Source organism: Salmo trutta, chromosome 32, assembly GCF_901001165.1.
Source record: "Salmo trutta chromosome 32, fSalTru1.1, whole genome shotgun sequence".
NCBI classification, from domain to species: domain Eukaryota; kingdom Metazoa; phylum Chordata; class Actinopteri; order Salmoniformes; family Salmonidae; genus Salmo; species Salmo trutta.
The window spans coordinates 24,577,801-24,699,696 of NC_042988.1; the positions used below are offsets into that span (position 1 = coordinate 24,577,801).

Here is a 121,896-nt window from a genome sequence, read left to right on the forward strand (position 1 = left end):
GTTCTGCATTGAAAAACAACATATGTGTTATCTCAATGGTAACTTCACATTTTTTCTCCACAATGACTCACTCTGGCTTGTAACTAGGACACACCATTGACATAATGAGGTTAGAGAGAACGTAAAGGATGTGTAATTAATGTTTTAAACCTTGTGTTCCATGTGTTCCTCCATTTTGTTTCTCTTGCCGTTTCCGAGGTCACCATAGTCACTATGTGTTCCTGGACCTAGGCAGTTTCCAGGGAAGAGCTTGTGTAGTGTCTTTTAAATTCTTGCTTGAGAAATAGTTTTTTGCTAAAAAGCTATTTTTATGGAAATATATTACAGTAAGGTACTTAATCGTTACCCAGAAATGATTTGATATTGATATAAAAACGACTGCATTGAGCCTTTAACAAAATCTAAAACAAACTGCAGGGCCAGACTAAAGCATTTGGGGCCCCAAATATATGGGAAAATGGAAAGCTAGCTAAATATTGAATTTGAATATTCAATTAAATTGAAATTGGATTTTAAAATGGAATGCAATATTCATTCAATTCAGTTCATATTATGAATTCTATGATTACATTTGTGCATTACAAATTCTAAGATATAACATTAAAATGTAATATCGTAATACAAGTTCAAAATTATGGAATTCAAATACAGTTTCTGTTGGATCTGAAATTGCTCCATATCTATTAACCAATTTATCACCTGGTGGTATCACCAGGCAAGCTGAAACTCCCGCCCATGTAAACCTGCTGATTAGGTCCTGTGTAGATTGTATTTTCAACCAGAAACTATCAGGAAATAACACTGAACACATTTTTTCACAGTTGTCCACTGTTAGGTTTATCAGCTGTTGTACACAATGATTTATATATACACTAGATGAGTTATAGGGAGCACTGTGCTGAAGCCGCCTTGCCTCCATCATGGCACTCCCTCACCATTGTAAAAAATATTTACATTCGTTTTTGTCACATTTATTTTATTACAGACACCGTATTCCATACTTCTAAAATATATCATGTGAGCTAAAAAATATAAATACACTACCTTGCCAAAAGTAAGTGGACACCTCTTCAAATTAGTTGATTCAGATATTTCAGCCACACCTGTTACTGACAGTTATATGAAATTGAGCACACAGCCATGCAATCTCCATAGACAAACAATGGCAGTAGAATGGACTGTGCTGAAGAGCTCAGTTACTTTCAACGTGGCAACGTCATAGGCACCTTTCCAACAAGTCAGTTCGTCAAATTTCTGCCCTGCTCAAGCTGCCCCGGTCAACTGTAACTGCTGTTATTGTGAAGTGGAAACGTCTAGGAGCAACAACGGCTCAGCTGCAAAGTGATAGGCCACTCAAGCTCACAGAACGGGACCGCCGAGTGCTGAAGCATGTAGCATGTAGCAAAACTTCTGTCCTTGATTGCAACACTCACTACCGAGTTCCAAACTGCCTCTGGAAGCAACGTCACCACAAGAACTGTTCGTTGGGAGTTCATGAAATGGGTTTCCATGGCCGAGCAGCCGCACACAAGCCTAAGATTACCATACGTAATGCCAAGCGTTGTCTGAAGTGGTGTAAACCTCCACGCCATTGGACTCTGGAGCAGTGGAAACGCGTTCTCTGGAGCGATGAATCACGCTTCACCATCTGTCAGTCCGACAGACGAATCTGGGTTTGGCGAAAACCAGGAGAACGCTACCTGCCTGAATGCATAGCGCCAACTGTAAAGTTTGGTTGAGGAGGAATAATGGTCTGGGGCTGTTTTTCATAGTTCAGGCTATGCCCCTAAGTTCCAGTGAAGGGAAATCTTAACGCTACAGCATACACTGACATTCTAGATGATTTTGAGCTTCCAACTTTGTGGCACACAGAAATGGTTTGTCGAGATCGGTGTGGAAGAATTTGACTGGCCTGCACAGAGCCCTGACCTCAACCCCATCGAACATCTTTGGGATGAATTGCAACGCCGACTCCGAGCCAGGCCTAATCGCTCAACATCGGTGCCCAACCTTGCTAATGCTCTTGTGGCTGAATGGAAGCAAGTCCCTGTAGCAATGTTCCAACATCTAGTGGAAAGCCTTTCCAAGAAGAGTGGAGGCTGTTATAACAGCCATTTGGGGACCAACTCCATTTTAATGCCGATGATTTTGGAATGAGATGTTCGACAAGCAGGTGTCCACATACTTTTGATCATGTAGTGTATATATAAAAACATTTTCCTTAAAGTTGCATTTTTTGAGATTACTAATGTTACTGTCTCCATTACAAAAATGGAGACAGACATTGTCCTTGAAACAATTAATGTAAATACTGTAGAAATTCATTTATTCCTATGGAGGACTGCTCCTACTGGGGAGTGCCAATATGGCCAACCGGTGGCGCCAAAGTCTTTCAATGGCCAATACATAGCATCAGTAATCCAGGGTTTACACCTCGAGGTCGGGGCCCTGGGCACATGCCAGGTGTGCCAGTTTGGTCAACCCCCGGAAACTGTGGGTTGACACAATTGACAGACAGAGAGACAGACAGACTTACAGAAATACCTTTTTTACATTCCAATCATAAGTATTAAAATAATGTACATTATCAATTAAATATCTATTATGATACATCACTCTACAAATATATTGTAGTCAGTAATAATATATGTATTTGACATTTACAGTGGTACCATGTACAAATACTGTGTACTTGGTAGGGTTTGGAAGTCATAAAGCCTTACTCAGTTGTTATGGATCCAGCCAGGCTTTGCCAAAATAAAACTGTCATGGATCCAACCTCATGGATCCAGCTCTACCAGCACAGCTCTGACTGCATGTGTAAATATTTAGAAGATTGCTATGGAGAAACCAATCCAACGGGGGACACCCAGACGTGTCATAGAGTAGGATGGAATCCCTGACTGTTTACAAGGGAACTCCCTTTTCTCTCTCTCTCTCTCTCTCTCTCTCTCTCTGTATTTCACTCTCAATTAAATCATTGGTATGTAAAGTGTTTAACTTCCTAATATTGAGCTGCACCCCCTTTTGCCATCAGAACAGCCTCAATTCGTTGGGGCATGGACTACAAGGTGTCGAAAGCACTCCACAGGATGTCAAGTTGGCTGGATGTCCTTTGGGTGGTGGACCAATCTTGATACACACGGGAAACTGCTGATGGTGAAAAACACAGCAGCGTTGCAGTTCTTGACACACTCAAACCGGTGCGACAGGCACCTACTACCATACCCCGTTCAAAGGCAGTTAAATATTTGTCTTGCCCATTCATCCTCTGAATGGCACACATACACAATCTCGCACTGTTGGAGCTAGGAACACAAGCATTTCGCTACACCCGCAATAACATCTGCTAAATATGTGTATGTGACCAATAGAATTTGATTTGATTTGATACACAATCCATGTCTCAATTGTCTCAAGGCTTAACAATCCTTTCATCTTTCAGTCAGATGTTCCATAGCAGATAGATTAACAGCCAGGTTAAGAGATAGTCATATCGGGTCAGGAGCTAGTCATGTTTTGGCCCCCAAGTTGTTTTTATGAAAGCTCTGGATGAGATGATATCTAGCTGGTTAGAAACCCAATTTTAAACTGCATGATTGAAATGATAGACAAAATAGTATATACTGCTGTTGTGACATAACACATTGTTCTGCTGTTACGTTCCTCTGGCTCTCAACCCTCACATTGTTCGGTTCCACCACTAGAGCTGGAAGTATTTACTTTGATTCTGGAGTCTGACAAAATGTTTCCATAATAACAACATGGTTTCATAGCCCTGCATTACAAACCAACATCTGTGTTATCTCCATGGTAACTTTGTTTTTTTCTACATTGACTCACTCTGGCTTCTAACTAGGACACACCATTGACATAATGAGGTTAGAGAGAATCAGTGGTGGAAAAAGTACCCAACTGTCATACTTGAGTAAAAGTATAGATATCTTAATAGAAAGTTACTGTCACGCCCTGACCTTAGAGAGACGTTTATTTTCCTCTAGTTTGGTTAGGTCAGGGTGTGACGTGGGGTGGGCAATCTAGTTTTTCTATTTCTTTGTGTTGAGCAGAGTATGGTTCCTAATCAGAGGCAGCTGTCTATCGTTGTCTCTGATTAGGAATCATACTTAGGCAGCCCTTTTTTTTCCACCTTTAGTTGTGGGATCTTGTTTTTGTGTAGCTGCCATTGAGCAGCCTCAGAACGTCACGTTTTCATTTTTCTCCTGTTTGTTGTTTTGGTGAGTTTCATTTTCATAAAAAATATGTGGAATTCCATGCACGCTACGCCCTGGCTGATCTATGACAGGGAGTTTGAGGACAGTGAACGTGACAGAAGATCCCACCACAAGAAAGCCAAGCAGCGTGCGCTTACTGGGAAGACGAGCTGGACCGGGGAGAACCAACATCAAGGGAAGCACGAGAGGCATCCCCAAAAAGCTTTTTGACGGGGGCACACGGGGAGATTGGCAGAGTCAGGGTGGAGACCTGAGCCAACTCCCCGTGCTTACCGTGGGGAGCATGTGACCAGTTGGGCACCGTAGTATGCGGTGATGCGCACTGTATCTCCAGTGCGCATTCACAGACCGGTGCGTCCTGTGCCAGCGCCCCACATGTGCCGGGTGAAAGTAAGCATCCAGCCAGGACGGGTTGTGCCAGCTCTACGCTCGAGACCTCCAGTGTGCATTCACGGCCCAGTATATCCTGTTCCTGCTCTCCGCACTCGCCCTTAGGTGCGTGTTACCAGTCTGGCGCCACCTGTGCCAGCCCCACGCATCAGGCCTCCAGTGCGCTTGCCCAGTCCGGTGTGTCCTGTTCCTGCTCTCCGCACTCACCCTGAGGTGCGTGTTACCAGTCTGGCGCCACCTGTACCAGCCCCATGCATCAGGCCTCCAGTGCGCCTTCCCAGTCCAGAGCTTCAAGGCGACAGTTCCCAGTCCAGAGCTTCCGGCGACAGTTCCGCAGTCCAGAGCTTCCGGCGACAGTTCCGCAGTCCAGAGCTTCCGGCGACAGTTCCGCAGTCCAGAGCTTCCGGCGACAGTTCCGCAGTCCAGAGCTTCCGGCGACAGTTCCGCAGTCCAGAACCTCCTGAGACGGCCCGCCAGTCCGGAACCTCCGGCGACGGCCCGCCAGTCCGGAACCTCCGACGACGGCCCGCAGTCCGGAACTCTGGCGACGGCCCGCAGTCCAGAGTCTTCGGCGGCGGCCGGCAGTTCGGAGCCTCCGGCGATGATCCACGGTCTGGTTCCTCTGGCAACACAGAAGCGGGGGGATCAGCGGGTGGAGTGGGGGCTACGCCCCGAACAAGAGCCACCGCCAAGAATAGATGCCTACCCGAACCCTCCCCTATAGGTTCAAGTTTGCGGCCGGGAGTTCGCACCTTTGGGGGGGGGGGGGTACTGTCACGCCCTGACCTTAGAGAGACGTTTATTTTCCTCTAGTTTGGTTAGGTCAGGGTGTGATGTGGGGTTGGCAATCTAGTTTTTCTATTTCTTTATGTTGAGCCGAGTATGGTTCCTAATCAGAGGCAGCTGTCTATCGTTGTCTCTGATTAGGAATCATACTTAGGCAGCCCTTTTTTTTCCACCTTTAGTTGTGGGATCTTGTTTTTGTGTAGCTGCCATTGAGCAGCCTCAGAACGTCACGTTTTCATTTTTCTCCTGTTTGTTGTTTTGGTGAGTTTCATTTTCATAAAAAATATGTGGAATTCCATGCACGCTACGCCCTGGCTGATCTATGACAGGGAGTTTGAGGACAGTGAACGTGACAGAAGATCCCACCACAAGAAAGCCAAGCAGCGTGCGCTTACTGGGAAGACGAGCTGGACCGGGGAGAACCAACATCAAGGGAAGCACGAGAGGCATCCCCAAAAAGCTTTTTGACGGGGGCACACGGGGAGATTGGCAGAGTCAGGGTGGAGACCTGAGCCAACTCCCCGTGCTTACCGTGGGGAGCATGTGACCAGTTGGGCACCGTAGTATGCGGTGATGCGCACTGTATCTCCAGTGCGCATTCACAGACCGGTGCGTCCTGTGCCAGCGCCCCACATGTGCCGGGTGAAAGTAAGCATCCAGCCAGGACGGGTTGTGCCAGCTCTACGCTCGAGACCTCCAGTGTGCATTCACGGCCCAGTATATCCTGTTCCTGCTCTCCGCACTCGCCCTTAGGTGCGTGTTACCAGTCTGGCGCCACCTGTGCCAGCCCCACGCATCAGGCCTCCAGTGCGCTTGCCCAGTCCGGTGTGTCCTGTTCCTGCTCTCCGCACTCACCCTGAGGTGCGTGTTACCAGTCTGGCGCCACCTGTACCAGCCCCATGCATCAGGCCTCCAGTGCGCCTTCCCAGTCCAGAGCTTCAAGGCGACAGTTCCCAGTCCAGAGCTTCCGGCGACAGTTCCGCAGTCCAGAGCTTCCGGCGACAGTTCCGCAGTCCAGAGCTTCCGGCGACAGTTCCGCAGTCCAGAGCTTCCGGCGACAGTTCCGCAGTCCAGAGCTTCCGGCGACAGTTCCGCAGTCCAGAACCTCCTGAGACGGCCCGCCAGTCCGGAACCTCCGGCGACGGCCCGCCAGTCCGGAACCTCCGACGACGGCCCGCAGTCCGGAACTCTGGCGACGGCCCGCAGTCCAGAGTCTTCGGCGGCGGCCGGCAGTTCGGAGCCTCCGGCGATGATCCACGGTCTGGTTCCTCTGGCAACACAGAAGCGGGGGGATCAGCGGGCGGAGTGGGGGCTACGCCCCGAACAAGAGCCACCGCCAAGAATAGATGCCTACCCGAACCCTCCCCTATAGGTTCAAGTTTGCGGCCGGGAGTTCGCACCTTTGGGGGGGGGGGGGGTACTGTCACGCCCTGACCTTAGAGAGACGTTTATTTTCCTCTAGTTTGGTTAGGTCAGGGTGTGATGTGGGGTTGGCAATCTAGTTTTTCTATTTCTTTATGTTGAGCCGAGTATGGTTCCTAATCAGAGGCAGCTGTCTATCGTTGTCTCTGATTAGGAATCATACTTAGGCAGCCCTTTTTTCCACCTTTAGTTGTGGGATCTTGTTTTTGTGTAGTTGCCTTTGAGCAGCCCCAGAACGTCACGTTTTCCTCCTGTTGTTTTGGTGAGTTTCATTTTCATAAAAAATATGTGGAATTCCATGCACGCTGCGCCCTGGCTGATCTATGACAGGGAGTTTGAGGACAGTGAACGTGACAGTTACTCAAGTAAAAGTGAGTCGCCCAGTAAAATACAACTTCAGTAAAAATCGAAATGTATTTGGTTCTAAATATACTTAAGTATCAAAAGTAAATGTAATCCCTAAAATATACTTAAGTATCAAACGTAAAAGTATAAATCCTTTCAAATTCCTTATATTAAGCAAAGCAGATAGTACATTTTAAAAACAAGAAAATTGTGCTAATAGCCAGGGATACACTCCAAAGTCATTTACAAACGATGCATTTGTATTTAGTGAGTCTGACAGATCAGAGGCAGTAGGGATGACAATGTGTTCTCTTGATAAGTGCGTCAGTTGGACCATTTTCCTATCCTGCTAAGCATTCATCATGTACTTTTGGGTGTCAGGGAAAATGTATGGAGTAAAAAGTACATAATTGTCTTTAGGAATGTAGTGAACTAAAAGTAAACGTTGTCAAAAATATAAATAGTCAAGTACAGATACCCCAAAAAACTACTTGAAAGTATTTTTACTTAAGTACTTTACAGCACTGGAGAAAATAGTCCCAGTCGGTATTCACATAATAAGGAATTCACCTTGACCACGCCCACAAATTGGAGAACCCAACATTCTTTCCTATTGACCCCCATTGTAAAAAATGCAACTTCGTTGTCGATTTTTTTTTTTTTTTATTTTTTTATACAGAAATAAAAAAAATCCAGAAAAGCTGCTGTGTTGTTCAATGTACATGTAACCAGGTCAAATATTCCGACCTACAGTTCGCAATGCTCCCACATAGGGAAATAGAGCCTGCTAGAAGAGTCCTGTACTGTGGCTTCAAGCTATTGGGTGTGGGAGAGTGGGAAATGTGGGGACCCCGTGTCCATGTAGTCTACATGTAGCTGTTGGTGGAAAACATTTAATCACAGGTAAGACATTTAACGTCTTTACACTGAACAAGAAATATAAATGCAGCATGTAAAGTGTTCATCCTATGTTTCATAAGCTGAAATAAAAGATCCCAGAAATGTTCCATACGCACAAAAACCTTATTTCTGTCAAATTTTGTGAACAAATTTGTTGACATCTCTGTTAATGAGCATTTCTGCTTTGCCAAGATAATCCATCCACCTGACAGGTGTGGCATATCAAGAAGCTGATTAAACAGCATGATCTATCGTTCTCTTTTTTCTTACCATCAACACCGTAGTCATCAACACGCGCAGTACAAGACTAGAGACTCGATATGTTTCACTTTAACAACAAACTACTATTGTAAGTTTACAATAGTTTGCCTATTTATATCTGGATCCTGGGACGCAGTTATCGTTAACGCTGGAATCGCTGATATATGTCCCGGGATCCTTGCTCAAAACCTGACCCAAGTTATGACATTACCAACCAGAAGGTTCACTAATAGGTCCGGTATCACATCAACTTGTATCGATCACATTTTTACTAACATGGCTGAACATTGTTCTAAGGCTGTATCAGCGGCACTAGGTTGCAGTGATCATAACTTGGTTGCACTCACTAACTTGGTTGCACCCGAAGGTAATCTACCGAAGGTCCTACAGAGTGTTCAAGCAGGACTCAATCGTGGATGAGATTAAGAATGTGCAATGGTTAGAAGTGTGTAGTAAGGATGATCCTGAAATGTCACTAAATTTGTTTATGAAATTATTTATGAGTATAGCTGATAAGCAAGCCCCTTTAAGAAAATGCACTGTGAGGTCAAACGGTGCCACATGGATTGATGATGAACTGAGAAATTTTATGATTCAACGTTATGATGCCAAAAAAGTAGCAGATAAATCTGGCACTCTGTTTGATAAGAAAAGTTATTGTAAATTAAGAAATATTGTGACCAAGCTAAACAAAGGAAAGAAGAAGGGAATCTATCAGCACAACATTGATGAGGTAAAGGGTGATGGTAAAAAACTGTGGAGAATGTTGAACACTTATGGGTAGGAATTCGAACATGTCCGCCTCTTTTGTTGAATCAGAGGGTATTTTTATTACAAAAACACATGACATCGCAAACAAATGAATATTTTACAGGCAAAGTGGGCAAGTTGAGGAATGCTATGATTCCAACTGATGGCTCCATGTCATATATCCTTATAAAATATTGTATCATGAAGGAGAGGCAATGCATGTTTGAATTTCATCAAGTTAAAAGGGAAGAGGTAGAAAGGATGCTGTTGTCTCTTTCGGATGACAAGTTACCTGGTACAGATAATCTTGACACCAAATTGCTTAGAGTTACAGCTAACCAAATATATACCCCAATCTCTCATATTTTTAATAAGTGCTTGATGTATGGGGTGTGCCCAGAAGTCTGGAAAGAGTCAAAGGTTATTCCACTACCTAAGGATAAAAAATCTGCATTCACTGGTCCTAATAGTCATCCTATAAGCTTGCTGCCTGTGTTAAGTCAATTATTGGAAGAAATTGTATCTGTACAAATCAAGCATTATTTATCATGTAATGATCTGATAATGGGTTTCCAGCATGCATACAAAGAAGGGCATTCCACGAGTACGGCCTTAGCACGAATGACGGATGATTGGTTAAAGATTATGGATGACAGGAAGTTAGGTGGTGCAGTGTTGCTAGATTTCAGTGCTGCTTTTGGTGTAATTGATCATGAACTGTTACTTGTTAAACTCAAATGTTATGGTTTTTAACCCTTGTGTAGTCTTTACATTCTGTATACTCTCCTTGTTCTAAGGGTCAAAAATGAAAAAGCAGCTTAATTGAATTTTAAACCCCAAATCTATTTGCATGAAGAAACAACCTGTCATTCATCACAAACTTTGTGAATATCTGGGTTTTCCCTCTTCACAATGCAGAAAGGCCGCATTTAATCAGTGGACACCACTCGTTTTTAGTACAACACACCTGTCATAATTGTTTTCTTTACTAAAGTAGTGGTTTATTATTAATATTATTATTATTATTATTATTGCTAAAGGTACTGCATAGGTGTAAACATACAGCAGAGGCTGCTGTGCAGGGGAGGCACTCCCTTCTTTGAATGTGTGGGGTTACAAGTGCCTTTCCCAGCTGCTCCAGGAACACCCTCCTCTTGTTCTGCTTATCAGGCATCCAGGTAGGGTTGATCTTGTTCCATATCACGAAGGCATTGTATGAGGACACGTCAATGATGTTATGGAAGATGACCAGGGGCCAGCAGGCAGTCATCCTCCTGCAGCTGTAAATTCCAGCTGTGGCTTCCTGTCCTCACGATCACTGATCTCAGCTGTTTTAAGCACTGCTCAGGAGGACCACATTCTTGTTCCTCTTTGAGAGGTAAGAAACTAGAGTGGTGGTGGGGGTGAAGGCAAACTTTGATGAGAAGGCCTCTCTCCCCCTTGTTGCGAGGAGTGCAGGGGGGAGCTCAGGCTTGTTCTTTCTAACTGTGCTAACCATGGTGATCTTCCTCTTCAGGAGCTGCTGGCTGAGTTCATAAGAGATGAAGAAATTGTCACACGTGACATTGTGCCCCCTCAGTCCATCTGTCACATCAAGCACAACCCACATCCCCTGGTTCTTCTCTGGGCCTCCACTGGTCGGCTTCCCTGTGTAGACTTGCATCTTCCATGCGTAGCTGGATTGTGCGTCACAGGTCACCCTCATCTTGATGCATACTTTGCTGGCTTGCTGGGCATATACTGCCGGAAAGGACAGCGAACTTTTGACAAAAGAGATTCCTATCAGTAATTAGTATTAGTTTCACAGAAAACAATCACATAAATCAATGATATTACAGAAAAACAATAATACAATTAAGTGAAAATCACTTACATTACAGATATGGAAATAAACATTTACCTCTGAATGGAACCAGTTGCTCATCCACTGTTACTTCAGGCCCAGGGTTGTAGAGGTATGGCAGACACTCCACCCACTTCTCCCAGACCACTCTTATGGCTGCCAGTTTGTCTCTCACACGTCTTGCAGGTCTTGGCTCACGGTTATCAAATCGTAGTATTCTTGAGAAAGTGTGAAAGACTTTCAGTGGCATCGAGGCATGGACAATCACCCTTCCACTCTCTGCATCCCAGAGACTATATGTAGCCTCGCCTCGGGACCTATACACACCCGCTAAGACTAGCAGCCCTATGTAGGCAAGCAGGTCAATCTCATCCATCCTTTTCCAGTTGTCTCCATATTTACAGAAACCCTGCAAATTTGTCATCTCCAGGATGATTTTTTCGATGGCTGGTGTGATGAACATATAGAATGTTGAGGCGATGTCCTGGGCATGGGCAACTGTATGTCTTGTGGGCCCTGGGGTCATCCTTATGACATTTTGTGCTGCCATTCGGCCCTGGTTGTCATATGGTGACAAGGACCATGTTATTTTGCTGTTCTTTGACAAAAATGTCTCTCTTTCAGCTTGGGGGATTTCTTCTTCATCTGAAGATGATGCATCATGCTCTGGGTTGTATTCTTCCCCATCTTCTTCTTCAGATACCTCCTCCTCTTCTAAATCATTGTTCTCTTGTTCCTCCTGGACATCTGAAAAAAGATCAGATCTACGACCTGTTGGGCACTAAAACGTGCACTCATGGTTCAGCAAAGAGAGAACTGGGGGGACTGTCATCTCCAGCACCTTTATAGCCTCTGACTGCATTTCCCATTAGTATACAATGCTTTCAAGAAATGTTTATTTTGTCAGAAATGTGTTTATTTTGTCTGAAATTGTTTTTATTTTGGTCTGTGAACTTGAGTCATGTGTAGGGTTGTGGAGGGGAGATGCTGCACATGCACAAGAACATTTTAGTTTTGTCTGAGTTCAATCAGTAGCACGCATAATCTCCATTTCTCTTTGTGTGTATGTGTGTGTGTCTTTGTGGTTTTTGTGGTGTGTAAATTATTTTATAACTGCTGGGTCAAAAATTACCCTTAGACAATCTTTATACCCTGGTGGTGTACAGCTTTCATGGAAATATGAACAAAGGCGATGTTTCACTTTTTCTAATGTTGGGGTTACTCTAGGAGAAGTCATCAAATTTAAAGTTGAAAAAATATAATTTAGGGGGTTTTCTCTGCTGTTAAACATAGTGGCGGGTCATTTTTTACCCTTAAGACAACACAAGGGCTAAGTCTGCAGTTCTATCCTGGATGGAAAGCTATCTATCCAGAAGGCAAAAAGTGTTCTTTAATGGTAGCTTTTCAATCAGTAAAGATATACACTGTGGTGTTCCTCAAGGAAGTTGCCTAGGCCCACTTCTCTACTCTATCTTTACTAATGATTTACCTTCAGTAATGAACAAAGCAAGAGTGGTCATGTATGCTGATGACTCCACAATGTATAGCACAGCATCAGAATGTAATGAGCTAACATGTCCTGAGCAGTGAACTAAGAATGATGTCTGAATGGGTTGATATGAACAAATTTGTGTTGAACGTTTCTAAAACTAAATGTATTGTATTTGGTTCAGTATATATGCTTGCTGATGATCCCCAATTGCATTTGTTGATGAATAGAATGCATGTAGAGCAAGTGAAAAAAACAAAACTACTAGGTGTCATATTGGACGCAGCTTTATCATGGTCAGAACACATAGATCATATTGTTATTAAGATGGGTAAGGGAATTGCTGTTACAAGAAAATGTTCAGAGTATGTAACATCTAGCACACTGAATCAGGTGATTCAATCCCTGGTCCTATCACACTTAGAGTACTGTCCAGTTATATGGTCATCTGCAGCAAAGAAAGATAACAGCACAAAAACATCCTGTGGCGGACTGCAATAGCATCGAATAGTCCCCGTGATATCCAACTGTTCAGGGAAGTCGGGAACCAATACACGCAGTCAGTCAGGAAAGCAAAGGCTAGCTTTTTCAAATAGAAATTTGCATCCTGTAGCTCCAACTCCAAAAAGTTTTGGGACACTGTAAAGTCCATGGAGAACAAGAGCACCTCCTCTCAGCTGCCCACTGCTCTGAGGCTAGGTCACCACTGATAAATCCATGATAATCGAAAGTTTCAATCAGCATTTCTCTACGGCTGGCCATGCTTTCCTCCTGGCTACCCCAGCCCCGGCCAACAGCTCCGTCCCCCCCGCAGCTACTTGCCCGAGCCTCCCCAGCTTCTCCTTCACCCAAATCCAGATTGCAGATGTTCTGAAAGAGCTACAAAACCTAGACCCGTACAAATCAGCTGGGCTAGACGATCTGGACCCTCTATTTCTTAAACTATCCGCCGCCATTGTTGCAACCCCTATTACCAGTCTGTTCAACCTCTCTTTCGTATCGTCCGAGATCCCTAAAGAGTGGAAAGCTGCTGCGGTCATCCCCCTCTTCAAAGGGGGTGACACTCTAGACCCAAAGTGTTACAGACCTATATCCATCCTGCGCTGCCTTTGTAAAGTCTTCGAAAGCCAAGTCAATAAACAGATCACTGACCATTTCGAATCCCACCGTACCTTCTCTGCTGTGCAATCCGGTTTCCGAGCTGGTCACGGGTACACCTCAGCCACGCTCAAGGTACAAAACGATATCATAACCGCCATCGATCAAAGACAGTACTGTGCAGCCGTCTTCATCGACCTGGCCAAGGCTTTCGACTCTGTCAATCACCACATTCTTATCGGCAGACTCAATAGCCTTGGTTTCTCAAATGACTGCCTCGCCTGGTTCACCAACTACTTCGCAGACAGAGTTCAGTGTCTCAAATCGGAGGGCCTGTTGTCCGGACCTCTGGCAGTTTCTATGGGGGTACCACAGGGTTCAATTCTTGGGCCGACTCTTTTCTCTGTATTTATCAATGATGTCGCTCTTGCTGCGGGTGATTCCCTGATCCACCTCTACGCAGACGACACCATTCTGTATACATCTGGCCCTTCTTTTGACACTTAACTAACCTCCAAACGAGCTTCAATGCCATACAACACTCCTTCCGTGGCCTCCAACTGCTCTTAAATGCAAGTAAAACTAAATGCATGCTTTTCAACCTTTCGTTGCCCGCACCCGCCCACCCAACTAGCATCACTACCCTGGACAGTTCTGACCTAGAATATGTGGACAACTACAAATACCTAGGTGTCTGGCTAGACTGTAAACTGTCCTTCCAGACTCATATTAAACATCTCCAATCCAAAATCAAATCTAGAATCGGCTTTCTAGTTCGCAACAAAGCCTCCTTCACTCATGCTGCCAAACTTACCCTAGTAAACCTGACTATCCTACCGATCCTCAACTTCGGCGATGTCATCTACAAAATAGCTTCCAATACTCTACTCAGCAAATTGGATGCAGTCTATCACAGTGCCATCCGTTTTGTTACCAAAGCCCCATATACCACCCACCACTGCGACCTGTATGCTCTAGTCGGCTGGCCCTCGCTACATATTCGTCGCCAGACCCACAGGCTCCAGGTCATCTATAAGTCTATGCTAGGTAAAGCTCCGCCTTATCTCAGCTCACTGGTCACGATAACAACACCCACCTGTAACACGGGCTCCAGCAGGTATATCTCACTGGTCATCCCCAAAGCCAACACCTCCTTTGGCCGCCTTTCCTTCCAGTTCTCTGCTGCCAATGACTGGAACGAATTGCAAAAATTGCTTTAGCTGGAGACTTATATTTCCCTTACTAACTTTAAATATCAGCTATCTGAGCAGCTAACCGATCGCTGCAGCTGTACATAGTCCATCTGTAAATAGCCCACCCTATCTACCTACCTCATCCCCATATTGTTTTTATTTAATTTTCTGCTCTTTTGCACACCAGTATCTCTACTTGCACATCATCATCTGCTCATTTATCACTCCAGTGTTAATCTGCTAATGTAATGGTCATCGTACGTAGTGGACCAAGGCACAGCGGGTTGAGTGCTCATAATGACTTTTATTGAACACAAACAAAACAAAACAAGAAAACGATCGAACGAACAGGATTGCAGGCTAAAACACACAGCTATGCAACCACAACTTCCCACAAAGGGACAGGTGAGAACAGGCTACCTAAGTATGACTCTCAATCAGCAACAATGATGTACAGCTGTTCCTGATTGAGAGCCATACCAGGGCAACAAAGAAATACACAACATAGACAGAACATAGAAATACAAAATAAGAACATAACCCTGGAACACATAAATCAAACACCCCTCTTACATAAATACATATCCCATTAAACCCCGAACCACATAAAACAAATACCCCTGCCACGTCCTGACCAAACTACAATAACCCCTTATACTGGTCAGGACGTGACAGCTAAATTGTAATTATTTTGCTACTATGGCCTATTTATTGCCTACCTTGTGTCGCACTGCTTTGCTTTATCTTGGCCAGGTCGCAGTTGTACTTGAGAACTTGTTCTCAACTAGCTTACCTGGTTAAATAAAGGTGAAATAAAATAAAAAATATATAGAAAATCTCCAAATCGTTCAAAACAGGGCTGGCAGATTAGCTCTCATTGCTCTCTCTGTATGAATATTATCCAAAATGCGTCAGAATCTCTCATGGCTTCACGTTAAAAACAAATTACTATCCAGTCTTCTGATCTTCTTTAGGAATATTATATTTAAAAAAAAATACAGTATCTTTCAGGCCAGTTAGTACATACTAGCAACACGCATAACCACCAAACTAGACAGGCAAATTTAGGGCAGCTAAGTCAACCCAAGCCAAGGACAAATTGCCTTAAATCTACAGTTTTATATAGAACCATAGCTGAATGGAACTCTTTAAGAATCCATATTTTTCAGGAAAAAAGTAAATCCACCTTCAAGAAAAAAATAAAAGAACATCCGATAGACCATGACTGGAGAGGAAATAGAAAGCATCAACTGAATGTTAAATGTGTTTCCTGTCAGGTATTGTAATTGTCTGTATTGTCTACTTGTTGAATGGAAGATTAGCTAGCGTTACGGTGTTAGCTAATGGGGATCCTCATAAAAATGACAATAACACAAGTGCACCTTGTGCTGGGGACAATAAAGGCCACTCTAAAATGTGCAGTTTTTTTAAATAACACAATGCCACAGATGTTTCAAGTTGAGGGAGCGTGCAATTGGCATGCTGACTACAGGAATATCCACCAGAGCTGTTGCCAGAGAATTGAATATTAATTTCTCTACCATAAGCCGCCTCCAATGTCATTTTAGAGAATTTGGCAGCGCGTCCAACTAGCTCACAACCGCAGACCACGTGTATGGCGTTGTGTGGGCGAGCGGTTTGTTGATGTCAAGGTTGTGAACAGAGTGCACCATGTTGGCGTGGGGTTATGGTATGGGCAGGCATAAGCTATGGACAATGAACACAATTGCATTTTATCGATGGCAATTTGAATGCCCAGAGATACCGTGAGGAGATCCTGAGACCCATTGTGCTATTCATCCGCCGCCATCACCTCATGTTTCAGCATGATAATGCACGGCCCCATGTCTGTACACAATTCCTGGAAGCTGAAACTGTCTCAGTTCTTCCATGGCCTGCATACTCACCAGACATGTCACTCATTGAGCATGTTGGGGATGCTCTGAATCGACGTGCATGACAGCGTGTTCCAGTTCCTGCCAATATCCAGCAACTTTGACCAGCCATTGAAGAGGAGTGGGACAACATTCCACAGGCCACAATCAACAGCCTGATAAACTCTATGCGAAGGAGGTGTCGTGCTGCATGAGCCAAATGGTGGTCACACCAGATACTGACTGGTTTCCTGATCTACACCCCTGCCTTTTTTGTTAAGATATCTGATCATCAGATGCATATCTGTATTCCCAGTCATGTGAAATCCATAGATTAGGGCCTAATTTATTTATTTCAATTGACTGATTTCCTTATATGAACTGTTACTTAGCAACATTTTTGCATATTTTGTTTATATTTTTGTTCAGTATAGTATAGTCTTTAACTCCCCTGATTACTTGTAGCTGTATATTCCGTTAGTTTGTGCTGTTGGTCTCACTCAAGTGGCTGCTAGCACTGTCATGAAAAGGGGCATGAGGGAATCCCTACAACATTACGTATTTCTAAGTAGTGAGAACGCTTGGGAGCAGGTGTCGGGGTAAGTTCCTTGTTCCTTGTCAATCATTGGCTTATTGGTAAGTAAATCAATCAAACCTTTATTAATGCAATTGCAGACAGAAGTTGACAATGGAAACACAGCATGTATGTTTCAGAGTTAGTTCTGCAAAGTAAAAAAGGTCAAAGTTGCTTTAATATACTTGCAGTCAACCCCTAGTGGTGTAACTGCCTACGTCAACACCTTCTACTCATGAGACCAAGCCCATGCATATACAGTTATACAAACTTGCAGGAGAAAACAATAGTCCAGTCTTCTCTAAGGGCTCAGCAGTAATTTTCCATTCACGTGTGGCTTAAAGTGGTATGTCTGACTTCTCTCTTAGACATAGACCCCTGCAGGGGAGTAAATAGATATGTATCTCTTTTAGGCTTGAGGCGCTTTCTCACAGACACCCTGTTTTGACTGCAATGGCTCACACATCTGCTCAGACCGTTTCGTATAAGAGGCAGAGACTAGAAAAGAACTGTGGAACAGTATTAAACCTTATAATGCATATATTGCTAATCTGTGGTCCAGGGCCCTATAAATGTAGTGGGGGAGGGTCTTATAGCCCTTCCCCTTCTATTAATACAACATAAGCATAATCAATTATTATAATACACCAATCATTTGGTGCAGCCCCTATCATGACACCAAAGTGACCCCCATCACAGGCAATGTTGAAAAGTAATCTTTAGACGTACTTTTCTTAAATGTAGTTTTGTAATAGACTAAAACAAGCAGGCAACAAGAAAATTACGTTTGAAAAAGGTAACCACAAGTTGTTTTCCCCACAGGCAGGCAGGGGCGCAACGTTCTATCTAATACCGACTGGAACTATGTAAAGGACGTGTAATGAATGTGTTGTTAACATGTATTCCATATGTTTCTCCATTTAGTTTATTTTGCAGTTTCCGAGGTCAGCATAGTGGACCTAGGCCGTTTTCAGAAAAAATCTTGCATTGTGTCTTTGATAGTATCATATTTACCTTGTAAAAAAAAATCTACTTTGAATTAATTAAAATACTTATATTTGGAATTAAACAAATAAATACAAAATACATATTCATATTCAATACAATATGCAATACAGAAAGAGTATGCTTTCCAAGTCTCAGGAGGCTGCAGAGGGGAGGATGGCTCATAATAATGGCTGGAATGGAGCTAATGGAATGGCATCAAACACATACCATTCCGCTCCAGTCCTTACCACAAGCCCATCCTCCCCAATTAAAGTGCCCCCAACCTCCTGTGTTCCAAGTATGTCTATTGTTTTCTTAAAGAGGGCTGAACTTCCTGATCAAGTCCTGGTTTCAATTCTCCTCATTAGGAAATTAAACTTAACAAGTTTTGGGTCTTGGCGCTCTTTGATGTGGGTGTCTGTTGTGTTTTCCGACGTGGGAAGCATTTGTACTTACACTCTGCCAAAACAGTACACACCCTTTGAGAACTTGAAACAGTCGAACAAGGTCTTGTGTCTGGAAGAAGCCCAAATTAGCTAGCAAGCTATCCAACTTCTTTTCCGGCTGGTGTGCAACAGTTTCAAAATTGTTGTGACTTTGGATAGCCTATCTCTGGGGCTAGTTAGCGACCGTCAATAAATTACACATTGTAAATGGGACAATATTTTCATTTCATTAATGTATAGTTGCTTTGAGACAGGCCATTTTCTACCAGAGAATACAATAGAAGTTGTTTATTGCCTTCAGTTGCTCTTTAAGTAACGCTACTTCACAAAATTATAATTTCATCAATAGGCATGAAATATAAAATTAACCTTTTCTCTGTCTGAAGTTTAAAATCTGAATGCACTGGCAAATGTTATTTTGAAAGATGTTTTTATTATTGTTTTTAAATTGGCAGTGCATTCAGATTATAAAATTACCTTAATGTATAGCAGGTGAAAGAAAATGGTCAGATGAAGCAGATGCTAAACTACAGGACTGTTTTGCTATCACAGACTGGAACATGTTCCGGGATTCTTCTGATGACATTGAGGAATACACCACATCAGTCACTGGCTTTATCAATAAGTGCATTGAGGACGTCGTCCCCACAGTGACTGTACGTACATACCCCAACCAGAAGCCATGGATTACAGGAAACATTCGCACTGAGCTAAAGGGTAGAGCTGCCGCTTTCAAGGTGCGGGACTAACCAGGAAGCTTACAAGAAATCCCGCTATGCCCTGCAACGAACCATCAAACAGGCAAAGCATCAATACAGGGCTAAGATTGAATCATACTACACCGGCTCCAACGCTCGTCGGATGTGGCAGGGCTTGCAAACTATTACAGACTACAAAGGGAAGCACAGCCGCGAGCTGCCCAGTGACACGAGCCTACCAGACGAGCTAAATCCCTTCTATGCTCGCTTCGAGGCAAGCAACACTGAGGCATGCATGAGAGCATCAGCTGTTCCGGAAGACTATGTGATCACGCTCTCCGTAGCTGACGTAAGACCTTTAAACAAGTCAACATTCACAAGGCTGCGGGGCCAGACGGATTACCAGGACGTGTCCTACGGGCATGTGCTGACCAACTGGCAGGTGTCTTCACTGACATGTTCAACATGTCCCTGATTGAGTCTGTAATACCAACATGCTTCAAGCAGACCACCATAGTCCCTGTGCCCAAGAACACAAAGGCAACCTGCCTAAATGACTACAGACCCGTAGCACTCACGTCCGTAGCCATGAAGTGCTTTGAAAGGCTGGTAATGGCTCACATCAACACCATTACCCCAGAAACCCTAGACCCACTCCAATTTGCATACCTCCCAAAAAGATCCACAGATGATGCAATCTCTATTGCACTCCACACTGCCCTTTCCCACCTGGACAAAAGGAACACCTATGTGAGAATGCTATTCATTGACTACAGCTCAGCGTTCAACACCATAGTACCCTCAAAGCTCATCACTAAGCTAAGGACCCTGGGACTAAACACCTCCCTCTGCAACTGGATCCTGGACTTCCTGACAGGCCGCCTCCAGGTGGTGAGAGTAGGTAGTAACACATCTGCCACGCTGCTCCTCAACACTGGAGCCCCCCAGTAGTGCGTGCTCAGAGACCTCCTGTACTCCCTGTTCACCCACGACTGCATGGCCAGGCACGACTCCAACCCCATCATTAAGTTTGCTGACGACACAACAGTGGTAGGCCTGATCACCGACAACGACGAGACAGCCTACAGGGAGGAGGTCAGAGACCTGGTCGGATGGTGCCAGAATAACAACCTATCCCTCAACGTAACCAAGACTAAGGAGATGATTGTGGACTACAGGAAAAGGAGGACCAAGCACATCCCCATTCTCATCGACGGGGCTGTGGTGGAGCAGGTTGAGAGCTTCAAATTCCTTGGTGTCCACATCAACAACAAATTAGAATGGTCCAAACACACCAAGACAGTCGTCAAGAGGGCACGACAAAGCCTATTCCCCCTCAGGAAACTAAACAGATTTCGCATGGGTCCTGAGATCCTCAAAAGGTCCTACAGCTGCAACATCGAGAGCATCCTGACCGGTTGCATCACTGCCTGGTACAGCAATTGCTCGGCCTCCGACCGCAAGGCACTTCAGAGGGTAGCGCGTACGGCCCAGTACATCACTGGGGCAAAGCAGCCTGCCATCCAGGACCTCTACACCAGGCGGTGTCAGAGGAAGGCCCTGAAAATTGTCAAAGACCCCAGCCACCCCAGTCATAGACTGTTCTCTCTACTACAGCATGGCAAGCGGTACCGGAGTGCCAAGTCTAGAACAAAAAGGCTTCTCAACAGTTTTTACCCCCAAGCCATAAGACTCCTGAACAGGTAACCAAATGGTTACCCAAACTATTTGAATTGTGTGCCCCCCCCCCACTACTCTCTGTTTATCTTATATGCATAGTCACTTTAACTATACATTCATGTACATACTACCTCAATTGGGCCGACCAACCAGTGCTCCCGCACATTGGCTAACCGGGCTATCTGCATTGTGTCCCGCCCACCACCCGCCAACCCCTCTTTTTACGCTACTGCTACTCTGTTCATCATATATGCATAGTCACTTTAACCATACCACCTCAATAAGCCTGACTAACCGGTGTATAGCCTTGCTACTCTTATTTTCAAATGTCTTTTTACTGTTGTTTTATTTCTCTACTTACACACACACACACACACACACCTTTTTTTCCGCACTATTGGTTAGAGCCTGTAAGTAAGCATTTCACTGTAAGGTCTACAACTGTTGTATTCGGCGCACGTGACAAATAAACTTTGATTTGATTCATAAAACTCTAAAATCACAGAACAAAATCAGCCAATATTCTCTGTGTGCATTAATGCATGTTTAAGATGCATGTTTTCTGCACTAGTGCTCTTCAACAAAAACAGATCAAGTCTATGTAGTGATGATGTCTTGTGGAAAATGTATTGCATTTTCATGTATGTATTGCAAAATATGTATAGCAATGTATTGCACGAAATAGACTCAAAACAATTCATGAGCAGCTTTCCTAGATCACATACCTATGCCATTTTATGACTACAATCACATATCTACCCCTTTTTTAAGAGGATGAATATTGCAATGTCCGATAAAGCACCAAACTTTTTATATTGAATCTCCAATGTATTATCTCTTATTTAGAGCTGGGAAGGTTCTCATGTGAATCAGAAGATCATGGGATGGATAAGTGACCCATTTCAGTGTGGAACATGCCTTGTCATCATTTTGACTGAGGAGCTACAGGCTAGCCACAAGTAGTGACAGGTAGGAGGACATAACCATTTTTGAAGAACACGTGCAGGAGGTCATAGTTCAGGGTTTAAGAGTTCAGGGGTCAAGAGTTTGTATGCATACGTGTAATGATAATACTGCTTATGATGGAGCAAACATAATGAGAATATACATCTGAGAAAGTCCTCTCACTCCTCCATCCATCCCATGTTATGATGTGTGGTGCATCGGTTTAGCCCAGACAAGGTTCCCTCAGACCAGCAGATCAGGAGTCCTTGGGGCCTGCGAAGGGAAAGGTGTCCACCCATCTCTGTGTGCGGGCCTTGCACTGTTCCCAGTCATAGAGGGGGCGGTACTGGAAGTGGCGCTGGGCCTTGTCTGAACCTACTGTGAAGGAGGTGCTGGCCACAGCGAGTGTGTAGCGATTGAGTAATGGTGTGTAGCTGCACACAGGCTTCAGCACCCAGCGGAGCAGGTCATTCAGGCACGCCACCAACCACAGCACCAATAGCGGCACACGGACCTGGCGGAAGTTGAACCCAGACAGGAACTGCATGTTGAAATCCTCATAACTCTTGTAGGGTGAGTCGTCATAGCAGAAGTAAACTTCCCCTCCAAGCCGTTGGGGGTGCTCTCTCAGGGAGCGAGCAGCCAGCAGATGCATCCAAGCCACGTTACCTGAAAAAAAAGGAAACTATGCTGAGAACGTACATACCACTAGCCTAATCCACTAGGGCTGTAGAACAAGTTAGGTAGCCACCTTGGTACATAACCAAGAGCTCAGTAGAAAATCAGCTAAAAGGATGACTCAAGATCTTGTAGGTGTGGCTAGGTATCAGCACGGGTTTCAGGACTCACCTGCATAGACACGGCCATGTTCCGTGTCCTTTGGGACACCTCGAATGATCCAGCCCCCTGTCCTCACACCCATCTGATAGAAGTCCCTCATCAGCTGGTGCTGCTCACCATAGATCCCTGTGGGACGGAGGGAGCATGTGTACAAGCAGGCCCCTTCATTCACCTGGCCAGAGAGAAGAGAGGAAGGATGTGGTAACAGAGCATTAGAAACTGATGGGAGCGGACGGGAAATGAAAACAGTTTTGAAACCCGGAATCCCAAATATGCAGTTTTAACTCAACATGTTAACAGAAGGGTGGAGTAGACTAACGCACAAGGGAACACTTAAACAGCTTTTTGGCAGAGTGACAGTGAAGTCGAAAAGAATTCTACCATTTATCATAATTCAGAAATATTAGTTTTTCGCGCAGAGTAACAGCAGAAATATGGCCATTGAGCGAAAAAATCTTACATGCAACATAAGCTCCAAAACATTTTTTTCATGGATTACTATAGTATATTTGTGTTCTGCGGTACCTTTTTGAGCAGTTCAGTCAAAGAGAGACAATAAGTATCTGAATAAGGTCCATGAAGGAATTCCCTATCTGAATCAGGCTATTAATGAGGGTACCATTTAAAGGCAACTATCCCCCGGATCTTTCAAAAAGTCCATCAAATAAAAGTGTGTGAGTTGGTCTGTGTGTGTGTGTGTTATTACCGCGTCTTTGTATGAGATGTGACGTGTTTATACAAGTACCTTATTGCCGTTGGCCTCCAGCACCAGTTTCTCTGCCTTGGCCTTGCTCCTGGGGTAGGGCATATCGTGATAAACATTGTAGACGGTGTCTTCATCACCTCTGTGCATGAAAGAGAGAGAGGGAGACGGGGGGATGTTATTATTTGATGACCTTTGAACAGAATATCACATTCACATGTGGAATGTGGAATGATTCAGTATAATAGCCAGATGGACACTGGCAGTTTCATGGTGTTGTTTCTCCTTGCTGGCTGTGCAGGACTCATCCTGTTGTTTCTGTGAATATTTTAGCAAAGTCAGTCATGCATGTAAAGGCTGACAGACATTTTCCCCAGACACTGTGAGTGCTGATGTGAAAGGAAGAGAATAGCAAACACATCTGCAAATCCACAGTGTGTGTGTGGATTTCCCTCATCCCTCTCTCTCTGTCACTCTAATTCCTTGGTATGACAGGAATTAGTTTAACATCTGAAATGTTACGAAAAAGATCCGATGACGCTACACAAAAACATCAACGCTCCCAGGACCTGCCAGCCTAAAACAGGTCAAACCAGACAATGCTTTAAGGCTTTGTGTACCTGAGCCTATTACTTAACACAGGGCTGTTATTATGATGTAGTTATTGTTGCCACACAGTTTTCCTGACATCATCACACAGCATTGCAAAGTACATGGGCCTGGCTATGTTCATATTGAACTGGCAATGTGCAGCTTCAATTCAATGGTGCAGATGAATTCTATCCTGTGATGTTCCTCATAGCTACTACTGACTCATCATCTTTGTCACATATCCACTTATCTTCTTATAGGGACCATATGTGATAAGTACATTCCTAAACACACCTATAATAACACACAATGACATACTGAGTTTACCAAACATTAGGAACACCTTCCTAATATTGAGTTGCACCCCCCACGTTCTCCCTCAGAACAGCCTCAATTTGTCGGGGCATGGGCTCTACAAGGTGTTGAAAGCATTCCACATGGATGCCGGCCCATGTTGATTCCAATGCTTCCCACAGTTGACTGGATGTCCTTTGGGTGATGGACCATTCTTGATACACACGGGAAACTGTTGAGTGTGAAAAACTCAGCAGCGTTGCAGTTCTTGACACAAACCGGTGCGCCTGGCACCTACTACCATACCCTGTTCAAAGGCACTTCAATCTTTTGTCTTGCCCATTCACCATCTGAATAGCACACGTACACAATCCATGTCTCAATCTCAAGGCTTAAAAATCCTTCCCCTTCATCTATACTGATATATGTGGATTTGACATCAATAAGGGAGCATAGCTTTCACCTGGTCAGTCTGTGGTGGAAAGAGCAGGTGTTCTTAATGTTTGTATACTCAGTGTAGCGCATAACATGTCTGCCACATCAGAGAGGCTAGTGCTTTAGTCTGTGTAAGAGAGGGAGGGATGAAGGAAGTGTGCCTTGATGTGTGCTCTGCTTCATATCCATCATCTACTAGACCTTAACGCAACACTATGACTGGAATGCTCTCTCTCATGTCTCTCTAATAATAATCTCTATTCCTGTCTCCTATCTACCTCTTTATGTATCTCTCCTCGCAGTAAATGTCTCTCGATGGAGAATTAGGGAAGAATTGAGACATACGAGTTCATAGAGAAATCAGAAAATAAAAGAAATAGTCACAGGGCTGATATAATACAGATAAGGGAAATCTCTACCATACGGGCTAGACAAAAGACAGATGGAGGAGAGGTAGTGATTTAGTGGAAAGAGGAAAAAAAGAACAAAAGCCTAAAGGAGAAACAGATATTTGTGAAGTAAAACTCTACCTGAAAAAGGGGTCTCCTTTCACATTGGGGCCGACCACCTCCATGCTGCTGGTGTAGACCAGATACTGAATACCATTCTCCACACAGGCATTGATCACATTCACAGTTCCTGTTAGAGAGACGGAGAGAGGAAGAGAAACATTCTAGAGGCCAATAACTAGAGGTTATCATTGATTTAATTGCAGAAAGAAAGGGCTAGGGTGTGGTGCGGTCAACATGAAGTGCGTGCAGAACATCTGGTCAGAGATGTTGGCAGACGATGAGTACACAAGTACTTGGAGGAGCATGTTGTAGGAACTAGCCCCGGATGATAAGTGTTTTCTCAGAGCTCAACACAAACATCCTAGAAGGATTAGAAACATCTGATATACAGTAATTACACTAACTAATACAAACAACTATTCCTGTGAGGACAATGTCACATTCTCCAAGAGACGACGAGCAGAAATATGGGACAGCTACCCAGATCTGGGACAGTGAGACACACACCCACCACAGTAGGCCACCCACCAGACGGGGAATAGATAGAATAACCACAAACTGGAAACAAAGTGTCAGTGTTCAATTGGGCTTATATAATGCTTCCAAGGGCTTGCTATTTGAATTTGATGTTGTTAGTTTAATAGAAACCAGTTGACTTGCAGTGGATCACAGAGAACAGCTGATTCCCTTCAATAAGTTGAGTTTGTAGGTAATTCAGTTGCATGAAAACCACCTGACAGGCTGGCACTAACCTTATCGTGAGATGTGAAACCTTTTGAGATGAGTCTTTTACAGCCATTTCAATCTCATGACAAGCACACACACAATTTCTATAAACAGGCCTTCTCAGAGACTCACACACACCATTTCTATAAACAGGCCTTCTCAGAGACTCACACACACCATTTCTATAAACAGGCCTTCTCAGAGACTCACACACATTTACCCACTACATAAATAATGACCTTATTTGTGTATGTCTATGTTTGCTCACTATAAAACCATCGTTGTAGTTGTCATCCTTAACAGACTCAAGGGGCAATTTTATAGTCAGAATGTTCAGAGGAAAACACCAGGCACTATAGGAAGGGAGAGGCGACAGGCAAACAGGAAAAACGTGGGTTATACCATGAATCACAATAACTTTAGGGAATACTATTTCATGGGTTTTCATGGGTCTTCATAACAGTTCCTGTTGTGGAATTAACTTACAGTCAAGAGAAGCCAACCACCCCTCCTATGTTTGTCTCGTTCTATCATCAATCATCTCTAAGGCAACCATTTCTCCCTCTTCTCTTTTCCGTTCCCTCAACATATTTTCCATTCCCTTCTTCGTAAATCCTCCTGTGTCTTAAGGCTTCCACACATCGCACCGAATGTGGATCTAGTGTTCGTCTGCCCACCGTTCAGCTCGCTGTAGACGTCTGACTGACCACATTTTTTATGCGATTCTACATGTAAAAAATCGGTGCGTATTCTCAGCCAGTGAATGCTATTGCTGTGTCTGAGCCCTTACCTTGAACATTCACAGCCTGGATGACTGTCTCAGGGACTCTGTGCCAGACATCCACCAGGCTGGCCGTGTGGATGACCAGGTCTGCCCCCTTGGACACCTCCAGGACACTGGAGTAATCTGTGATGTCCCCCTGCGTCACCACCACCTTTACCCGCTCTGACGGGGGAGAGAGGGAGAAAAGTGGAGGGGGGGGGTTGTAAGATGTTAGATATAGTGTAAAAGAGACTGTTTTCACCGGAATGAAATATCTATAAACTGATCTACAATGCACAATAATACAATTGATCCAAGATTGAGATTGGACAACAAGACATGGACATCATGTACAGAATAATAGCCTAAGAGAAGAATCAGACATATTGTGGTTAGAAGGTCTAGATACATATGTTGTGTGAGGAGGAACCAAGTCTTTCTATGCATGTTTCCATGGCTATATGAAGTATTCTTTGATTCTTTGACTTGAGTGTTAATTTGTTTCCTCTAAATCAGATCCTACATTGCCTAGCTACCTAACCAAAGCTGGGTCCACTGAGGAACTCTGTCTGTTTCTGGAAAAAATGTAATCTGATGTTGCTATAAAAAGACCCAATCACCCCACCATAATTAACGTCTTCTCATACAAGGTCTTTATGTTTATTGAAACACCAGTAGGTGGGTCACAACAAAATCACGTTCTTCACAAATGTGTCTTTTGAGAGCTGTTTGTTCCGTCTTTCCTTCTTGGAATGATAAGATGGAAAAGAAGCTGCCCTTATTCTCAGTTTGCTGTCCCTGGCTTGGCTTATCTAGATCATGGCCTTGAAATATATCTGATGACCATTCTCAGTTTGCTGTCCCTGGCTTGGCTTATCTAGATCATGGCCTTGAAATATATCTGATGACCATGAAGCCAGGACGGGGCTGGAGTCCAAGTAACCACAGGAATGGTCCCGACTCATAAAAAACACACTCTTGCCTTGAAGTCACACTACTGCAGCTGTCTCTTTTAGCTCTGCCTCAGTGGCTTGGTTAAGTAGCAAATCAAATCAAATTGTATTTGTCACATGCGCCGAATACAACAGGTGTAGGTAGACCTTACAGTGAAATGCTTACTTACGAGCCCCTAACCGACAGTGCAGTTTAAAAAATACGAATAAGAGATAAAAGCAACAAGTAAAGAGGAGCAGTAAAAAAATAACAATATATACAGGGGGGTGCCGGTACAGAGTCAATGTGCGGGGGCACCGGTCAGTTGAGGTAGTATGTAGATGTAGGTAGAGTTAATTAAAGTGACTATGCATAGATGACAACAGAGAGTGGCAGCGGTGTGGGAGGGGGGGGGGGCAATGTCTGAGTAGCCATTTGACTAGATGTTCAGGAGTTTTATGGCTTGGGGGTAGAAACTGTTTAGAAGTCTCTTGGACCTAGACTTGGTGCTCCGGTACCGCTTGCCGTGTGGTAGCAGAGAGAACAGTCTATGACTAGGGTGGCTGGAGTCTGACAATTTTCAGGGCCTTCCTCTGACACCGCCTGGTATAGAGGTCCTGGATGGCAGGAAGCTTGGCCCCAGTGATGTTCTGGGCCGTTCGCACTATCCTCTGTAGCGTCTTGCGGTCGGGGGCCGAGCAGTTGCCATACCGGGCAGTGATGCAACCAGTCAGAACGCTCTCGATGGTGCAGCTGTAGAACCTTTTAAGGATCTGACATTATTTGTTGACTTCCATTGAACCAAACCAAAGCTAGGTTCTGTAATTACCCAGTAACTACAGCAACTGTAATTGAAGTAATTACAGGAAGTGAAAGCTTCAGTCAACCTTGTCCTCTGACGTTTACAAGCCCCTCTCTTACTAGGCTACTGTAACTACATGAGATGCAGCAGCGGTTCACATGCTACGCAACATATACACCAATAACCAAGTTCAATTCTTGGTTTGTTTTGGTTATCGGTTTAGTCACTCATACCCTTCTCTGTGAAAAAATATGTATGCTTCATATCTAAAAAGAACCTACAGAACGTAAATACTTCAGAAACATTTCAAGCAAAGGCTCAAAGTTAAGTTGCAAATCTCATTCAATCACAGCATCTTGGTCTTTTCAGTTCACTGTTACAGCGAGATTAGAACTAGACTATGAGCTCTGATTACATAAAGTGTACTATAGGCCTCCCCCTGGCTGGGCTATATGAATACTACCAGCCACCAGGCTTTCTGCACGCCTTGGAATAGCCTACATCCCTCAAACTCAAGTCTGGGCCTCGAAGCCAGCTCCACTGCGGTTTTTCAATGTTCCCTTCTAATCAGTGACTGATTCAGACCTTGGTCAAGAGGTGGGTGCAATTATTAATCAGGTAGAGCAGAAAACCAGCAAGCTCCAGACATAGTAGGAGGTGAATACCACTGGCTTACATAATGAATGGTAATGAATGAATGGTAAATCATTTTTTCCATTTTTCCTCAGCCCCTACATCTCCTCTACTTGAAAAGCACATTCTCACCAGGGCAGAAATATATATGTTTGGTATTTAAGAGAAAACAAGGTGTTCTAATATTACCTGGATGTAGCCTACGGCAATATAGGAGGTTAAAGACTAACAATGTAAGCCTATATGGGCGATTTCATTTGTAATCAATGCCATGTATTTAGCTCATCAGTCATACACAGCTATGAAGTGATCTTCTATCACTGAGTTTGGAGGAAGGCTGTGTCCAACAAACCTGTCACTCTGTGATGAGCGCAACCTTCCCCACATACCGCCCTGCCTTTCCGATTCATATTCCACAGAAACGGAAAAGTCACACAAGGTGACAGGGTGCAGGTGGAGATTCCTGTTATGACAGTGACATGTCACAGGTTACGGGAAATTACATAGGCCAGCTGCAGTGTTCAAGAATAGGAAATGGAATTAGGAGGGGTGTGGGCAATCTGCGTCCATGACCCCATCATGTTATGACATTGTTCATGCAGACCGATGCAGTCAAATCAAATCAAACGCATTTATAAAGAGCTTTTTACATCAGCAGATGTCACAAAGTGCTTGTACAGAAACCCAGCCTAAAACCCCAAACAGCAAGCAATTCAGATGTAGAAGTGACCTCAGCGGAGTGTAGATATGTGTTGTTTACCATCCTAACATTTCCCTTTCAGTGACATTCGCTAACTCTCATCTCTGTCACACTCTAGTATGTATCTGACTTTCCCATCTCTCCCTCTCAGTCCATCTACCTACTGCCCACCCTCCACCTCTATCCCATATATGGCTCTGTTTCTGTAGTGAAGACTGACAATGGAATAAAAGTTTGTACAAAGTTAGATAATTAAAATGTGCATGTTCTTATGCCTGAGAATATAAGAGTAAGAAAGGTGTAAGGCAAAAATAAAGGGTGTCAGAAAAGAGTTTTCATGGAATACAGCTGATATCCAGAATCTATTTGATTGGGTATGTATGTGGGTAAAGGTCTGTGATGCTAGTCTAGGTTCTCTCACTTTAAGTCATTTCAATGTGCTAAGGTAGATGAAGACCCTAACTGTTTCACTGAGGAGTTGACACCCCACCTCTTCTCAGTGAATAAACCCCAGGACATTCATGATTAGAGGTCTTGCCCACTTGAGCCTCTATATATCTTGCTAGGAGTAGCTTAGCCCAATAATCATTGTCACCATGAATAAGGGTTAAGAGTAGCTAGTCCCACAACTGCAAATCATTCTGGACATGTATGAGCCGTTTTCAACTCAGCAGCCTCGTGTGGTGTTTGGTTATGCCAATGAAATATGCATAAAACATTATTAGACAAGAAAACTACAAATGGGGTTTGAGCATGTCAGTGAACTGCCAGACATTTACAATGTATGTTTCAAGAATATATTGTTGTTTTACCTGTGCTGTGGCAATTTAAACTTGAGTCGATGTGTTTGTCAAAAAGTCGAATTTCCGTTACCGCATCCTCTTTCTCCAAAAGGACCTGTAACAGGTGTTGTCCGAGGAACCCACAGCCCCCGGTGACGAGATAAACCAGGCCCCGTTCTTTAGTCAACATTCTTCACTGTTGCTAGTTGCTACTATCAACGCGTGATGTTTGGTTGATGAGCTACTGAGTCGTCCTTGTTGATCTTCTACAACTCCCTCTGCGTTCTAAAAGAGCGGAGATAAACAACGAGAGTGAACGAAATGAAAAAAGACAGGGAGAGGTTGAGGTGCGTTCAGTCCTCTTAAACGTTTGCTACGTTGAACAACGGTTTGTTCTGAACGACACGTTCTTGTACGTTCTTGAATAGACTACCGTTTAGTAGATGTGGCGAGGTGTGGCTGGAAGCAATGAGTGACGTGTTTTAAAGGGAAGTGGTCATGCTGACAGTATTCCCCAACCCTCCTCGTTCCCCAACCCTGGTCGTTCAGAACAGCACCGTTTCCGTTCAATTGAACGTTCCAGAACGTAAAAACGTACTGAACGCAGCCCTGATGGGTTTGTACACAGCGATCGTAAACTGCTCCGCTTCACTGGACTTAATTGATGACCTTCGACTTAGTGTTTGTTCTATCATCAAAGAAAGGCAAAGATCACTATGCAAAATGAACTCGATTGGTCTTCTCGTTTAAATGTAGCTTACTGTAGATAGGCTATATGCCACCATGATTAGATTAGAGTTTATTAGTCACATGCACAGGGTTGCAGATGTAATGGCAGGGTACAGCTCCGACAGTGCAGGTCAAAGGGAAGTGATTGAAACACTACACCAAAAAATATATACACATATTTCCAATTGTAACAGTGATAAATGTCCATTGGGGTGGAGGCAGGATACATGTTTGTTGAGGGGGGAAATGTCCATAGAGGGAGCAAATAGCTGACTAGTGGTGGCTATTCAGCAGCACTATGGTCTGGTGGTAGAAGCTATTGGCCAGTCTGTCAGTTTTTCCTATACTGTCCCCGTCTGAGTGATGGAAGCGGGGAGAACAGACCGTGGCTCGGGTGGCTGAGGCTCCTGATTATCTTCTTGCCCTTCCTGTGACACCTGGTGTTGTAGGTGTCCTGGAGGGCAGGCAGTGTGCACCCAATGGTGCGTTCGGCTGAGCGCACCACACTCTGTAGTGCCTTTCCGTCAGCAGCGGTGGAGTTTCCATACCAGGCTGTGATGCAGCCCGACATTATGCTCTCGATTGTGCTCCTGTATAACACTGCTGCAGGCTGTCGCCTTGAAATTCTACTGTATCCTACACACCGCCCACGCAAGTTCACATTCCACACAAAAAACTACAGGAAGGCAACATCTATGTAGAGCACTGAATGATTTATTTATTGTGTAGGCTATATGACACAGGGACTCTGGTTTGGGGACTAGAACAGTCATAATCAGTACGGACCTGCTATGTTCACTAGAAATATATTATTCACTGTCAGCAGTGGCGTGTATTCATGGACGCCAAGGGAAGACAGGCTTCCCCAAATATTTAACCAATAAAATAAAATCTAAAATAATTTATCTTTCATCTCTGTGTTTTCATAAATGTACGTCAATTCGCAAGTAGCTGAATCTCAGCGGAGAAATCAACCCGAGCGAGGGCAACAGCGTCCCTCTGTCTCAGAATGTGTAGCCCATGTGTCTGATGCTGTCTGGACCAAAATACTATTACATGTTGCCGCCATAGCATTTGATTGATTGATTCCAGCAAGCACTTGGCCTCCCTTGATAATAAAAAAATATATATATATATATAATAATAATTAGCCAATCAGCATTGAGCTGAGCTCAACTGTGGGTTGTCCTGGCGCCACAAAACGCCCCCCAAGGGAGCCCAGTTTGGATTTGGCTTCAGACCATTCAAATAACTTTCTAAGCAAAACGTCATTTTCTGGTCTGCTTGTGTTGATGTCCTGCAGTAACAAGCTTGCGAAATCCGCCCTTTCCTAAGCCATGGATGGAGAAGGGATTTGGACTTTTACTTAATTCTCTGCACAGGCCAATGTTCATGACATCGATTCTGATCTAACCATAAATGAATATGTTGTGCCACTGGCCTGAGACGATTGAAGTTCAATATGTAGCCGAGTAGGCTCACGGTAACTAACTAGCTAGCTAACTTAGCTGGTTCATTGTTGCCCATGCTAGGTAGTTAGGCTAGCAAGCATTTTAGCTAGGTATCCTATAACAACAAAAACTAAAAGTGTATGACAGAGTCATAGACCGATTTCCCAACATGAGAGGATGGCATTAGCGTTCAACTAGTCTACAAGTAGGGTGAGTTAACATGTTATGTTTTACTTGCACGCACACACACACACACACGTCACCAAAGATCCGGGCATACAGCAAAGCTACAGGAGACGACAGAGAGACATTTCAGAGACATCCACCTAAAATGATAAGTGGTACTACATTTAAAGCAATGCGTATGAACACTCGACATACAAGCCCGCCACTGACACGGACACAGACACACACCAATTCCATTAACACATCTATCTCCAGGCCATCAGACTGTTAACCTGTTAAATAGTTAAATAGTCACCACTAGCCGGCCTACTCTACCATGCACCTTAGACTGCTGCCCTATGTACATAGTCATTGAACACTGGTCACTTTAAGAATGTTTATATTCTGTTTTACCCACTTCATATGTATATACCAGTGGAGGCTGCTGAGGGGAGGATGGCTCATAATAATGTCTGGAATGGAGTCTATTGAAAGGTATCAAACACATCAAAAACGTGGTTTCCATGTGCTTGATACCACTCCATTCCAGCCATTATTATGAGCCGTCCTCCCCTCAGCAGCCTCCACTGGTATATACTGTATTCTATTAAAGGCTTATCCTATATAACTACTGCTGTACACACCTTTTCTATTCATATACTGTCCATAAAGGACCCTGAAATTGCTTGTTCTGATATTTCTTCATTTATTTTATTTTAGGGATTAGTATGTATGGTTTTGAATTGTTAATTATTACTGTACTGTTGAAGTTACAAATGTAAGCATTTCGCATTACCTGCGATAACATCTGCAAAATGTGTAACAGACCAATCAAATGTGATTTGATCTAACAAGGTTAGTTTTATTTTTGAGTGTGATAGCTGGCCTCAGACTTGAGATTGGGAGCTTAGTTATGGCACTGTATCAATAAATACACTGTGAACACTTTGTTGATAGTTACTGACGCCTCGACTGATCGTTGTCAAGGGGTCGTAATCAAGGGGTCAAACAATAAGGAATCCCTGTTGGGATTATGAATATTACTCATAAGAAAAAGGGATATATTTACAATAGACAGGTACAGTTGAAGTCGGGAAGTTTACATACACTTAGGTTGGGGTCATTAAAACTCGTTTTTCAACCACTCCACAAATTTCTTGTTAACAAACTATAGTTTTGGCAAGTCAGTTAGGACATCTACTTTGTGCATGACAGAAGTTATTTTTCCAACAATTGTTTACAGACAGATTATTTCACTGTATCACAATTCCAGTGGGTCAGAAGTTTACATATGCTAAGTTGCCTTTAAACAGCTTGGACAATTCCAGAACAATATGTCATGGCTTTAGAAGCTTCTGATAGGCTAATTGACATCATTTGAGTTAATTGGAGGTGTACCTGTGGATGTATTTCAAGGCCTACCTTCAAACTCAGTGCCTCTTTGCTTGACGTCATGGGAAAATAAAAATAAATCAGCCAAGACCTCAGAAAAAAATTGTAGACCTCCACAAGTCTGGCTCATCCTTGGGAGCAATTTCCAAACGCCTGAAGGTACCACGTTCATCTGTACAAACAATAGTCCCCAAGTATAAACACCATGGGACCACGCAGCCGTCATACCGCTCAGGAAGGAGACGCGTTCTGTCTCCTAGAGATGAACGCACTTTGGTGCGAAAAGTGCAAATCAATCCCAGAACAACAGCAAAGGACCTTGTGAAGAAGCTGGAGGAAACAGGTACAAATGATCTATATCCACAGTAAAACGAGTGCTATATCGACATAACCTGAAAGGCCGCTCAGCAAGGAAGAAGCCACTGCTACAAAACCGCCATAAAAAAGCCAGACTACGGTTTGCAACTGCACATGGGGACAAAGATCATACTTTTTGGAGAAATGTACTCTGGTCTGATGAAACTGTTTGGCCATAATGACCATCGTTATGTTTGGAGGAAAAAGGGGGAGGCTTGCAAGCCGAAGAACACCATCCCAACCGTGAAGCATGGGGGTGGCGGCATCATGTTGTGGGGGTGCTTTGCTGCAAGAGGGACTGGTGCACTTCACAAAATAGATGGCTTCATGAGGTAGGAAAATTGTGGATGTATTGAAGCAACATCTCAAGACATCAGTCAGGAAGTTAAAGCTTGGTCGCAAATGGGTCTTCCAAATGGACAATGACCCCAAGCATACTTCCAAAGTTGTGGCAAAAGGGCTTAAGGACAACAAAGTCAAGGTATTGGAGTGGCCATCACAAAGCCCTGACCTCAACCCCATAGACAATTTGTGGGCAGATCTGAAAAAGCGTGTGCGAGCAAAGATGCCTACAAACCTGACTGTTACACCAGCTCTGTCAGGAGGAATGGGCCAAAATTCACTCAATTTATTGTGGGAAGCTTGTGGAAGGCTACCCGAAACATTTGACCCAACAATTTAAAGGCAATGCTACCAAATACTAATTGAGTGTTTGTAAACTTCTGACCCACTGGGAATGTGATGAAAGAAATAAAAGCTGAAATAAATTATTCTCTCTACTATTATTCTGACATTTCACATTCTTAAAATAAAGTGGTGATCCTAACTGACCTAAGACAGGGAATTTTTACTAGGATTAAATGTCAGGAATTGTGAAAAACTGAGTTTAAATGTATTTGGCTAAGGTGTATGTAAACTTCCGACTTCAACTGTACATAAGTATATGGAAAAGCATCTATTCTCATTATAAACTGAGACAAGTGTTGTTCAGAACACACAACCCAGTTGGTCATTAGTGTCTGTCTAAAAGTGGATGACAGAGTCATAGACTGATTTCTGGATGGTAAGTTGGTGGTTGGAGATATCCTTCCAGTGGTGTGGGGGCTGTGCTTTGGCAAAGTGGGTGGGGTTATATCCTGCCTGTTTGGCCCTGTCTGGGGTTTCATCGGATGGGGCCACAGTGTCTCCTGACCCCTCCTGTCTCAGCCTCCAGTATTTATGCTGCAGTAGTTTATGTGTCGGGGGGCTAGGGTAAGTCTGTTACATCTGGAGTATTTCTCTTGTCTTATCCGGTGTCCTGTGTGAATTTAAATATGCTCTCTCTAATTCTCTCTTTCTTTCTCTCTCTCGGAGGACCTGAGCCCTAGGACCATGCCTCAGGACATGATGACTCCTTGCTGTCCCCAGTCCACCTGGCCTTGCTGCTGCTCTAGTTTCAACTGTTCTGCCTGCGGCTATGGAACCCTGACCTGTTCACCGGACGTGCTACCTGTTCCAGACCTGCTGTTTTCAACTCTCTAGAGAGAGCAGGAGCGGTAGAGATACTCTCAATGATCGGCTATGAAAAGCCAACTGACATTTACTCTTGAGGTGCTGACTTGTTACACCCTCGACAACTACTATGATTATTATTATTTGACCATGCTGGTCATTTATGAACATTTGAACATCTTGGCCATGTTCTGTTATAATCTCCACCCGGCACAGCCAGAAGAGGACTGGCCACCCCTCATAGCCTGGTTCCTCTCTAGGTTTCTTCCTTGGTTTTGGCCTTTCTAGGGAGTTTTTCCTAGCCACCGTGCTTCTACACCTGCATTGCTTGCTGTTTGGGGTTTTAGGCTGGGTTTCTGTACAGCACTTTGAGATATCAGCTGATGTAAGAAGGGCTATATAAATACATTTGATTTGATTTCCCAACATGAAAGAGAGGAGGATGGCATTGGCGTTCAACTAGTCTACAAGTAGGGTGAGTTAACATGTTTTGCTTTACTTACACACACGCACACACACACAGAGAAATCAGTACCATCGACAGCCACATGATATTTAACAACATCGATTGAACTAAATTGTTTTTGGTATCTTTTAAGTTTTTCAGTCTATTAAACTAAGCATATATAGCCTTGTTGATTTTATGATGTTTAAGTTGAATTGGTGCTGGAATGGCGGAGGCTGTGCTCCTGTTGACTTTGTTCTGACTTGCAGTAACTCTGTGGTTGTAAATCAGTCGTTTATTTAGTAAACTGTCGAAAACATTAACTTGCTTGAGATAACAGTTTGTTACATGCGATATTTGCAATGTGGACTTCACACAGATGTGGGTCTCCGGTTTTGTGATGAAACAAACAGTATGTGTAGTTGAATTTATTCTGCAACTGTGTGACTGTTGTCTTCTAGCTGTCACGGCCTTATTGTGTATAACCATGGTGTATGAACTAATGGCTATAGAGCAAACAACGCAATTGTCACAACAGGTTGTAATATTGCATTTTTTACTGGCTTGGCTTGCTCAATGATTTTAACCACGGAACTCTACTACCTGTCAGTCTGGGGCAATGAAGCAGACAGCCCCAGTGGTCTGAAAAAGTCTTACTTCCTTTAATTCTTTCTCTCTGACTGGACTGGATTGAATATCATGTCAGAAGCCTTATTGTTCTCCTGTTTTAACAACATGGCCATTCATCCAACATCTCTCTGTGTCCAATAATAGCCTTCTTGAACAGCCCTGTAAGTCATGCACACAGCAACATTTGAATGGACAACATATTGTGAAACAGATATTGTACTAGCGTACACCTACATGGAAAGTGACACACAAGGTATTGTATTTCCATTCCTTGCAAATTTCCAGAGAGTCACATGATTCACAGACAAGTTACCTATAGTCTCAGCTACAGACTGCAAAACATTGTCATTGCCAGGTTAAATGAGAGCATATTACTCACAGCGCTGAATCAGGCAGTATTTACTGGTTAAACAGCCTCGTTATACCCATCCTGAACTTTAAGTTACCATTGACCATCCGCTAAACAGTCTCACTGATTTGGTTGAATGTGGACTATAACTGATTTTGACAATCTAGATCAACTATCAAAGAAGATTGCAAATTATTATTTTAAAATGCATGTCACAAAGTGCCCCCAAAAGAACAGACCAAGCTTGTAAGTGTCATAGGTCGGGAGAATCCTCACAGCCTCATCGCTATAATTTTGAAGGCTACTACATGCTTGAAAACAAAGTGAAACAGATGCAATTTCAGTAAATCATTTACCAATTATGTTTGGGTTATGCTCATTCAATGAGGTATGTCCAAAATGGATGAATGACTCAGTGAGCATAGCCTTGCTATTGAGAAAGGTCGCCGTAGGCAGACATGGCTCTCAAAAGAAGACAGGCTATGTGCACACAGCCCACAAAATGAGGTGGAAATTGAGCTGCACTTCCTAACCTCCTGCCAAATGTATGACCATATTAGAGACACATATTTCCCTCAGATTACACAGACCCACAAAGAAATCTAAAACAAATCAAATTTTGATAAACATGTCTACTGGGTGAAATTTCAGTGTGCCATCACAGCAGCAAGATTTGTGACCTGTTGCCACAAGAAAAGGGCAACTAGTGAAGAACAAACACCATTGTAAATACAACCCATATTTATGCTTATTTATTTTCCCTTGTGTACTTTAACCATTTGTACATTGTTACAACACTGTATATATACATAATATGACATTTGTAATGTCTTTATTCTTTTGAAACTTCTGTATGTGTAATGTTTACTGTACATTTTTATTGTTTATTTCACTTTTGTATATTATCTACCTCACTTGCTTTGGCAATATTAACACGTTTCCCATGCCAATAAAGCCCCTTAAATTGGATTGAATGATAAACATTCAATAAATAACTTCGAAAATGTCCTATTTAGGGTTTTACAACTTGGTTTCACCTAGTTTTGTAAATTATTTTACAACATGCAACTTTGCATAATAATATATTGGTTATCATGAGTGAGTTCAATCACCCTTGTTATAGAAGCAGAGTTCATGAAGTTAAAAAATAACAAAACCAGCTCAGAAAATGCATACTTCTTCGCCACATAATGGTCTAAGTGTCTGTTAACCCAGTTCCATACAAGGTCACGTCTTCCTTATTTGTGTTTCCTCCTCCTCTGACACTACACTTTGCAATCCACTTGGCTTCATTTAGAAAGCACCACGATTTCTCCATCTCTATCACTCACACACACACAGGAAACACTCCGTTTTTCAGGTGGAACTTGACTGACAAACGTACCTTCTGTTGTATCCTCTCTATGCACGAGGGCATTGCAGTTTCCGGCAAGCCTGCAAGTTCCTGTACGACATTGTGTGCGTTCCACTATGCACACTCACCCTGATGACATACAGAATAGTACCACAGGGTAGGAGAAGACGATATCAAAAAGACCACTATGTATTACAAAATCGCTTGACGACCCTATATGGATATTATTCTACTACGGTCTGGTACTTCCCCCTGAAAGCTAGATTGCAGACGACTAAGAAAACGGAAACATAAATCTAATATCCCATAACTGTTTGCAACAATGGGACGTCGCTAGTCCAATTCATTATTTTATTTTCGAAAGCTGCCGCATGCAATTATTACGTTGTCATAACTTGTATATTTTCAAACTAGCCTGAACGTGTCTTAACATTCATTGTAAGACAATCTTATCTCTGTGTTAGTAAAATCACTCTGGAGTGCCAGAGTGCGCTCTGGGCGTTCGTAAATTCAGTGTGTTGTCTGATTGTCCGTTTGTATATTCGGAGCGGTCAGAGAGGAGTAGGGTTGGTCCGAGCGGTCTGACCTCACAACCGCAGTCAATCATCTAAGCTAATTGGCTAAAATTGGCTAGCTACTTCCAGACAGAAATGAGAGAACCTCAGTCTGACCATTTTACTCGCCCTAGCAGAGCTGCTTAGGCTATTTTCATGTTATCTAGAGCATTGGTGACTAACTGTGCTGCTGGCAACAATTGAATGACGTTTTTTTTGCCGACGTTTATTTTGTTTTTTATTATTTTTATTATTCAAAATACAGATCAACAATTTACATTCTTACATCATACAAAACAGAACGCAGGTATTAACGAGAAAATACTGAAACAAACAAAAATAATAATAAACAATTCTAGTGCAATTCTAATCACTCTGAAAAAAATCTTATTGTCATGATTTAGGAAAATTTTATTCTTGTTATTATTCACTAGGGTTAATGTTTTAATAAAATAGTTAAATTCAATAAAAAAAGTGTAATTTTGATATAGAATTTTGGAATTTTTGTTTGTGTATAAAATATTTGGCAACAAGAATAGAAAAATCACAATAATTTCAATGGTCTTGTTATCATTGCAATAGTAACATATATCTTTCATGTCAAAAATATGGGTAGTGTTCATAATGGTAAATAAGTATTTTGCAAGGTTTTCCCAAAATTCTGACACAAATTTACATTCAAAGAACAAGTGAGACAGATTCTCACCTTCTTTTTCACAGAAAACGCAGATATCATCAATAGCCACAAATTTGGATATCATAGAATTACATGGATATATCTTATGTAAAAAAATGTAAGTGCCCTTCCTTAACTTTGTTTGGTATACAATATTTGTAAGGCCTTAAACATGTATTTTTCCTGACAATGTCAGGACTAAGCACGTTCCAGAAAAATGTTCCTCTCGGTGTAAGTTGGTTTTGTGAATGAAGAACTTGTCTTATATATTTATTACAACAAGATTTCTCAAGTAAGCCCACGCCTTCCAATCTGAGTTCTGGATAAACTTTGTGATAATTTACCAAAGCTAAGATGAGTTTTCATTAGTGTAGTTAGACCACTGGGAACAGCTTTGATCACAGAAATAAACTCTCTGAAAGGTATTGGAAACTCTTTCACTGTTATAAATTGTTCATATGTGAGAATATTACCCTTGTGGTCGAAAACATCAAGAACAAAGTCAATATTCCTCTCATGCCAGCTGGGGTAGAACAATGACTTATTCCTTACAGTTATGTCTGAATTATTCCACAAAAGAGCTTTATGTGGGGAAAAATCGTGCAGGAAACATATTTTCCAGGCCATTAAAGCTTGTTGGTGAAACCTAGCCAATTTAGCGGGTAATCTTTCATGAATATAATTACATTTCAGTAAAAATTGAAGACCTCCCAACTTAATAAACACATTATTTGGAATGAAATACCATATTGGATCAGTATTGATCAAACATCTTTTCAATCAGTTGATCTTGAAAGTGTTATTTATGTCAACAAAATCCAACACTTCCAGACCTCCTTCAGCTCTTTTATAAGAAAAGACTGACTTTTAGCTTGTGAGACTTATTTTTCCAGATGAAGTCAAGAAAGGTCTTATTGATCTTTTGACAAGTAGCAGGATTTACACATAAAGATAATGAGGGGTACACAAAACGAGACAGTCCCTCTGCCTTGGACAGAAGTACTCTCCCAAGTATAGAAAGATCTCTTTGTAGCCAATTATTAAATATATTTTGGGCTTTCTTAATTTTAGGAGAGAAATTCAAATGTCTGACTAAGTGTTTTTTTGACAGATGTATTCCTAATATTTAACACAGTCCTTTACAGAAATATTTTCTATTTCTTTATCATCAGAGTCAAATAAACATAAGATTTCACATTTAGAAACATTCAGTTTTAATCCAGATGCAATAGAAAATGCAGTTATAGCATTAAGGGCATGGGCGACATGGTCTTTGTCTCTTACAAAAAGAGTAGTATCATCAGCCAGTTGGGAAATGTTGATTTCTTTGTTAGAAATGGTTAAGCCATACACATTTGCATTATTCAGAATATCTAGAGATAGAAGTTCCACAACCAAAATGAATAAAAATTGGGAAATTGGGCATCCCTGTCGTACACTTCTGTTGATACTGAATCTTTTGGAAGTATTAAGGTTTAGTAACACAGAACTATTTATATCTTTGTAAAACATGCAAATTACTTTGATAAAATGTTCACCGAATCCAAAAAGTTTAAGAGACCTAAAGAGAAATTCATGTTCAATTGGGTCAAAGGCTTTACAGAAGTCCAAAAATAAGACAACCGCATCTGAGTCAATTTCATCTGAATAATCTTTAAGGTCCAAGACTAAACGAATGTTAGAGCTTATGTGACGGCCCTTCATAAATCCTGTTTGAGTCTCATTTATAATGCTATCTATTCCTTTCTTTAATCTTTTGGCATAAACCAGGGCAATCAATTTGTAATCAATATTTAATAAAGCAATTGGTCTCCAATTGTCAATGAGACAAGGGTCTTTATCGGGCTTCGGAATCACTGAAATAAGGCCCTGTTTCATCGTGGAGACCATTTCCCCACTTTTAATGCAATCTTGAAACATATTAAAAATCGGGTCTTCTAGTAACTCCCAAAACTGTCTATAGAATTCAACTGACAGGCCATCAGGGCCAGGTGATTTCCCTTTTTTCATTGAATTCAGAGCCTCTCTAATTTCTTCAATTGTCACAGGTGAATCGCAAACTGAGTGGAAATCATCCTCAATTACAGGGACATAATTCTGAATATGGCAAATGTAGCTTTCACAACCATCTTCCTGAAATTGAGAGCTGTAAAGGTTTTCATAAAAGGAATTGACAAATGATGATATTGTAATGGGATCTTTGCATAAAACATTGTTCATTTTGAGTGCAGTTATAGATTTTCTTTTGTAGTTTCTCTTTTCAAGTGCAAAAAAGTAACTAGTGTTTCTTTCCCCCTCTTCAATCCATTTTGCTCTTGACCTTACAAAGGCACCCTTTGCCAGATCCGTGTAAAGCTGTTCTAATTCTAGTTGTAAAGACTTGGATACAGACTCCTCTTCTTCAGATAGATTCTCTTTCTTTAGAAAACTGTCAAGCTTGCTCATCATCTCTTTTTCGCTAAGGTTCTTTAATTGTATCAGCTCTTCGGCGCGTTTAATGGCTACCACTTTATATAAAAAAATTCCCATCTACTTCCATAACCCAAGTCTTTTAATGCAAAAATATCTTTAGCTAACGATTTGATGTTTTCAATGAGAGTAGTATCTTTAAGAAGTGTGTTGTTTAATTTCCAATATTTCCAATATACCTTTTGATTTTTTAGTAGCATGTAAATTCAGGGAAATCAAGTGATGATCAGAAAAGGGAGCCAACTGATTATCTACATCTATAACAAATTGTAACAAAAAGGGTGAAACCAGGAATAAATCTATTCTAGATTTACGTGACATAGTTTTGTTGGTCCAGGTATAACCCTTTGCATCCGGATTGAAATAACGCCAGACATCCTCAACACAGAGATCCTTGCATAATGTAGTGATAATATTCTATTTTGAGGGCTTTGACTCGTTCTAGGAAGAAAACGATCAGCAGATGCATCAGGTGTTTCATTAAAATCCCCATAAATAATTAGAAAAGCCTCTGAGTATTTGATGCTTAAATCCTGTACTTTCCTGGTAAATTGGGTAAAAAGGGTCTTATTTGGAGCATGTGAGTTATGTCCGTATACATTACAAATGATGAAAATAACATTGTCAAGTTTAACAGTTACTATGACCCATCTCCCATCTTGTGAAGATGTGGATTCTAGAACGTCACCTTTAAACTTGTGGATAAGTGTCAAAACACCAGCAGAATGATTAGATCCATGACTGAAATAGGCCATATCTCCCCATTGTGCTTTCCAAAATGTCAAATCACTTTCACCCGAATGAGTTTCCTGAAGGACAAAATCTGCGTTACTGCGTTTACAATATAAAAATAAAGCTTTCATTTTTGTAAGATTTCTCAAACCCCTAGCATTCAGACTAACGATATTGAGTGAATTGAAATCGAACTCCTGCATTAAAAAATAACACAAATTAGATAACACAAGTAGTAATGTGAACAATAAAACAAACAGTGAACCTTGAGAGGATTACTTCGATGGAAAACTACACTCAGCTGAGGTAGCGGTGGTTAACAGTATAATACATCTTTTTACTTCCTTTTTTTTTTATTTGGCAAGTGTTCATCAGTTGTAGTTCGAACATTACATTTATTCGTGGTAGTACATTAACTGTATTCTTGGCAGTACTCACAGTTCCAGTTTGGTTAATGTCAACGGAGTTACCCAGTAATCATTCTTCATTCGATAAACGCGTGTGGGCCCTTGAACCCAGCCTTCTTTCCCTCTTGTCGAGCCTTCTGTATAAGCGGCCAGTTTCTCCCTGGCAGCCTGATCCTGCGGGTTCAGAGCTTCTTTGATGCTGAGCTTCTTCTCATCCAGAAACGTGTTCCCCTTGGCCATTCTCCAGATGATGTCCCTGTAATGGCGCAGAGTTAAGCGCAAGATGATATTGAGAGGGGGTCCATCAGATCTTTGTTTCCCAAGTCGATGTGCCACATCAATCACGTTTTTTAGCCTGTCTTTGATGCACGGAGCCACCTTTCCCAGGATATTAATAAATGTTTCCCTAATATCCTCTCCCTCTTTTACACCTTGGATTTTCAGATTCCACCTGCGAGAGTACCTTTGAAGTTCAGCTGCATTCTCACACAGCTCATTATTTGGGATTGTATTTTCTTCAACTCATTCTCTAGGAACGTTATATTTTGCCGAAGTTTACTGACACATTCAACCGTAGTTGCTGGCACACTTGGATGAGAGTGCTCTGAAATCGCATTAGATAGCCAGAGTGAATATATTAACACCTATAGACAACCCATAGGCTAGGTGAAAGTCCAGACACTCAACCAAGGATTTAAAAAAAAAGCTTTCACTTTTTTTAAAAAATATTTTAATGCACCATTAATAAAAGAGTCCAACGCATTAATACAAGAGAAATATTGCAAATAATATTAAAATCAAATGAAAAGGAAAAGAACAATGGAAGGTATGTACAGTTTTCCTCATGGGAAGTAGGAAAGGAACAACGTATTTACAGACTGGAACCAGTGTGTTTCTACGAGAAACAAACACCTCTACAATATGTACATTTGTCAGATCTTTTTTTCCATCTTTTTATTTTAAAGTTAGAGGGTTGGTTTGTACTGAAAAGCGCCTGTTGCAACAAGAAATATAGATAACCTTTCTGTTGTGGAAGGAACAGAACACGGAGGGGCCTTGTGACATTTTAAACATCTAAATCAAAGATTAAAACTTGGGACAACGACTGCTTGAGTTGAGAGAGAATGGATAACAGTGAAAAATGCCCCCTTGAGATCGACTTAACTAGAAACTAGATTTACCAGATCTGATCTACACATAAGTTCACCCTTTAAAACCATTCAGAACACACACCCAATGACAAAGTCCAACATACAGACCTCAACGCTTGTATAACAGTCAATGGGGCATAGTTATGTTTGGGCTCCCGAGTGGCGCAGCAGTCTAAGGCACTGCATCTCAGTGCAAGAGGCATCACTACAGTCCCTGGTTCGATTACAGGCTGTATCACATCCGGCTGTGATCGGGAGTCCCATAGGGTGGTGCACAATTGGCCCAGCGTCATCCGGGTAGGCAATCATTGTAAATAAGAATTTGTTCTTAACTGACTTGCCTAGTTAAATAAAGGTTACATTTAAATTAAAAACATTTTTTAACAGATTTGTCTGTAATGGTTTGCCAAATAAGGGAGATTTCATAGAAACAGTTTTCCTGACAGTGTGCCTTGACCATGTCATACAAAAAGCGCAGACAACCTGACATTTGCAGGTTGTTCAATAGCACAAAACTACTAATTGACAGTGAGAGCACATTCACACAACAGGAATAAAAACACTCTTCCTGTAAGAATACATTCTCTTAAAACACAGACACACACCAACACAGAGATACACATGGGTCAGGTCCTTTCTCTGCTTCCTAACGTGAGGAGGGACATCACCACAATGGGGAAAGGGGAACATAAAAGGAACAAACAAAGCATTCCAAATTGAGATAAACCTGCAGACTAAAACTCAGCAGCCATCTTAAGCTTTAAAGATCAAATAATGTGTGGTGTCACATCAGTTTATCTACAAATGATTTGTTCTTATGTAGCATGGTGAAAAACAAATATTTAGGTCTATGGTCTCTCATCCAAACAAACTGGTGAGGGGAGACACACACCCACCTACAGCTCACGCAACTAAATCAGAACAAGAATAGTAATAAGAATATGCAATACTATAAAATGACAAAGCTCAAACAATCTTCATTTTTGGAAATCTTGCATAACTGAAGTCCCAATGGATTAGAGTGTGTAACTAAAACTGCGCTGCGAACGAGCGCCTTTAAAACCCTGAATATGTTTGTAAATCCTGTGCGTCTACGTGCGGATCGGTGTGTGTGGGCAGAGGGTTTGGGTTAGCGGGAGCTTCTGGACCACTCCCCAGCTGTGCGGAGGCAGACAAGACACACAAAACCAGTTCTGATAGGTTACGGTTGCATTCTCTATTCCAAGGAAAGGCTGTTGGCAGGGGGAAAATGTCCACCCTTGACCGAACGGGAACAAGTGGTCCTAAGTTATTAAATCCTGCTACAGCAGAGACTAATGCTGCATTTCAGGGGTTTGGGGTACAGGAGAGGGGCCCAATAATTAATCACACCCCTGAGAAGGAGTCTCACAGCCCCTAAGATAATAAACCATAACCCCAGGTAAATTAAAGCGTGTGAACAGTGCAAACGTTGCATGTCTCTCTCTGTTTTCTGGATATGGTACAGACAACTGTTTGACAGTCTGGAGGAGCAGGTGGGCTTTGGGGTCAGGAGGGGGGCTGTTGGTGGTGGGTGTGGCTTTGTTCTTGGTTATAGTCGGGGGTTGTGGAGGGGGGACAGGAGGGAAACAGGGTACTGCCACACATCAGTGTGACAGTGGTCATGCTGTGGTATCTAGTTGAGCGTCCCACGGCAGTTCTCTGTTCCACACAGACAGGGAATCTTATTTTCCTCTAGAGGGAACTTGTAGTCGTAGGTAATCTCTTCATTCATGCCAATGGCCTGCTTGGAGTAGATCACAATCTTCTTCTGGGATTCTATGGTGATCACCTTTGCATAGCAGTTAGGCTGGGGAAGGAAGAGGATGGAGACCAGTTATGGGTAATTCAAAGAAAACAAAAACGACTTAAGAGGATCTTACCAGTCAATGTTACTGTGAACATTGTGTGTGTATCAGAGTCACTAAATATCTATGATGGAAATGTATGTATTTCTATTTAGTCTTCACGTTGCTTCACTCCGTTGTTATATCCTGTATTGTTTTGCTTGTGCAGGTATAGGCTGACTCACAGTGCAGCAGTGGTTGATGAAGCGTGCCAGGTTGCCTAACTTGGTAGCATCAATGATGGTGTCGTGGTCCACTCTGAACAGGTAGCTGCTCCCAATGCCCTGCTGGGCATAACGCTTCTCTCTGTTGTCAGCCACCATCTGGCAAAGAAACGGGCACAAACAGTCAAACAATGATGCCAGCTGAACAACCAGGAAAGACAAACACTGATGTTTGCCATGTGTCTATTGTGTATATTGCTAATGCTATGACACCACACTATGGATGAATGAAGTACAGACTACAATATGGCCCTACACACATACACTCCTCAAGCAGTACAATGACCAGTACCTGTCTGATATTCTGGCCCACATACTCAATGACCATCTCGTCAGCAGCAATGGGTTCCATGGTGAACAGGCCCCATTCATGGATCCTACTGCGGCCAAACCGAAGCTTCTTCTTACGGAACTGAGGAAGGAAGTAAGAGGTAGTGCCAGAGTGGTGCAATAATCATTTAGTTACTCTAGTCCAGTTTCACAAACTCAGTCCAGTCCAGCCCCCCCCCCCCCCAGCACGACACAACTGATTAAAATAACCGACTCATCATCAAGCTTTGTCTAGAGAACCGGATTGAATGCAATATCAGCCTTTCCTCTAGATTTCACCATAGTCCTGGATCAAAGTCTCATTATCAACACACTGGCATGGGTTTAAAAGGTCAAGGTCCTCATCACACAGTAACAGAAGTGAGTTCTCAGAATGAAACCCATGGGAAATGACATGGTGGTTGTAGAGCAGAGGTAACACAGCAGTTACATAATATCAGTGGTACACACAGTTCCAGGCTGCTGTTGTGTACCTTGAGCTGATTGAGTTTGAGCAGGTCAGAGTCCATGACTGCAGGGATGCCTATGGCACTGAGGAGGCGGCGCTGCTCCGACCGTCTCTCTGACAGCAGCCGGTTTGAGCCCTGAGGGGGAGGACAGAAGGAGAGTTACATTGGGTCAGTGACACACACACACAGTGACACACACCATCACATGGCCTTGAGCTAAATACTGAGTCAGAAGCACTTTCCCCTAAATGCCCAATAAAATAGTTCATCTGGGGTTAAATGAGTTTATTTTCATTGACTCGAGCAGACGCAGCAAAGCTGTTGAATAAATCTGCATGACAAACTCCGCGGGACTTCCTACAGCATTGTGAAGCATATGCTAAAATAACAAATACAGTACTTGTTCACCAACTTCCCTGTATTCAATGACCAAAGGTCATCAATCATATTGGAACAAAACCTGTGACCACAGAGCCTATGACAGGCAACAACATGACACCATTGTATGAAAAGCCAGAGACTATATATAGTATAAAAAGGAGAGAGATGGTAAAGAGAGGTGTGCGTACCGAGGCGTCGTAGTCAGCAGCCTCCAGTAGGGCCTGCTCAGGCAGTTCCAGATCCAGGTAGACATCCTTCTCCTTCCTGCTGATGGCGTAGTAGCCCTCGCTCCTGGCACAGCCTGTCACGTGCTCCCGCAGCTGCCCGTCTGCACTCTTCTTCTTACGCCGCGGGTTGGGGATGTTGGTAAGTGCAGGCCACACGTTAAGGCTAACAACAGTTACTGTTGAACACACACCAGTCCATCTAAATACACATGCATCCTTACACACCATTTCATCTACTTCCACCACAGGAGGCTGGTGGCACCTTAATTGGGGAGGATGGGCTTGTGGTAATGGCTGGAGCGTAATGAGTGGAATGGTATCAAATACATCCAACACATGGTTTCCAGGTGATTGATGCCATTCTATTTGCGGCGCTCCAGCCATTATTATGAGCCGTCCTCCCCTCAGAAGCCTCCACTGACTTCCACATACCGGTACATTACTTAAAACACAGCTCAACTGTTCATAAGAGGCATCAACACATGGAAGATCCTAAACCACAAGCAGGGCTTCTAACCCTCGTTCCAAACCCCCTGCCCTGCCAGTAGTAAAGGATATCAGTGTGGTGGACCCAGTGTGTGTCGTTGAGCCAGTCGGTGCTGTGGTCGTCCTGCAGCAGCTTCTCGTAGGTCGTCTTCAGCAGCGTCATGTCCTCCATGTCTAGACCAGAGTTCCAGATGTCGTACAGGATGGTCATCTGCTCAAACTCGCTGCGCTGGTCAAACGTGACGGGCTCCGGGGCAGGGATGGGCTTGGGCCAACGCTGCGACGACGTCAACCCGGCCTCCTGGAGGAAGAGGCGCTCGCTCTTCCTCACATCGTCCCACTCTTCCTCTTCCTCGTCCTCGTCCTCTGTGTTAGACAGCTCACCCGGCTCCAGCTGCTCCACGTCCACATCCTCCTCCAGGTCCACCTCCTGACAGGAACCGGGGACAGGAAGAGGGAGAGAGTGGGAGAGGGACAGGAACAAGGAGAGAGTGGGAGATGTCAACACAGGAAGTAAAATTAGCCTGTAACAGGTTCTTAAATACTGGTCAATACAGGCCATAGGATGGGACTTTCTACATTAGACTGTAATTTACAAGTAATTTGTTAGACATTTATATATATTTACATGACAATTTGGTCATGTAACTGTCAAGCTGTGAAACGTTGTGCAATTGAGGAAAGATGTTGCTTTACATGTCATTTTAAGATGACAAAGTTACAGTAAATGTAAGCTGTGGTTGAGCAATACCCCATCTTTACATGTTGTTGACACACCATGCTCAACACTTCTTAGTTGTGACTCTTGACTCAAGCACAAACCCACAAAACCTCACACCTCTAGTTTCCTCTTCTGTTTCTTGGTCTGATGTTCCTTCTGCTTTTTCGTTTTCTGCAACTCCAGATTTTCCTCATCTTTCCTCCTCCTCTTCTTGTTCTTCTCTTTCCCCGTCTCCTCCAGTTCGCTGCCCCTCGACGCCATTCCCTTCCTCTTGGCTGATGGGGTGAGAGGTGTCAGCACAGAGGCCTTAGCCATGTCTCCATCCTCACACAGCAGCCCCATGCCAGACAGATACTCAGCCTGGTGTCTGTCCCTCGAGGGCAGGGGTTCCCCTATAACCTCCTCAGGTGCCTCCAGCACCCCAGAGATGGCGTGATGGTTGAAGTCTGCAGGGAGGAGCGCCCCAGGCTCCTGTTTGGAGACACTCCTCTTTTGGGCAGGGATGAGGTGGAAGGGGGCTTTGGAATAGTTGTGCTCCTGCAGGGCAGACAGGCCCTGTGGGTCCATAACCAGGGGGAGGGCTTTGGGAGAGAGGAGCATCTCCTCCTCCATCTTCTGCTCCTCCGCCTCGTCTGACGTCTCCGTCTCCTCTGAGTCTCCAGCGTCTGGGTCCAGCTTCAGGGCCACATCAGCCAGGACAGACAGATCAGCCGTGGGGGCCGAGCCCAGCTGTAGCAGGCTGGATGCTCCCAGCTGCTCACTGAGTCTCAGCCTCTGCAGTCTCTCCTCCTCCTCCTCTCTGAGGGTGTGGAAGGAGGGGGGAGGGGTGGGGGTCGACAGGCTGACAGTCCTGGGGCGTCCCCTGCCCCGGCCCTTTGTGACAGGGGGCGGGGCCTCCTCGAAGGCCATCTTGACCATGGAGGCGTGGTCCAGGGGGAGGTTCTGCACGGTGCGACACACCCACACTGGAGCAGGGGATTTGGGGGAGGCCCCCCGTTTGTTGGGGGACTTAGTGGGGGTGATTGGGGGAGACACGAGAGGGACAGGGCTCTTTTTTGAGTCTTCGGGGCGTAAAGGCGAGGGAACAGTGAGAACAGGGGAGGGAGAGAGGGCATTGCCTTCGCCTGGTTTGGAGGCAAAGGGGAGGAGTGAGAGAGTCTTTGAGGGGGTGGTTCCAGGTGCGGAGGCGATGAAAATGGAGTCTGGAAGGTGAGATTTCATGTGGGAGAAGAGAGGAGAGGCAGTGGAGGGAGGTGGGGACAAGGGGACCGTTGGAAGGTGGGGTTTGTAGTCTCTCTCCCCGGTAGAGAATGAGACGGTCTTCCTTCGCTTCTTGAGAGGAGGCACAATGACAATTGGGGAGGAGGGGCGGGGGGCTGGAGGACGAGCGTTTGAGCTGAGTGTTGATGAATCCTTCTTGCTGGCAGCAATTTCTGAGAGATGGGCACATATTTGAATTATGAATCAGGTGAAAAACAACATTGGCACTTGCCATGGAAATGAACATCTGTAACAGAGAAACTAAATGTGTGACTAACCAGCTTTGATCTCGGCGCTGAGCGGTGCTTTTGGAACAGCAGCTGCGGACTTTTCTCTGGAGTGCACAACAAGTGGAATGGTCAGTATCAACCCAGACACACATTGAGCAACAAATCAAGTTTCAATAAAGATACTTCCATAGAAAATATATTTAAAAAAAAACATTTTGGATACTTATATACAGGTATATTCAAAAACAGGAACACTGTTCAAAACGTACCGGTCATCCCCCTTCTCTGTGTCCAGAGCTGTGCTGTCCATCGTAGACTCATCCATGGTGTCCAATCCACTGCCGGCCTGCTCTCCTTCCTCCTCATCCTCGTCTTCAGAGGAAGAGGAGGATGATGTTGAGGAGGAAGAACTCTCTGTGGATGAGGAGAGGCTCTCATCATCGCTGTCCGCACTCAAGGCCTCATCTGAAGAAAGAAGTGAAAGGAAGTGAGATAAGATGGCATGATGGAAAAGGTAGATAAGAAAGCCTGTGAGGGGGACACATTGTCTTCAGTAAGGATAACATGAAGAATGCTAGATTTACCTTCAGACTCCTTGTCACTTCCCTCCTCCTCATCCTCCTACAGAGAGGAACAGAAGGACACAGTTTGTGATAATATACAACAGTGTCTCAGGTTCAATCCAAGTCAATGAAGCCAAAGTACAGCAGAGTATGAAGAGGCATACAGTGAAATGCTGCCATCTAGCCAGCACTATGGGGAAATACAACAACACTGCCAGTATGTACTGCTTGTGGAAATCATCAACTGATTAGAAGAATCATGCATTATTGTTTCTGTAGCCATTTATTCCATTTTTGAGATAAGATAAACTTTATTATGTGGAGAAACATTACTTTCATGCTAAATTATCCCTTGCACATGCAGACACACACCTTATCTGAAGAAGAACCGTCAGAAGTCTCTTCTCCTTCGCTGTCCAGGTCCCAAGGTTTCCGACTTCTCATCTTCTTCTTCCTCCGCCTGCTGTCCCTCTCAGCCCTGTGGCCCTCCCCATCTGCCATTCTTCCCTCTAGACCCTTGTCATGGTACGAGTCTGGGGGGAGAAGGAGAGAGATGGTGAGCCAACATAGGAAACACAAAGACGGTCGGTGACAAATCCCCAAAGGGATTCCCAAAGGAGGGGGTCATTGATGAAAAGCTCACCTTCGTCGTCATCCTCTGGCGGTGTCTTGGGTCTCTTCATCTCTCCTACCTCTGCTAGCTCCAGAGGTTCTTTCCTCTTCACCTGGACACAATACACAGACTGTTAATATCATGCTAAGTTATGGTGGAAAAAATCCCTAAGTGAATGGATGAATACATTGGAGTAATGTCTATTCATGAACATGTATTAGTGTAATGTCTATACATGTACAGTACTAATCCATCTCTATTTCCTATGCACAGTACAAAAATGTATGTACATGAGTAACTGACAATTCCCGAGTTCCAACTGCTGCCTCTGTGTACTTGTTTACCTTGAATGAGGGTAGTCGTAGCGCCCCTCTCAGTGAGAAGCCTTCCATTCCTCCACTCTTGGCCCAGTCCACCAGAGACATGAGGGGCTCCCGAGGCTTGCTGCTGGCCTTGTTCTCCTCCTTCTTGTCCTCGTCCCTCACTGCAGCCACACCCCGAACCATGGTCTGGAACGGCTGGGGAGGGAGGACAGACGTGGATTTAAAAAAGCCAATGGGTATCACGGCAAATCAAATAATGATATTTTAACATATAAAAAACATTTGATTAATAAAATGAAGGGGATGATGGAAGGAGGGAATCTTGATGAGAGGGAGGGAATCTGATTTATTTGGTCCTCAACTCATGGCAGACACTTCATTCAGGATAAATTGAGTTAGCCTGCAGGTTAGTTCTGAAGAATTTGTTGCCATAGAAATGTACCTGGCTGAAGGGTGAGTCACTTTCATGGTACCAGTTATCCCGAGTTGAACTCAAGGGTTGACCAAAGTTACCTCACTAACTCCTCAAAGCAGGTATGTAGTATGGGGTGTTTTTTCTGTGCTTTCTGAACATGTTGTTCCACTCTCTTACCTTGGCTTTGGTCTCCTTGCGCTCCCACCACTCGTCAAAGGTTCCAAAGGCGATGTTCTCCACCATCTTGCGGTTGAGGTCCCTCTGCATGATGCTCTTCATCTCCTGGATGAGGGTGGCCAGCACCAGCTGCACTGTGGCCTCGTGGGGGTTCTCTGTTAGCAGGGGCATTTGGGGGTCCCCTTCCGCCCCGTACTGGGCCTCTCCCCCCACAGGAGGCATAGTCCCATAGGGCGGAGGGGTGTGGTACGCGTAGTGTTCGGATAAGACATGCGGGGCCCAGCCCGTGTGTGGAGGGGGGATGGCGTGGTGGTGGGGCATCTGAGAGGGGCCAGGGTAGGCGTAGGGCATGTGGGGGGGCATGTAGTGCTGGTCCTGGTCATAGCCACCCCCTTCTTGGTCCATGTAGGGGTGGTGGGGGTGTGGGGGAGGGGGCATGGAGTGGTAGTAGTCTGAAGGGGGGGCGTCGCCAGGGGCAGCAGTGCCATTAGAGGAGGACATCCTCAGCTGGTGCAGCCGACTCAGCATCTGGGTCTGCATCTGGAAGGACATGGGGGCTCCGCCACTGTACTGGTTCATCAGCTCCATACTGCTGGCATAGTCATACATGTGTGGGGGCATGGGAGGAGGGTACTCAGGGTGCAGCTCCATGTGGCCCAGCGGTGGGGGGATGCAGGGGGGTGGAGGGGGCTGCAGGGAAAAGCCCGGGGGAGGGAGGTGGGGGGGGTAAGAGGGGATGGGTGGAGCAGGCATGGACGTGCCAAAGTGCTGTGTGGGGTCAGAGGGGGAGGCAGAGGGGTCTGTCTGGGAGGGCAGGGGGGCCTGGGATGAAGATGGAGAAGAGACGGAGGAAGGAGTGGCGTGGTGGGTGGTCACTGCTGTAATGGTGTGCTCTTCATCCTCGTCGGAGATCTCCATGTCCTCCCCAGAGGAATGAGGGGATGACTGCAGGAAGGAAAGAGAGATTTCACAACTTTCCCATACTTTTTTATCAACTGACAATCCCTGCTAACAATACACCAACGTTTCCATAGAATCTGATTCCTACAATATTTCCATTAACAGAGTAAGATGTTCGTACCTGACTCTTTCCGTTGTAGGGGGGTGTCTGTGCCCCTTGTCTGGTCCTTGGATCAATAGGCTCAGGTTGGGCTGTCTCCTCCTGCAGAGGTCCTGTTCCATGGAGACTAGTATGGTCATCTGTGGTGGGGACGCGGGGAGAGAAGGTGGAGGAGGAGGAGGGGGTAGCTTGTGCTACTACAGTGGGACTCTTCCTCCCCTCTACCCCCATTCTCTGCTTCCTCCCTCTACGGCTGTCTCGATCCCTCTCTCCTTTCCTCCTCTGCTGGCCTGCACCATCTCCTCCTTGTCTCCTCCGCCTGTCTTTCTCCCCATCCTGCTCCCTCTGCTTATTGCTCCTGCCCTCCCCTGCTGCTCCTCCCTTCCCTGCTCCTCCCTCTCCTGCTGCTGCCACCTTCTCTCTCTGCCTTTCTTCCTTCCTGTCCTCTTCCTCATCATCAGAGGGCAGGAAGGAGAACTTAGCTTTCTGCTCTTTCAGGAGCATCTCAATACGAGAGTCTAAGCTGCTGCTGTGGTAGACAAATGGCAGGCTCTCATTGGTGGAATCTGGCTCCGGGGAGGAGGAGTCTCGCTGGGGGGGTGGGGAGAGGGAAGTGGAGGAGGGGAGATGGTGTGGGAGGGAGGTGGAGGAGGGTGAAGTGGAGGAGGAAGCAATGGAGGAGTGGGGTGGAGAAGAGGGAGGGGTGGAGGGATGCTGAGGAGGGGGAGGTGGGGTGGTGGGACGGCGTTTGGGCTTGGTCCACGTCTCCTCTCTGACTGGGCTCTCCTGGCCAAAGTCAAGGGCGCTGAGCGTCTCTGCTACAGCCGCCGCTATCACAGAGGCAGGGGGGAGGGGAGGTGGTGGAGGGGGCGGCAGAGGGGTGTGGTGGGATCGGGGGTCCTTGTCAGACACAGACCCCCTCTCCCCAGAACCAGCACCAGTAGGCTGGGCACGATATACTGAGGAGGGCTCTAGGCGGGAGGAGACAGAGGGGTTGTGGGGAGGTGGTTGGTCTTTGGAGGAGGAGTAGGAGGGGTAGGTAGATGGAGGTGGGGACAGGCTGTTGGAGGAGGAGCGGTGGGAGTTGGAGTTGAATCTGGGGTCGGAGCTGTTTGAGTAGTCGCTGTCTCTGTCCCTCTCCCTGCTGTCTCGGTCGTGGCTGCTCCGTCGCCGGCTGCTACTACTACTGCTGCTGCTGTGATTGTGTGAGTGGTGGTTACGGTGTCTGCCGTGTTCTCTGGAGCCCAGGCTGTCCCGTCTGTAGCCCCTCTCCCTCTCTGAGTGATGCGAGTGGTGGGAATACTTGGAGGAAGAGTTGGCCTCCTGGTAAGATGACCTTCTAGAGCCGATCCCACCGGCACCGTACCGCCCTCCTGAGTCCCTGTCCCGCTCTCGGTCCCTCTCTCTGTCCCGGTCTGCCAGAGGGGGCTGCTCGTACTGGGGTGCAGGAGGTGGGGGAGGCATTGCAGGGTGGTGTGCCATGTGCTGTCCAGCCCCTCCAGCGTTTGGGTATGTGGGGTAGAGAGGGGGCTCATTAGGACGGAAAGGGCCGGTAGGGGGGTATGTGGGGCGACACCTTTGGTAGGGGTCTTGAGGAGGTGCATGGGGGTCCTCCGAGTACCGGGGAGCTTTGTATGCCCCGACTGAGGAGGAGACGGTAGAGGAGGAGCAGGAGGAGGAGGGAAGCATGTCCTGGGGAGGGTAGCCACTGGTCAATGGGCCAGCACTGTATCCAACTTGTCTAAGAAACAAAAGGAGAAAGAGGGTTTATAGGAGGGTTTATATATAACACAAGTTACCACATTGACTATTACTATCCTAATAAACAGAAATGTGTATACCTTTTTGGAATGACAAACTCAGTTTTGGATCAATTAACAATTCTGAGCTATTATGCAGGGTGTTTGTTCCCCAATACTGACCTGGCAACAGCGTAGCCCGAGTCCTGTGAGACAGAGCGAGGGGTGTAGGGCGTTCCTCCTCCCTGCGAGGAAGCGGAGGAGCCTGGGGTGTAGGGCCCCCCCATGGAGGAGGGGGTCGTGTCTAGACGCTGCTCACTGAAGCCTGTGTCCACAGAGCAGGGGGTGGTGCTCCCAGGGGTGAGAGCCGGTACCCCTGCAGCCAAGCCCGCAGCCAGGCCAGCTATCTCAGAGGACAGTCTCCGCCTGATATCTGACGACTGCACAAAGAGAGAGGAACAGGAAGATGGAAGAATTAGACAGAGAAAGTAAAAAACATTACACAGTAGAAAATTATGAAAGCCTCTCTAGAATGATGGACCATAAAGGTAAATCCTCCATGAAAATGTCCGTAGGATGGTTGTGATGAGCCCTTGGTGAGTGTACCGTGTCTGGTTGTGTTGGCGCTGGGGGCTGGAACCGCTCTGTCAGGGCCTTGCCTCCTGTGGGCACAGTCTGGGGTGTGTAGGAGCCACTCACTATCAGGTCATAATACTTCCGCCTCTGCTGGCCTGCAGATACACACAAACATACCCATAAGACAAGGATGTAGCTAATATCTTCACAAAATTCTAATGTGACAACAATTATGTCTCCATAAAACACCTCTATGCTTCAATAGTAATTGCAATAGAAGTTATTTTTATACAAAATAGATTTTTATATCAAATCAAACCACATAGGATATTAAGCCATGAATTCATGTCATACCTTTGATGTCCAGCTGAGCGTGAATGATGTTACCCATGACGGAGGTGTTGTGCAGGTGTTTGACCGTGTCCTTCGCCCCCCTGGTGCTGGTGAAGAGCACGCGGGCCAGGCCCAGGTGCTTACGGGTCTTGGGGTGAAACAATATCTCCATCTCCTCCACCTCTCCAAACTTTGCACACATCTCTGCCAGGAAGGGTTCCTTGATGTTGTCATTGAGGCGAGCGAAGGTCACCTCCTTGAGGGGAATGGGGCCCACGTAGAACTCATCCAGCTTTGGGAACAAAATAAGGAAATTAGAGATAGCATGCTACAGAGCAGCTTTTAGAGAGTGAGGCTGGTGTAAGTGTATGATGAGTCAGCAAGTTAGTTAGGGTTCTAACTTTGAACTTGGGCACTGGCAGGGCCATCTCTGTGTGCCTGGACCAGATTCTACGAGGTCGAGGGTCCCGCAAATCTCCCACTGGGGGGAACCCCGAGTCCTGGAGAGATGACAAGTAAAAGTCAAAGGCTCATGTTACAATTCAGGACATGTACAACAACCCTACTCCAAAATAAATAAAGTTACGTAAAAACAATACCTACCGGCACACTGAAATGCACCCCATCATATCGGTATATTTTGTTGTTAACCCTCCGGATGGCTGGGTCTTGGACGAGCTTATAGCTCTTCCATTGCAAACTGAGAGCTCGTTGTGTATCCGGCTCACTGTCTGGATCCATGCTATAACTGGAAGAGAGAAGTGGGAGATGCGACTGAATTAAGTGTTTTGTCACTAACGTTACCATAATTTGGTATCCTCATAACAGGCACAAGTATACATGATGCTAGCTACATACTCGTATTTGGTTAAATAAACCATGTTTTAGAAAACCTTCTTTGATAAAACAGCTCACATCAATGTAGCGTCAAACGTCAGTTCTTGTCATGGTAACCTACCTCTGGCATACTGTAAACTCGCTCCAGCCTGGTGCTGCTGTCAAAACAATGACAACGTCACACGCTAGCTAGCTGTGTTTTGATAGGATTCCACTATTTTCAATCCGCTAGTTATGATTTAAATAACTAAGGTAACTTATTGTAACGTTAGTCAAGGTGATCCGAAGTATATAACTAACTAGCTATATCTAAACTAGATTAGCATGTGTAGCTAGCGTTAGTTGCTACCATACTCAGTTTCATTTAACAAGTTAGCATGTTACCCAGCTAGCTATTCAAATCCCAACTAACTAGTTAAGTTTCATACATTTGACAGTGGTTATTCAAAATATTATTTCTGTACAACGATGCAAAGATCGACCTAAGTTAGCTTGCTAAACGTCATTCACTCGCCTAACCGAACCTGCCTCTTTCAAACCGCTTGCCCGCTTCATCCGAAACTACCAACCCGCCGCTCAAGTGAAGCTAGGCCTAGGACGAACGGGGAAAAACACTGAGTACCAAACTGAAAAGATAACTCCGTTTTTGCCAGTGGGCACAATAGCTCAGTTATAACAATGTCGATACTTTCCCGGTGCTGTGTAGTTACCATACAAAGCGTAATATTTCACGAAATATTTGTTTATGTCCTAAAATAAAATAATGTTAAACGAGCGGCCATCGCGTAACAAACCTGAAAGCCTCGCCTGCACTCCATCAGTCTTTGCGAATACATTTCGTCATTCGAAGTCAGCACTTTCCTCACAATCCATCCAGATCCACGAAAATAAATGACAAGGGAACAGTCAACTCAGTCAAAATACAAACGTCACCGACTAAAAATAGATTAAAAAAAATATGTTGGATGTGCCTACTACATACAGGTAGCTATAGGATTTAAAAAACTATTCGTATGTGCCTTCTCTTGTCTATGACTACTTGTGGCGAATCTACGGATCAATGTGTCAGATGTGTCCTTAGCCATTCCACATAGTATAACTTGCAGGACATTGACACAGAAAAATGTATTATTTAATTATCTTCATACCTCCAGTTTTGAAACTCTTTACTTAGTTATATTATGCATACGGAGTACCAAAGAAGTTTCAAAAGAACAACTGCACAAGGAAACGATCAAGTGACAACACTGCCATCATGTGGCCAAACATGGCACCGCAGGGAAACGAGACACATGATCACATACGTCACACAAGTAACACGGTTTATGTTCATCGCTGCGGGAAGTAGGGTTGCTGCAGCACCCCCTTAAACAAAAACATTAATCCTGTGTGAGCGGACAAAAACAAAATATTCCTCAGCAAAGCACAACTAGCTAGTGTGTGACGTTGCCATTGTTTTGACAACAGCACCAGGCTGGGGGCAAGTTTGCAGTATGCCTTAGGTATACAACTAACGTTTGAAGCTATACTGATGTGATCCTTTTTATCAAAGGTTTGCGAAAACATGTTTGTTTATTAATCAAATACGAGTATGTAGCTAGCGTCATGTATACCTGTGCCTGCTATGACGATTTAAAAAAGTTAACATTACTGACAAACACTTAAGTTCCATCTCCTACTTCACTCTTCCAGTTATCGCATGGATCCAGACAGTGAGCTGAATACACAAAGAGCTTTCAGTTTGCAATGGAAGTGCTATAAGCTCATCGAAGACCAAGCCATCCGGACGGTTAACAAAATATACATGATACAGTGCATTCAGAAAGTATTCAGAACGCTTTACTTTTACCACATTTTGTTTCTCATAATACTCCATAATGACACATTTAAAGCAGGTTTAGAAATGTTTGTAAATGTATTACAAATAAAACATAACATTTACATAAGTAATCAGACCCTTACTCAGTACTTTGTTTAAGCACCTTTGGCAGCGATTACAGCACTGAGTCTTCTTGGGTATGACACTACAAGTTTGGCACAGATGTTCGGGTTCAAGTCTTGGCTCTGGATGGCCCACTCAAGGACATTCAGAGACTTGTCCCGAAGCCCCTCCTGCGTAGTCTTGGCTGTGTGCTTAGGGTCGTTGTCCTGTTGGAAGGTGAACTTTCGCCCCAGTCAGGTCCTGAGCGCTCTGGTGCAGGTTGTCATCAAGGATCTCTGTACTTTGCTCCTTTCATCTCTCCCTAATTCCTGACTAGTCTCCCAGTCCCTGCTGCTGAAAAACATACCCACAACAGGATACTACCACCACGCTTCACCGTAGGGATGGTGCCAGGTTTCCTCCAGACGTAACGCTTGGCATTCAGGACAAAGAGTTCAATCTTGGTTTCATTAGACCAAAGAATCTTGTTTCATGGTCTGACAGTCTTTAGGTGTCTTTTGGCAAACTCCAAGTGGGCTGTCATGTGCCTTTTACTGAGCAGTGGCTTCCGTCTGGCCACTCTACCATAAAGGCCTGATTGGTAGAGTGCTGCAGAGATGGTTGTCCTTCTGGATTATTCCCCAATCTCCACATTGGAGCTTTGTCAGAGGGACCATCAGGGTCTTGGTCACCTCCCTGACCAAGGTCCTTCTCATGTGCATTTACCACAGGTGGACTCCAATCAAGTTGTAGAAACATCTCAAGGATGATCAATGGAAACAGGATGCACCTGATCTCAATTTTAAGTCTCATAGCAAAGGGTCTGAATACTTTTATTTTTAGTACATTTGCAAACATTTCTATAAACCTGTTTTCGCTTTGTCATTCTGGGGTATAGTGTGTAGATTGATGAGGATTTTTTTTATTTAATGCATTTTAGAATAAGGCTGTAACGTAACAAAATGTGGAAAAAGTAAAGGGGTCTGAATACTTTCTGAAAGGACTGTATTATGGGGTGCATTTCAGTTTGACGGTTGGTATTGTTTTTACATTACTTTGTCGGAGTAGGGTTGTTGTACATGTCCTGTATTGCCACATGAGCCTTTGACTTTTGTCATTTCTCCAGATTCGCGGGACCCTCGACCTCATAGGATCTGGTCCAGGCACACAAAGACGGCTCTGCCATCTCTAAAAAGACAGAAATTAGATTGTTCAATAGCTTCCAGTGCATTTTATTGTTTGCTTAGAAATTCACCAGACAGACATAGCTTGTAAGGACCGTCACTTAGATATAAATTAAAATTGGATATTTTGCATCTCGTCTTGTAGCATCCACAGTGTTAACTTAATAACTCAAACAGGCCTCACATGCCTTCATTCCTTTAAAATATGAGCATTTTATTTCCCACCAAGAGGTGCAACCCCAATCCCTGTCGATTCGATTAATAAGCTCATTGAGCCGACTTGCTTTGAAAAGAGCAATGAAGACCTAGGCAGAAGAAAAAGTCAAAACAGGAAAAAAACTGGAACGGGTCATCATGGTGACAGACTTGATATGCAAAACTCCTCTGTCCCTCTCGCTTGTCACTAGCAGCTCACTCACAGCCAAGGAAAACCCCACTCTGGTTGGACAAAGTGTTTCTATGAGAACAGAAACAGCTAAGCTTGACACACCCATGGAGAAGGGAATGTCTGTGTGAGCCTGTGAGCCAGAACTGGGCGCTGAAGTGAGAGAGATGGATGGAAGCAGTGGAAACCGTCTGAGCTGTGTGATTGAATCCCTGTAGCTGTCCGTCCTCACATGGCTTTGACTTTGATCTGCTTCATCTTCATCTGCTTCTTCTCAATCTTCTTCTGATCGCGACGTTGAGCAGCCTCCTGGAAAAGGGGGAAACACCATAGAGACAGTTAGAGCAAGAGGTACAAAGAAGGCCAAGATGAACAGTGTGCTGTGTTCCAGTGTGTAGCGTTCCAGTGTGTTATTCTGCTGGTGGGCTGTGGTGGAGCTGACCTCCAGGCGACGCTGTCTCTCAGGATCCTCCTCGTTCATGATCCTCTCCTTCTCAGCCCTCTTCTTCTCCTCCCGCCGGGTCTGAGCAGCCTCCTGGCGCTGATTGTGGGTCTGCTTCAGGAAGTTCTCCTCCACACGGGCACGGTTCTTATCCGCCTTCTGTTTTCCCTGAAGGAGACACAGGGAGAGAGAGGGTGAGCAAGGAGATGCAGTGATGGATGAAAGGAAGACTGTAGATAAAAAGAAATCAAGTCTGCCAACAGGCCAGATTGAGGGTGTACTAGGAGACTAGTGTAATTATCCTGCCATTCTCACCTCTCTGTTGAGGCGGAGCTTCTTGACCTTGTCGATGCTGTAGATGACCATGTTCATCAGGGGTAGCAGAGTGTCCATGTCTTTGGGAGACGTGTTCCCCATGCCAGGCACTACATGCACAAACACAGGAAAACATTTGTTAACATTTCATTCAGTCACTACGTATCAAATATGGTGAATCGGCTGCATGCCAAGTGTTGGAAAGCATTTCAAGTGGAGACAATTGGCTCACCATTAAATGTAAACAGCAGCGTCTTCTTGGTCTCAGGCAGCTTTAAGGGCTGACCATCCCTGAAACACAACAGGGTTGAGAAGGAAGCTTCACCTAACAGAAACAGCTGTACATCATTTCATAAGAGGCTTTAATACAAGACCAGAGGTAGGGGTGGAGTAAGGACATTGGTATGATATAGTTAATATGTTGTGGAAAAACTGACTTGCTTGCAGGCACACTTACTCTTGCACAACTTTTGTACCAGAAAATTGGTCAGAGAAATGGATGGACTCGATCTTGTCAGCATGGTTGGTGATATAATGAACCATCTGAAAGACAAAGACATTGGAAGGGTGAATGAAAAACAAACAAGGGGTCTGTCAAATTGTAGCACACTGAACTCTACATGTCATATTCTCCCACTACAAACAATAAGAGACCACTCTGCAATAGCCTAGTGACAAAGTCCCCACTGTAGTGAGTAGGCCACAACAGAGGTGCCCTCCCTTGCTCACCTTGCTGTCCATCACACCATCCGTGACCTCACCCATCTCTGTCAGGATGGCCAGGAGTTCAGGAAGGCCGTACTTTGCCCCTGACTTGGGCTTGTCACTGCAGAACTCACTCTGGGGACAGACAGACACACAAACAAAGACGGGTCAATACATACACCCACGCAGCCTGAGGCTTATAGATGGTTAATAGTGTCTGGATGGCTGAATGAATGTATAGTCATGTTGGCCCGCCCCTCACCAAGTCCTGCATCTCCTTCTGCATCCGAGCCATGGCCTTTTTGGTGCCCACAGCAAACACAAACGTATCCATGTCCTCATCATTCAGAGTAACTTTGATTTGCTACCAAGAAAAAGAGACAGAAACATACAGCAAGTCAGATAACAGAAAAGGTCTACCTTTAGGAAAGTATTTGTAAGCGCTGAGGTGAGTGACAATGTGACTGGTGATGTACATGTATGCAGGCATCATATGTACCCACCACCTGATCACAGACTGGCCTCATCATCCTGGCCAGTACATTCAGCAGGTCCTGCCTCTTCACAAACTGGAACAGACCAGAGAAAACATTGAAACAGCAGCTAGTTCTCACACAAACACTTTCTCACACACACTGTAAATACCTTAAGCTGGATGAGCATGCCCTCACAACACACTCGACCTGAGCACCACAGGTTGTAGATGTGCTCATTCTCCTGGTTCAGCTTCCCGGTGCTCACTGCATCCTTACTGGTGCCATCATCACCCACCAAGGCAAAGTTGCTCTCCAGGAGCTCTCGGTGGGAGTTGAACCAGGCTGTGGCCAGACGGCTGTTCTTGTTCTTGCCGATGATGTAGTTCATGATATAGGCCAGCAGGCCCGTCACCATTAGAATTTCCATGTAGTAGCTCTCCCAGCTGTTCTGAAGGTGGGCCGGCACCTGGAAGGGGAAGACGGACAGACTTCATCACCTTGACAACCACAACATTAAGGATGTTTGATCTTGGCACTCACATTTAAGAGGGATGTTCTTCTTGGTTGTCAGAGTACAGTTTAAGAAATAAGTCTAGAATCAATGGCTTCATAATGGTCACTAGTCTGGTGTTAACAGTGAACTTACTGTGTGGATGATCAGCGGGTCTTTGAGGGACTGGCTGGGCTTCTCCATGCCATCAAACTCGTCTGGATCGTACTTGATGTACATGTCTTGATCCTGCAGCAATACAAAATGAAATACTGATTAGTTCTGGCACAAACCAAAAACGCAGTGCATGGGAGAGTGTGCCAACTAAGTTGTCCCTGGTCATATGCAAGCTACCAGGCCACTGCAGCCCCTAACCTGTGTATCGGAATCCTCAAAGCCGTCCTCCTGTCCGTCTTCCTCCAGCTCCACTGTGGCCTCGTCCTCATCGTCCTCAGCAGGCTGAGCAGGGGGGGCCGCACGGGGAGGAGGGGCCGTCTCTGGCTCGGCCGCAGTGTCCTCGCTCACATCCTCAAACTCAGCAAAGTCATTGTCGTCTGCAAAGTCTGCCAGGTCTTCCCCGTCGTCAAAGTCATCGTTGTAGCGTCCCCTGGAGACGGGCAGTGCCAGGAGAAGTAGCAGCGCGGGCAGCAGGAGGTACACACTCCTCATGGTTGAAGCTGTGCCAGCACAGGCCGGTAGAGGAGAGGACAGGTGGGAGGAGGAGAAGAGCAGGAGGAAGATAAGGAGGGAAAGGTAAATTCAGGTCAAACCAGTTGGGTTTGGAGGTGACAGAAGGTCAAACCAGCACTAGACAGAATGCCTCAGTCAGTCACAAAGATGTTTCCAACAAACATCTGCATTACTGTGAGTTGATTTAGTTACATGCCCAGGATAGTAACTTGTTTGTCTACAACACATATGTATAATTTCATGCCTCTTACATCCACTCCCACTGAAAAGGTCAACATCCAAGAGAGTGGTAGCTAGGTCTAGACACTGTCAAATTACCTAAATCAAAAATGTGTCAGTCTGAACGCCATAGAATCTGTCCATTAATCGGACTGGACATGGACTGTGGTTATTGGTAATGACCCAGTGACCCTATCATTCACAAGTCATCAATATTAAAAAAATATATGGCTCGCGTTGCTTTCTTTATAGACACATCATCATTCTAGACACTGTAGTCCATTTATGCTAGTTAAATACCAGCTTAACAAACCACAGATACAAATATCTTGCTTAGCATTCAGGTGCGCTAACTAACGTTAGCTGTCTGCTGCTAGCCAAATCCACTCTCTGACTCTGTTAGCTAGCTAGCTTGACTTGGAGTGGCTAGCTGAAATCATAGAACATTTAAGATGGCTAAGATTACAAAGAACTAGCAAATATGCAACCACAGTTGACGATCTGGTTAACTAACTGACGTTAGTCTAGCTAGCTAGATAACTCACTGATTAGCCAACGTGTCCCATCCCCCCCCATCTCTTCCCATTCTAACCGAGCAAGCTAGCTAACGTTACCAACCAAGTTATTGCCACCCTATAGCTAATAAGTGGTTGACAATATAACAATAGCCGGATTTATGAAATTGAATCAAACTAAAGCAAAACATGTAACGTAAGCTGTATGAATACCTATGGAGTGTTAAAATATGTTCCTATGGAAAACGCTGAGGTCGTCGTTAGCTTAACAGTTCAATACAGTCCCCTTGACAGTAGATTCTACCACAGAGTTTCTAAAAACCCAGAGGCGCAACCTCGCGACACTTCCTGGACCGCTTGCGAAACAGACCAGGCCGGGGTTTGAGAAGTCAAATATTATTCCTTGTTGTTGTTTTTCTCGTAATCTAAAGACACAGCCTAGATTCAAGCCAATGTTGTAAGTAGTTAAATATGTTATTACTCCAACCTTGTGAAAGTGACAAACTGACACTTTTTCATGTTCGTTAAAAACAACTTTATAGCGAAGAAGTGCCTTTGAGTTGACGGCCTGCACATGCGCAGTTCGGCCGAGACGTTACCCGTTGACGTTTTGCTAGTCAACCAACGTCGCCTTGACACCGCCTACAAGTGTGATTAGGGGTTTCTATTGGATAATCAGTTTATGGCGCTTTCAAGACAACTGGGAACTCCGGGAAAATACGAAATAATAACAAGAGTGATATTCGGCTCGGAAAGTCGGAGCTCTTAAAGATGCCAAAGTTTCAGACTTGCATGACTGTTCAAAAGTTTTCCCCCAGTTGTAATAGAGTTTATCAAATTGACGAATATATATATTTTTGTGCATTTTACCTGAGCCTAACTCCTTTCCTAACCTGCTACGTGAATTATCCTAACCTGTTACGAAAGGTTAATTGTGACATAAACTGTATCCCTTCTAGACAAAATCCCTAAGCAGAATCCACCACCCATGTTACGCTGTTAAAATAGTAAAAACAATCTTTGCATATTTTAAGAATGGTGTGATTGGTATGATGATTTCCACACTTTAATGGGGTGATTGTAGTCTATGAGCTCGCTAGCGTCACACCGCCGACATTTTCTTCGATGGGAGGAGATTCGAGGAGAATGATCCCCCACCCCTCTTTGTGGTTGCAGCAGTGTTGTGGAAGTCGGATTCGGGTCAAAGCTAGCAGGGGACTCAATTCGAAAAGAAGGCTCACTTACCCGGATCATCAAAATCGTGCGAATAGCAAATTCAGACTGTTGGCCGTAAGCTAACGTGTCTCGAAGCTTCATTTAAGCGTAAACGTCGACTTCGTTGTCCGACAGTGATAGCTATCACGCGGTACAACGCGCTACTAGCTAGCTAATGGCGTTAACTGGGCTAGTGTAGTATCCATAACTAACGACTGTTTGCTAGCTAGCTGTCGTTTGACAGCCTTTGTCATTTGAACTGTTCAAATCTTCAATTCGGAAAGTCTAACGAGCCGTGGGGTATATTTTGTTCCAAGGAAATAGTTGTTTTGTTTTATATAGGTAAGGATTTGATATAAGAGCTCGTTTATTGAGCTATGTCTCTCCACGGTAAGCGAAAAGAGATCTACAAATACGAAGCGCCATGGACGGTGTATGCAATGAACTGGAGCGTTCGTCCCGACAAACGCTTTCGCCTGGCCCTTGGAAGTTTCGTTGAAGAATATAACAATAAGGTGAGTGAGAAGATTAATCAGAAATAATTAGTAGGGACCACCGTGAATCCCACAATGCTGTGATGTGGGCCACCCAGAACAGATCTTGGGTATAAACAGAACCCAGAACAGATCTTCGCTTCTATGAATGAATATGACCAAAAAGTGAATAAAAACAGTATGAAGTGTGTTTTAAGCTCTGAGTAATTTGTTCCTTGTTAAATAGTACAGTCGTGGCCAAAAGTTTTGAATGAAACAAATATTAATTTCCACAAAGTTTGCTGCTTCAGTGTCTTTAGATATTTTTGTCAGATGTTACTATGGAATACTGAAGTATGATTACAAGCATTTCATAAGTGTCAAAGGCTTTTATTGACAATTACATGAGGTTGATGCAAAGAGTCAATATTTGCAGTGTTGACCCTTCTTTTTCAAGACCTCTGCATGCTGTCAATTAACTTCTGGGCCACATCCTGACTGATGGCAGCCCATTCTTGCATAATCAATGCTTGGAGTTTGTCAGAATTTGTGGATTTTTGTTTGTCCACCCGCCTCTTGAGGATTGACCACAAGTTCTCAATGGAATTAAGGTCTGGGGAGTTTCCTGGCCATGGACCCAAAATATCGATGTTTTGTTACCTGAGCCACTTAGTTATCACTTTTGCCTTATGGCAAGGTGCTCCATCATGCTGGAAAAGGCATTGTTTGTCACATTTTTACATTTTAGTCATTTAGCAGACGCTCTTATCCAGAGCGACTTACAGTAGTGAATGCATACATTTCATTTCATACATGGATGGTTGGGAGAAGTTGCTCTCGGAGGATGTGTTGGTACCATTTTTTTTATTCATGGCTGTGTTCTTAGGCAAAATTGTGAGTGAGCCCACTCCCTTGGCTGAGAAGCAACCCCACACATGAATGGTCTCAGGATGCTTTACTGTTGGCATGACACATGACTGATGGTGGCGCTCACTTTGTCTTCTCCGCACAAGCTTTTTTCCGGATGCCCCAAACAATCGGGAAGGGAATTCAGAGAAAATGACTTTACCCCAGTCCTCAGTAGTCCAATCCCTGTACCTTTTGCAGAATATCAGTCTGTCCCTGATGTTTTTCCTGGAGAGAAGTGGCTTCTTTGCTGCCCTTCTTGACACCAGGTCATCCTCCAAAAGTCTTTGCCTCACTGTGCATGCAGATGCACTCACACCTGCCTGCTGCCATTCCTGAGCAAGCTCTGTACTGGTGGTGCCCCGATCCCGCAGCTGAATCAACTTTAGGAGACGGTCCTGGTGCTTGCTGGACTTTCTTGGGCGCCCTGAAGCCTTCTTCACAACAATTGAACCGCTCTCCTTGAAGTTCTTGATGATCCGATAAATGGTTGATTTAGGTGCAATTTTACTGGCAGCAATATCCTTGCCTGTGAAGCCCTTTTTGTGCAAAGCAATGATGGGGGCACGTGTTTCCTTGCAGGTAACCATGGTTGACAGAGGAAGAACAATGATTCCAAGCACCACCCTCCTTTTGAAGCTTCCAGTCTGTTATTCGAATTCAATCAGCATGACAGAGTGATCTCCAGCCTTGTCCTCGTCAACACTCACACCTGTGTTAACGAGAGAGTTACTGACATGTCAGCTGGTCCTTTTGTGGCAGGGCTGAAATGCAGTGGAAATGTTTTTTGGGGATTCAGTTCATTTGCATGGCAAAGAGGGACTTTGCAATTCATCTGATCACTCTTCATAACATTCTGGAGTATATGCAAATTGCCATCATACAAACTGAGGCAGCAGACTTTGTGAAAATTTATATTTGTGTCATTCTCAACTTTTGGCCACGACTGTATATCAAGAGCGGTTTCTGATTTTAATTATTGTTGTTTGTCTTCAGGTGCAGATTGTGGGTCTGGAGGAGGAGAGTTCAGAGTTCATCTGCAGGAACACCTTTGACCACCCCTACCCCACCACCAAGATCATGTGGATCCCGGACAGCAAGGGTGTTTACCCAGACCTGCTTGCCACTAGCGGGGACTACCTGCGCATCTGGAGGGTATGCATGCACCCACAGCCTCCTTGATACTAAATCATACGTAAACATAATAGATGTCATATGTTGGGTGCGCCCTGGCCTGCACCCTCTTCTAACTATTGTGTCCCTCTTGTAGCATCTGGAGTTGCACTCTAGCTCAGTTACTTGCCCAGGGGGGACTCTTCTTTTCTACGTAGTTGTATAGCATCTCATGGCTTGTTAAATGTTACCCCTTAGGTCAGTGAAACAGAGACGCGTTTGGAATGCTTGCTGAATAACAACAAGAACTCTGACTTCTGTGCCCCACTCACCTCGTTTGACTGGAATGAAGTGGATCCTAATCTACTGGGTAAGAGATGGGGCATATGCATAAAGTAGAGCTGGGACTATAAACCGAAAATTATTGACACCGACCAAATATCATGGACATTTTGCTGATCACGTTCATTACAGTAAATAACCTATAGGTGCCCTAGTAGAGAAATGTGAAGTTTCAAATGAAATAAGTTTGCTAATATGGGTGATTGTTAATACAACAATTGATAGCTACTACATTGAAAGTAGTAGATTTAAGAGTAATATAAAAAATAACTGTGGCGCACAATGTTATAAACTTATCGTTCAAGTTATCGTGATAATTTAGTCAATTTATTGTGACATGGATGTTTGTCCATATCGCCCAGCTCTAGCATATAGTCTACTGGTTTGCTGTCAGTGTCTGCAGCATGTGTGTCAGAGTAAGTAGCGTAAAACAATTGAAATGCAATCTCAAATAGCTGCCTGTCACTTTTAAAATCTGGGCATCGTCACATATTTCAGCAAATAAATGCTGGGTCTAAATGAATTGTTTACAACTGTTACCATGGACACAGCTCTGATATTCCCACAGTCGTGCATTACATTTTTTATTCTGTCAATGTTGCGAGCCATGACGCCACCAAAAATAAAACGCAGCATCAAATGAAGGGTGCTAAAGCGTGAAATAGAGGGTGTGTGATAGGCAGCCTTTGCAGGTCTGATCTGCAATGGATTTGTAATTATAATGTTTATACTGGTCAAACTGGTAGTCTCTTCAACATTTTATTGAGCTGTGTGCATAATGGAAATAGAAGCCTGGGTATAAAGAAGCCAATCTCAAATAAGCGGCGGTTGTGTAGAGTGATTCATGCAAATAAACACCCAGGCTGTTAATTGAAGTTTTACAGTGTGTCTTGTTTGGTGAGTGTCAGTGTTTTTAATCCTGGTTCTGGTCTGTCCATTACAGGCACCTCCAGCATTGACACCACCTGTACTATCTGGGGGTTGGAGACTGGCCAAGTGCTGGGCAGAGTCAACCTCGTCTCCGGCCATGTCAAGACCCAGCTCATTGCTCATGACAAAGAGGTGTGTGAGGGCTGAGGGGGAATATAAGCTTTGCCTTGAAGTTTAGTTTGCTTGTATGAATGAGTAAGTAAAGGCTAGTTGTCGTGAACAGCGACTAGAACCTGTTTAGAGAGCAGAACTGAAAACCGGAAAATAACGACATTTTTTTGAGGAACGGAATTGGGAACGAAACAGGTCTCTAGTGTTCCGTAACAGAATCCTTTATTCCAAATCCTGAGAACCGATTAATAATGTTGTTTTTTGTTCCAAAAATATTCCTAATGTCTAATATTTAATTATGTAATTCAGTGAAGTTACGACTCTAAAGGTATTCTAGTAATAGCCAATTCAGATGATGTTTAGCGCTTCAAACCAAGCCCCTCCATGTCCACCCCTCTCTCTTCCCACCCATGAAATTGTCTTATCTCATCTCGCGCCTGCACTTTAAATGGCCAACAAATAAACAAATAGCTTGCGCATACACCGCAAACTGCTCCATCCAAACTAATTGATGAAGCTGAATGAGCTAAATGTGAAAACGGTTTATTTTACAGCCTAAACATTTTACCAAAAGGAGCAATATGAACCGTTACTTTTTTGGGGTTCCAACCAGTTCAGAATTTTATTATGCTGGTCGGACCACTGGAACAAAACAAATAGGGGTTCTGTTCAGAACAGAACAATTGGAAAATAATTTTGGTTCCAACCCCTGGTGCTGAGATCATAGAAGTCTGAATGTGTGTCCGTGGGTATACCAGTGTAATAACTCTATGTTGGTGGTGTTCTCTGTGTCTGTAGGTGTATGACATCGCGTTCAGCCGCGCAGGCGGTGGTCGGGACATGTTTGCGTCGGTCGGCGCGGACGGCTCAGTACGCATGTTTGACCTGCGGCACCTGGAACACAGCACCATCATCTATGAAGATCCCCAGCACCACCCCCTGCTGCGCCTCTGCTGGAACAAACAGGACCCCAACTACCTGGCCACCATGGCTATGGACGGCATGGAGGTCAGTCTATTTTACTCTACTTTCTCGTTCCTCTTTCAGTTTGGTATTGTCCATTCTCTCTTTGTTGCTCCCTCTCCTTATCCCCATCTAATGTGTTCTCTCTCCTGTGCTGTGTGTCTCAGGTTGTGATTCTGGACGTGCGTGTTCCCTGCACGCCGGTGGCCCGCCTCAACAACCACCGGGCCTGTGTCAACGGCATCGCCTGGGCTCCCCACTCCTCCTGTCACATCTGCACTGCAGGTAAGGCACAAACAGCTTCTTCACCAGTTCACCTTTCCTCAGACCCCATTCTAAGTCTTCTCACCTTCTCCCTTCAGTGTAATAATAATGTCTTGTCTTTCCTCAGCCGACGACCACCAGGCGCTGATATGGGACATCCAGCAAATGCCCAGGGCCATCGAGGACCCTATTCTGGCCTACACAGCTGAGGGGGAGATCAACAACGTCCAGTGGGCCTCCACCCAGCCTGACTGGATCGCCATCGGCTACAACAACTGCCTAGAGATCCTGCGGGTCTAAAGCCAACCTTCACCTGATGTGAAGGGCTGGAGGATGAGGACGATGTGTGGATTCAGAACTTGGACATGTGTTTTTGAGTGGAAGTAAATCTTGTAGGACTGCCTCAAACCACTGCTCTGTCCTGGCTGATTGATGTGCATATGGGAGGCGGTGTGAACTCTGTCCCACTCCACAATGTCCTGGTTTACTCTGTTTTTGATAGAACTAATCCCTGTGTCAAAAGGAGTATGTTGTCTTTATTTATTGTTTTGGTAATCATCAGTGTCTGTACAGCGCCATAATGCATCAGTGTCTGTACAGCGCCGTAATGCATCAGTGTCTGTACAGTGCCATAATGCATCAGTGTCTGTACAGCGCCATAATGCATCAGTGTCTGTACAGCGCCGTAATGCATCAGTGTCTGTACAGCGCCGTAATGCATCAGTGTCTGTACAGCGCCGTAATGCATCAGTGTACAACGCCGTAATGCATCAGTGTCTGTACAGCGCCGTAATGCATCAGTGTCTGTACAGCGCCGTAATGCATCAGTGTCTGTACAGCGCCGTAATGCATCAGTGTCTGTACAGCGCCATAATGCATCAGTGTCTGTACAGCGCCATAATGCATCAGTGTCTGTACAGCGCCATAATGCATCAGTGGGTTCAACAATTCTAGATGGTCAATTCATTATGGAGTGAAACCGTGCAGTTCCAACTGAAGACTGCCTCTTGAGTGTGTTTAACCTGTTGTTTTAGCCAGCTATATGACATAACGACATATTTAGGGTCAGGAAACTGGATTTAAAATGACACTCACTGTCAGAAAATGTAATTTAGGGTCATCTGGGTGTCTTTCTGAACTGGTTTGAATCCAGTTGTAGACTTCTAAATTTGAAACCATTAGGCTAATTTTAAGGCCTCATAATTATTTTAAGTATTTTTTTAAATGGTTTGCTGGTACCAGATCACTTCCATGATTATACTGTGATAATCTGACATATAGTGAAGTGACTGAAGTGTTATGGTTCAATACCACAGGAAGTTGGTGGCACTTTAATTGGGGAGAACAGGCTCATTCTAACAGCTGGAGCGGAATCAGGGAATTGGTATCAAACACATCTAACACGTGGTTTCCAGGTGTTTGATGCCATTCCATTTGTTTCGTTCCAGCCATTATTATGAGTCGTCCTCCCCTCAGCAGCCTCCTGTGTTCAACACACAGTTTGGATACTTTGCCATCAGCCCCTTTGGACTAGACCAGAACCTACCAAAAACAAGATTAATAATGTTTTCTTCATTTTGAGTAGAGTTGCTTGGAACAACTGCAGTTCCTATTCAAGACTGTGTGAAACAAATCCGTTTACTTAGCCTAGTACTGAAGGAGAGTGAAGCCTTTTTTTCTCGTGTCTCGCTCTCCCTATCTTTTTATTGTTCTCTGTACTCGAAGGTCAACCCCCTTTTCGCATGTTTGTACAAGGAGAAATGTACATACTTATAAATATATAAACCAAGATATTGATGATAAGGCAAATCTACATGTAGTAGCTTTTTTCATAAAAGTTTGTATTACCAAATTTGCTCTAACTAATAAATATTCCTTCATGTGTTTTTGTAGTTGTCAGTGTTATTGCATCACTGAATACACACGGATAGGTCAGGATGTCATGATTTATTTAGGTGGGCATAAAGTCACTTCAATGTGCAGATGGCTATGTATTGCACTGAGCAGTTATAGTTCTGTCAGCTCCTAACATTACATTTCTCTGCAGTGTTCTTAAAGGTCCAATACAGCTGTTTTGATCTCAACATTAAATCATTTCTGGGTAACAGTTAAGTACCTTAGTGATTATTTTCAATTAAAATGGTCAAAAAGAGCAATTTCTGTTATGTAGGGGAAAACTGAAAACTGTCCGGTTGGCATTTATTGTCATGAATGTTGCACTGGAGGCAGCTCTACAGAGTTGTCACTAGCTGCTGACAGCCACATAGTCATAACGTCTCCTTTTATACCTAACCTTAACCACACTGCTAACCCTAATGCCTAACCTTAAATTAAGACCAAAAAGGTAATTTAGTTTAAATACATTTTTTACGATATAACCAATTTTGACTTTGCAACTGGCCCATTTAGCAGAAATAGCTCAGTTCTGCCTCCAGGGAAAGATTCATGACAATAAATGTCAACCTGCTGAAAACTAGCCTTTACTGGCAGAGAGGTTGGGAACTCTCTTATTGGTCAATTAACTAATTTACTTCCTGGTGATGTCACCAGGCAGGCCAAAACTCCATCCCACCAACATTTCTCACTCATAATTTTCACAATTTCAGTATTAGTGTATTCGGCTATTTCAGCTACACCCGTTACTGACAGGAGTATAAGATCTAGCAGACAACCATGCGATCTCCATAGACATGCATTGGCAGTAAAATGGCCTTACTGAAGAGGTCAGTTCGTCAGATTTCTGCCCTGCTAGAGCTGCCCTGGTGAACTGTAATGCTGTTATTGTGAAGTGGAAACGTCTAGGAGCAACAACGGCTCCACAAGCTCAAAGAACGAGACCGCCGAGTAGTGAAAATCATCTGTCCTTGGTTGCAACACTCACTACCGAGTTCCAAACTGCCTCTGGAAGCAACGTCAGCACAATAACTGTTAGTCAGGAGCTTCATGAAATAGGTTTCTGTGGCCGAGCAGCCGCACACAAGCCTTAGATCATCATGCGCAATGCCAAGCGCCGGCTAGAGTGATGTAAAGCTCGCTGCTATTGGACTCTGAAGCAGTAGAAACGCGTCAGTCCGTCGGGTTTGATGGATGCCAGGAGAACGCTACCTGCCCTAATGCATAGTGCCAACTGTAAAGTTTGGTGGAGGAGGAATAATGGTCTGGGGCTGTTTGTCATGGTTTGGGCTAGGCCCCTTAGTTCCAGTGAAGGGAAATCTTAACTCTACATTGACATTCTAGAAGATTCTGTGCTTCCAACATTGTGGCAACAGTTTGGGGAAGGCCCTTTCCTATTTCAGCATGACAATGCCCCCATGCATAAAGCGAGGTCCATACAGAAATGGTTTGTCGAGATCGTGTGGAAGAAGAATTTGACTAGCCTACACAGAGCCCTGACCTCAACCCCATCAAACACCTTTGGGATGAACTGGGCCTTTAACATGGCCCAACTGAATGAGTTCCTGGTTTAAAAATATGGTTTATAAGTTAATGTCTATGAATTCCACAAAAGTAAGCCCAACTGAAGAAGAGTAAATGGTGCAAACCACTTAAGTCCAAGCCCTCAACCAAAAATAAACAACTTGCCAGTAGTTGAAGTTTCTGTATTATTTGTTATAAATAATCTTTAATCTAAAAAAGATGAATAAGAATTATGATTTTGTGCTTCAAGAAACCTTTACAGAACAAGAAAGGCTTAAAAAACAGAGTTACATTCTCCTGAAACTGTCAAAAACATCTTGACACTGGGATTCTGGGAAAATGACACTATCCCAGTGACATCACTTGATTGGCAGATTCCATCCACATCACTTCCTCCCAGGTGGGCATCAAACATCCACTAACTTTGGCACCTTGAGTCATTACACACATTTGGGCCAGGATTCAATCTGATCACGGATTTGGACAATGCACCATTTAAACGTAATTTCTGATTGAGCCGACATATGCAGCGTTTACCGTTAATGTGGTCTCTTCAAAAGCGGGAACATTGTCTTGTAGAATCAGATTGAATCCAGGCCTTTCAAAAGGGTGATGTTAAATATGTGACCATGTCACTTACTCAAACATAGTCAACAAACATTGCACACACACACACACACACACACACACACACACACACACACACACACACACACACACACACACACACACACACACACACACACACACACACACACACACACACACACACACACACACACACACACACACACACACACACACACACACACACACACACACACACACACACACACACACACACACACACACACACACACCTGAAAAAGAGATGATGCATCCTTGGTGTAACAACAGTCCTGTGAAACAGAACAGATATATAGACATACACAAACATGATGAACTAAGCAAAGCAGTAATGGCTGTATAAATGAAAGGTGTTTATAATGCTTCACAAGTGCTACATAACTACAGCATAAAGGAGATGAGAAAACTGTCCATTATGCTTTTTTCCCCATGTCAATTAGCTGTTCTCATGACCCCTGACAATGTTGACTCAATAATGAGACATGTCACTTCATGTTAACAAATATTGCTTTCCATTAAGTCATATGATTGGTAGAACATGAGAGTAGAATTACTGTATTCAAAAATGGCCACTTTTACAGTAGTCATTCCTACCATACAGACATAAACAGTATTTAGACAGCATTTATACCATCTCTTTATATCATCTGTTGATAATATGTTACACCAACATAGCAATAGTGTGAAAGAAATACATTTGTGCATTCATAACTAATAGATTTTCCAGATTGACGGTAAGATCCTCATGATACTATAAAAATAAGTTTCAGTTCAACTTATAAACAGCACTGAGCCTGAATGTGCAGTTCCTCTACAGTGTAAACATACAGTACACACAGTTATATGTATTTTTGGCCAAATTCTTATCTCCCAACAAAAAGGACCATGGCATAAAAGGACCATCACTTAACAAAAGGAAAACAAGAGAGGAATGACAATACTACAGCTTTGAGATCCAGGGAAAAGGGGGTTTGGGGTTATTGTTAGTGTCCGTGTGACGTGTGTCCGTGTGCTTCTAGTCAGCCCAGTTTCATATCAGTTCTCCATAGGCAGTGCCAGGCCCCCAGGCTTTGTGGGGTCTGGGTTGCAGAAATCCTAAACCCCCTCTCAATAATGCCCTAGGCCCTGATAGAGAGGAGAGGTTGTTTGTCACACAGGACCAGAGGTGCCTCAGCACTGTGAGTCAGAGAGAGGGGGCCCTCCATAGAACCTCCTCTCAGCTACGTGGAAGGCAACCCACGTTGATCAGCAGCATCTTACAGGTTAGGCGGTTGTGTGCGGATTGGAGAGGAGGAATGAGAGAGGGGACGATTAGAGAAGTGACTGCCAACATATGATTGTCCTCCTGTGGTGGTGTAGGGGGTACTAGGAGTGAGGGATGATCAGGTTTAAGGTTAAAGGTCAGAGGGTTTTAGCTGCCTGGCAGGATGGGGTCAGAAACGTGCCTCTGAATCTCCTGCCCCTCTGTGGAGGTCTCCAGGTTGTCAGGGAGGGAGGGGAAACGCAGGCTGCCACACAGCAGTCCAGAGGGCCCCAGGGTTTGGCAGGAGACATGGGGGGGGCTGAGGCCCATGGAGGACCCTGGAAGGGGCTCTGTCTCAGGGGACATGGACATGGTGTCATCAGAGGCCACCGTGAGGTGGATCCCACTGGACAGGGAGTCCTTGGACTTGTGCTTGTTTGAGTCCGGGCTCTGCAAAGAAAAAAACGGCGTAGACAGGTGAAGCACAAAAGCGATTCAGTAACTCAGTATACTGTATAACCTCTAATACCAATACCTCGCTCTCACTCATTTTATCAGCCCACTGTTTCACAATATCATATAGCTCTTCGAGGACAGAGCATTGTAGCAAGCAAAAACTGATATATACTGTACTATCTGTACACCATACCAGTACCCACCTGCATCGGCGAAGGCATGCTGTCAATCTTGATTGGGGGCATGGAGGGGACAGTGTGGATGATGGGGGCTGCTGTGCTGTACAGGGTGGTGGGGTGAGCAGGGTGAGGGCTGGGCAACACAGTGCTGTAGGCCGGGGGTACTGGGGTTATCTGCCTTTGGAGCAGCTGCAGGATCACGTGGATGTCTGCAGTCATCCGAGTCTCCAGTCTGGGCAGGGCCAAGGATGGAGGCAGGGTGGGAGAGGAAAGACCAAAGAAGAATAAAGTCAATCATTTCTTCCTCTGTGATCTCTCTCAATCATTTCTTCCTCTGTGATCTCTCTCAATCATTTCTTCCTCTGTGATCTCTCTCAATCATTTCTTCCTCTGTGATCTCTCTCAATCATTTCTTCCTCTGTGATCTCTCTCAATCATTTCTTCCTCTGTGATCTCTCTCAATCATTTCTTCCTCTGTGATCTCTCTCAATCATTTCTTCCTCTGTGATCTCTCTCAATCATTTCTTCCTCTGTGATCTCTCTCAATCATTTCTTCCTCTGTGATCTCTCTCAATCATTTCTTCCTCTGTGATCTCTCTCAATCATTTCTTGGTCTACCTCCATTATTTATTTTGGCTTCTTCTCCAATTATTATCTTCCTTTACCTGTCTGTAAATCCTCTCCTCTCCTCTCCTCTCCTCACAGTTCCTTTCTAAAGATCCCCTTCGCTGTGCCCTCGTCACTTTTCCTCTCCTTTCCTGTCATCCCTTTTCCCCTCCTCTTCTCTCATCTCCTCACTTTTTCCCTCCTCTTCTCTCCTCTCCTCACTTTCCCCTCCTCTTCTCTCCTCTCCTCACTTTTCCTCTCCTCTTCTCTCATCTCCTCACTTTTCCTCTCCTCTTCTCTCATCTCCTCACTTTTCCTCTCCTCTTCTCTCATCTCCTCACTTTCCCCTCCTCTTCTCTCATCTCCTCACTTTCCCCTCCTCTTCTCTCCTCTCCTCACTTTTCCTCTCCTCTTCTCTCATCTCCTCACTTTTCCCCTCCTCTTCTCTCATCTCCTCACTTTCCCTCTCCTCTTCTCTCATCTCCTCACTTTTCCCCTCCTCTTCTCTCATCTCCTCACTTTTCCCCTCCTCTTCTCTCATCTCCTCACTTTCCCCTCCTCTTCTCTCCTCTCCTCACTTTTCCTCTCCTCTTCTCTCATCTCCTCACTTTTCCCCTCCTCTTCTCTCATCTCCTCACTTTCCCCTCCTCTTCTCTCCTCTCCTCACTTTTCCCCTCCTCTTCTCTCATCTCCTCACTTTCCCCTCCTCTTCTCTCCTCTCCTCACTTTTCCCCTCCTCTTCTCTCATCTCCTCACTTTCCCCTCCTCTTCTCTCCTCTTCTCTCATCTCCTCTATACCTGTGGAGCTGGGACTGTAGCAGCTCCACTCTGGACTCCAGTTCATTGGGCCTGTCCTCTGCACAGGGAGGAGAGTGGTAGGTGCCCCTGACTGAGGAGCAGCGCCGCTGGGGATCTGACAACTGACTGGTCCTCCGGTCAGGCCAATACCCATACACCCCTGGGCCTGGCATGTTGATGGGGGCTGCAGCTGGGATGTAGAGAAAGAGCAGAGATGCCTGTGGGAATGCTTTGATGCAGGTTAGAACATAGTACAGTCCACTGATCTTAGTTAGTTCATGCGTAACACTGTGTATCTATATCTCAGTCTCTCTTTACCTGTGTATTGGTGACTTCCTCGGTCCAGGGGCGACCCCATGCCGGCTGAGGGTCCGCTGGGAGGCAGCAGGCTGACCACAGCAGGGGGGTAGTCATCGGTGTTGTCCACAGAGGGGTACAGCTCTGCTTTGCTATGTCCCAGGGGCTTCATCTCATCGTCACTGGACTGGGAGCAGGCGCTGGCGCTGCTACACATGCCCTCCCAGTGGGAGCTTGTGTCCGGGCCGCTGTGGTTCCCCAAAGGACACGACTGGTCTGGAAATGAGTCCTCACGGTCCATGCCGTCTACACACAACCAGGACAGGTACAATGATCACCACAACTTTAGACATATCATTGATAGTAACACTAATTTTACTTTTACCAATGTATAAGAAACCCATGAGGACATAATGAGCAGAACCACACACACTCACCAGGCCGGTTTCTCGTGCGTCGTGGCCGCGCCCGTCGGTATCCACATTCAGAGTCCTCACTGGGAGGTGCCTGGTTCATTCTATCTACCTAATACACATCAGCTTCAGTAACTCAACAAAAAACAACTCACACTTTACAACACAATACACACACACCATCAATCATCAGCTTTATACACACTAAATATTCAAGAAGTAATGCTTTTGCATTAGTTTGCCTAACTAAAACTCATTGACCTTGTGCTAAGCTCTCTTTATGACTAAGGGCTGGTTTCCCAGACACAGATTAAGACTAGTCCTGGGCTAAAAAGCACTTTCAAAGGAGATTCTCTATTGAGAATGATTTTTAGTCCAAGACTACACAGTCTGTGTCCAGGAAACCGGCCCAACATGAACAGTACCTACTAGTGGTTGGAGAGGGTGCTCTCTGTCCCCCCCCTGACGGTACTCACATCTCGGAGGTTGAAGGTGATCTCCAGGTTGGTCCAGAAGCAGTCGGAGAAGTCTGGGTACATGTCCAGCACCTCCAGCAGGTCCTCCCTCAGGATCCTATGGAGGTCACAGTAGGTCAAAGCCCTGACGTCTGCACTGGACTTCCCTGGACGCCCAAAAAGATAGATGGGTTCTCCGAAGATATCATTCTGACCTACGGAGAGAACGAGAGAGAGAGAATGGAGGGATGAGAGGTTGAAAGGTGACACAGGTGGAGAGGAATTGGAGGTGAATAGAGGGACAATGGAGAAAGCAATGTTTGAACAAAAAAAGAATTGGAAAACATAAGCATTAAAAACACTTATAAGCTCACTCACATACACCACCAGGGGGAGTGAAAGCCTCCGTCTACAAGACTACCCTGATAGATTTATTTTCTAGGTTTAAATTCTTCTGGATTATTTCTAGATTTTTCAGAGACTAGAACAATAACACTAATGCTCTACATTATTCCAGTTAGGCCTGACTTTGTGTCCACTTAAATGCAGAGGGGAGACGAATCAAAGCAAGACAGGCTAGCATAGAGAGAGTGGGTCTGAGCAATCGGGTGATCGGTAATCAATGACACTGTGGAATGGAAGTGGAGCAGTGCCCAAACACCTCTGGCTAAACAGCACACCACAACACAGCAGTGTGTGTGTGTGTATGTGTGTGAGTGTGAGAGAGGGAGAGGGAGAGAGAGAGAGAGAGAGAGAGAGAGAGAGAGAACAGAGAGAGAGAGAGAGAGAGAGAGAGAGACAGACAGACAGAGACAGGCAGACAGACAGAGAATGCACTAAACCACATAAGCTTGAAAGGGAAGAACGAGGGGAAGACTTAAAAAAGGAGAGGCTACCCAGTAACCACCACCACCCTTCAGTCTACCCAGTAACCACCACCACCCTTCAGTCTACCCAGTAACCACCACCACCCTTCAGTCTACCCAGCAACCACCACCAGCCTTCAGCCTACCCAGTAACCACCATCACCATTTAGGCTACCCAGCAACTACCACCCCCCCTTCAGCCTACCCAGTAACCATCACCACCCTTCAGCCTACCCGGTAACCACCACCACCCTTCAGCCTACCCAGTAACCACCACCACCCTTCAGCCTACCCAGTAACCACCACCACCCTTCATCCTACCCAGTAACCACCACCACCCTTCATCCTACCCAGTAACCACCCCCACCCTTCAGTCTACCCAGTAACCACCACCACCCTTTAGCCTACCAAGTATGGCCACCACCACCACCACCCTTCAGCCTACCCAGTAACCCTCACCACCCTTCAGTCTACCCAGTAACCACCACCACCCTTCAGTCTACCCAGTAACCACCACCACCCTTCAGCCTACCCAGTAACCACCACCACCCTTCAGTCTACCCAGTAACCACCACCACCCTTCAGTCTACCCAGTAACCACTACCCTTCAGCCTACCCAGTAACCACCACCACCTTTCAGCCTACCCAGTAACCACCACCACCCTTCAGCCTACCCAGTAACCACCACCACCCTTCAGCCTACCCAGTATGGCCACCACCACCCTTCAGCCTACCCAGTAACCACCACCACCCTTCAGCCTACCCAGCAACCACCACCACCCTTCAGCCTACCCAGTAACCACCACCACCCTTCAGCCTACCCATCAACCACCACCACCTTTCAGTCTACCCAGTAACCACCACCACCCTTCAGTCTACCCAGTAACCACTACCCTTCAGCCTACCCAGTAACCACCACCACCTTTCAGCCTACCCAGTAACCACCACCACCCTTCAGCCTACCCAGTAACCACCACCACCCTTCAGCCTACCCAGTAACCACCACCACCCTTCATCCTACCCAGTAACCACCACCACCCTTCAGCCTACCCAGTAACCACCACCACCCTTCAGCCTACCCAGTAACCACCACCACCCTTCAGCCTACCCAGTATGGCCACCACCACCCTTCAGCCTACCCAGTAACCACCACCACCCTTCAGCCTACCCAGCAACCACCACCACCCTTCAGCCTACCCAGTAACCACCACCACCCTTCAGCCTACCCATCAACCACCACCACCCTTCAGCCTACCCAGTAACCACCACCACCCTTCAGCCTACCCATCAACCACCACCACCCTTCAGCCTACCCATCAACCACCACCACCCTTCAGCCTACCCAGCAACCCTCACCACCCTTCAGCCTACCCAGTAACCACCACCACCCTTCAGCCTACCCATCAACCACCACCACCCTTCAGCCTACCCAGTAACCACCACCACCCTTCAGTCTACCCAGTAACCACCACCACCCTTCATCCTACCCAGTAACCACCACCACCCTTCAGTCTACCCAGTAACCACCACCACCACCCTTCAGTCTACCCAGTAACCACCACCACCCTTCAGCCTACCCAGTAACCACCACCACCCTTCCACCTACCCAGCAACCACCACCAGCCTTCAGCCTACCCAGTAACCACCATCACCCTTTAGGCTACCCAGCAACTACCACCCCCCCTTCAGCCTACCCAGTAACCATCACCACCCTTCAGCCTACCCAGTAACCACCACCACCCTTCAGCCTACCCATCAACCACCACCACCCTTCAGCCTACCCAGTAACCATCACCACCCTTCAGCCTACCCGGTAACCACCACCACCCTTCAGCCTACCCAGTAACCACTACCACCCTTCAGCCTACCCAGTAACCACCACCACCCTTCATCCTACCCAGTAACCACCACCACCCTTCATCCTACCCAGTAACCACCCCCACCCTTCAGTCTACCCAGTAACCACCACCACCCTTTAGCCTACCAAGTATGGCCACCACCACCACCACCCTTCAGCCTACCCAGTAACCCTCACCACCCTTCAGTCTACCCAGTAACCACCACCACCCTTCAGTCTACCCAGTAACCACCACCACCCTTCAGTCTACCCAGTAACCACCACCACCCTTCAGCCTACCCAGTAACCACCACCACCCTTCAGCCTACCAAGTATGGCCACCACCACCACCACCCTTCAGCCTACCCAGTAACCCTCACCACCCTTCAGTCTACCCAGTAACCACCGCCACCCTTCAGCCTACCCAGTAACCACCACCACCCTTCAGTCTACCCAGTAACCACCACCACCCTTCAGTCTACCCAGTATGGCCACCACCACCCTTCAGCCTACCCAGTAACCACCACCACCCTTCAGTCTACCCAGTAACCACCACCACCCTTCAGCCTACCCAGTAACCACCACCACCCTTCAGCCTACCCAGTAACCACCACCACCCTTCAGCCTACCCAGTAACCACCACCACCCTTCAGCCTACCCAGTATGGCCACCACCACCCTTCAGCCTACCCAGCAACCACCACCACCCTTCAGCCTACCCAGTAACCACCACCACCCTTCAGCCTACCCATCAACCACCACCACCCTTCAGCCTACCCAGTAACCACCACCACCCTTCAGCCTACCCAGTAACCACCACCACCCTTCAGCCTACCCAGTAACCACCACCACCCTTCAGCCTACCCAGTAACCACCACCACCCTTCAGTCTACCCAGTAACCACCACCACCCTTCAGCCTACCCAGTAACCACCACCACCCTTCAGCCTACCCAGTATGGCCACCACCACATCGTCTCTCAGAATCTCTATGGACCCTCTAGAGATGAAGTAGAGAGCTGAGAGGACGTCTCCCATGTGGACCAGGGTGTCACCCGGAGGGGCGTGGGTGGTCTTAAACCTCATGGCCAGCGCCCGCAGACAGCCGTTACTAGCCCCCTTGAAGGCCCTGCAGTTCTGGAGCAGGCAGCGGTTCAGGTGGAGGCAGATATCAGCCTGTAGACACTCAGGGAAACCCTTCAGCACCTAGAGAAATGGGAGAGGGAGAAAGAGAGAAGAGAGAGAGAGAGAGAGAGAGAGAGAGAGATCAATGAGAGAAACAGAGAGAGAGAGACAGAGAGAGAGAGAGACAGAGAGAAACAGAGAGAGAGAGACAGAGAGAGAGAGAGACAGAAAGAGTGAAAGACAGAGAGAGAGACAGAGAGAGACAGAGAGAGAGAGAGAGAGACAGAGAGAAACAGAGAAACAGAGAAAGAGAGAGAGACAGAGAGAGAGAGGGAGACAGAAAAAGTGAAAGACAGAGAGAGAGACAGAGAGAGACAGAGAGAGAGAGAGAGAGAGAGACAGAGAGAGAGAGAGAGAGAGAGAGAGAGAGAGCGAGTGGGGGAGAGCAGTTTCAGTTGATGCTCACTATTGACAAGGGGACACATGGCACACACACAGTGTCTATGTGATCAACTGTTCAGATTGAATTGACAGGCGTGCTCTCTGCTACGTCATGTTCCTGTGGTGTTAGAGGCCTAATGCTTTTCTCTTCTCTGTAACCAGCAGGACGCTATCTATCTACTAACACAAAGGATATGACGCACATCATTTCCACTGTTAGGTCTCCCTGTCTGAGCACCTAATGGCGGCAAAACTCAGGTGGCAAGCAGGGAATATGTGTTTTTCGTGTGAATATGAACGTGTGTTTTTCGCGTGCGTATGGATGTGTGTGTGTTTGGCTGTATATGAATGTGTGTTTGAGAGTGACTCACAGCGTTCATGTCGATGCCATTGGTATAGGACCAGGCATGTTGGAAGTATTCCTCCAGTCTCTGGCGTAGTCCCTCTGGGATCTGGTGGAAGCGGATGAACTCTTTGACACGCAGCATCTGGGTGTGGTAACGGGCCGTGCCGGAGTACAGCCTCTGGATGATAGCCGACACGTTACCAAAGATACTGGCATACATCAGAGCTACAGGAGACGACAGAGAGACATGTCAGTGACATCCACCTAAAATGATCGGTGGTACTACACTTAAAGTAATGCAGCAATGCATATGAACACTCTGGACACACAGGCACACTACAGACACAGACACACTGGTGACGTACTCAGACACACTGGTGACGTACTCACAGCCGATTAGCATGATACAGATGGAGAAGATCTTCTCAGGGTTGGTGTTGGGGGAAACGTTGCCGAAGCCCACGCTGGTCAAGCTGCTGAAGGTAAAGTAAAGCGCTGTGACGTATTTATCCTTGGTGGAGGGGCCGGAGGCAGGGTCTGTGTCGTTGTATGGTTTACCAATCTGTTCAGCCAGGTTGTCCAGCCAGCCGATCTTCATGCCTCCGATGCGGGCCGAGTTGGTGCGCTCCGCGTTGCCGATGGCGTACCAGATACAGGCCAGCCAATGGGCGATGAGGGCAAAGGTGCACATGAGGAGGAAGAGAACGGCGGCGCCGTACTCTGAGTAGCGGTCCAGCTTCCGCGCCACACGCACCAATCGCAGCAGCCGAGCAGTCTTCAGCAAGCCAATCAGAGTGGTCGTCTGGGGCTGAGAGGAGAGAGGTTCAAAGTACAAACAAAGCAATTCATGTAAAAGAACAAGAAGATTTATGAGAGAGTCTTTGTTGAATTGGTACACTGACCAACACTGCAAAAAAAGGAGCAATACTACACAGATTAAAATGATCCACCTTCTCCTCCATCCACCTCACCTCATCAGAGCCAGAGCGGAATATGAGCAAGTCAAAGGGGATGGCTGCCACTATATCAATGAGGAACCAGCCTTTGAAGTAGTGCTGGGCGATTCGCCCCGGGTGGCTGACCACCTCGTCATTGTGATTGACATATGTGGTCCGGAAGTTGATGAGAATGTCCACGATAAACATGACGTCCACCACCAGGTCCACCACGTTGAGGGGGTTGCAGGTGTAGCCACAGGAGCGCCGGAGCTCGTCCTCCACCTCGTTGAGCAGGAAGGCAGCGGAGTAGGGGGTGAAGACAGCCGTGTAGATGACCAGCAGGAGGATGACCCAGTCCCACACCGCCTTGAAGGGACTGTAGTGGAGGATGGTCCACTTGTGGATGCGAGGCGCCTGGAGCTTGTACTCTGGCAGGACATCAGCCCCTAGGGACAGTACCTAGAAGGGAGAGGGCAGAGACGGTCAGAGTCCTGCTGAATCTAGATTAATCATGAGCAGTAAAAGTGAAACAGAAATGAAACAGAATATCTTCACAATGGCCCCTCACCACCCTGCTGAAAGGCCTTGATTAGAACCCCGATAATATGAGATGATAAGCCAAACAGCCTTAGCAAAATGGAAAGCTGTATAAGAAATGGGAAAGAGAGTGAGTCATGTCAGGGAATTGTGCCGAGAAACCCGAGGGACGTGGGTTCAGGGAACCAGAGCAGAAGACAGTTCAGAAGAGAGGAGCAGAACAGGACCTGATATTGTCTTTGTTGTGCCCTTTGGGGGAAGGAAGGGGAGCAACTGTGTTCTGTCTTAACTGCCTACTGTGTCTGACACCGCGGGCCTCCAACCCACATGTCTCTCACCTCAGCACAACTAGAACAGCAGCAGCAAAAAAACACAACAACCTCCATTAGCTGTTCAAGCACTGTCACAAATCAATCAGAGTTAATGTGTATTCCAGAGTGACAAAGAGGGACAAGTAGTGTGTGTGTGTGTGTGTGTGTGTGTGTGTGTGTGTGTGTGTGTGTGTGTGTGTGTGTGTGTGTGTGTGTGTGTGTGTGTGTGTGTGTGTGTGTGTGTGTGTGTGTGTGTGTGTGTGTGTGTGTGATACAATGCAATACGTGTAAATGTTCACACAAACATCCCTCCGTCTCACAGCTAACCAGTCATGTTGTCATGAAGACAATTATGTCCTGGAGTATAAACAATATCTGTCTCAAAGGACCCAACACAAACACTGTAGAAGCCAACGCACAGCTTTTCACAAGACAAATATCTACATGGTTGACAGGGGTCTGATTTCTGAGTGTTCAACACAGTCAGTACAGCCAAATAGGAACCAAATCAACTGTAATAACCAGTATGTAAATCATAGGTGCAAATTCAAATACAGAGAGGACCTTAGTGATTGTGTTCTCATAGTGACAGCACAGACCATAATATTACCTAAAAATGTATATTTTCCTCACACACCATCATCGAAACCACAGTATCTGAATCGACAACAATAACCCAAGAGATCCCACTCACATAGACCATTTCAATCAGTCTGCCCCTAGTGCTCCTACTAACCGGTACAACGATGAGAGCCTCCATATCCAGGAGCTCCAGTTTATCCTGGTCCCGACCACAGCAGCAGCAGGAGGAGGAGGTCCCCCTCAAAGTCCCCAGCAGCCCTCCCTGTCTCCCCCGGAACAGATAGGTCCTCCCCTGCTCCATACTGGCCCGCTATGTCCAGCACAATGCTCCAGATCAGCTACTCAGTGGCCCAGTGCCTATGTGCCCAGCTCTAACAGACCACTGCTGGGGAGTGGACCCTCTCTGGTTGCCTGGCTGTCTGTACCCTTCTCCCCCACCCCACCCTACTCACTGGCCTTTAAAAGACCCTGCTGCAGCTCACCTGCCACACCATGTGACCCCCTTCACTGTCCCTCGGCCAATGGCAGAGCAGGGTAAGTGCCCTAATTTACAAGCAAATCGACAGGGACTGTTGCAAAGAGCTGGGTGATTTTGGTTCATTTTCACTAACACCTTTTGTGAGTGCTTGTGTAGGAGGGCAGTATTGGTCAAAACTGTCTGTGTGCTTGATGTAGAGGCTGTATGGATGACCAGGGATGTTCTCTTGATAAGTGTGTGAATTAGACCCTTTTCCTGTCCTGCTAACCATTCAAAATGTAATGAGTACTTTTGGGTGTCAGGGAAAATGTATGGAGTAAAAAGTACATAATTTTCTTTCGGAAAATAAAAGTAAAAGTAGTCAAAAATATAAATAGTAAAGTAAAGTACAGATACCCCAAGAAACTACTTAAGTAGTACTTTCAAATATTTTTACAGCTCTGGACAATAGCAGACCATGGTGCACAATGTGCTCTCTGATATCACCCATATGGGCTCCCGAATGGTGCAGCGGTCTAGGGCCCTGCATTTCAGTGCAAGAGAAGTCACTACAGTCCCTGGTTCGATTCCAGGCTGTATCACATCCGGACTTTGAGTGGGACCTATCTGTTCCGGGGGAGACAGGGAGGGCTGCTGGGGACTTTGAGGGGGACCTCCTCCTCCTGCTGCTGCTGTGGTCGGGACCAGGATAAACTGGAGCTCCTGGATATGGAGGCTCTCATCGTTGTACCGGTTAGTAGGAGCACTAGGGGCAGACTGATTGAAATGGTCTATGTGAGTGGGATCTCCACAGTCAACATGTGTTGCAGGCTAGGCTGGTGTAACAGACCATAATATTACCTAAAAAGTCAACATGTTCTGGCTGGTCAACATGTTCTGCAGGCTAGACTGGTGGAACCTCCACTGGCTCATCCTACTTTGCATGTATAGTTTGCATAACTATGGTGACAGAATAATCTGTAATAACACACAGCGTTACCATGGTGCCCTTGCTGCCAACCCTCTCCAATGTCCCTACTTAGCTGGATCACAAAATACAGGTACATTAAATGCGGCATGTTCAGTGCTACAAGGTTTTTTCCCTACTAAATAACCTGAGAGTACAAGGTGAAAGCTTCCTATGACAATTTCCATCTCTTTCCAGAACATCTGACCTCTCTCAACCCTCACAGCTTTGATTCTGACATGGAAAAGATGTTCAGACTCAAAGTAAGAGAACAAACCTGTAAGGCTAAAGTCCCCACATACAGTCAGTCTTAGAGGTGATAAAATGACACCATCTGGTTAGCCTCCTATCGATTCCCATCCAGACTACACACTGCCCACTTACCGCTCTATGACCCAACTCTCACCCAGTCCAGGGGGTGCTGCTCCAGTAGTCAGTAAACTAATCTAATACAGGGAATAGTAGGACTGAGCTTTAATTAAATGGATAGTTCAGTTAATGCATTTCGTACACAGAATAAACAATTTGAAACAACAAACTGAAACGTTTGACTGAAGACTGAGGATGTCAAAATGCACTGCAGAACCTCTCATAGCAGAGCATTTAAAGTACTGTACAGATGTAGGATCTTAATTTGAGCCAGTTCGATACAGCAGGAAAATAATTCTGCAGCAACAGGAAATGTGAATTATTATGTGGATTATAATTAATGGCATTTCAAAGTGGAAATTATAAACTTCAGAAGCCTTTTTTAAACCTCAAATACACAACACGTTTTACATTTTCTGCATTGCAGGAAAGTTCTCCTGCAACAGGGTGATCAAATGAAGATTCTACACCTGCAGCACTGTTTGCTACATACCGTATGAAAGGAGACCTGACTGCTGGGGGCTACATAGGGCTCAGGACCTTAGGCCTTATTGCTATCAATGTTTGTGGCTAAATGAGGGTTGTGATTCCACGTGTCACTGTGCTCTTTCTCTGACAGATGCGCTGCTGTACCAACAATCAGGATTCTCCCCCTGAGGACTGAATTTAACATCTAACATGATGAACCTGTGGGAGCAAGCTGAGGGATGGGCAGTGTGCGTGTGTGTGTGTGTGTGTGTGTGTGTGTGTGTGTGTGTGTGTGTGTGTGTGTGTGTGTGTGTGTGTGTGTGTGTGTGTGTGTGTGTGTGTGTGTGTGTGTGTGTGTGTTACCCAGATTCACTCATCTGGGTAATTTCAGATTATTGACATCATTTCCAGTCCTGTTTCATAATGACAGCCTGAATAAGATCCATGCCGTCTGCACCACAATGTTTAACCCAAACCACTCAGGGCTTATAACAGTTAACAGTCCTTATTGGAAAATACAATGACATCTGACATAGAATACAACAAATACCTTTTTAAAGATTAAAAACAAACACTAGCTATTTGCATAAAGAACACCTAACTATGTTAATACTTCAGTAACAATCCAGTCTGAAATTAAAAACCTCTGACACTAGTTTTGTTTCATACACCAAACAAACACCACTAAGGTACTGTGAACTGTTCTCTTTAAATTAGAATAATCATTTTCAGAACAAAATGAAATGTGATTCATGCTAATCAAATGAACATTCCAAATTCCAGAGACCAACAAGTACCCTGGAGCCCACAAAACATCAACATAATTATCACCTATGAAAAAAAGTGGGCGACAAGTGACACAAGACAAATTATGACGACAACAAGATGACATCAGCACTAACAACATCCGTCACAGCCCCTGCCTCACTGTCAATACGGAGGATGGAGCTCGGTAGCCTGCTACGAACCACCAGATGACCATGAGGGTAAGAGGAGAGGCAGAAAAGGACAGGAGTGAGACAGGAAGAGAAAGAAAGAAGAGAATAGGGAGTGAGAGAGTAGAGTTGGAGTACTCACAGGTTGGAGTTTCTGTTTCAGGCTCATGTTGAGGAGTGTGGCTGGAAGAGAGGGCGGGAGAAAACTGAGAGAGGATAACGTTTGTAAACACCGCCCTCCCTCTCCCTCTCCCCCTCCCTCTCCCTCTCCCTCTGCACCCGGCAGCCCAGCCCTCACAGCTGGAGCCCCGCGGCAACACTGCTGCAAGTACAGTATGAACACTGCTGCTAGTACAGTATGCACAACACACACACACACACACACACACACACACACACACACACACACACACACACACACACACACATACAAACACATACATACAGTACACTCAGACACAATCTGAGACACACACACAAACACACACATGCACACAAACCTATAGCTAACACAAACAAATACAGTATACGCAGAATCATGAAGCATGTTTTAATTTAGAAAAACATAAAAAATATCCGTAGGTAACGTCTGGAGCAGTGGAGGCTGCTGAGGGGAGGACGGCTCATAACAATGGCTGGAACGGAGCGAATGGAATGGTATTCAACCATATGTTTGATGTATTTGATACCATTCCATCAATCCCACTCCAGCCATTAGCACGAGCCCATCCTCCCCAATTAAGGTGCCCCCAACCTCCTGTAGTCTGGAGTTATTTTAGTAAGAATTGTTCTACCCTACAGACTTAGTCAGAGACAGGGGGCGCAGTAGGGGGAGATGTAGGGTCTGTCTCTCTCACTGACTGTCATTCACCATCTGTCACTCTTCTACGGACCACTGATTGTACAGTCAATCACATAATGTGCTTAATCTTACGCAGACTAATCAATACCAGCAAAGATCAATGACAGGGATAATTTCCCTCTTTTTGTAAGGCGCAAATCGAAATTCAATTATAAAAGAGGGGATTACCAAGAAGCTCAGTTGCGTAACGAGACATGACCCAGGCAAAATCCTACATGCATTCTGTACTCATAATAGATAAGGTAACTGCTATGTTGACTGCTTTTTCAGACCATTTATTTTGACCAATGGATACTTGTTTAGTAGTTAGCCACCGTAATGTGCTCTTGCAGGGATAACGATCTGTTTGACCTAAAAACTGACCATTATGTCATGGTGGAGATTTTCCTTGTTCAGAACATTCTAGCTCTTCAAACGATACAGGGATACGGTAAGAACAACATGTAGAGAGAATGGACTGGAGGTAGAGAAAAGGAGGAAGGGAAGGGGAGAACCAGAGAGATGGAGGAGAGAAGATGGAAGATAATGACTGACACCTTGTAGACACCAAGAAACATAAAGGAGATAGTGGAGGGCAGACAGACAGACAGACAGACAGACAGACAGACAGACAGACAGACAGACGGACGGACGGACGGACGGACGGACGGACGGACGAGAAAGAGAGACCTCTGCTGCCCTCTACTTCCATTAGTACCAGAGGCCAAGGTCATCGTCAGTGTCAGGCTGCGCAGAGGGCCGCTCGATACCCCCCTGCCTCCCAACGCCTCCCCTTCCAGCATCACCAGAGCATAGGGCTGTTACGGTGACCGTATTACCTTCACACCGGCAGTCACGAGTCATATGACCACAGTCAAATTCCAGGTGACTGTAGTCACGGTAACTAGGCTTCTCAAAGCTCTGATACTGCTGATGGTCATTAGCAGCCTTGTACTCAGCACTCTATTGTCCCTCTAATCACTCTGACATCAATGCAAATGTTATCAAAAATAAAATAAAACACTTCATGAGAGCCCATGAGCTCATGTTGAGCAACATTTCTATAGGCTATGCAATTGTGTGAGAAAACAGAATTTTGATGGCCTCTATTAAAAATAGGAGGATCCCATCAGCTTTCTATAGGCTAGGCCTACTATATTTATTTATCAACTTTCCTAATATTAAGCACACTGCTCCGCTTTACAACAGGAGTATAGTCGACCTGGCTGGCATGAAAAGGAACCACGGGAAAAGCGTTTTCCATTCACTATTTAAGTGCATAGATTACATGTATTTTTCCCCCTGCCCCTGTTCCGAGACAAGTGCATGATAATGGTCCATTCTAAATCAAAACAAATTTCACGCATATATTATTTAGTATATGTAAAGACAAGATTAAATCAAGAATAGTCTGATGGGTGACAATATTAGCCTATCACTTCTGAATAATATATTGTCACTTGTGAATGATGCCCAGCTTGTAAGGCAAGAAACAGTTCATACCTTTTTTGCGATTTTTTCAAATCATAGTCGCACAACTCATGTAGCCTAGCCCAAAGGCCTATGTGTTTTGATAAGGTTTGTATCACAACTAAAGTGGCCAAATAACTTCTTAAAATTAAGCACATTAATCCACTTTATAACCATGTTATAACCATGTGCTCTAGCGACTCCTGTGGCGGGCCGGGCGCATGCACGCTGACACGGTCGCCAGGTGTCCTCTGACACATTGGTGCAGCTGGCTTCCGGGTTAAAACATAAAACGTGCAATCATTGGATAACAAAATGGATGAACTCTGATCAAGAATATCCTACCAACGGGACATAAAAAACTGTAATATCTTACGTTTCACCGAGTCGTGGCTGAACGACATGGATAACATACAGCTGCTGGGGTTTTCGGTTCATCGGCAAGATAGAACAGCTGCCTCCGGTAAGGCAAGGGGTGGCGGTCACGGTCTATTTGTAAATGACAGCTGGTGCACAAAATTGAATATTAAGGAAGTCTCAAGGTTTTGCTCGGCTGAGGTAGAGTATCTCATGATAAGCTGTAAGACCATACCATTGTACGAAGAGAGTTTTCATCTATATTTTTCATAGCTGTCTATATACCACCACAAACCGGTGCTGGCACTAAGACGGCACTCAACGAGCTGTATAGGGCAATAAGCAAACAGGAAAATGCTCATCCAGAGGCAGCGCTCCCAGTGGCCGGGGACTTTAACACAGGGAACTTAAATCCATTTGACCTCATTTCTACCAGCATGTTAAACGTGCAACAAGAGGGGAAAAAAACTCTAGACCACCTTTACTCCACACACAGAGATGCATACAAAACTCTCCCTCACCCTCCATTTGGCAAATCTGACCATAACTCTATCCTCCTGACTCCTGCTTACAAGCAAAAAATAAAGCAGGAAGTACCAGTGACTCACTCAATACGGAAGTGGTCAGAGGACGCCGATGCTAATAAGAAATCTCTCTATGCCCTCCAACGAACCATCAAACAGACAAAGCGTCAATACAGGACTAAAATGGGAATCATACTATACCGGCTCCGACGCTCGTCGGATGTGGCAGGGCTTGCAAACTATTACGGACTACAAAGGGAAGCACAGCCGCAAGCCCAGTGACACAAGCCTACCAGACAAGCTAAATAACTTCTATGCTCGCATCGAAGCAAGCAACACTGAAGAATGCATGAAAGCATCAGCTGTTCGGGATGACTATGTGATCACGTTCTCCGTAGCCGATGTGAGTAAGACCTTTAAACATGTCAACATTCACAAGGCCACAGGGCCAGACGGATTACTAGGACGTGTACTCCGAGCATGCGCTGACTAACTGGCAAATGTCTTCACTGACATTTTCAACATGTACCTGACCGAGTCTGTAATACCAACATGTTTCAAGCAGACCACCATAGATCCTGTACCCAAGAACACCAAGGTAACCTGCCTAAATGACAACCGATCCGTAGCACTCACGTCTGTAGCCATATAGTGCTTTGAAATGCTGGTCATGGCTCACATCAACACCATTATCCCAGAAACCCTAGACCCACTCCAATTTGCATATCACCCCAACAGATCCACAGATGATGCAATCTCTATTGTACTCCACACTGCCCTTTCCCACCTGGACAAAAGGAACACCTATGTGAGAATGCTATTCATTGACTACAGCTCAGTGTTTAACACCATAGTACCCTCAAAGCTCACCACTAAGCTAAGGACCCTGGGACTAAACACCTCCCTCTGCAACTGGATCCTGGACTTCCTGACGGGTCACCTCCAGGTGGTAAGGGTAGGTAACAACACATCACCCTCAGGGGTGCATGCTCAGTCCCCTCCTGTACTCCCTGTTCACCCATGACTGCATGGCCAAGCACGACTCCTACACCATCATTAAGTTTGCTGACGACACAATGGTAGGCCTGATCACTGACAATGATGAGACAGCCTATAGGGAGGAGGTCTGAGTCCTGGCAGTGTGGTGCCAGGATAACAACCTCTCCCTCAATGTGATCAAGACAAAGGAGATGATTGTGGACTACAAAAAAACAGAGGACCGAGCACTGGTATGGTAACTGCTCAGCCTCCGACCGCAAGGCACTACAGAGGGTAGTGCGTACAGCCCAGTACATCACTGGGGCAAAACTTCCTGCCATCCAGGACCTCTATACCAGCCGTTCTCAGAGGAAGGCCTAAAAAATTGCAAAGGACTCCAGCCACCCTAGTCATAGACTGTTCTCTCTGCTACCGCACAACAAGCGGTACCGGAGCTCCAAGTCTAGGTCAAAAAGGCTTCTTAACAGCTTCTACCCCAAGCCATAAGACTCCTGAACAATTCATCAAATGGCTACCCAGACTATTTGCAATGTCCCCACCCCACCCCCCATTTTTACACTGCTGCTACTCTGTTTATTATCCATGCTTAGTCACTTTATCTCTACCTACATGTACATATTACCTCTATTACCTCGACTAACCGTTGCCCCCGCACATTGACTCTGTACCAGAACCCCCTGTATATAGCCTTGCTACTGTTATTTTATTGTTGCTCCTTAATTATTTGTTATATTTCAAAAAATAATTCTTTAGAACTGCATTGTTTTAAGTAAGCATTTCCCTGTAAGGTCTACTACAACTTTTGTATTCGGCGCATGTGACAAATACAATTTGATTTGATTTGATTAGAGCCTAACTGACATACATAGGCGGAGCATGAGTTTCAAGTTTGGGGAAGAAAATCTTTACATGCATTATCACATTTCCGTCATTTTCGATAACAGTGTTTTCCCGCTAATTGATTGCATTTTGGAACATTTACACTTTTAGACTACTGCCGTGTGCGCATTTCTGCGCTTATAATGTGAAGAAATAGCGTAATAGTTTATCAACATTTTAAGGTAAACCTTATGATCTGTTGCATCAGCCTCATTGCTTTTCAATTTTTTTTTGATGCGAGTTGTTGTATTAGTTTGGGATCTATCGCATCCCACAACTTTCCCAGAGTATGTTTGTAATATTTATTTATTGCACAGAAGGACAAGTTGACCAATAGAATAGGTCAACTTTTGTACTATGGGGGATAGTAGATTAACATAGGCTAGTGATTTTGCTGTTCGTTAGGCCTACTCATCTTCTTGGCTGACGAAAATATGGACTGTTCTAACATCTTCAATATGCGCTTCGGAATTCGCACAGTTTCGTCCCCGATGTGTCTTCACTTGTAGCCTCCTTCTTAGATGAAATGCCTGTGAGAAGGACCCAATCACATGACAAGCATTGGCAAATAATCATTGAAATCTGAGAGCCATGTGAGTGAGAGGTGTTTCGGAGCACGGAAGCCAGGAATTATAATTATTATATTCAGCCTAAGGGCACAACGGCCACTTTGGCCTTCAAAAGACATGGGTTTTTTAGGGGGCATTACTGCCACACAAAGGGGATGCCGCTGGGAAATCCGAGGCCTGATTAGAATATTATCAATGTCACGACTCCTACCGAAGGTGGCTCCCCTTCCTGCTCGGGTGAGACTCGGCGGTCGTCGTCACCGGCCTACTAGCTGCCACTGATTCCCTTTTTCCCCTTTCTGTTTATTGGTTTCACCTGTTTTGTGTTAGGCTGATTAGTCTGGTTATTGTAGCCAGTAGGCCCGCCTGCTCTGTGTGCGGGATTGTTTGTGTGTTGCTACTGTGCACGCTTGTGTCTGACGTGTTTTCGGTCGTGGGTGTTCTCCGGACTGTTTCAGTCCCCAGTGTTTGGGGCATTTGTTTTGTGTGCACCCTGTATTTTCGTGGGGTGGCTTATGTTTGCCGTGTGTGCAAATAAAGCACTACCCTGTACTCTCTGCTTCCTGCGCCTGACTTCGCACCCACTACACCCAGAGCCGTACAATCAAGTGCTTGTCAAATTATGAATGAGACTGGATAAGTGTGTAGCCTGCACAAGAAACAAATTAGAGCTCATGCCTTTCATGTGACTTTTTTCAAATCATCATTTGAGTCCCATCATGCAGCCAGAGAATGTATTAAAAATCAAAACATTTGCCCAACATTTGTATCACCACTAAAGTTGCATAAATATCTCCAAATTAAGCATACAGGAGGACCAAATTCTTTGTTAACCACTCAACACAGAATAGCCACATGTAAGCACTCCCTCAAATAGTTTAGAGAAAATATCCTTTCCATTTTATTAAGCTATGTTCAATTGTATTCTTCATACTATAAAATAATAAAATATAATGCCACAGAATTTTAAGCAAATCTTGTCTGCTAACTAGTGTAGCCCAAGCTGCCGCAGTCATCCCACTCTTCAAAGGGGGTGACACTCTAGACCCAGACTGCTACAGACTATATCTAAGGTCTTCGAAAGCCAAGTTAACAAACTGATTACCGACCATTTTGAATCCCACCGTACCTTCTCCACTATGCAATCTGGTTTCAGAGCTGGTCATGGGTACACCTCAGCCACGCTCAAGGTCCTAAATTACATCATAGCCGCCATCGATAAGAGACATTACTGTGCAGCCGTATTCATCGACCTGGCCAAGGCTTTCGACTCTGTCAATCACCACATTCTTATTGGCAGACTCGACAGCCTTGGTTTCTCAAATGATTGCCTCGCCTGGTTTACCAATTACTTCTCTGATAGAGTTCAGTGTGTCAAATCGGAGGGCCTGTTGTCCGGACCTCTAGCAGTCTCTATGGGGGGTGCCACAGGGTTCAATTCTCGGGCCGACTCTCTTCTCTGTATACATCAATGATGTTGCTCTTGCTGCTGGTGATTCTCTGATCCACCTCTACGCAGACGACACCATTCTGTATACTACTGGCCCCTCTTTGGACACTGTGTTAACTAACCTCCAGACGAGCTTCAATGCCATACAACTCTCCTTCCGTGGCCTCCAACTGCTCTCAAACGCAAGTAAAACTAAATGCATGCTATTCAACCGATCGCTGCCCGCACCTGCTCGCCTGTCCAGCATCACTACTCTGGATGGCTCTGACTTAGAATACGTGGACAACTACAAATACCTTCTCCTTCCAGACTCACATTAACTCCCTTATCGTACCTCATTTGCACTTACTGTATATAGACTTTTTGTTTTCTTTTGTTCTACTGTATTATTGACTGTATGTTTTTGTTTATTCCATGTGTAACTCTGTGTTGTTGTATGTGTCGAATTGCTATGCTTTATCTTGGCCAGGTCGCTGTTGCAAATGAGAACTTGTTCTCAACTAGGCTACCTGGTTAAATAAAGGTGAAATAAAATAAAATAAACAGCCATATGGCATTGCCATATCAGGGCCTAACATAAGGACAACTCAGAGTATGCTATTCTGTTCTTCTGAAATAGACTACATTTTCTTCATATCATGTTTCTTTAGACCTGTTTAAAAAAAATGGATTTATTGTGATGGTGTAGGCTATATTACATGGATTTATTAGACTTTTTTAAATGTAGATGTTCCAAAGGTCTGCATCAGTGGCTTGTAGGCTACAGTATGCATGGAAGCCAGGAGATGCTAAACGTCTTTATGTTAATTAACGGTCAATTACTGTGAGACCGGCAGTTATTTGCATGACTGCCACCGCCCTACCAGAGCAACATGTTTCATAACCACCCACCTTGACCCCTTCCACCCCTGCCAGCAACACACACAGACACATGATAGCAGAACAGCTGGAATACTCACATACACAGTCACGGATGAAAGTGGGAAATAATCGTGGGAACGGGAAGTAGAGGGATTGAGTATGAACTGCACGTCTTATCAATAGGGCTCAAGCCCCATACTGTATATCGTGCTCTGATATGATGAAATATAAATATATGTATATACAGTCGTGGCCAAAAGTTTTGAGAATGACACAAATATTCATTTCCACAAAGTTTGTTGCCTCAGTGTCTTTAGATATTTTTGTCAGATGTTACTATGGAATACTGAAGTATAATTACAAGCATTTCATAAGTGTCAAAGGCTTTTATTGACAATTACATGAAGTTGATGAGTCCCAGAAATGAGTCAATATTTGCAGTGTAGACCCTTTTTTTCAAGACCTCTGCAATCTGCCCTGGCATGCTGTCAATTAACTTATGGGCCACATCCTGACTGATGGCAGCCCATTCTTGCATAATCAATGCTTGGAGTTTGTCAGAATTTGTGGGTTTTTGTTTGTCCACCCGCCTCTTGAGGATTGACCACAAGTTCTCAATGGGATTAAATTCTGGGGGAGTTTCCTGGCCATGGACCCAAAATATAGATGTTTTGTTTCCCGAGCCACTTAGTTATCACTTTTGCCTTATGGCAAGGTGCTCCATCATGCTGGAAAAGGCATTGTTCGTCACCAAACTGTTCCTGGATGGTTGGGAGAAGTTGCTCTCGGAGGATGTGTTGGTACCATTCTTTATTCATGGTTGTGTTCTCACTCAAAATTGTGAGTGAGCCCACTCCCTTGGCTGAGAAGCAACCCCACACATGAATGGTCTCAGGATGCTTTACTGTTGGCATGACACAGGACTGATGGTAGCGCTCACCTCGTCTTCACCGGACAAGCTTTTTTCCGGATTCCCCAAACAATCGGAAAGGGGATATATCAGAGAAAATGACTTTACCCCAGTCCTCAGCAGTCCAATCCCTGTACCTTTTGCATAATATCAGTCTGTCCCTGATGTTTTTCCTGGAGAGAAGTAGCTTCTTTGCTGCCCTTCTTAACACCAGGCCATCCTCCAAAAATCTTCACCTCACTGTGCGTGCAGATATACTCACACCTGCCTGCTGCCATTCCTGAGCAAGCTCTGTACTGGTGGTGCCCCGATCCCGCAGCTGAATCAACTTTAGGAGACGGTCCTGGCGCTTTCTGGGCTGTCTTGGACGCCCTGAAGCCTTCTTCACAACAATTGAACCGATTTGTTGAACTCTTTTTTGGTTACTACATGATTCCATATGTGTTATTTCATAGTTTTGATGTCTTCACTATTATTCTACAACGTAGAAAATAGTAAAAATAAAGAAAAACCCTGAAATAGCTGTCTTTAGCTGTCTTTTCGGCTGCGATCTGAATAGGTCTGTCGGACACTTTTCTTGGGCCACTATAACTAACTATTCTGCCAACTTGGACAGGTCCCCCCTTCCACACGGAACCCCACTAACCCACAGACGGAAACGCACGAGGCGGCTAAAAACAGACCTCCCTCCCATCTTCCACCAGCTTGCTACCTATGGCCCAGCTAGCTGTCTGAATCTCACTGGACCCTCTGATCACTCGGCTAAGCATGCCTCTCCTTAATGTCAATATGCCTTGTCCATTGCTGTTCTGGTTAGTGTTTATTGGCTTATTTCACTGTAGAGCCTCTAGCCCTGCTCATTATACCTTATCCATCCTCTCAGTTCCTCCACCCACACATGCTATGACATCTTCTGGTTTCAATGATATTTCTAGAGACAATATCTCTCTCATAATCACTAAATGCCTAGGTTTACCTCCTCTGTACTCACATCCCACCATACCTTTGTCTGTACATTATACCTTGAAGCTATTTTATCGCCCCCAGATACCTGCTCCTTTTTCTCTCTATTCTGGACGTCACAGACGACCAATTCTTATAGCTTTTAGCCGTACCCTCATACTTATCCTTCTCTGCTCCGCTGGGGATGTAGAGGTGAATCCAGGCCCTTCAGTGCCTGGCTCCACACCTACTCCCCAGGCGCTCTCTTTTGATGACTTCTGTAACCGTAATAGCCTTGGTTTCATGCATGTTAACGTTAGAAGCCTCCTCCCTAAGTTTGTTTTATTCACTGCTTTAGCACACTCTGCCAACCCGGATGTCCTGGCTGTGTCTGAATCTTGGCTTAGGAAGTCCACCAAAAACTGTGAAATCTTCATCCCTAACTACAACGTTTTCAGACAAGATAGAACGACCAAAGGGGGCGGTGTTGCAATCTACTGCAGAGATAGCTTGCAGAGTTCTGTCCTGCTATCCAGGTCTGTACCCAAACAATTTGAACTTCTACTTTTAAAAATCCACCTCTCCAAAAACAAGTCTCTCACCGTTGCCGCCTGCTATAGACCCCCCTCGGCCCCTAGCTGTGCTCTGGACACCATATGTGAACTGATTGCCCCCCATCTATCTTCAGAGCTTGTGCTACTAGGCGACCTAAACTGGGACATGCTTAACACCCCAGCCATTCTGCAATCCAAACTTGATGCCCTCAATCTCACACAAATTATTAATGAACCCACCAGGTACAACCCCAAAGCCGCAAACACTGGCACCCTCATAGACATCATCCTAACCAATATGCCCTCTAATTACACCTCTGCTGTTTTCAACCAAGATCTCAGCGATCACTGCCTCATTGCCTGCACCCGTAATGGGTCAGCGGTCAAACGACCTCCACTCATCACTGTCAAACGCTCCCTGAAACATTTCAACGAGCAAGCCTTTCTAATCGACCTGGCCCTGGTATCCTGGAAGGATATTGACCTCATCCCGTCAGTAGAGGATGCCTGGTTATTTTTTTAAAATGCCTTCCTCTCCATCTTAAATAAGCATGCCCCTTTCAAGAAATTTAGAACCAGGAACAGATATAGCCCTTGGTTCTCCCCAGACCTGACTGCCCTTAACCAACACAAAAATATCCTGTGGCGTTCTGCATTAGCATCGAACTGCCCCCGCGATATGCAACTTTTTAGGGAAGTTAGAAACCAATACACACAGGCAGTTAGAAACGCCAAGGCTAGCTTTTTCAAACAGAAATTTGCTTCGTGCAACTCCAACTCTAAAAAGTTCTGGGACATTGTAAAGTCCATGGAGAATAAGAACACCTCCTCCCAACTGCCCACTGCACTGAGGATAGGAAACTCTGTCACCACCGATAAGCCCACTATAATTGAGAATTTCAATAAGCATTTTTCTACGGCTGGCCATGCTTTCCACCTAACTACCCCTACTGCATTCAACAGCACTGCACCCCCCACAGCTACTCGCCCAAGCCTCCCCCATTTCTCCTTCTCCCAAATCCATTCAGCTGATGTTCTGAAAGAGCTGCAAAATCTGGACCCCTACAAATCAGCTGGGCTTGACAATCTGGACCCTTTCTTTCTAAAATTATCTGCCGAAATTATTGCAACCCCTATTACTAGCCTGTTCAACCTCTCTTTCGTGTCGTCTGAGATTCCCATAGATTGGAAAGCAGCTGCTGTCATCCCCCTCTTCAAAGGAGGTGACACTCTTGACCCAAGTTGCTACAGACCTATATCCATCCTACCCTGCCTTTCTAAGGTCTTCGAAAGCCAAGTCAACAAACAGATTACCGACTATTTTGAATCCCACCGCACCCTCTCCGCTATGCAATCTGGTTTCAGAGCTGGTCATGGGTGCACCTCAGCCACGCTCAAGGTCCTAAACGACATCGTAACCGCCATCGATAAGAAACATTACTGTGCTGCCGTATTCATTGACCTGGCCAAAGCTTTTGACTCTGTTAATCACCACATCCTCATCGGCAGACTTAGTAGCCTTGGTTTCTCAAACGATTGCGTCGCCTGGTTCACCAACTACTTCTCTGACAGAGTTCAGTGTGTCAAATCGGAGGGCCTACTGTCTGGACCTCTGGCAGTCTCTATGGGGGTACCACAGGGTTCAATTCTTGGGCCAACTCTTTTCTCTGTATACATAAATGATGTCGCTCTTGCTGCTGGTGAATCTCTGATCCACCTCTACGCAGACGACACCATTCTGTATACTTCTGGCCCTTCTTTGGACACTGTGTTAACAACCCTCCAGACGAGCTTCAATGCCATTCAACTCTCCTTCCGTGGTCTCCAACTGCTCCTAAACACAAGTAAAACTAAATGTATGCTCTTCAACCGATCGCTGCCTCCACCTGCCCGCCCATCCAGCATCACTTCTCTGGACGGTTCTAACTTAGAATTTGTGGACAACTACAAATACCTAGGTGTCTGGTTAGACTGTAAACTCTCCTTCCAGACTCACATCAATCATCTCCAATCCAAAGTGAAATCTAGAATTGGCTTCCTATTTCGCAACAAAGCATCCTTCACTCATGCTGCCAAACATACCCTCGTAAAACTGACCATCCTACCAATCCTCGACTTCGGCGATGTCATTTACAAAATAGCCTCCAATACCCTACTCAACAAGCTGGATGCAGTCTATCACAGTGCCATCCGTTCTGTCACCAAAGCCCCATATACAACCCACCACTGCGACCTGTATGCTCTCGTTGGCTGGCCTTCACTTCATCATCGTCGCCAATCACATTGGCTCCAGGTCATCTACAAGACCCTGCTAGGTAAAGTCCCCCCTTATCTCCGCTCACTGGTCACCATAGCAGCACCCACCTGTAGCACGCGCTCCAGCAGGTATATCTCTCTGGTCACCCCTAAAGCCAACTCCTCCTTTGGTCGTCTCTCCTTCCAGTTCTCAGCTGCCAATGATTGGAACGAACTACAAAAATCTCTAAAACTGGAAACACTTATCTCCCTCACTAGCTTTAAGCACCAGCTGTCAGAGCAGCTCACAGATCTCTGCACCTGTACATAGCCCATCTTTAATTGAGCCCAAACTACTACCTTTTCCCCTACTGTATTTATTTATTTTGCTCCTTTGCACCATATTATTTATATTTATATTTTAACTTTAACTTTCTTCAAACTACAAATCTACCATTCCAGTGTTTTTTTCTTGCCATACTTTATTTACTTTGCCACCATGGCATTTTTTTGCCTTTACCTCCATTATCTCACATCATTTGCTCACATTGTATATAGTCTTATTTTTTTCTACTGCATCATTGATTGTATGTTGTTTTACTCCATGTGTAACTCTGTGTTTTTGTATGTTGTCGAACTGCTTTGCTTTATCTTGGCCAGGTCGCAATTGTAAATGAGAACTTGTTCTCAACTTGCCTACCTGGTTAAATAAAGGTGAAATAAAAAAAAATAAATAAATAAAATGAGTAGTGGTGTCTAAACTGGTGCTGGTCTAAACTGGTGCTGTATATATATTTTTTCATCATGTCAGAGCAAGATATATATATATATATATATATATTGTTTCTATACTGAACAAAAATATAAACCAACATGCAACAATTTCAAAGATTTTACTGAGTTACAGTTCATATGAGGAAATCAGTGAATTTAAATAAATTCATTTGGCCCTAATCTATGGATTTCAGATAACTGGGAATACAGATACGCAACTGTTGGTTACAGATACCTTTAAAAAAAATGGGCTCACAATGGGCCTCAGGATCTCGTCACGGTATTTTTGGTAATTCAAATTGTCATTGATAAAACGCAATTGTGTTTGTTATCCATAGCTTATGACTGCCCATACCATAACCCGACTGCCACTATGGGGCACTCTGTTCACAACATTGACATCAGCAAACCGCTCACCCCCACAACACCGAACACATGGTCTGGTCTGTGCTTGTGAGGACGGTTGTATGTATTACCAAATTCTCTAAAACGACGTTGGAGGCGGCTTATGGTAGGGAAATGAACATTAAATTCTCTGGCAACAGCTCTGGTGGACATTCCTGCAGTCAGCATGCCAATTGCACGCTCCCTCAAAATTTTTGACATCTGTGGCATTGTGTTGTGTGACAAAACTGCACATTTTACAGTGGCCTTTTATTGTCCCCAGCACAAGGTGTGTAATGTTCATGCTATTCAATCACCTTCTTGATATGCCGCACCTGTCAGGTAGATGGGTCATATTTGAACAGGAGAAATGCTCACTATCAGGGATGTAAACAAATATGTGCACAACATTTTAGAGAAATAAGCTTTTTGTGAGTATGGAACATTTCTGGGATCTTTTATTTCAGCTCATGAAACATGGGACCAACACATTACATGTTGCGTTTATATTTTTGTTTTATGTACATTATCTCTACAACACTTACTTTTTAGAAAGAAATTGTTGAAATCGTCAAATATCAGTTGGAAAGGTACAAGGTTGGGGTAAATTCCATTTCCAATTCCAGTCAATTCAGGAATTCACTGAAATTCCAATTCTCTTCAATGCTTTTCAATGAGGACAATTTGGAATTGAAACGTGGTTTACTTTCTGAATTGACTGGAATTGAAATGGATTTGACCCCAACCCTGGGAAGGCAACATAATTAGCCTGGATAAATCCGGTCTGTTTGTGCTAACATTTCACTCCTTGCCACTCCATGTCATGCCAAACATGATGATTTCTCCAGGCAAATTATCTTCTAGATGTGTGAACTTGTTGGTGAGGGTGATTAAAAAACAAACACCACAGCTCACACAATTTGAGAGTACATGTGTGAGGTATTTATAGTGATCAGCAGCTGAGGACTCTACCAGGAGCAGGTTTGGAGGAAGTGGAGAGGGGAGCATCTATTGGCCGGATCGATTTTTCCATTGGTAGGAACTAGGGGCACGCCAAATTGCCTCCCATGTGCACCCAGCGAGCAAGGCAGGGGGCATTGACACAGCAACCTAAAGAGCTCACCTCTCACTCAGAGCAATGCTAACATTAGCAGCAAGTCAAACTGCCCATTCACAATCAATCAAGTAAATTCTGATGATATGCCTGTTATAACACTCAAATGTACTGTCATTAGACATGTATGTTCACTTGACACACACACATCTAGTAATACCTCAAAAATCCCTAATATTGAGTCACATTGCTCCACTTGTAGTGGACAAGTGAAGTCAGGGCAGCCAGGGTTAGCGTGTGGGTTCATCTGGCTGGTGGCCACTGGCTGTCCCACCACAGACATGTGGGTCAGTGTGCTACGCAGTGATGTTGTGGGGCCATCTCACTGCGTTAGTGTTTCCATGGCATTACAGGTTATGACAATGTACTCAAACTTAGTGTGATGACATGTGGGTGTGAGAAGTTCTTCTGCTGGCACAGATGTCACACTATGGAAGGTGGGATCTTTCTTTCACACATACAAACTGTCTTTTCCCCATTCTCCCTCTTTCATATACATGCAGAGAGACAAGAGCATATAGTACAGTAGTGATGCTAAATAACATCTCCATACATGTAGCCAACAAAATGTTCATACAGGAGATCATATCCTCTTACACACTACATGACGAAAAGTGTGTGGACACCTGCTCGTCGAACATCTCATTCCAAAATCATGGGCATTAATATGGAGTTGGTCCCCCCTTTGCTGCCTAAACTGCCTCCACTCTTCTGGGAAGGCTTTCCACTAGATGTTGGAACATTGCTGCGGGGACTTGCTTCCATTCAGCCACAAGAGCAATAGGGAGGTCGGGCACTGATGTTGGGCTTTTAGGCCTGGCTCGCAGTCACCGTTTCAATTCATCCCAAAGGTGTTCGATGGGGTTGCATTGGGGCAGGTAGCGTTCTCCTGGCATCCACCAAATCCAGATTTGTCCATCTGACTGATAGATAGTGAAGTGTGATGCATCACTCCAGAGAACGCGTTTCCACTGCTCCAGAGTCCAATGGCGGCGAGCTTTACACCACTCCAGCCGACGCTTGGCACTGTGCATGCTGATCTGGCCAGTACAGTACTGTAATACTGTAATATATGCCATTTACGTAGCATGCTTTTATCCTAAGTGGCAACAGTGAATCTTTATATTTTCGTAAGTGACCCCAGTGGAAATCGAACCCACAACTCTAGTCTTGCTAGTGCCATGCTCTTATGAACTGAGCCACATACAGGACCACTACAATACATAAGTACAATACAATACTGTAAAATACAATACATATTACAGTACAGGTGGAAGATATATGATTGTCATCCCCATGAGCGTACCACCCTCCTTCAGGCCATGAATGAGTCATGTAATGACATCAATCCAGGCTGTGTCAGGCTTGGATTCTCCATGACAAAAGGTTTTTCCCCAGGTGCATGAACAATTACTGCGATATAGATGTGAACCAATGGCCAAATGCTCAAGACAGGCTTGATGCAAACTAATTCTTGCTAAATGTTTTGTTTCTTTCATTTGATTACAGTACACCTATGTTGGAATTATATCTGAACAATACAGATATTTTTTTCAGCAATTGTGAAAGATCACACATGGGATAGAAATTATCGAAATTTGATGTTCAGTCAATTTCAATAGATAGTGCAAGTGTATTGTCTAATGTGAAAACAGTACTGTAGCATATTATATTCAAAGGGCATTTTGAAACATGTACCTATTGGATTAACTAGCTGTTAAAATAACTACATTGAGAAGATATTAATATGTTGTGTTTTGATGATTAAATAAATTGTCACGCCCTGGCCATAGAGAGGTTTTTGTTCTCTATTTTGGTTAGGCCAGGGTGTGACTAGGGTGGCATTCTATGTTCCGTTTTCTATGTTTTGTGTATTTCTGTGTTTTGGCCGGGTATGGCTCTCAATCAGGGACAGCTGTCTATCGTTGTCTCTGATTGGGAGCCATACTTAGGTAGCCTTTTCCCACAGGGTTTTGTGGGTAGTTGTTTTCTGTCTTGTGTTTTTCACCTGACAGAGCTGTTGCGTTTTGTTCCACTTTGTTTTTGATTCAGTGTTCAGTTTTAATAAATACCATCATGAACACTTACCACGCTTCACCTTGGTCCTCTCCTTGCAACAACCGTTACATAAATGTTCACATGGTATTTCACAGTACATTTATATTTTGGATGAATGGCTGGGTGGTGAAAGATCCATTCAAAATAAATAAATGCACAATAAAACGTTTTATGACACTTGCCGTGTTACAAGTGTTACCAGTTTGGAGTTTTGTATTAAGAAAATTCACCACATACTTTTGAAAATAGCACCAAAGTGACAGAATAAATTTTATTTTATATATATCGTTCCTGTTTGTTTGTGTGTGTGTGTGTGTGTGTGGATGCATGTGGAAACTCTTGCGTGACATGCAGCTGCTTCTTCAGCAGAAACCTTGCAACACAGGAAGTCAGACCGAAGAGATGTAATCCACCACTTCTCAATAACCCAACGTTCCTTTTACACAACATCCTGTGTACACAATATCGCACATGCCGTCCTGAAAAAGCTCACTTTAAAAATCCCTTAAGATATAAGCAGAATACAGGTTGAGTCAGGTAATCACACGGTTGTGGTTGTGTGATATGAGTGCTAGTGAGGACCATGTGTCTCACCTGTGTGACATGTGTGACCTTCTCTGTGACATCTCGGTGGCGGTCCTTTACTTTGCTGGGAGCGATGATCTCGATCTCAGTGGGCGAGGGCGGTCGCAAGAGGTCGGAGGCGAAACTGAGTGTGAGGGGGTTACGAGTGCTGGTCCTGCGAGTGCTGGTCCTGCGTCGCATCAGGTCCGAGTCTGAGGTGGAACTCAGAGTACCGGCCTTCAGGTCTGCACACAACAACACTCATCTCTCATTACTGTGTCTCTATCTATTTTCAACGACAAGTTTACATATTATATTATCATTCAAATCCTTTATTTAAACTGAAAGTAACACATTCAGAACTAAAAATATAATGTGTTATAATGCAATTTCCATTCCTCTAGGTGAGAAACATCTTGGTTTATACTGAGCAAAGCATCTGAGAAAGATACAGAGAAAGTGTATTATCTATTTCACTTCTTTTGGCAATGTAAACATGTGTTTCTCATGCCAATAAAGCCAATTAAATTGAATTGATAGAGTAATGAAATGAGAGGGAGTGTGTTAATGCATTGCGGGGATGCATGTATTCCTCTACATTATTTCCCTGGGGTAGATGGGAAGTCCACAGCCCTACACTCCATAGCCCATAGTATTAGCTGTGTTATGAGTAAAGGATGGCCTCTGAGTGACTGGGACTCTTATAGACCTGGCACACACACACACACACACACACACACACACACACACACACACACACACACACACACACACACACACACACACACACACACACACACACACACACACAGGCTATAGGTTAGAGGCATTGATTAGTGACCCTGCTGCTGCACATGCTCAGTGCTTGAGGAACGGGAGTGAGGATTCGCATTTTCTAGAGAACAGAATACCTCCAACAGGCCCAGGTAGCTTTGGCTTGGTTTGTTTTGATTCAGATGGAACTGTAAGAGGAGACAGCCACATTTCTTCCTGTCAGAGGGGGTACAAAAATGGCAAAAGACTACACTTTTGACTGGGTACACACACACACACGAACTCACTGCTGTTGGAGCGTGGGTCTCCTGGTCGGCCCGACTCAGCCCTCATGCTGTCGAGGTCATCCAGGGAGGAAGCTCTGCGGAGGCTGCCGACAGTCTCTCTGGAGCGGCTCCGGGGCAGGACTGTCCTGGGGAAGGCTGCACTGGAGAAGGGGCTGCTGGGGAGGAAGGCCACGCTGGGTTCCAGCCGCTCCGACAATAGGGACAGCAGTTTGGGGGAGTAGTGGCTTGCAGGCTGGGAGGACTCATGGTCCTGCTCTATCAGCGCCTCTGTCTCAGACTGCATGCAGCTCTCCTTGGACGGGATACGGAACTCTTTCAGAGGGATCTCTTCACTGTTGGGCTGAATTAGGGAAGGAGGAAGAAGACAATCATAGGTTAAATATTGTACTACATTTCTACTTACTGCTAAATGTATGTGACTGAAGCTATATTCATTACAAAACATAAGAGATACAGGAACTGAGATAATCAAGATATATTATATGTAAGGTCATATTTAGACGAGTACTGTGTGTATAGGCCTATGTGTGTATGGGAGTTTCTGGCCACCTTACCTGTAGGTAGTCCACCACCACCCCCTCAAACTGGTCTTTGGCGAGGGAAGACTGGCGCATTGCACGTACCAATGGCAGTCTCAACTTCAGCCTGCGACTCTGCCCTGAGAAACCACAGAGGGCTTATACATACACTTTACATAAATACACCTACAGTACCAGGATGTAGTCACATTCTGTATGTTATAACACAGCTACATTCAACATGGAATAAACAGGTTGATGCAGACAGACAGACAGTATCACACATACACACTGTCATCACACACACGCTTTCCACACTGACCTGCCCATACCCAGCCCTGGGCCACCCTCTGTCTCAGACCTGGTTTCTTGAGGGAGGGGTCAATGATTTCCTGGAAGTTGAGGATGAACATGATGACCTGTCCCTCCGCTTTCTTCACAGGAACAACATCAATCAGACAGGGCCTGCAGGTCCCTGCAGGGGGGAGAGACATAACATTATAAAGCTGCTAATGGCCATCCTAACCTGGGCTCAAAGGTAACTAAGTAGACTTCAGGACAGCTCAAGTAACTATAAATATTGTTTAATCTTATCTGACTGTGCTCTCTTTAACACTGAACACATTTAGACTCAGAGTCTCAGGTTTCATGGTTGGTGGGCTGTTACTGCCATCTCATTTCAGTTTTATGTGGAGAGGCCTTCCAAACAGCAGTACAGTCTTGTAGTTTCTTTCCATGACTGGATGTTTTCCCAGGGCATTTATGAGACCCTCCTTTCTGTTTAAGTGAAGCCAGGGTGGGGGCTGTCAACATGTCCTAGCATAGGAGAAACAGACAGAGGGGGGAGGCAGCAAATGAGATATAGAGGGATGGAGAATAAGACCAATCAAAATGTAGACAGACTGTAGGAAGAGGGGAGGGAGAGAGCGGGCGAGAGGGAGAGCTAGAGAAAGAGAGAGGGGAAGAAAGAAAGCAAGAGAACTACAGAAGAGAGGGGAATAGAGTGGTATATCAATCGTAGTACTGAGCGATTAGTGCTTTTTGAGGTGCATTCTTCTGTCTCTTCTGTAGTAGGCGTAAATGAAACACAGACCGAACAAGTAGATGTGCAATGGATTATAGTCATTGTAGTCAATTACCATGTTTTATGCACTAAACTATGTAGAATATTGGCTAGTTCGAAACTACAACTCTCTACTACAAGTTCTTGAAATTTTCCGCATTGACCTCTGCAGCAGAGGTAACTCTAGCTCGTCCTTTCCTGCGGCGGTCCTCAATGAGAGCCAGTTTCATCATAGCGCTTGATGGTTTTTGCGACTGCACTTTAAGAAACGTTGAAATTTTCCTCATTGACTGACCTTCATGTCTTACAGTAATGATGGACTGTCGTTTCTCTTTGCTTATTTGAGCTGTTCTTTCCACAATATGGACTTGGTCTTTTACCAAATAGGGCTATATTCTGTATACTACCCCTACCTTGTCACAATACAACTGATTGGCTCAAACGCATTAAGAAGTATAGAAATTCCACAAATTAACTTTTAACAAGGCACACCTGTTAATTGAAAGGCATTCCAAGTGACTACCTCATGAAGCTGGTTGAGAGAATGCCAAGCGTGTGCAAAGTTATCATCAAGGCAAAGGGTGGCTCGTTTGAAGAATCTCAAATATAAAATATATTTTGTTTTGTTAAACACTTTTTTGGTTACAACATGATTACATATGTGTTATTTCATAGTTTTGATGTCTTCACTATTATTCTACAATGTAGAAAATAGTAAAAATAAAGAAAAACCCTTGAATGAGTAGGTGTGTCCAAACCTTTGACTGGTATTGTAGGTAGAAGCTTACGAATAATATTTTGGGTGAGTTTGGACATTTACAAGTGAATGTGAATGAGAGACATTGTGCAAATTAACAAAGTTTGACGCATGCTTGTTTGAAGGAAAAACAGTACTGGTGTCACGTCCTGACCAGTAATAGGGGTTATTTGTTATTGTAGTTTGGTCAGGATGTGGCAAAGGGTATTTGTTTTATGTGGTTCGGGGTGGTGGTTTGTTTAGTAGGGTATTTGATTTATGTATTCCGGGGGTTTTTGGGCACTGTTCTATGTTAGTGTATTTCTATGTTCTGTCTAGTCTTTTGTATTTTTATGTTTTGTTAATTGGGGTTGGACTCTCAATTGGAGGCAGGTGTTTTCTAGTTGCCTCTGATTGAGAGTCCTATATATAGGTATGTGTTTGTTGAGTACTTTGTGGGAGATTATGCTGTGTATAGCTTTGTGCCTTACCAGCCTGTGATTAGTCGTTGTGTTTTCTTTGTGTACGTGTTTGTTTTGGTTCTCCTTCTTGTCCGTTTATAATAAAGAAGATGAGTGCACATTTCCCCGCTGTATTTTGATCTAAATCCGACGACAACCATTACAGAATCTCCCACCAACCAAGGACCAAGCAGCGGGGTAAGGAGCAACGGGATAATAATATGGACTATCGAGAAAAGTGGACGTGGGAGGAGATTATGGCCGGAGAGGGCCCATGGAGAAAGTGGAGCGAAGACCGGGAACGCTACAGGGGAACACGACTGGCGTTTAAACCGGAGAGGCACCCCCAATAATTTTTTGGGGGGGGGCACACGGGTAGTTTGGCTGGGCCAGGCAGTAGACCTAAGCCAGCTCCCCGTGCTTTTTATGGGAAGCGTTTGGAGTGGAGAGCGCGGAAGTGCGCACGATCTCGCCCATACGCACGCACAGTCCGGTGCGAGTGATCCCAGCCCCTCGCAAGTGCTGTGCTAGAGTGGGCATCCAGCCTGGTAGGAGGATGCCTGCGCAGCGCATCTGGTCACCGGTGCGCCTCCTAGGTCCAGGCTACCCTACGCTCGCTCTACGCACGGCAACCATCAGGCCCCTGCACAGCCCAGTTCGCCCTGTACCAGCACTCCGCTCGTACAGGGCTACTAGTTCCATCCAGCCAGGACGGGTTGTGCAGGAGGTGCGGTCGAGACCGCCTGTGCGCCTCCACGGCCAGGTATATCCACAGCCAGCATCACGCACCAGGCCTCCAGTGCGTAATCCCAGTCCAACTCAGCCCGTTCCTGCTCCCCGCACTAGCCCTGAAGTGAGTGTCCCCAAACTGGCACATCCAGTACCAGCACCACGCATCAGGCTTCCAGTGCGTCAGTCCAGTCTCGAGCTTCCGACGACAGTCCCCCGTCCAGAGTGTCCGGAAACAGTTCCCCGTCCAGAGTGTCCGACGACAGTGCCCCGTCCAGAATATTCGGCAACAGTGCCCCGTCCAGAGTATCCGACAACAGTACCCCGTCCAGAGTATCCGGTAAGAGTGTCTAGCCCGGAACCGAGTGAGACGGCCTACAGTTCGGAACCAAGGAAGACGGCCCACTGTTCAGAGCCGAGTGAGACGGCCCACAGTTCGGAGAGGAGTGAATGGGTCTACAGTCCGGAACCGAGCAAGACGGCCTACAGTCCGGAACCGAGTGAGTCTGCCTGCAGTCCGGAACCGAGTGAGTCTGCCTGCAGTCCGGAACCGAGTGAGTCGGCCTGCTGTCCGAAACCGAGTGAGTCTGCCTGCAGTCTGGAACCGAGTGAGTCTGCCTGCGGTCTGGAACCGAGTGAGTCTGCCTGCAGTCCGGAACCGAGTGAGTCTGCCTACGGTCCGGAACCAAGTGAGTCTTCCATTCGGTCCGGAACAGAATGAGTCTGCCTACAGTCTGGATCTTCCAGAGTTGGTCCACAGTCCGGAGCCCCCAGAGACGCTCTACAGCCCTGAACATTGTGCAGGGGTGGACTGGTCAGGGGGTGGCTGTAGACCAGAACCTGAGCCACCTCCAGTATAGGTGGGTTGGGGAGTGGGGGTGTAGCACAGGTGCCGTCGTTGACGGCAGCCAGCCTCCCTTCCCTCCCTTTAGTTTAGGGGATTTATGTCTGTTTTGAGGTAATTTTGTTTTTGTGTGTGAGGTGCATCCGGGGTCTGCACCTTTGGGGGGGGGGGGTACTGTCACGTCCTGACCAGTAATAGGGGTTATTTGTTATTGTAGTTTGGTCAGGACGTGGCAGAAGGTATTTGTTTTATGTGGTTCGGGGTGGTGGTTTGTTTAGTAGGGTATTTGATTTATGTATTCTGGGGGTTTTGGGCACTGTTCTATGTTAGTGTATTTCTATGTTCTGTCTAGTCTTTTGTATTTCTTTGTTTTGTTAATTGGGGTTGGACTCTCAATTGGAGGCAGGTGTTTTCTAGTTGCCTCTGATTGAGAGTCCTATATATAGGTATGTGTTTGTTGAGTACTTTGTGGGAGATTATGCTGTGTATAGCTTTGTGCCTTACCAGCCTGTGATTAGTTGTTGTGTTTTCTTTGTGTACGTGTTTGTTTTGGTTCTCCTTCTTGTCCGTTTATAATAAAGAAGATGAGTTCACATTTCCCCGCTGCAATTTGGTCTAAATCCGACGACAACCGTTACAACTGGCTCTGGAGCAGCATATGTACACGCTGTGTCTGTGTGGAGTCTGGAGTCGCTAGGGCAACAGACCTGCCTGCTCTGCTCGGAGAAAATGCGGGAGGAGACGGGCCGAGAACAGAGAGGTGAAAAAACGCAAGGAAATCAAAAGATAGCAGTGGCAGTTGTACTGATAACTCATCCAAAGGGCTTTGACTTCTCAAACATGCCAGAAAGCTAACACAATATGATGTCCCGTCACCTTATTAATTCAGCACTTACTTAGATACTGTGCATTCAGACCCCTTCACTTTTTCCACATTTTGCTACGTTAGAGCCTTATTTGTCCTCAACCATTTACACACAATACGCCAGAATGACAGAACAAAAACTTGTAGCAAATGTATTAAAAATAAAAAACTGAAATATGACATTTACTGTACATAAGTATTCAGACCCTTTACTCAGTACTTTGTTGAAGCACCTTTGGCATTGTTGACTTTCAATATAAAACACAACCCCGTCAATAGACAGATGGACTCCCCTGTTCCTGCTTACTCCCATTGTGCTATAACACAAACAAACATGTGACTGGCTCAACTGTTCTGGGGAACTAAGGTAAGTCTTATAATGTAAAATAATGTGACAGGTGAAAAGAAGAACACGATCTGCTTATCACCTAACGCTCTCCTAACACAAGTTGACTGCAGGTACTTACTTCAAAAACAGACACAAATATTACAATTTATTGAAAAACTTCAAAGAAACAGTTTCAAAGGTATTGACGGTATTGACGGTATTGAAAAACCATCCTGTGGCTATTTCCAAATACCCTGGTATACGGGGTATACTGCCCAAGCCTAATTGATTCCCATTCAAAATCCTATTTTCCCTAACCCCTAAACCTAACCCTTAACCAAACCCTAACTCCAACTCTTAACCCCTAATCCTAATTGTAACCCTAACCCCTAAACCTAACCCCTAAGACTAAAACAGTCGTTTTCATTGTGGGGACCGGCAAAATGTCCCCGGAGTAATGTCCCCAGGAAATGTCCTTGTTTTACACTCACACACACACACACACACACATTAACAAACAAACACATTAATTCAGTTTTAGGATCAAGTACAGCAACATAATGCATTTTTATTGTGTATGATGAATTGTACCCATTTACAATTCATTCGTGCTTGTGTGCGCACCTGCGTTCATGACTGTATGCATTACTGGGATACAAAATAAATAGATGTTCAGTGGATTTGAGCTGGCACACTGACAATATTTCCATGACAACAAGCTCTCCGACACGGCACTTCTCATGCCCAAATGACCAACATAACGGCATTGTGTCTACAGCCTCACTAGCCAGGTCTGTTTGCTTGTCCCTCTGTCCTTTGCAGGGGTCGCAAACAAACTGGAAAATAATGACATTTTGAAGGAACAGAATTAGAACCAGACCAGGGAACGAAAGTGATCTATATTGTTCTGGAACAGAACCATTATTTAAAAGTCCCATAAAAAAATGCAACAAAGCGCTTATGCAAAGTTCTCCCTCTGTCAATCATTATCTTCTTCCAAAGTCTGCCAGCTGAAAATCTTTGCCAGTGTGTGTGCGTGTAGTCTATCTGCCCCTCAGAAGCATAGCTGTAGCCTGCGGACACTACAAACATAATTCAGAAGATAGGGAGAGAGATTTTTTATTAGAGAAGGATGGATTAACTTTTTCAAGGCTAGTTAGGGATCCTATAGTTCACATTGGATTTATTAACTATAAAAAGGTAAGATGTGTTTTTAATTCAGGTGCCGCTCTGCACACGCAAGCTTGTTAGCTAGCCAGCTACTCTGGTCCAACGTTAAGCCAACTCTGAAGTTCAAAGACATTCAAAAATCTCCCATAGAAGCCGCTCCTCCGTAGGTATAGTTCTGTGGGCCTAATTCAGATAATGCATGTCGTCACAAGATCCCCAGCGTTTCAAGCCAAGCCTCCTCCTCCACCCTCTCTCTCTGTCTCCCCACTCGCAAAGTTTCAGTTGCATCTCACGCCCTACACTTGTCTTTCCATAACGCATGTGAACAACTCACTGAGCTACAGCTCTATAGCAAGCTGGTCTATCCATACTGCATGATTGGAAAAGTTATTTAATGTCAAGCTAAATGGAAAATAAATAAAGGTTTAAAAAGGAACAGAAAGTAACGATATAAACGGGTACTTTGGGGGGGTTGAACCGGTTCAGAACTGTATTTTGCTGGTCGGAACAGTGTAACGAAAAAAATGATATATGGTTCTGTTCAGAACAAAAGAATTGGAAAATTATTTTGGTTCCAACACCGGGTCCTCTGTACATGTACAAGAGACAAAACACAGGACCATACAAGTATTTTTTTTTTTTTTAATCACAGAAGTAGTGCACTGGGCCTTTACTTGTCCTGTATTAGTGGACCTATATAGCCTTCCGTAGTGCGGGCAAAAAATAAATCATCTGCACTCCCCTATCACCCTGCAGCACCCCCACCCCCAAACTACTTAGAGCAGCTATGCACAGGGTGGGAATGGGGAGTGGGGATGTCACGCCGTGATCTGTTTCACCTGTCTTTGTGATTGTCTCCACCCACCTCCAGGTGTCACCCGTCTTCCCAATTATTCCCAGGGTATTTATTACTGTGTTCTCTGTTTGTCTGTGCCAGTTTGTCTTGTCAAGTCAACCAGCGTGTTTTTCTATGCTCCTGCTTTTTCTTGTCTCTGTTTTTCTAGTCCTCCTTGTTTTGACCTTTTGCCTGCCCTGACACTGAGCCCGCCTGCCTGACCATTCAGCCTGCCCTGACCTTGAGCCTGCATGCCTCCCTGTACCATTTGGAACTCTGACCTGGTTCTGAACTTTTACCTGTCCTCGACCTGCCTCTTGCCTGCCCTTTGTTGTTTAATAAATATCAGAGACTCGAACCATCTGCCTCCTGTGTCTGCATCTGGGTCTTGTCCTGTGTCGTTATAGGGGATGAATAAACATGTTGCAGGTGAGGTAAGCAGGCCAAGACAGCTCCACCATGTCCACTCCCCAGACAGGTAAATTAGTAGATGAGAGTTCACTGAGTCTGCAGCAGCTGGCTCCACATACTGTAACACTGCATCATACAGTAGCATTATATAAAAGTGAGAGGGAGACAGCCATGACACTTGGAGGGACCAAAATATTCTGTATGTGACCTTTACAGCACTCCCCACTATAAAGAAGGGGAGTAATGTTGTCACTTTGACTCTCTTGCTCTTTCCATCTCTTTCTCTCTGAATCTCAGTCTAAACCTCCACCTTCTCCTTACCTTCTTTGTTGTAGTAGAGGATCTCCACCTTGCGCTCCTCTGACCCTAGCAGGGCCTGTGCCAGCTGTGTCAGGGCAGTCTTCATGGTGCCAGGCCCCACCAAGAACTGGCAGGTGCAGGGCTGCTGCATGATTTCTGCCCGCGAGAAGCCAAACATCTGGCAGAAGCCCTCGTTACAGTAGATAATGCCACAGTTCTTCATCTGAGCATTGGCTATCAGGAACTTCCGATCTGGGAGGAAACCAAGGGAAGAGTCAGAGCAGATATGTAAATGTACGAATATGGTGGGAATGTGGGAAATTACAGTACAATTATAATTGAAGGCTTATTACATCAAATGCAAAATCGGACAATCAAAGTATATCCAACTTCAGAAACATTCAGTTATCATATTCAGGTAATGATCATTTCAAGGAGAAGTCTCTCAATCAGATCCAATTCAAGTCTGGACTGTGTTCATTTCAGTTTCACACTCAACTAACCACATTCACCTCAACATCAAGTTGAAATTGGAGTAATCAAGCCTGTCCCTCTGCGGCACAAATCATATCAGTGCAATGATTCAAGATGGCCCCAGAGGGACTAATACGGAGCAGCTGGACTCAGCAATGACAGTCCGCAATCAAGATTATAATATACTGCAATAGGTTTCAGCCGTCCTTACCTAGGTTCATGAGTGTGGCTATTGTCTCCAGCGCTAATGACAATTGCCTTGGAAGTCACATCAGCTACACTGATATTGTCGTACAGCGTGATATACAATCAATACAGTTTATGTTGAAAAGCTGCTCAAACATCTGTGCCTCTGACTCTGTCTCTACTCCTCTTTTTATCCACTCGTGAAACTGAGTTACACAACTCTCATTCTTCCCCATTTAAATAAATATGAGGAGAGAGATTTGGAGCTTCACCCAGAAAAAGCAGAACCCCTTCCCCCTCCTTGCTCCTCTGTGTAGAGTAAATAGGTGAGGTCGTTTGGTGGAAAGTACATCCTATCCTAAGTCATTATCAATGCCTCAGAACACAGACACCCAGACTCAGATTGTTGCTAAGCAGCAGTGGTTTGGAAAACATATCACCCGGCAGGGTGCTTACACACGCACACACACACACACAGAGATAAGAAAGACATACGTTTGATGGGACTTATCGGTCTCTCTGAGGACCCCTCTGCAGAGAGCTTTGAAAATCCCAGAGTAATCCCGGACATAAACTAATTCCGAACTGTCACCTGCCAGCACAGCAAATTAAACAAGCTGAAATCCTTTTAACATGAAATTGAAGTGAAAAGTGGAACATTGCATCTTCTCTCTAATGTGGAGCAGCGGTGGAGAGGGTTATTCTGAGCCGTACCCCTATGGTCAACAGACTGCCTTCACACTGTGACTGAAGAACACTGACAGTGACAGGCACAGTAGTCACAGTCAGACTTACAGTAGCATAGAGATAGGCCTCTACTGAGCTAGGTGATAGGCCTCTACTGAGCTAGGTTATAGGCCTCTACTGAGCTAGGCTATAGGCCTCTACTGAGCTAGGTTATAGGCCACTACTGAGCTAGGTTATAGGCCTCTACTGAGCTAGGCTATAGGCCTCTACTGAGCTAGATTATAGGCCACTACTGAGCTAGGTTATAGGCCACTACTGAGCTAGGTGATAGGCAACTACTGAGCTAGGTTATAGGCCTCTACTGAGCTAGGTGATAGGCCACTACTGAGCTAGGTGATAGGCCTCTACTGAGCTAGGTTATAGGCCTCTACTGAGCTAGGTTATAGGCCTCTACTGAGCTAGGTTATAGGCCTCTACTGAGCTAAGTTATAGGCCTCTACTGAGCTAGGTTATAGGCCTCTACTGAGCTAGGTGATAGGCCTCTACTGAGCTAGGAAATAGGGCTCTAATGAGCTAGGTTATAGGCCACTACTGAGCTAGGTTATAGGCCTCTACTGAGCTAGGTTATAGGGCTCTAATGAGCTAGGTTATAGGCCTCTACTGAGCTAGGTTATAGGCCTCTACTGAGCTAGGTGATAGTTCTCTACTGAGCTAGGTTATAGGGCTCTAATGAGCTAGGTTATACTGAGCTAGGTTATAGGCCTCTACTGAGCTAGGTGATAGGCCTCTACTGAGCTAGGTTATAGGGCTCTACTGAGCTAGGTGATAGGCCTCTACTGAGCTAGGTTATAGGGCTCTACTGAGCTAGGTGATAGGCCTCTACTGAGCTAGGTTATAGGCCTCTACTGAGCTAGGTTATAGGCCTCTATTGAGCTAGGTTATAGGGCTCTAATGAGCTAGGTTATACTGAGCTAGGTTATAGGCCTCTACTGAGCTAGGTGATAGGCCTCTACTGAGCTAGGTTATAGGGCTCTACTGAGCTAGGTGATAGGCCTCTACTGAGCTAGGTTATAGGGCTCTACTGAGCTAGGTGATAGGCCTCTACTGAGCTAGGTTATAGGCCTCTACTGAGCTAGGTTATAGGCCTCTATTGAGCTAGGCTATAGGCCTCTACTGAGCTAGGTTATAGGCCTCTACTGAGCTAGGTGATAGGCCTCTACTGAGCTAGGTTATAGGCCTCTACTGAGCTAGGTGATAGGCCTCTACTGAGCTAGGTTATAGGCCTCTACTGAGCTAGGTTATAGGCCTCTACTGAGCTAGGTTATAGGCCTCTACCGCAATTGAAGTTGAGTGCTAATCAGAGCCATACCTCGTTTTTAAACAACTGGATTTCTTCTTTGCTGAATGGATCAATAATGTTTTGTTTGAGTGGGTTGCAAAGACATTCTGGGGCAGTTTCTGAGTGAGCAATAGTCAACTACGATACCATTTAATTCAAGACAAAAGCACGGAAACGAAGAGGCATTGTGGGTGTAAAGTGTGCTGTGATGTGCTGCATAAGGCCCTGTTCAAGAAGGATATCACTCAGTTATATGCACTAACAGAGTGTGTAGTTGTAGTTAGTGGTCACATGCAAACTCTGTAAAGCAAAGAAATGATGTACTCTTTCTATCAGGATCCAGTGGTCTGACCAGTTTAAGAACGGAGAACATGTTAACTCATGCAATATAATCTAGTGCAGCATGTGAATTCATGCAACATGTGGAAATCATAGGCAGGTGCAAAGACATACTAAACACACAAACCTATAGTATTAACATGACAATTTGGCATATTCAGCACATGCATACGGACATAAGCTAAGTTTGAACTGTAAATCAAATGTCGAGATAGGAGGAGTATCGCCAGAAGGTCTTGGACATTTACAGGGCAATGCAGTAACACCTGTGCCATGCCATTAATGCCCAGGCCATAGTACAGGGGTTACGCCAACAGGTAGGCAGGCAGGCAGGCAGGCAGGCAGGCAGGCAGGCAGGCAGGCAGGCAGACTTAAACTGAAGCATCTGCTTGATTACAGAAACAGCCATGTAGCACTCATATTCGGATCAATAGAAACTGGGGGGGACCACTAGACAAATGCATTTGTCTTTACATTTTATTACACTTTGCATGGTTGAAAGGTTACATGGAAAAGGCATTCACCTTAATTTCTACCCAGTCTAATTGTTTGTTGTTGGGATTATACAGTTATAACAGCTTGCTCATGGTCACATTATGTTATTACTTTTTCAGTCATAATGTAGTGTGTCCACTTACTTTGTCCATCGAATTTCCGGATAATGGTGTCCAGATAAGTGTTCTGGAGGGCTACATGACCGCGTCTCACAGGCATTTTGAAGCAGAAAGATGAGACTTCCCCGACGCATGAACCTCCAGAGTTTTAAATAAATCAAATTAAAGACGAAGTAGGGAAATACCCTATGCAAAAATGGCCCCGCATACAGGCGGGTGCAAAAAGGAGAATTCAATATGCGATGGCTGGTGAGCAAAGCGACAAGGAAATGTCACAAGGCAGCAGCGAGGACCAGTTGCTAGGGCGATAAAAAAAAGGCGCTCGCTCCACAGGAGAGAGAACTGGAAGCCGGTTTTTGCGTGCGGTACACAGGAAAGTGTAAAAACGGTATTTCATAAGTCATAAAACGTTTCACTTTGCCTACAAAATAATAAATAGGCTCTACAATTAGTCTAGCCTTGCCAGTCGTTATCATCTAATGAAGAGGTGAAAAACCAACACCGCCCTCCACGTCAACAAGATCAAAGAGAAGTGAAAGAAAAGGAGTAAATCGAAGTCTTAACCGCTACGTTTCATCCGGACAGTAGAAGAAGCTACTATTTGGCGAATCTCGGATGCCCTCCCCATTTGACAGGGTTGACCAAGCACTGCGCGGGGCAGGGGGAGTCATCATCCCACCAGACCCGCCTGACACTTTTTGACAGTGAGCAGACACCCTCATCAACTGCTTCGCTGCACATCAGAAGTCTCTACGCTCAAAATAGTCCCCCCCCCCCCCCCTCTCTCTCTCTCTCTCTCTTTGGCCTCTGTAATGCTCCTCTTCATTTCTTTAATCTCAATAATTGACAGGGTGAAGGGTATCAGTCCAATGTGTTTGTGGATGATCCATAAATGTTTCATTTGGGGAATTCATGCTATAAGTGACCACACAGTTAATGGTCCAATGCAGCCGTTTTTATCTCAATATCAAATCATTTCTGGGTAACAATTAAGTACCTTACTGTGATTGTTTTAAATGAAAATGATCAAAAAGAAACGAAAGTAGCTTCTTAGCAAAGACCAATTTCTCAAGACAGAATTTTGCTATGACTTTCTTTTGAAACATCTCTTACGCTAAAAGGGCATTATCATCATTTTCACAATTTCACAGTTTTATTTCAACATCATAGTGTGGAAATATATATAAAACACAGAGAAATCACGTTTTTGACTACACTGGGCCTTTAATAAAAAAAAGACAAACAAGATCACAATTCTGGGAATCGCATCCCCCTCCTCATAAACAGCCACTGAACCAGCTTGGTGAATAACAGCCCATTGATATGTCATGTGACAA

The 121,896-nt window shown here is 44.9% G+C and overlaps 5 protein-coding genes and 1 long non-coding RNA gene across 12 annotated transcripts; 2 read left to right on the top strand and 4 right to left on the bottom strand.

The window, feature by feature from the left end:
- Nucleotides 1-21,493: 21,493 nt before the first annotated feature.
- LOC115171515 (3 beta-hydroxysteroid dehydrogenase type 7-like) lies at nucleotides 21,494-31,063 on the bottom strand. Its single transcript, XM_029728431.1, has 6 exons — nucleotides 30,658-31,063; nucleotides 26,805-26,960; nucleotides 25,307-25,415; nucleotides 23,499-23,598; nucleotides 22,763-22,925; nucleotides 21,494-22,582 (listed from the first exon to the last, which is right to left on the bottom strand). Exons 1-6 carry the CDS (start codon nucleotides 30,815-30,817, stop codon nucleotides 22,170-22,172), a joined length of 1,101 nt encoding a protein of 366 aa, XP_029584291.1. The 5' UTR covers nucleotides 30,818-31,063; the 3' UTR covers nucleotides 21,494-22,169.
- Nucleotides 31,064-44,541: 13,478 nt separating this feature from the next.
- On the bottom strand, nucleotides 44,542-60,842 carry LOC115171516 (histone-lysine N-methyltransferase SETD1A). 4 transcript variants are annotated; one of them, XM_029728433.1, is made up of 21 exons: nucleotides 60,765-60,842; nucleotides 57,555-57,699; nucleotides 57,353-57,451; nucleotides 56,973-57,243; nucleotides 56,649-56,773; nucleotides 56,226-56,482; nucleotides 54,325-56,044; nucleotides 53,244-54,188; nucleotides 52,673-52,846; nucleotides 52,359-52,440; nucleotides 52,088-52,248; nucleotides 51,737-51,773; nucleotides 51,422-51,617; nucleotides 51,201-51,256; nucleotides 49,780-51,095; nucleotides 49,014-49,368; nucleotides 48,417-48,598; nucleotides 47,872-47,982; nucleotides 47,361-47,480; nucleotides 47,030-47,167; nucleotides 44,542-46,807 (listed from the first exon to the last, which is right to left on the bottom strand). In XM_029728433.1, exons 1-21 carry the CDS (start codon nucleotides 60,788-60,790, stop codon nucleotides 46,634-46,636), a joined length of 6,690 nt encoding a protein of 2,229 aa, XP_029584293.1. In that variant the 5' UTR covers nucleotides 60,791-60,842; the 3' UTR covers nucleotides 44,542-46,633. The 4 variants fall into 4 exon arrangements, with proteins under 4 accessions (XP_029584293.1, XP_029584292.1, XP_029584295.1 ...); XM_029728432.1 differs by having other exon boundaries at nucleotides 49,014-49,371; XM_029728435.1 differs by lacking the exon at nucleotides 60,765-60,842 and adding an exon at nucleotides 58,583-58,778 and having other exon boundaries at nucleotides 49,014-49,371.
- Nucleotides 60,843-60,927: 85 nt separating this feature from the next.
- LOC115171517 (coiled-coil domain-containing protein 47) lies at nucleotides 60,928-65,641 on the bottom strand. Of its 2 annotated transcripts, none has more exons than XM_029728438.1 (12): nucleotides 65,618-65,641; nucleotides 64,082-64,383; nucleotides 63,863-63,955; nucleotides 63,386-63,682; nucleotides 63,244-63,309; nucleotides 63,003-63,104; nucleotides 62,765-62,875; nucleotides 62,493-62,578; nucleotides 62,268-62,326; nucleotides 62,036-62,145; nucleotides 61,721-61,888; nucleotides 60,928-61,587 (listed from the first exon to the last, which is right to left on the bottom strand). In XM_029728438.1, exons 2-12 carry the CDS (start codon nucleotides 64,373-64,375, stop codon nucleotides 61,507-61,509), a joined length of 1,467 nt encoding a protein of 488 aa, XP_029584298.1. In that variant the 5' UTR covers nucleotides 64,376-64,383; nucleotides 65,618-65,641; the 3' UTR covers nucleotides 60,928-61,506. The 2 variants fall into 2 exon arrangements, with proteins under 2 accessions (XP_029584298.1, XP_029584297.1); XM_029728437.1 differs by lacking the exon at nucleotides 65,618-65,641 and adding an exon at nucleotides 65,344-65,583.
- A 625-nt stretch (nucleotides 65,642-66,266) lies between these two features.
- LOC115171518 (DDB1- and CUL4-associated factor 7-like) lies at nucleotides 66,267-73,333 on the top strand. Its single transcript, XM_029728439.1, has 7 exons — nucleotides 66,267-66,860; nucleotides 68,721-68,879; nucleotides 69,096-69,207; nucleotides 70,123-70,241; nucleotides 71,019-71,228; nucleotides 71,351-71,468; nucleotides 71,575-73,333. Exons 1-7 carry the CDS (start codon nucleotides 66,723-66,725, stop codon nucleotides 71,745-71,747), a joined length of 1,029 nt encoding a protein of 342 aa, XP_029584299.1. The 5' UTR covers nucleotides 66,267-66,722; the 3' UTR covers nucleotides 71,748-73,333.
- A 2,490-nt stretch (nucleotides 73,334-75,823) lies between these two features.
- Nucleotides 75,824-121,248, bottom strand: LOC115171519 (potassium voltage-gated channel subfamily H member 6). Of its 3 annotated transcripts, none has more exons than XM_029728440.1 (17): nucleotides 120,584-121,248; nucleotides 116,942-117,172; nucleotides 109,501-109,653; nucleotides 109,215-109,318; nucleotides 108,661-109,000; nucleotides 108,511-108,561; nucleotides 107,630-107,844; nucleotides 85,522-85,947; nucleotides 84,941-85,358; nucleotides 84,576-84,775; nucleotides 83,592-83,844; nucleotides 79,960-80,153; nucleotides 79,508-79,595; nucleotides 79,092-79,376; nucleotides 78,774-78,963; nucleotides 77,394-77,601; nucleotides 75,824-77,184 (listed from the first exon to the last, which is right to left on the bottom strand). In XM_029728440.1, exons 1-17 carry the CDS (start codon nucleotides 120,657-120,659, stop codon nucleotides 76,903-76,905), a joined length of 3,714 nt encoding a protein of 1,237 aa, XP_029584300.1. In that variant the 5' UTR covers nucleotides 120,660-121,248; the 3' UTR covers nucleotides 75,824-76,902. The 3 variants fall into 3 exon arrangements, with proteins under 3 accessions (XP_029584300.1, XP_029584302.1, XP_029584301.1); XM_029728442.1 differs by lacking the exon at nucleotides 120,584-121,248 and adding an exon at nucleotides 117,606-117,702; XM_029728441.1 differs by lacking the exon at nucleotides 108,511-108,561.
- On the top strand, nucleotides 107,735-108,144 carry LOC115171520 (uncharacterized). The gene is made up of 2 exons (XR_003871209.1): nucleotides 107,735-107,842; nucleotides 108,004-108,144. It is a non-coding gene; the product is annotated as an uncharacterized LOC115171520 (long non-coding RNA).
- Nucleotides 121,249-121,896: the final 648 nt, after the last annotated feature.

Coding starts and splice junctions, on each gene's coding strand:
- LOC115171515 (XM_029728431.1), bottom strand. CDS start 30,817: ATGTTGACTAAAGAACGGGGCCTGGTTTATCTCGTCACCGGGGGCTGT. Junction 25,416..26,804: donor CCAGGCTGTGAATGTTCAAG/GTAAGGGCTCAG, acceptor TCTCTCTAACAG/GAACTGTGAATGTGATCAAT. Junction 23,599..25,306: donor AAAGGAGACCCCTTTTTCAG/GTAGAGTTTTAC, acceptor TTTCATGCACAG/AGGTGATGAAGACACCGTCT.
- LOC115171516 (XM_029728432.1), bottom strand. CDS start 60,790: ATGTACAACAACCCTACTCCGACAAA. Junction 57,244..57,352: donor TGCCAGTGCCCAAGTTCAAA/GTTAGAACCCTA, acceptor TTGTTCCCAAAG/CTGGATGAGTTCTACGTGGG. Junction 56,483..56,648: donor CGCCAACACAACCAGACACG/GTACACTCACCA, acceptor CTCTTTGTGCAG/TCGTCAGATATCAGGCGGAG.
- LOC115171517 (XM_029728438.1), bottom strand. CDS start 64,375: ATGAGGAGTGTGTACCTCCTGCTGCCCGCGCTGCTACTTCTCCTGGCA. Junction 63,310..63,385: donor GCATGCTCATCCAGCTTAAG/GTATTTACAGTG, acceptor GGTCTGTTCCAG/TTTGTGAAGAGGCAGGACCT. Junction 61,588..61,720: donor AGAGACAGCGTCGCCTGGAG/GTCAGCTCCACC, acceptor CCCCTTTTCCAG/GAGGCTGCTCAACGTCGCGA.
- LOC115171518 (XM_029728439.1), top strand. CDS start 66,723: ATGTCTCTCCACGGTAAGCGAAAAGAGATCTACAAATACGAAGCGCCA. Junction 69,208..70,122: donor AGTGGATCCTAATCTACTGG/GTAAGAGATGGG, acceptor TGTCCATTACAG/GCACCTCCAGCATTGACACC. Junction 71,469..71,574: donor CTGTCACATCTGCACTGCAG/GTAAGGCACAAA, acceptor GTCTTTCCTCAG/CCGACGACCACCAGGCGCTG.
- LOC115171519 (XM_029728440.1), bottom strand. CDS start 120,659: ATGCCTGTGAGACGCGGTCATGTAGCCCTCCAGAACACTTATCTGGAC. Junction 109,319..109,500: donor CCAGGGCTGGGTATGGGCAG/GTCAGTGTGGAA, acceptor GTGGTTTCTCAG/GGCAGAGTCGCAGGCTGAAG. Junction 109,001..109,214: donor TGGTGGTGGACTACCTACAG/GTAAGGTGGCCA, acceptor TCCCTAATTCAG/CCCAACAGTGAAGAGATCCC.